Genomic DNA, 144,179 nt, shown 5'->3' on the forward strand with positions numbered 1-144,179 from the left:
AGAGAACTGTGGACAAGAGGGACTATGACCGGAAAAGTATTTGCTGTCTCTCCTGATTCTACACTCAGCACTCAGTGTTACTGTTTCTCTTCTTGTGGCTATGGCTAGCAGAGTAGAGAACAAACCCAAGTGCAGCGGAATGGGCTCCAATGAGACAAGTCATATGTAATAAATGGTAGACACAGCTCTGACAGAATTCACCACATCTTTGGTGTGGGGGAGGTAATGTTTGATCCTGCCTGCTGTCTGGTGCCCTTCCACCATCCATTATGCGAAAAGCTAACTTTATTTGTAAGGCACTGGACTAGGACTCAGGAGAGCTGGGTTCAGTTCCTGCCTCTGCCACAGACTTCCTGGGTGACTTGGGTAAATCCCTTCTTCCCTCTGTTCCTCATCTGCAAAATGGGGATAAAAAGGTTCATTTCTTCCACACATTATCTCTTTAGACTGGGAGAGGTTTGAGGCTGTCGCTCATTGTCTGTACGGCACCTAAAACAGTGGGGCCCGGATCTTGTCTTGGACCTCTAGGAGCTCTTGTATCACTAAGACTGGAATTTCCCACCATTACCCCAGGCAGTAACCCTAACAAAACTGCTTGTTTCTTTGGTGTAGTGGGGATGGGATGGGATGTTTGGGAGGGTAGAGTGGGCTGGGAGGAGAAATTTAGGTCTGTACAGCACGTCCATTTCTCCTCTGCGCTCTCCCCTCACCAGCCCCGCAGAGAAGACGGGGCTGAGCCCCAGGAAAAATCTCTTCTCCATTGCAAAACCCTTCCCAACACCCTGCCTGTTAAACACACCAGCTCTTCGTGAACGTGCATGTTATGTAAGGCTGCCTGAGGCCTTGCAAGCCCTAGGGCAGAGCACAGGGAAGAGCTTGGCTACAGTCCTGCTGCAGATGTCAGATTGTGCTACTCCCAAACCCATCCCTCCAAAAATGGCGGTAGCTAAAACAGTAAGGATACAGTTAGGAAAGCTAAGGCAAAACATTTGCGCTTTCATTGTGGCTGGTTTGCTCAGCTTGGACTGAGCTTCTCAATTTGGGGCCTGATCCAAAGCCTATTGAAGATGGGGAAAGACTCTGATCGACTTCAGTGTGCTTTGGATCACACCCTCAAATTATGCTCGTTCTATTTCTATGAATAATTGCTGCAAAGTCCAGGCAGAGATTCTGCATCTGATCCTCCAGGAGAACAAGAGATGCTGGGTATAATTCCTATATAACTATGACTCTAGGATACATCTTTGCATGATAAGTTTGCCTACTTATTGGACAAGAGGGACTTTCATTGAGAGAGTTTTATTTACTATTGCAGTAAGTAAATTACCAACATATTTATCTGCTTAGATGGTGGATCACAGGGGATATGGTTTTCTTTCAAATCCACAAGTTAATTATTACATTCCCAGAACGAAGCAGTTCTTTTACTCTTTGCAAGCTTCATAGATCTGGAATCAGGGCAAGGCAAGGCAACCAGCCTGGTATCTCAATTTAGAACAAATCTGAATGCCTATGTAACAAGCAAATTGCAGTAGTTAGTCAGGTTTAGGCAGATTTTTATGTGTGGGGGGAGAAGAAGGTTGGCTTTTTTGTTCTTGTTTTGGTGTTTGGGGATTTTAATACCATTGTTAAAAGAGGGACAAGCCTTGGAAAAGCTCCTACAGAGTGCCAGGATCTGATTCACCATGGTCCCACACCTTGTAGGCAACAAGGGACTATAAAAACACCGCCAGGTCAGAATGGTCGCATCTGCCAACCCACTTCTATCATTAGCTACACAAGATGCACGGCAATGGTGGATGAGGCCTGCAGTTGAATTGTGGCTTGCTATAGGTAGGTGTTAAAGAAGGGGGACAAAGTAAACAGAGCTCTTCTTTCTTCCCTTCTCCCTCCAATTTTCCCCCAATACACACCTGTGATCCTGGTTTCTCTTTTCCCTGTGCCAGATATACCATGGAGGTTACATCCAGGGGCTGGCAGACACCCCATAGAGTGAAATGCCAAAGGGAGGTGCAAGGACGGCTTGCCCTTCAGCTTCCCTCACGGCCCCCAGAGGCCTGTGTGCTCTGCAGGCAATATGCCTGCAGGGACTGTTTCTGTGTGGGTGCTTCCACCCCATCTATGTTTCCTTAAAAGCTCAATATAGAGCTTCTGGCCCTAAAACCTATAAAATCCTGCTCTTGGCCCAAACAGGACTAGTTACACTTGTCATACCACAACCTCCATGAAAGGGGATAATCCTGTTGCAGAGAGTTCCAAAATTACTGTCCAGCAATCGACACTTCTGGGATTTGATAATCCCAGACAAACCCTCCTTCTGGTTAGACAATGACCAGACCTGGACCAGCGGTGAAACCAACTACTCATTGCAGTCTCTAATTTGTTGTTAAATATTCATTCTTCTTAAGATTGTTTATCCGGGGAATGTGTGAGGATATACGTGCTGTTCATTTCAATCTGTAGTAGGAAGCCAATTTCTAGGCAGAAGTTACACAATGAATCAGTGAGACTGTGGCTGTAGGAATAACACTGATTTCCTTATTCTAATAATGTTCCTTGATCTGTGTTATGCATGTGTGATGAGGTGCATCAGACATTTGCTGCCTCTTGCTGAAGGCCCTGTCACCTTGGCGCACTATGCCTGAAGAAAATGTCCTTTTGGAGAAAAAGAACAGTGAGTTCAGGCCTCCAAAAGCTGCCCAGAGAAGTCACACAGGAGCAGCTACTGGCATTATCAACAAGAATTGTTCCTCTAGCAGCTAGACAGGCTGGGATCAAGCAGAAGCCAATTAAGGCTCAGCAGGCAAGATAAAAAGGACTGGCTGCTTCTTCTAGAGGCCAGTTCTGGGTGAAGTTTGGATAGAGGAGGAAGGCTTTCCCCTTTCTTAGGCCCCTGATCAGGCCAAGTTTATTGGATTAAACTCTGACTGTACCTTTTTCATTGGACCAGGAAAGGACTGTTGTTTGGTATGGAATTTAAAGCCCAGGTGGCCATTCGGAGTTAAATATCAGTTTATTACCATAAAATTAAGGGGAGCTTGCTTTGCAAGATGCCCATGGGCTCAGGCAAGCCGGTGACAGCGTAAAGTATCACTTTCTTTTAAACCCCTATCTCCAAGTCCGTTTAACGTTGTTGCTTTTTTTTTCTGAATTCCATCCAGTTTGGCTAAACCTTTCTGGCATTCAGGTGCTCAGTGCTTTGTGAAACATTTCCTTCACAATTTCATCAGTGCCATACAAAGTATTATCTCCTCCCTAGTCAATGACATGCTGAGTATACAGTTCCAGACATCCGATTTCATTGTAAACCCATATCTAGTTTGCTACCCTCCTCGAAACCAGTGGGTTTTATACCAGCTGAGGATCTGACTCTGTTGTTTGCAGCATTATGACTTCCTTGGTATTGCTATTCTACTGAATATGTATGTGTCAGAGGATTTCCTATAAGTCACAGACCTCAAGTTCAGCATCCTTACTCCAAAATTAGCCCGTGCTTGATGCTCAAAGGAAGGAGAAAAACTCTTCATAATGTACCTTGCTAGTGGAGTAGTGCTGCGTGGTGGTAAGGTGGGGGATTTCCCTTCTTCTGCAGGCAATCGCTTTACACCTTGAAACGCAAAATCTGATTACCCTTAGTATTGAATTTTGAAATATTTTCCCCACGGCTATGGTAGTGGTGCATATTTTTCCAGATGAATTTAATTTTGTTATTCCCTGCCTATATTTCTAACTGCCCTTGGTCCTTCTGAGTTATTGCCCTGTTCTTACTAGTCTTTGCAACACTTCCCAGTTTAGTAGTCTCTGCAAAGTTAATGAATTATATGTCCAGAGCATTGATTTAAGAACATCACACAAAGCTGAGATTAATGCCAATTTCTACGGCTTCCCCACAAGACAGCTCCCCCAATTCAAAACCCTTCATGATCAGGCATATTTTTCTTTATTTAATATACATGGCACCATAAGGGTACACAGTGCTGTACACTAGGTACCATAAACGTGTCAAATAATGCTGTCTCTTCCTTGAGGAGTTAAAAGTTTAGAGAGACATACGCATACAAAACAGAATGGACGCTGTATGGGTGGAGGGGTTACACCAAGCTGGAATGCTTCATGGAACACATGGGCCTTCACAAAGGAGGAGATGGGGAGCCTCTGGTGAAGATAAATTCAAGGGCTTTTACAAACCTAATGGATGGTGTGAAAGTAGGAAAGAAGTTTGTCGTGAATAAAGGAGGCTATGGCACCCGTCAAGGAAAAACCTTGGTGGATACTTAAAGAGCAGAAGGGCTGTAGGAAATGATGAGGGAAGAGGTCTGAGGGCAGGGCTGCACAGAGCCAAGAGACCAGCATTGTGAACTTGATGCAGAAGAAATACAAGTCAAGGAACTGAGAAGGAAGAGAAGCCTCAAAGCAAGTGGAAAGGGAGAGAGATTCTAAGTGGCTACTGGAAGAAGGGAGTAGTTTAGATGTGAGGAGACCAAAGAGGAACAGGATATTGTATCTGAGGCAACAGATAACCAGTAGGAATGGAGAGAAAAGGAAGAATTTGAAAGAAGTTTTCAGTCCCAGTTCCTGTGCTCTCATCTAAATCAATTTAAATGAATATTTCAAGTAAGTTTCCATGAGATCATGTATCAAATGCTTTACTAAAGTCTAAATAGATTACATCTACTGCATTCCCCTGGATCCACTCATTTTGCAATTCAGTCATAAAAGTGCCTGGCAGGCTGTCCAGCAGGTTCTTTATAAAACCACACTCTTCATTGCTCATGCCTTTGTCTCCCTCTAGGTGCTTACAGATTTCCCCTCGCTTTATTTGTTAGACTTTACCAGAGATTTCTTACTGGACTAACTGACAGGGTTCTTCTTTCTCTCATTTTTTCATTAAAAAAACCATTCTTCTATTGAAGCGAGACAGCTACACAAATAGCATATCCATTTCTCCATGATATTCATCTTGTGTTTAGAGAGAAATCTAAGCCTCCTTCACTTTCCTTTTTATTATTTTCTACACATTTATGACATTGGAAACAATACAACATAAAGAGAGATTCCACTGGCATTTTCTAACCATAATACGAGCTATCTCTCAAAGTCTTGGGTGGTTTATTTTTGTTTGTTGTTTTGAAGATTATGTTAGACTGGGTTCCCAGTTATATCTTCTAGGTAATGGATCAGATTTTTACTTTATTATTTATTATTTGCACTGCAGTAGTGCTCCAGTCGTGGACTATGATCGTGTTGTGCTAGGTGCTGTGCAAACAAACAACAAAAGATGGGCCCTGCCCCAAAGAACTTTCAATCTAACCTTTGCTCCACCCGTGTGGCACAAATTGAGCTGTTAAATGTGCAGTGATAACCTTTATGAAAAGCAGTTAGTTCACTTTATAGACCAAATTGCCTCAACCGTTTCATGTCCGCAGCATGGAGAACTGATAATGTCACGTTTTGGGGGTCACTTAGTGTTTTAAATTAAAGCCCCTCCAAACTGGAGATTGTAATGAATATGCAGTGGCAGATCTGACACAGGGTGGCTTCAGGGCACCTGGATAGTGAATTAAACTGAAACACAAATTCTAGGCCAGTAAGGAAATGGTTTAGGTGGGGTGGCTGTGCCCAGCTAGCATTGGGTCCTGCGGATACTAGGGCTTGTCATGGTATTTGAAACCATTTGCAGATAGCGTTATGGCCGAACAGCTGAATGTAAAACAGCTTGTGTCGACGTACACCAGGACTGTAAAGCACAGGCCTCATCATACAGGCCCTTGCTAGCAAGTGTGGCACTTACTGTCATGAAAAGACACACTGACTTCAAAGGGACTGCTCACCGCAGTAAGTACTACTCCATCCAGGAGTAACACTTTTGTGGGTTAGGCCCCATGCAGGAGAAGCAATGTGTGTGTCGTTCACGGTCAGATAACAGGCTTTTTTATAATAAAATCTCTGTCTTACTGGACTACAACTGTGCTAGCTACAATGCAGCTGGAAGATGGGTAAGTACAAGTCTGCTAGGACCATGATCATCATCTGGTTGTGAACTAGCTCGTTTTAAGTCATACCTAGGGCTTTACTCCATAACGGCTTATGATTGATTCCATAACGGCTCCCTGTCATGTAAATGGGAATGTGTGACTGTGGATATTAGGGTGACCAGATGTCTCAATTTTATAGGGACAGTCCCAATATTTGGGGCTTTTTCTTATATAGATGCCTATTAGCTGCACCCCCCACCCCCATCCCGATTTTTCTCACTTGCTGTCTGGTCACCCTAGTGGATATTCATGTCATATGCACAGATCCTGAGTCATAAGATGAAAAGCCGACTGCCTACAGTCATACTTATGGTGTGTACATGACGCTGATGCTGCACAAACATACCCCTGCCCCTCCCATCCCATCCCAGAGCTCCTAGGTGGATATAATCTTATAATTACATAATTTAGTATTTTCATCAGATTGTTGGAGTCATTTTTAATATCTTCAGTAATTCTGCATTGGAAACCTTCCCCCCCCGCCCCGATTCATGGTGCTTTCTATACATATGTTCTAATCTATACAGATCCAGTCTGAAAATGCCACTAATGGTACATCAGCAACGTACGCTGCAGAGCAACCTCATTCTATTTTCCCACAGCCACAAGAAGGCCTCAGGGCCAAAATGTCACCTCAGCTCGGCTTTGATCTCAACGTATATTTTATTAACCCATTTTACACCACAGAGAGGGTGCAAGGGAACATGAATGTTCTCGTTCACATAAAACACATGTGGTTCTTACATCTTGCACACAACTCTGTGGACAATTTTCATACAAAGATTATTTTAGACATAATTTGTATATCTTCGGAGTTAAAAGTAAGAAGGGGGTGGATAGGCAGGCGGCATTTATTGTGCAATGTTTATGATTTATTATTCCTCCTCCATATTTTCTCTTCAGCGTCATTCAAAGACATTTATAAGAATCTAGTGAAATATAATAATACCAGGTTCCTCTAATGGCACGTTTTCATTCCATAATTGCAAAGTGCTTTACAGAGTTTAATTAAGCTTCACAACACATTTGTGAGCTGGGTGTACATTCGCTGCAACCATTCTCTTTTTTTACATACATAATCTGGAAATTGAGGCAGGAAGAAGTGGTTTATCCAAGGGTACATGGCAGAGCCTGGAATAGAACCCAGAAGTCCTGACTAGACCCGTGTGGATCCTGTAGGTTTTGGTTCTCATGGGTTTCACCAAAGGACCATAGAGGTGAAGTCTGCAGGAGCTGCCAGGGACCCTTGTGGATTCATTAGTTTCTCCCCCAACAAGCTGCCAGACCCCTTCCTTCCTTTAGCTTTCTTCATGGAGGCCTTTTTGGGCAGCTCACTCCCCAGTCCATAGTTCTGCAGCCTCTCCGGTCCTCAGGCATTCTGGGTGTCTGCTCCTCCCTCCCTTAAGGTCTTCAGGGGAAAATAAATGGATGCTTCCCATCCACAGGTTCTTCACCAGCATCTGGTACAAGCCACCTGATCCACAGACAGTCTTACATGGGGTCAGGATACATCCAACAACGCCATACTGCAGTGGGAGTAGGTTGCTGTCTTTGCCGACATCCAGCTCTGGTGGACGTTCCCTGAAACCTGTCTCATAAACCCCATGGTATGGTTACTACAGAAATTGGAGGGGGTGTCACGTACTAGCCATCTACGCCAGCAAACTGTGGGTTGTGGAGGTGTTTCTCAGTCCCATCTGAGTGGCTGGCAATGGAAGCTCTACTGCTGCACTGTGTGGGACGGGAGCATCCTGCTGTCTCCTATCAAGACCTTTTATGGAGTAAATCAGCAGCTGTTTGTACCTGGAAGTGGTTCGTTCCCTGGAGATGCTGCAGAGTAGGAACTAGTGGCCACACCTCACCACCCGGCGACAAGAGGAAATGCAGCGGGGGCCACTCAGCCCCTAGACTGGAGCAGAAGAGGGGCAGGCCATAGTTCCTGCGCCTTCAGTGACCGTGGACTCAGAATTATATATATACTGATTCTCTCCCCTCCCCTGCCCCTGAAAGTGAATGGATAGGAAGCTCCCTGTGAATACTTCCCACATCTCTAGTCCTGACTCCCTGCCTCATGTGCTGATCCATAGAACAGACACTATTGTCGAGTGTGTACAACAGACTTGGAGATGGGTAAGATGTGCATTGGAATTAAAAGGAAGGGTTTGATTGACAACAAGAATGATAACGTGCCTGAGAGTTGAGAATGCCACTCGCCTGGTGGTATCCACTATGGTGAATACAAGTCCCTGGGCCAAGAAAGGGACTCTGTAAGCAGAATCCTATGTGTCAATATTATGGTTATGAGAGATCATCATTGGGAGGCCAGTGGCTTGAATTTGTTCAAGAGCACTAGTGATCAAAAGTTGTTACTTCTTCTCTGGAAGCCAATGCTAAATGATATGCTGGGCTCAGTCCCCTTCCTCGTGGGCAGCTATTTATACCTCCGAAACAATCACCACAGCTGGTTTGCCTCGACCTTTGTGAGTGGTCTCAGCAGAGAGGCCAATGGTGCAGAATATCCATACCCCAGAGGCAGCCGATCTACTGTCCCTTCCATTGTAGAGACAGGGCTCAGGTGTAATAGGCACAGAAGGGGCTGCCTTATTTCATATGCTTGGAACATGCAGCACCTGTAGTTTTTTTGGCTCTCTGATTCACAGACTGAGACACAACTTGTACTTCATGAATGCCACCATGGATTAAGCAATCACGGTGTTGACTGCACTACCATCTCTCCAGGTTATGCACATTCCTCCCGTACATTTGTAGGTTGGTGGAAAGCTGGCCATTGCGTCTCCTGTACCTGTTCATGAGCTAAAGAGAGGGTTTCTATTGCCAGGGCTGTCAGTCTGGCCTCTCATGAACACTGAATCTGCTTGAAAATAAAATGGCTCCCCTTTTCTGTCTGCAATCAGACAGAGGCAAATGCTCCCTTGCTATCGTATGCCCCTCGTCATGCCCCAGTATGGCTGCAAACTCTCATACAAGCTCTGCGTGTTTGTCTTTTTACCAAAGAAATATAATTAGACCACAAACGAGGCATGCAATCTGAATGCTGAACAGTTTCTGCGTCTCGCTGTTGCCTTCTTCCTAGTGCCTCTCCTCTCTCCTTTGCATTGCCCTCTTCCAGCAGTGAAATCAACAGTAGTGGCCACATGCACAGGACATGTTCTTACAGCAGCAGAACATAGATGCCAGACTCCGAAATATGTGACTTCAGCAGTGTCACCTGGGTCTATGACTGGCTTCACTGCTCATTGTACTGGAGGTTGCAGGGCTGCTTAAGGGCTTGTTTCTGGGTCTGATTCTCCTTTGAACAAAGGACCTGTGATAGGGATGTACCTGGCCTTCATGGCCCCCTGCTGGAGGCCACCCCGGTCCTACAACACCCTTTCCAGGAAAGGAGCAGCAAACGTGGGTCCTCGAGACCTGCCTAGAGAGGCTGCAGGGAAGCAACCAATCAGAGCCCAGCTGACTCAGATGAAAGGAGCTGCAGGACCTTAGTAGGTCAGTTTCTGGCTTGGATTAGAGGAAGGATGGGTGGCCATAGGTGACTGAGTGGGCAGTCAGAGTTTGGTTCTGGCTGCATTTGGTTAAGCTGGGAGAGAGACAACCTGAGAACCTTAATCCTTAGCTAAGGGGTAAAGTTAAAGGGACTAGGTGCAAAGAGGCCCAGCAGCAATGAGTTAAAGTGAGCAGTATGTAGGTGCTATTTATAGGGTCTTTGGCTTAGAACCCAGAGTAGTGGGTGGGCCAGGTTCCCCCACTGGTGAAGTGGTGTAAACCCCAAGAAAGGGACCAGGCTTGTAGGGAAGCCTGAGGGAAAGATGAATTGAAAGACCCCAAAGTTGGGGTTGAAGAACCTGGTGAGGGCAGATGGACAGTTTCTGTTGGACTTGGCTGGAGGACTCTTTGCTACTCTGTGATGTGGCTGGAAGGCCAAGGCTCTCGAAGACCTGCCAGGAGTGGGAAAAGGACTGAAGTACCACATGCAGGAGCAGGAGGTGCTCAAGAGGTGAGTGCCCCTCCCTACAATACTTCTCTGGCATTGTGAAAGGGCCTGAAACTGAGTGTAGCAATCAGGCCCCAGTGCAAGATTTTGCTTCAGTCTTTGAAATCCAGCTGTCTTTTGATGAACTTTGGATTCAAAATGAGCTGTCAGTTCTTTTTTAGAAGCAGCTGGTTCTGTGTAAGCCAGTTTTACTGCCCTGCCCTTGGGCTCTGCTCACACTTAAGTATAAGAGCTAAGTATTATTATTTATTTAGTATATGAGCTGTTTGCACTAGAGAGAGGGTATATTTTGTCATAATAGAAGCAAAAAATCAATATCTGTGAAATCAGGCAGCCAAAGACCTGATCATGCACCTTTTGAAGTCTTGTTATTGACTCTAATGGTGCAGCATCAGGGCCCAAATGCTTGAGCACTTACTCAGGGCCAGACACTGCTCTCAGTTACATTGGTATAAAACTGGAGTGACTCTGGTGTGGTTGCAGTAACTCCACAGTTACACCAACATGTCTGAACGAAGTGTACTTTCAGTCTTCATTCGGGTGATATCCCTAAAAGGTGCATAGCTCCCCTGCAGCCTCCTTTTCAACCCCTCTTGGACTTTGCCTGATTGACTTGAGGATTGAATAAAATGTTCTGAATTTTGGCTCTGAGGCCCAATTCTCCCACCGCAAGGCACTCCCATTAACCTCATTGCTCATGTTCTGCAGCAATCAGGAGAACCAGGGCACAGGGAATTAGAAAAGCAGCAAGCTCCAGAAAGTGGACCTGATTCTTCTTGCCCACTGGCATAAATCAGCAGGAACTTCACAGTCAGGAAAGCCAACATCTGAGAACAGATTCAGGCCCTGCGTTTTCATGCAGTGATTCCCAGTGGTGTCTAAATGTTTCTGTTTCCAAAGGATGAGCTGCACCTTTCATTTGTCCTTTGAAGATTATTTTTGCTCTTTTGAAAGGATTTTTTTATAAAGAAAAGAAACACAAGGTTACAGAATGGAAGCTGAGATTCTATCTGTTTTACTGAATGATTCTGGAATACAATATAACAGGGACAGTTGCACACTTAATCATTTCACTCTCACAAGTGGAAGGGCTGCTTGACGGGAGAGTGCAAAGATATGAATGTAGGAGCCGGGGCAAAGGGAAAAAACCTCAGGAACAAAATAAGTATAAAATGTAAACAAATTTCTTCTAGGAGTGTTTGTAGTGACAGATGGTTGGACAGATAGGACAAAAAATATATATTCTCTTCTCCTAGAGGGAAATAGGTGGAAGTCCATCAAATAAACTTTGTCCTGGCATATTTTATATTCACATGGAGGAAAAGGAAAAGATCTTTTTCGTTGTGGGTTTTTTCCCTCTGCTGTTTTTTCCCCTTCTCCCAGGCCAGAAATAAGATCATAGCAGATAAGCTGGCACACACAAAAAAAAAAAAAAAAAAGGAAAAGGGGGGTGGGGGAGGGGAAGGAAAAAAGGTTATTCCGAGTATCAGAGAGGGGGCTAATTGTCAAGGTTATATCTCCAAAGATGATTGATGTGAGGCTGGGTTTTTCTGTCAGCCTGTCACAAAGCAGGAATGTTTAATGTTCTCATTATTGGTTACGCTGTTGTGTATATTTCTCTGTCAGCACTGCAGACCCATCTGAACTGCCAAGGCACTTCAAAGCCCTGCAGGTCATTTATCATCCTCCTGACGCTGCGAATGTTCAGCCTCAGCTGAGTGCCAGGGATTTGTTATGACTTGAGAGCCAGCTGACAGACAGGTCTGCTGCAAAAAGAATTCCTTTTTGTCACACTGCGAAAACATCAATGTTCCTATAATGGCCTACCACTGTCAAAGGGGACTGCCACCTGACAGTTGTGTGGTCTCACTAATTTGCAGCCCGGTGACTTGTTTCCTTGAGTTTAGATTCAGTTACGGTGTCACATACAAACAGGTCACCATCTGTCGTCCTGTGCCAGGGGCCACATGGTATGAGGTGGAAGAGAGCAGAGAGGAGGAGGCAAAGTATACGTGCATGAAGGGGGTGGGAGAAGCGGTGAAGAAAATCAAAATGGCTATGCCAATTGAAGCTACATCTTTATTTTGCAGCCCACCTTTCTGGCTTAATGCTATGTGAATCTCTGAAAGTTGTGCTGAAAATTGAGACAGGGAAAGAAAGGAACTTGCAAACAGCCAGAGCGAGTGAGAGAGAAAATATCAGGGCTTTGTTTTCTTTCCCAGGCCATGACATGATTAATCGTTTTCTTCTGATCTAATTTTGGAACATGAAAAACAGCACATTTGTCTTGAAGAAAAATGATGTGCCGTACTGCGCAGATGGAAATTTCGAGCAATGAAAAAGATTAAAGTGAAATTCCACTCCTTAGACCTAATCATGAGTTGTAGATTATTCTGTCGTTCTAACCAGATGGTAGGCTTGATTCCACAACCCCCTTCTTATATTAATGAATACTAGACTGTTATATTTGACTTAGGTAAGTGAAATGTCTATCAAGCCTAATGGACTGCCAGCCAGCGTAACACATGTTGTACCACTGAGGGTCCTTGCTGCATTTTTCATGTTTTATACTAATGTAGAACATTTTGTTTCCTACTGTTTTCCATCATTGTCACTGTTTGCTAAATATTTTCACATGTAGGGGGGAAAAGTGGAAGGGGGGAAAAAAAGCTTGTGTCCAGAGCTAATTTCCTCACATTGGTCGCAGCTATAATTCTACAAGTAAAACAGTCACCTGAAGCAATGCATACAAGAACTCAATAGTAACTTGATTAAGTTCCCAGTCAACAAGCCTGCACTAGGCTGTATGTTAACAAACCTAATTATAGGCAGCATGGTGATAGATTGTGCCGAGTGCATGTAGCACATCTGAGGTCATGTCTAGAAAACAAGTTTTGCCCCGGGGATAGGGATGGGGTGTCATTTCTAAATAAAATAAAATTGGGTTTACTGATGTTTTCCATTGGGTTGCCTTCCACTTACTGACAAACATTTTTTTCGTAGGAGTATCCTGAGCAAGCCTCAGGAGAATATAAGAAGAGGAGCAGAAATTAGAGCAAATGGGGAATTCTCTTTAACCTTGTCAATTGCACAGTCCTGTGACTTATGTTATTTCTACCAAGTTAGGCTTTGCAGAGCTATGGGTGTTGACAATTGTATGTTAGGCTGGAGAGGGCTGCTCATGTTCAGAACCCAATGTTTATCACTCTAAAGGTTTCACTGCACTGGATTAGCACTTGTCATGTATTCCGATTTGGATGAGAGTCATGGAACCCTCTTCTACAGAAAGTAAAAGGTAAAAATCTCTGGTTTCTCCTCTTCTCAAAGCAATAGTTAGGCCATTGTTGCACCCAGGGTTTGTATTTGTGTATAAAAATGAGTCTGTCCTAGAGAATGCTACCAGCTAAAAGAAACTCTTGTATACAGAGCTAATTTTAGCCTTGGAAAGAGTCAACAGGATGCACAGACCAGGTTGCTCTTTACCCAGAGGAGGAAAGACTAGAAATTTAAGCAAGGTGGCAAGAACGGTCCAGATCTGGGCTTATTCAAATGTGATATTTACAGTAAAATTGTACACCTCGGAGATCCAGCTATGCTGAACAAATCTTCCTGAGTAAGAAAAGCAAGGGACAGAAAGGAGACCTTTTTAATCAGGTAACTAAGGTTTTATGGCTAAAGAAGAAAACTGTTGGAGACTAGAAAGAATGGCAGGCTTATTCCACTGTTTCAGGGTTTTTCTTTCACTTCTCTGGTCTAGCATTATTTCTTAAGGGCCAAATCCTGAAGTTCCCTACACATTCCTTATGCAGCAAAAGTGCCACTGAACCTAATGCTGAGTAAGGAACTTAGAAATAAACTCCAAGCAAAACCCCAGCTAAGAATAATCTGCACTGTGGAGTGTTCAGACGCAGAGCCAAGTTTGAATGTTGTGGCATTCGCCTGCCAGTTATGGGCCTATTTATATTAGGGGACAGCCTGAATCTTTGCCCATAAGGAATGTCATCCAAACTCAAAGCAAATCTTCTGGGAGGGTCAAAACCTTGCTCTCTGTAATTAATGTCGTCCTTGCCCTATGTCTTTGCACTACTTGGATCTATCCATGAATAGAAGCTGAAGACTTTCACCACACTTCCAGTTTTGCAGGATGTAGGTGCTTCCTTTAATCTCCCCAGGCTAGTTCTCAGGAGACGATCACTATCGCTGGTGACCTTTTTTTTTTTTTTTTTTTTGCATGAATACTTTTGCTAATTCATTTAAGGCAAGGCTCTGACTTGCCCTGTGCCCCCATGCAAGGATATAAGAGGGAGCAAGACACCTTTTTACTTGTCTGTGCAGGCTACCCCTCTTGCCAGTCAATAGAAAGGGGAGAACGGGTTTTTGTGGGCTTTTGCTCCCCCTCTGCATGGGGCAGGCTGAACTGGTTTAGCGTGGAAGGGGAAGTGATCAGTATGTTGTATTGGAAACTATCACTTTAAGTGTCGGGGTTTTCTGACCCTGCTTGCAAGATAGGGGGCTCTGTAGGGAAGTGTGCAATGTGTGTCCTCAGCAATCAAGCTGCAAAGAGCCAGTCTAGAGCAAAGTAGGTTGAGTTAGAGCCTGGCAGCCCAACCCAAACCTGATGGTACCCAACTACAAGGGTTGCGTTTGGATCAGGTCAGAAAACAACCTGACCCGCTTGGGTCAGGGAGATGCTGATCACAACCTCCTGCCTGTGGGGCCACACCTGTGGTGTAGTGGTTTTAATAAAAGTGGATAAACTAACCTAACTAACCTCCATGTTCCCCAAATGAAAAGCAGATAAACTCTAGATCAGGCATGGGAAAACTTTTTGGTCCGACGGCCACATCTGGGAATAGAAATTGTATGGCAGGCTGTGAATGCTCACAAAATTGGGGTCAGTGTGCAGGAGGGAGTGAGGGCTCTGGTTGGGGGGTACAAGCTTTGGGTTGGGGCCAGAAATGAGGAGTTCAGGGTGCAGGAGGGGGCTCCAGGATGGGGCGGGGGTGTGGGGGAGGAGTGGGAGGGCTTTGGCTGGGGGTGCAGGCTCTGGGGTGGGGCTGGGGATGAGGAGTTTGGAGTGTAGGAGGGTGCTCTGGGCTGGGACCGAAGGATTTGGAGGATGGGAGGCGGATCAGGGCTGTGGCAGGGGATGGGGCAAAGGGAGAGGCTCAGGGGTGCAGGCTCTGGGGTGCAGGCTTCCGGGCGGCACTTACCTCAAACGGCTTCTGGAAGCAGCGGCATGTCCCTTCTCCGGCTCCTACGCAGAGGCACGGCCAGACGATTCTGCACAGAGTGCCGGAGGGGGCCATTGGAGCATGTAGGAGCCGGAGCAGGGCCATGCCACTGCTTCCGGGAGCTGCGTGGAGCTGCCCCGACCCTGCTCCCCGGCTGCAGCACCGGAGCAGGGCAAGCCCCAGATGCCACTCCCCAGCGGGAGCTCGAGGGATGGCTTAAAATGGCCCACGGGCCGTAGTTTGCCCACCCCTACTCTACTGGTCCATATGGCAGGGGCTGCATGCCTCATCCCTGCTGGCAACCACCACTTCACTGTGCTCTGTGTGTGCTGCGGAGCAAGCGTACTGACGCGTTGCAGTGCCTCTCGCTCCTCGATGCATGCAGCAGCAAGATGGCAGTAATCAGTGGGAATGGAACACACAGCCCCTGCTGCGTCAACCCCCTGGGGCAGGAGGCGGCTGGAGACAGATCCTGAGCATGTGATGTGGGGAGCGGGAAGCCCCCACCAGGCTGAGTCCCAAGGACAAAGTGGCAGCTTCGAAACAATTTCAGGGGGAAGGGTGGGTTCAGGTCAGGACTGGTCTGAAAATGAGGTTCAGATTTAAAATTAGTCCTGAGCAGATCTCTAGGTTGAGTTGCACCTCTGTGCTTTAGGGAGCAACTTGCTTTTGGGTTCCTGCGTGGGTTCCTTTTGGGTTCCTGTCTTTCTGTTTCTAAGTTCTTGTGTGTTTGAGGTGCTGGATTCTAAGAAATAAAGTAGTGTTACTTTGAAACCTTCCAGAAAGATAAAAACACAATACTCTGACATGCACCGCATGAACATAACAATCTGGTGCTGGTAAGGGCCAATGGCAGATTGTTTCCCCATTGGAGCAAAGCAGAAGAGAGGGAGGGAGGGAGTTGTGACTCTAGGAGATGCAGCTCCTTCCCGGAACAGCTCCTTATTAAGGCCACGTTTCAGTCTAGCCCTTAGCATGTTTCCTGAGCCTCAGGACTCTGCTTTCCCAAATTACAAAGAACCAGAACTTCTGCAAATGTTCATAGCTTGTGAAATTCAGTCCTTGTTCTGAAGTTCATGATATCACAATTTTTGCATGAAAGTAGCACAGGAAACAGACATGGATCCTGCTCTGGTAACTTGAGGAGGAGTTTAGCTTTAAACAAGGACTTTGGGGCAGTGGAAAGTGAGGGTAACAAGTCTGAAACTGAGAGCAAAATATCTTGTGGTGGCTCTTTAAAGTGACAGTAGATAAGCCAGCGGGTTTCCCACTAGTACACCCAAAGTATTACGGCACACTGTGGCTATACACAAACCCCAGCATTAACCTAGCTAAACTACTCATGGAAGAACACGGTAAAGTAGCCTTACTGTCCTATGATAGGGTGACTCTTACCCATGTCAGCTGTTGGGACCAGGAAATGAAGCTCAGTCTTTTACTAGCGCTTCTGTCTTTCACACCCATGAGTCGTGTCGGGGTGGGGACCAAGCTATACGGAGCAGCACATCAGAAAGCAACCTCACTACAGGCAAACTGAACATAAAGGCAAGATGTAAGCCAGCTTCCATGTGGCCAAACTCCATATGAATTTTGTGAGGGGGAAATATAAAAGAGGATCAGAGTTTAGAGGCGTATCTGAATTATCCAAACCTAAAAAAAATCCCACTAGGCCACACATCTTTCTAACTTGCACAGTCCCCCTTCAGCTCTGTCTGATAACTTCTTGCCAGGAAGGACCAGCAACCTCCAGAGTCTCTTGTACATGGATCACTGACCTATCAGGTGTCTAAAGGATGCTGCCCCTAAAATCCTGGATTCAACCCTCCCGCCACACACCCACTGCAACAGTCAGCAACACACTCGGCCACTCTCGCTTGCTTGCCTTCCTACTGAGAAGATGCCTCTGGTAACCATGCTGATCACAGGGTCCCTCCCACTATGTGCCAGAACCATGATATCATTCAGACCAAAGGGAGAAAGGAACCTAGTGTTTCTGGGTCACCCTGACAGTGCAAAATTTTCACATGGAATTTTTCATTGGAGGGGGAGAAAAAGTCAATGTTTGAAAAAATGTTTCCATTTGGCACACACTTTCTCCAGCTCCAGACACAAGCATGCTTGTCAATTTTCCATACATCACTTTCTCTCTGTATCTTGCATCAGATGGCTTTTCTTTCAAAGGCACTCATGCAACAACTCTATTTGGTGTGACGTAGTGTGAGGTCCCCCATTTACCATACTCAGGTAGTACCCTGGATGTTCACTCCTATTCTGTCATCACATGTCATCTACGGATATGCTTATTTCCTCCAGGTCCTTCCCTCTGGTTTCACTTCCCCCATGAACTAACCATTTGAAAAGCCAACAAATCCTAAAATACTGAAAACACTTGAGAATCAAGTTGATCTTAAGCACCAAAAGCAAACAGTAGCCAGAAAGTTTTATTCTCCCGTATTGTGAAGAGAACAGATTCTTGAAAGAAGCGTGTTTCTGTGTACATGTGAATTCTCTCTCATCAGGGTGCCAGCTAACTTCTTAATATTGAAGGATTCTTTCAGAAGCCATTGTCTTTGTTTACACTTCAGCTGCCGCTTACATTAATTACCCTGTAATCTGCCCATAAGTGGCTTTCTTCCAATTTTTAATGGGAGCTAAGTGAGTTAGGGTGTAGCTTAATCAGGGGGGTTAGCAAAATTCCAAATGAAAATGATTCTGTTTTAAGAGGGTTTTTGCTACTTTAAATATTTGGCTTTAACTTTCTCATAAAACTGGACATTCTTTTTTTTTGAAAACAAAACCAACAACCCCAGAGCCTGGATACCCAGCATGGTGGGGAGAGGAAGAACCTCCCAACAGTTTCAGCAGCTATGCTCATCAGCTCTGATAACGTAAGCGGGTTCAGGTGGGGTCATTGTGGATTGTAGACTTCTGTGCCAAACTCGTGGTGGTAACTCAGTCAGTGGCAGTCTTTCTGCTGGGTAAGCATTTCAGCAGGACATTGGGTATGGGTAGTGCCCTTTTCACTGTGACCTAAAACCAGCAGCACTTTTCACTAGTGTTGGGTTGTAAAACCCCAAGGCCCTTCTCAAATTTATCAGCTTGATCCTCCTCTTGTGCCAAGATCGCACAGACTCTACCTCGAGCCCAGGTACAGCAGGGGGCAGGAAGCACCTTGCTCCTTCTCACTTTTGCATCTGTACAGGCCTAAGCATGACTTAGCCCTCTGTATTTAACCCTTTAGTTACAGCTGGGTATGGAATTCTTCATTTGTCCTAAGTGGTGCTGATACAAAATAGCTTCACCATTTGTCAGTGAAGGAGGGGGAGTGTGTTTTTGCACTGTTGAGTTTAGAAAGCGTTTAGGGATCCGTCCAGATGAGATGTTGCAATGTATAAGCCGTAATTTCATCATTATTTTATTTGGGATATGTAGCAATAAGTTGGCATCTGATAAAAGGGAATCTCATTTGTAAATGAAACAGTTGAGAACAGCCAGTAGCTGAACACTTTCTAGGAAGAAACACATGTTCCCAGCAAAACTCTTTAAAGAAGTTAGCAGAAGAGGATTTGAAGGAAAGAATGCCACATAAGGCTCTAGGATTATTAGTGAACCACTGACATTAGTTGGCAATAACAGAATTAATTTAGTTACATTTTTTTTTGTTCTGAAAACATCAGGCAGCCATTTGATTTACATCAGTGATTAACTTTATCCCTATAGCTTCATCACAGAACAGTCCTCTTTTTCAACTTGAACAGTAGCCATTGGATCTGGAGTCAGGTGCAGAGGGTGGGGTACTTGCTTACTTCTCTCATGTGACATGGGTATTAGCCTTTAGTTAACTCTGGCCTATATCAGAGACTGGGGCCAGGAAATAAAGGTCAGGGTTGAGATTTTCAAAACCAACTAAAGGATTTAAACACATTCATCTCAATAGCAATTCTGTGGCTAAATGCCCTAGTCATCTTTGAAAATACCAACCCAGAGCCATGCTTTTACTGTCGGGACAAAGGCCCCGCTCCTCAAAGGCGTTTAGTCTCATGACTTCCCCTTAAGTTGGTGTTGAAGTTAGCAGCTTAAATACCTTTGGGAATCTAGGCCAAATTTTCTAAAGCTGGTTTTTAACAAAACAAAAATACGTAGCCTGGTAGCCATGATGAATTCCAGTAAAAAGTTGGGAGGACAGTTGATTAGATTTTTCCCGTAGTTGGACTATTTTCATACAAAATGCTCTCCAGTTTTTTAAACACAATTCCCTAGAAGAAATATAGTAGGTCTAAAATTCACATAATGAGAAATCCATGAGTCTAATACTTGGTATTTCAGATTTGCTTCCTTCCTTAATGTGACTTCAACATGTTTCCAGTTCTTTAAACCTGAACTGATAGTCACACTTTAAAAGGTGACGATTTGCAAATGATGATTTCCCACCTACAGTGCTCTGTGTACGTACAGCTGAATGTCCATCAAGGTGCCACTAGATGCCATTACAGTGTAACAGTTATCATTCAAAATGCAGTCTGACAGCATTTCAGTCAGGGCACTTTTCAGCACCAGATATCAAATTTATACATCATATACCCAGAACGTGTTCTCATGAGAAGAACACTAAGTGGGTTAGGCCTAGGGCCTTGTGAATACCCTCTGGAAGTCCTGAGTTCCAGAAATGATGCTCCTGGACTCTACCACTTCATTGACAGTGCAGATCTCCACCTTCAACGTACCGTAGCCCAGTGTGTTTCCCCCCTGTGCTCAGTCTAGATGATGAGTCTGGGACAGTCTTCAGCTATAAAGGCAAGCGCTTCAGTTCAAGCTGTAGAGACGCTCATGCTTATAGCTGTGGAGGTTCCCTGTTTGGTTGTGGGTGTTGTCCAAGATGGTGGCTGTAATATAAACAAGAGCTTGACCACAGCAGCTCAAATCCTGGACCTCAGATGGTTGGGAAGAGCTTCCTCTGTCAACTTGCTGGTCAGTGTGTAATGGTCCCTCCTCTGTGAAAATAGGAGTCTGTTGCAGCCCTGGCTACAGAGCCTGCCTCATGCTTAGGGGTGTCCCCAGTTTGATCCCTAGTGTCTGCCTACATGGCAGCTCTCACAATAGCAAGTCTGCCCTGCCCCCAGGTGAGGATTTAGATTCATAGCTCACGTCGGACAGTGCCTTCTTCGTAGCATGGAAAGTGAAGCAATTACGGCTGCTGTTACATGAGACAGGGATGTGGCATTTCGCATGAGGGAAATGGTGGCTCATAATAAACGAGGGGATGAAAACCTTTACCTGCCACTTGGATTGGATAAATACATGCTTTAGTCTCAGTTGTGGAGAGGTTAGGGCCTGCTTGTTATACACCTTTTTGCCAGTGCTAATGGGCCATGGAAAAGCCTACGTTGGAATTACAGGGGCCCTTCTGTCACAAAAATAGTCAGAAGGAAACATGGCAAGATTGTTCTCTGAGCAGTCTGTGCAATGAATCTGCAATCCTGTCATCTAGCTGTCAGGGCAAGACTGCCCAGCCCTGCATGGGTGCCCCAGGAGAGGAGAAGGCACTTTGAGCTCAGGGACTGCCTACAGTGGTACGCCAGAGCTCCCCGAGTGCAAAACTGTCTGCGGTTATTGCTGCTGAAATTGAAGCCCCATTGTGCTAGGTGCTCTACAGGCACACAGAGATTGACAGTGCCTGCCCCCAAAGAGCTCACAGCCCAAACAGACAGGACAGATTTTGGGAGGAAGGGGAGATAATCCCCATTTTACAGATGGGGAGTTGTGACCGTGAGATCCCACTGCACGTCTGTGATGGAATTGGGACTTGAACCATATTTCCTGAATCCTAGCCCAGTGCTTTAATCACAAATGCAGCGTTCCATCAGATCTACTTCCACTCCCATTGAGTTTAATGGGAGTTTTGTCACTGCGAAAGGAGGATTGGGACCATAAGAAGGTATATTAGAGCTCTAAATATTAATTGCCTTGTCCCACCACCAATCAAGTGAAAGCTCTAATTACAAACACCAAGTTAAATAGTTACTGGCTATTTACTAAGAATTGATGAAAATGAGTAAATATTTCTGGAAATCACTTAGTATTTAAATTACTCACACCTAATTAATACAAATATTTCTAAGTAAAGAGAATAGTCATAGAAAAGTACATTATTCAGTAAACGAATTCATTAGTATTTAATTACAAGAAATGGCATCAATTATTAAATATTGCTACAACTTGCTTGGAAAATTGATACATTCTTCTCACCACTATTAATAACTTCAATTACCAATGTGATATACCAGTAACTCTTTTCCTTTGGGTGCTAATTTTCATACAGTGTCTATAATACAGTTCTCTGTTTGCTAGCCTTAAACATTTTTGCATTGAGTCTCACTCTCGTGCAGATTAACTCTATTTTCCTGTTTATTTCCTAGTTGCTGAGTTGAAATACAGGCTCTGGGTGTCTGTTAATCAGTTAAGATCAGGCTCAGGAGGCCTGGTGTGTTTCTTGTTGCACAATATATACTCCTCCAGAGTTTTCTAAATCATAACCAAAGAATGAAGACCCGTTTAGGCCTGCTTTCCCTCTGCCACTGTTTTTCATGTTCTTTCATGTTGTCACTACAACAGTCTTCTTAATAGTGGCTCGTTTGCCACTACCTCCATCTCATTAACCCTTGACAGATAAGAGATCTTGCATCCTCTGGACAATGGAAAGCTACGGCCTCAGCTATCAAATACTTTTACATGTAAAACAAATGCAGAATCCAAACACTATGAAGTTGTGCCTGGGTATGTCTACACAGGGATAAAAATCCCATGCTGGCCACGGGCTTGCATGGCTTGGGATCTGGGGCTGAAAAATCGCTGTATAGATGTTCGCAAAAAGAAAAGGAGTACTTGTGGCACCTTAGAGACTAACCAATTTATTTGAGCATAAGCTTTCGTGAGCTTTTTTTACTGCTGTAGCTCACGAAAGCTTATGCTCAAATAAATTGGTTAGTCTCTAAGGTGCCACAAGTACTCCTTTTCTTTTTGCGAATACAGACTAACACGGCTGCTACTCTGAAACCTGTATAGATGTTGTGGCTGGAGCCCAAGTTCTGGGACCCTCTCCCCTTGCAGGGTCCCAGAGCTTGGGCTCCAGCCAAAGCCTGAATACTTACATAGTAATTTTTTCCCCTGACCCAGGCCAGCCTCTGCTATGTCATGGGTGTTTTATCCCTGTGTAGATGTACCTTCTGTGACCAGATAGCATTTCAGAGGATTTTACCTCGTGGATCCTGGCTTGCTGTACAAACAGGCACAACCACAATCAGTCATTGGCCAGTACACTGGAAATAAACCACTCTCTCAAACTGCTGTAAAACCCTTTGGTGCTTCTCTCCCCGTCTCCCAAACTGTGTAAATAGAATCACAGAATATCAGGGTTGGAAGGGACCTCTGGAGGTCATCTAGTCCAACCCCCTGCTCAAAGCAGGGCCAATCCCCGATTTTTGCCTGATCCCTAAATGGCCCCCTCAAGGATTGAACTCACAACCCTAGGTTTAGCAGGCCAATGCTCAAACCACTGAGCTATCCCTCCCCGCTCGTCATAAGGATATGCAGCAACCCACAAAGGGCTTCAAGCCTGATTTAACCACACAGTTGCAGAACCAGTAAGAACTTGTTTAAACATCTTTTTACCATATTCATCCTTGAATTCCTCACTGACTTAATGGGGTAACATCAGGGAGGAATCTGGCCCCTTATTTCTGGTGAGGGCCATGACCAGTTACAATGGAAACCTATTAAATTAATCAGCTTTATTTTTTCTTGTATTCTGAGTATAGGGAAGTGAATGCATTGCTTGTGGGAAAGTATATGCATGAAGGTGGACAATCCTTAGAGAACACTCTAGTTAGCCACAGTACAGGCGTGGCAGGAGAGCAACAGTGCAAGCTTTCCGGTCTGCCTCACCGCTGGCCTCTCATCTCTTGGCATGAGAAGATAGCTCAGGCTCCATCCACACTAGTTCTCTCCCACACGCCACTGTAGAGGGAGCTAGCTAGTTGCAGTAGGTTTTTTTGCTTAAGCAATCCTGGGCACTGGGTAGAGACTACCAAATCATGTCCTATAAGTCAGAGAACAGCCATCGAATGTCAGTAACTTTTGCAAATTAACAAATACTGAATTTCAACTGATGCTATAATTATCCTTTTTGCACCAAAATATTATTCTATTAACAGGGATTTGCATAAAAGCTCCAGGAATTTGCTGCATTGAGTTGTGGATTGATGAATAGCATGCATTGATTCAGTAGATCTGTTAATTCCCACAATCAGTTTTTCTGTTGTGCTCTTAGTTTTGATACATCTGCAATAATGTTTTCCATCTAGCAGGGCTTCATTGAGATGGGATCCATTGCTAGCCTTTGTAGTAATTAAATTAACCACTTATTTTAATATATTCCCTTTGTAAATCTAACACTAATTACTTTTTGTGAAGCCCTTTGATCTGCTCAGATGGAAGACGTTAAAGATCGTTGCTTAGTAGATGCTACAAAGTTTTCTGTGAGTAATCACTTGAATTAAAAATCATTTTGCTTCAGCTGTGTTCATGCCCATTATTTTATTGTTTGTATTGTGGTAGTGCCTGGGAGCCCCAGTTATGGACTGGGAGCCTATGGTGCTAAACAACAAAGGTGGGGTTGGTGGTGTGGTGTGTTTTTTGTTTTTGTTTATTTATTTGTTGGGTTTTTTTCTGAATGCTCATGGGAAACAAACTTGGAACTCACCTGAGTATTCACTGATTGAGGTTCTAGGTTCCAATATCTCAGGTGTCAAAATCTCATTGAAGCCAGTGGAAGTCCAGCCATTGATTTCAATGAGCTTTAGATCAAGCTCTCAGTCCTCTGCTACCAAGACTCTTTTTTTCTTCACTGTAGTCTCAGTCCATTTAAGCATGTGCTTAAAGGCTTGGCTGAATCTGACTGAGGCCAAAGAGCTGATGACCAGTAACGGCAAATAGTATTTTCTATGGAACTCTGCTTCGTACAGCATGAGGAGTGTGGCAGACACCTGTTGAGCTCTAGCACAGAGGGGTTCAAATGAGCCACACAAGGATGTGGCCGCACCCTTCACAGCTAGGACGGGGCTTGTACACACAGATACTTTGTGTCAGTGACTTTGGTGGCCATGTCAGGAAAACTACAGAATTTTACTCACCATAATTCGTATTACAGAAACACCCAGCAGCGCTGGTCAGGGTCCAAGGCCCATTGTTCTAGGCACTGTACAAACCAATAGGAAGACACGGTCCCTGTCCTGAGGCATGTATATGCAGCACACCTTGTAGGGATACTGTACATGTTCTAGGACACTGCTTCTTGGCACAACAGGGGGCCAGGGATCCCAAGCTCTTTTGCCAGAGCTCTGGTGTGGAGGTGGCTTAGGGTTTGATCCTGCACCACTACAGTCAATGGGAGTTTCGCCATTCACTTCAGTAAGAGCAGGAATGGACCTCAAGGAGCTAAAACCTTTTCCACTAGGATTACGCACACTTCCACAATTATTTGCTGTGGATGTGACAGGAGCCAGCCAACTAATATAAAACAGTTTAGTTTGGTTTGGTTTGGTTTAAGAGAAGTATTTAACTTCTTGAACTCCGTAATCCTGCTTCCCTTCCCTAAACAACTTCCTCCACTGAAAGCTTCAATAGCTCCATCAATCAGTGACAATGCCCTCTGCTTTGTGACCAGTCACAAGTAGCCAGCAAAGCTCGAATAGTGGTGACCATTCACTATCAATCCAGGAAGTAAGATAGATAGATAGATACATACAGATACTGATTTAAAAACAATTGTACAAGAGCTCTTGCATTGTGAAGGAGCCATGATCTGCTTGCAGACATTTTAGGAGCCGTAAAAGAATCCAAATCTTAGCAACTTAATGCATTTGGATCGCATGTTTTCTTCTCCCTACAGCAAGGACCCATTTGCAAAGTTTTGAAGATGTTAGGATGCAAGGATTTTGCTCGTCTCATTATGGCACTGAATACTACTGAATTACTGGAGTAAATTATTTGTTGAGAGATCTACACACACAGCTGTAATCCGTTTTGGTTCAATGCACAGAAAATGTATTCCACTGAACAAATCTATGCAACATGTGTTTCATTGGGTTTCTCTGTATTTTCTTTCATCCACGTCCTTTAAAATTAAACAAAATAAAATAATGCCTGTCACCTAATGCTCCTGTGACCTAACCTATCTCTTTGAATTTCCTTCCCTTAAGGGTACTGCAGATGGATAAAGCTTTCATTTAATCCTTTAGCCACCCAAGCTAGCCACTAAGACCTCCACTAGTCCCAAGCTTTGTTTTTGTTTTTAACTTAAGTGTGAACTGATTTATTTTCTTCATGCCTTACAAGTAAATACATAGCAGCTGCAGAGGCCCACGGTATAAAAGGAGGAGCAGAAAATAAGAGAAAAGACAATGAAGCTGGTGAATTACAGAAATGAGGATAAGGTAGCATTATCAGTGATGTTACTGAAACATGAGAATGAGAGAGACTCACGTCTTCAGAGTCAATTTTTGTATTCACTTTGCCCTGTCCCAAGCTATGATTCCACCTGTTGCTTTCTGCTTCCTGTGGAACCCTTTTCCCGAATGCTGGCCTGTGTATAAAACAAGCTCCATGTAGTCTATGGGTAATATTTCAGCCTTGAATTCTTGGAGAGGCTTGTTGTTGTTCTTATTAATTTTGTGAATTCACTTTTTGGTGGGTTGTACAGATGGTGAGATAGGGCTAAGACAGATTTATGCTTAGATTTATTAGGAAGTCTATTTTCTGCAGGCCAGTTGACATCAATAGAGTTGTGTTCCATTTATTCAGAAAGTGCACCCTGAGAAAGCCTGACGTGGGTCCTGATTGCAGTTCTTAGTTCTTACAGGTCACAATTCTATTGTTCTTGAACAATAAAGACTTATAAACAAAGTCTGACTAGAATCATTGTGAGTTATGACACTGCTAAGAGCCATTTCAAAAACAAAACAGGCCAGAAGAGTCTTACACAGGCTTTTGAATCTTCTAAAAGCACTGGGTTAAATCCAGGTCTAATGTGAGGCAGAGATCCATTGACTGCAGTGGAGTTATGCCCCCTGCATCAGAGATGAATTTGGCCTGTTGGGTTATTTTTTCCTCCTCATACAGCAAATAGTCTTAGTGATGAGTGAGGAAAAATAAATTTGCATGCACAGAGAGTGAATGATGTGCCTTGTTACTGATTAAGGCCCTGATTACTGTTGACTTCAACAGGCCTACTCCCCTGCTTCAAGTTAGGCATGTGCTAAAGTATCTTGATTTTAGGGCCTCAAAGATGCAGTAGATGGCCTAATCCCAGCTGGTGTGCTTGGACTCCTACTTACAATGTAAATCATTTTCATCTCGCGGTTATCTTGCTCTCCTTTGGTTGGTCTATCTGTATCCATCTGTTGTCTGCCTTCAAAAACTTAGGCCCTGATCTTGCAAACTCATATACATGTAAGGCCAGTGGAACTACTAATGGTAGTAAACCTAAGCATAAATGAATTTTTGCAGGACTGGGGCCTTGAATGTAAACTCTCTTGAGGAGGAACTGCTTTTCATTATGTATGTGCAGCACCTAGAGGCCCCAGGCAGCGATCAAGGGCCTATTGTTCTACAAATGAATAACAATGTGTTGCACATCATGGGGTTCAAAAGGAAGCTCCTCAAAATCTAAAAACCAACAGATATTTGGAAGGATTTAGATGAACGGAATAAATTTGTTTAGGGAAAATTAAAAATGTCACTAGGATAATCTCTGGTTAACGTATTTGTGCACACATACAGGATGTGTACATGTTTACACAGTCTCTTGATATAAAGATATTCAGTGTGTTTGTTATCAGCACGCTAATTCACCTCTTTGAAAACAAGAAACCTCCCCTACATGAAGCTGTTCTGCAGGTTTTTTCCACCCCCTTGGAACTGTAGATCTCCTAAAATAGCAGACTTGTATTACTTTGTTATATGAGCTGTTAAGGTTTTTAATTTTGGCTGCTTGTGCCCAGAGGACAAGTAATCAGTTATTAAGTTAATAAGCGTTATGCTGTAGTACATGGGACTGATGAGGTTAGTGTTAAAAATCTGGCCATGTGTAGGTATTTGCAACCTTCTTATGTTAGTGGAATGAATGCTTTTCCATGAGAAGAGCAACGTAACAAGCCAATTAATCCTATGGGGGGAGTGGGAATGGAAACTTTCTAAGTATTAGACCTCCACCTCTGTAATAATGGCCTGTAACTTACATAAAATGCAGGATTTGAGTTTCTTACAGTTAAACAGGTGGTCAAAAGCAATAACAATTTAGAAGTTGAGGATCTTCTGCTCTTTTTTAATGCATCTATAACGAGCATCTGAAAAGGCTGTGCGCAACTATTTAGAGAATTATAATTAACTGTCTCATTTTGTTAATGATTATATAAAATATAAAAGTATTGACTGGCTGGTTGGGGTTTTTATACCAAGTGAATGCAGATAGGGACTTGAAAAATTAGTTAGTATGCAAAGTCTGCTCACAAATGTGCCAAACATGTTTTTAAACAAAAAGCAGGAAACCTTGTTAGGATTTTAAAAATATATTGTACTGAGCAGAAAAATACTACAGTGCAGGCCTGTGGTTCAGCAGAGCCAATGCCAAATGAAGCAGTCATTTGGGAGTATATTAATTCTTGCTGAGAATTTGTCCGGTGTTTCCAAAAAAAGTGGATGTCAAAGTTTCCACATGCCGAGTTTGTACTGATGCGGGGGGGGAAGTTCAGGTTTATCAAGCTGAAGTTTGCCTTCTGCGTCCTTAATCAGTCTGAAGCTAATTAGCAGCCTCCACACAATAAGGCCACAAGTCATTAATCATAGGAGATGCAAGCAGTCAGCCTGCCCTCCCCCCGTGCGTGACATTTCAAGAAAAGTTTTCTATTTTTTTATTTTTTTATTTTGTGATGGGGCTTCAGAAGTCACAAGGATTGCTTTTCATGGTCACTAGTGTGTGAAGTATAAGCCATGTCTGGATGTGACAGACAAGGGACCACTGTTCAAGTACCCACTGGACACTTTTTTTAAAGCTGTCCTCTTATAGAATGAAATCAACTGACTTGATTTGCTTTGAGTTGAAGCATAGTTCAGCTGAGAATAAAAAAAGTTTTAACAAGTATGATTTTTGTTAAAGGAACATTTTGTAGTTTTGGGGCAGAAGGGGTTTACAATCCTTTCTTAAGCACAGCTAATTAGGAATGAAAGTCCTTTCACATGCCTAATACAGTTTAGTACAGTGTGTCTTTTTAAATCTAATGCTAACAGCCACAGATTAAACAGTATTAAAGTCCTGGAAAAATATAGTTTTCATGAGATTATCAATCAAATTTCTTCCAAACAATTTTAAGTGATGTTAAATGCAAATAGTCTCAAGTGACATTTAAAAAATTGATTAAACATTTCCCTTTATTCTATTTTCATCTCTTTAGGTTCCTATAATCATGCCTATCTCCACAGTATCTGAGCATCTAGATCTGTTAGTGTCTTCTGAAAAACATTCTCCTTGGAGACCATTCTGTTTTCTGAATTTCTCTTTCTCTGGTTTTATTACTAGGGATATCTGTATGACAGCTCCGAAGTAGTTCACATGACCCTACTTCTTATTCATCATTTGTGGCCACACTCCATTGTTGATGGTGTCAAAGTTAGAGGCTGGGTAGATTTTAATGATGTCAGAAACAAGATTATGATCTCTGATAGGGAACAGTCAGCAGGAGGAGATGAATGTCTAAGTAACAATGATATTAAATTCAGGCAATGTCTCTCTTTTTTAGAAAAGCTGATGTATAGTACAAGCAAAATTGTTTTAGTGAGATTTCTTGAAGGCATCACTCTGCAATAACCACATGGATGTCATTTTGGTCTGTATAGTTTTAGATTTTGTCTTTTAGCATTCTTAAATACATTAGCACTTGAAACTGATAATTGATAGCCCTTTTCTCTTCAGTCCCACACAAGTTCTCCACATGCTACACTGCAGCTGCCACTGCCCACAAACCCACTCCCAATAGGAGTCAACACTTAGAGGGAGACATGGAGAGAGAGACCATCTTGGCTTAGCTAGCATGACCTAGTCAGGTAATTCACATAGCTTTCTGGTTAGACAGTGCTTCAGAGCAGCCAGCAGCCCATGCGTACGCTGACCTCTCCCCTCCTGACCTTGGGAGTTCAGTTCCCACAATGCATGTTCATAGGGGTTACTGAGGGAGTTCAAGAGAACAAGCTGCTTTTAAAAAGTAGAGCTGGGCCAACCCCATTCAAGGCTTCACAAACTATTCAAGTGTTGGGGGAGGGAGGGTTGTTGTGCTTTTTGATTTTGTATTGGTTTCTTTGTGGTGGTTTTTTTTTTGTCTTATGGTGTTGGGGGGGAGGGGAGAGAGTGCTATAGATTTGCAAACTTAATTTGTGCCTACAAACCTCTGTAATTTAAACCCATTATGCTTTTCAGCGTGATCCTGTTTATATATTAAAAAAGGAAAGGAAGAGAAAGCCATTAGCTAATAGATGGAAACAAAGGAAGCCAATTCTCTATACTAGGAAGGAAGTCGTGTGTCCTGTATATGGTAGTTTGATACATGTATTTCCTTAAAAGCACTCTGGACGGGGAAGAGACTATCCAAAAAGAGTCTGACCCCCACAAACCCCTCCATCTTCTATGTTTGTTGGAAGGATTTAGGGACTAGTCAGGAAAGGTTAAGGGCTTGTGAGGGTAAGTCAGCTAAAGATCATTGGGCAACCAGAATTTTATATGGCAGGTAGAAAAAGGATGCTTTTGTGTCAGAGTAGGGATGAGGCTGACCTGATGACAGGAGAAGGTGTCTGGGTTAGCAGCTCAGTGAAGTCTATTTTTGTTTATTTTGGGACTTGGAGTGAAGACTCCATTTGGAAACCATGTTTGTTTCTGGGAGAAGCGCCTGGGAAGGTAAGCATGGAGGCCTGTAAGCACTGTTTTCCTATTGGCTTTTCTCTGCTCTGCTCCTTTCCTCATAGCTTCCTTTATGTGGAAAGTAAACCCGATAACAGTTCAGTTGAAATCGAGCTTTCAACACCAGCGTCTGAGTGGGTTTCAGAATTAGACAAAACAAGTTCATGCATCTGTAATGTAAAGCCCCCTATGGTGGGGCGGTGCTCCACCCCCAGGCAAGATTGGCCTGAACCAGGCCTGAGAGGCTGCGCAGACCTGCAGCCAATCAGAGAAGGCCTGGGGAGAGCCAATCAGAGCAGGGAAAGAGACAGCCAATCAGGGCCAGGCTAGGCCCTATATAAAGGCTGTCCAGGAGAGAAGTAGGGAGTCTCTCCTAGATCTTCAAAGGGGAAGGAGCGAGGAGACCAGCACCTGGGGCGGGGCGGGGCGGGGCGGGGCGGCGCGGCGCGGCGCGGCGCGGCGCAGGCTTGGGGGAGCAGAAGGGAACTCCAGCCCAGTACCTGCCAGGTTGCAGGCCCTGATAGAAGGGCCCACAAGGTGCAAAGGGGCTGAAGGGGAAGCGGCCCAGAGAGGAGAGGCAGACAAGGGGAGCAAAGGAGGGCAGGGAGACTGCCACCAGAGGGTCCCTGGGCTGGGATCCAGAGTAGAGGGTGGGCCTGGGTCCCCCCTTTTCCCCCTTGTATTACACCTGGCCCTTAGAAGTGGCCAGAGCAGACTGCACCCAATCCCTAACAGAAGGGGTTAGACTTTGGGGGTGTGGTTAGCCGCTGGGGTGAAGCAGAAAGACTGCTGTTAACCCACCACCCCCGGAAGGGGGTGAGTGTAGACTAGTGGGCACTGCCGGAGGGCAGCATCCTGAAGAGGACGCCATGAGAAGGGAGCAACGCTGGTCCAGACGCCAACAGAGGGTGAGACAGATGGGATACCAACAGGGGAGCAGATGACGAATGGGACACCACCAGCAGAGGGTGCCCTGCAGAGGACAGAGCTAATTCCCAGATGTGCCAGCAGGAGGCGCTGCAGTGGTGAGTCCCAAGTCCGTCACACCCCCACATATAGACTTCTGCAAGAAGCCTTAGGAACACTGAAAGAGCCATTAAGTTCCTTCTGTTATGTTGATGTAATAAGACACTTCAAAAAGTCCCCCCCAATATGTCTTTAAACCACAGACCATAATAACACAATAGACCATAACCACCGTTTGCAGAGTTAACTCATATATTTCAATGAAGGGATATTCTTTCTCTTTCCTCTTTTCCAATGCTTCTGAGGGGTGAAAAAAGATAACATGCAAACCACACACCAAAACCTAATGAAATAACATTCAGGGCATGACTAAGCCCACACAATCATGGAAACATAGTTAAGACTGAAACACCATCATTACTTCAGCTCATTACCTCTTGGTTTTGTTATTCATATAGTCTATAAGATCATCCACTGTCTGGGAAGCCTTGTATTACCTGGCCACAAAGAGATGTGTTCTGCTGCAGCTTTTAAGTCTGTATTTCCTTGTTTTACTAGGTTAATGCAAAACCTTCCTCAATGTTACTGTAAAAGTTTTTGGTGACTTATGTGTATTAATGGCATTAATTAAACTATCAACACAACTCAATGGGAGAAAATGTGTCTTCTGAACTTGTTTCTTGAATAGGAGTAAATGCCTCATTAATCTTAAACATCAACCCAAGAACACTGTTTGTTAGCTAGAATAATAAACGACTTTACAGGAAATACACAATAGCAGATGCTGGAATGCATCCATTCATTAGTCACTCTGCATAAATATGCCCTTGTTTCCATGAAGAGAGAGTTAATGGAGGACCAGACTGACAAACATGCACAAGCCTTCTCTCAGTTACTGAGAAATGGAAGGGAGAAAATGTCATATACATTTCCCTGCTGTATTCAAAGCATCACACACTCTATCACGTGTGTGTTTTCTGTGTTGCTTGTCTTGCTTTCATCAGGTTGAAATGCAGAGAGGGTAAAACTGCCAGGCACTGGTGTGTGTGTGTGTGTGGTTTAGAAACCCATTAAGGCATTCTAGTTATTCCTGCCTTTTGGCTACAAAGTCTATCTCTGTCACCTCAAAGTTAGTGAATCCCCAAGTAACTTCACAGTGATGCAGATTTAGGACCATTGATGCCAAGTGACCTTGGGATTCATTCCTTAAAGATATAGTACTATATATTTTCTGATAGTGGTAGGTAATGATTCTAGCCAACATCTCCTGACACAAGTACATTGTTTTCAATGGAGTTTTAAAATAAAATAGTTTCACGTCTATTCATTTTCCCCCTCTCTCTATTGACTTTTATGTCTATTTAGTTTGTTCAGGTAGGTTCTTCTTGTTCTTTTATAAACTAAGCACATCTAACAAATACAATCAATCAAAAAAAGAGAGAAAAAGAAACAGCAACTCAATAATGTCTAATAGCAAGAAAACAGGAACCACAATGACCAGCCAAATTCCTCATTTCTCTCTGAACATCACTCCTGCAGCATCTCTGTTAAGAAGATGTCTTTCAGGAATATTGAGAGAATTTAGTTAGTGCAGATACTGCCCATCACTTGTGATAGTATGTTTTAGTGAAGTTGGATTGAACTATTAAACTTTAAGAAAAATATCCACATCAAGAGTTCTCACACAGTTTTGGCAGGTCATGATACACCCTTTTGAGTCTGTCTGCATTCTTGGGCCAAGATTACTGATGAGAACAAGGAAACTTTCATGCCTTAACTAAGTTCCTAGGCTCACTTGATAGCATTGGTACATAATTCAGTCAATCTTCCCACAACTCTTCCCACTGTGGAGGATAATGGCTAGCATGTTTAGAGAGCGGTAGTTTGTTAAGTTACAATGTTGATTCGTTCTTCAAAGGTGTCATTTGGCCTTTTGTGTTTTCTTAACGCATTCCTGTTTTGCCAAAATGAACCAATCAAGTCTTTGCGCTTGTCAAGAGGTCCAATTTATAGTGTGTGGGAGAACAAAATTTGATTTCCTACCATTGGTTTCTCTGAAAAATTAGAGAGATTATATGCTAGCTATTGGGACTGGGGGATAAGGGGTGACTCATGGAATTGTAGGACTGGAAGGGACCTAGAGAGGTCATCTAGTCCAGTCCCCTGTACTCATGGCAGCACTAAGTACTATCATTCTAGACCATCCCTGACAGGTATTCATTTAAGTCTTGCTTCGTTCTGTGGTGAATGTTCTTAGCAGAGTTAAGACTGTATCCCTCCCTTTTGTGATCTTGTCAAATCTAAATTTTGTTATTAAAATTAAGCAGTGGCAGAGAAAATCCAATCTGAGTGACATTGAAAGTAGTACTTTTTTCTCTATGGACCTAATTCTGAAACCTGAAGCAGACCTGTTGAGCAGGTAATGTAAATAAATACTACTCAGGTTACAAAATTGGGGCCCAGGTTGACAGTGAAACAGTATGACAACATTGTGCATGGAAAGCAGAATATGCTTCAGAAAACATAAGGATACTTGATGATTTTCAATTTGATTAGTGGGGTGGTTTTTTGTTTTTTTGTTTTTTTGGATGCCTCAATTAGAGTGCCCAGACACCTGAAAAGCATTTGACTTTTGCATGTGCTGAGCAGCTGCCCTCTATAAACCAGGCCCCTTTAGTGATTTTGGATGCCCAGTTCCGCACACCATAGACACTTTTCTGAATATTTAGTCTGATAGTTTATTATTAGTGATGGATAATAGTAAAATCTTTGCCTAGTAAAAAGGGATGCAAATCCGAGTGATGATTAAAGATCCTGTGGCACTTTTGGGAAAACTATGGGTGTTAACCCTTGTCATAGCCAAATTTCATTTTTATGGGGTGACTTACATTCAGCCTGCTCAAATGTCCAGTGTGGTTTTAAGTAGGGAAGGTGCTCAGATACTGTGGTAGTGGGTATAAGAACCTAAATACACAGCTGTTTGTCTTAAAATCTCTATAATATAATATCATGCGCGCATGATAGCTGCGTTTGTATCCTGGGGTGACTGCATTTCAGTGATGGTTTGAGACTTCTCAGTATATACTGATCCAAACTCTTCACTGACTTGCACCCTGTGCGATTCTTCTGAAGTCAGTTGGATAGACCCACAGTTAATATTCCCCAGTGTGATCCTTTGGGTGTGAAAAGTGCAATACAGAACAGTAATGAGAATGGATTGGTTCTACAGCTTGAGGCAGAAAGCTGCCTTGGAAAAAGAGGACAGAGTCGGGCTTTAAAAATGGAACATAGGGTTGGGAATTCCCAGCGCACCCTCTACATCAGTTTTGGCCAAACAAAGAATTTGCATCTGCTCTCACTAAAATCAAAGGGAATTTTGCCATGAGAACAGGATTTAGGCCTCAAATGTGTGCATAAAATGAGACACACACAAGCTGCCAGCAAAAGTAGCAAATAATTCTGTAAATATTTGTCCTGTTGCTTTTTACCCTCCTTTTTTAAAGAAGCCTTTCTCCTGTCAAGAGTGAGAACTACCATAATAGAACCCAAACTAGGGCCTAGATTCTCTGCTGTTTCTCAGGAGACAAGCTCAAGAAGGGGTAGGTGAAGCTGGCTTTAAGCCAGTTTTGTACCTTCCAGTAAAGTGACCAGATAGCAAGTGTGAAAAATCGGGATGGAGGAGTTATAGGGTCCTATATGAGACCAGTATATTGGGATGGTCCTGATTATATTGGGACATCTGATCACCCTACCTCCCAGATTCTGAGCTGCATGAGGGACTTGTGGCATAATTTAGATCATCCCCAAGGGTTTCCCCTGCAGCCAAGAATTGCTGGAATGTAGAGTCCTCTGGCTGCTCCTTTTCCTGCTACCAGCATGGTCCTGTGCCAGTGGCTGCTCAGGGGGCAGCATAGGGCTATTTATGCCAGCTGCCCCTGCAATAGGGGAATTCCCTTGGGACCATTCAGCTCTTTTCAAGGCCCATGCATATCCCTGGAGTAGTTTCTGCAAAAGAATGGTACAAAGAAGGAACAGTTGGGGGTCAAAATCTAGATCTAGGGTCTTCTAAATAACTGTGCATGCTCTCATAGCCTCCCTCTAATGGCGGCTTCTGAGCAATGGAAAAATCTCCCTAGCACTTAGTATCCTGACACGTCCACTCTTGAGTTCTGACCATGTGCCTTAGCTGCTAGCTTGCCAATATTTTACTTCGTCTGGGGAATATGCTCAAATTATTCTTCTTAAACTGTTTTTCATGAACTAGCCTTGCAAATCAGAATAGCCTCAAGCTAACAGTCAGGGAGAAGATGACAAAGTAGACTTCTGAGGCTAAATTCTTTGCTTCTTAAACAATAGATTCTCTGGGCTTCCTATGTGTTTGGACATCATGTGTAGACCATTGTGGATTCCAACTGGAATAAATAGGCAGAGAAGGGTAGAAAGAATTGACTGACTGCAAAAGAACTTTCCTGAAAACAAAGAATGAAGTGTGTAGACAGAAGGCAGTGACAGAGCTGCTTAGTGAAAAGACTTAATAGAATAGTAAAAGCATGGAAATCCTAGTATTAAACACTTCCTACAAATTTCGGGGCCATTCTTATCTATTGGTGTCAGTGGGAGCAACACCAGGTTCTTAAGGTGTTTTGCCATAAGCAAAAAAGAAATAGTGTACAAAACAGCCTACAGTATAATAGAGGGATTGGCTTGAATGGATCCTTCTGAAACAAGAATAGCAAAGACCTCTACGCTTTATAATCTCCCTGTCCAAGTAACCCCTCTATGCTCACCACAATCAGAAAGTCTGAGTTTGGGAAGTGGAATTGGTGCTTCATGCTCAGTCATGTGAAGAGTGATATTTGTCTATTTAATGTATAAGAAGCTGTCTGGGTAGAATATGTCATCCTGAGTGTGTGGCATTGTCAGAGCAGTCCAAAGACCGTTTTGGATCATGCAAAGGTTTTTATAGAAGAAAGCCAAAAGGTGAAACTAAATTCTGGATCTTCCCTCTCATGGCTCAAAGTATATTCCATGGGAAATGCAAGCACTGAAATGGTTGTTGGAGGTGCAGAAGGCAGCATTATTAGAAAGGCAGATTAAATTTGTCTGGGTTTTCTTTCCTTTCATAGAATTAGAGAGAATTATAGAAAGTAGGGGCCAGATTCTCCATTGCCCTGTGCCATGTGCAGCCATTTACTTACACTCATGAAAACTAGAACAATATAATTCTAACATGGCGCATATTAGATGGATTAAAAGATGGCTAACTGAATGGTCTCAAAATGTAATTGTAAATGGGGAATCATCGAATGGGTGTGTTGTAGTGGGAAACTGCAGGGATTGGTTCTTGGTCCTATGCTATTTAACTTTATCAATTACCTGGAAGAAAACACAAAATCATCACTCACAAAGTTTGCATGTGACCCAAAAATTGTGGGGGAGTGGCAAATAATGAAGAGGACAAGATACCGATTCAGAGCAATCTGGGTTGCTTTGTAAACTGGACACAAGCAAACAATATGCATTTTAGTATGGCTAAATGGATACATCTAGCAACAAAGAAGGCAGCCCGGGTTTACAGAATAGGGGACTGTAGGAAACTGATTCTGAAAAAGATTTGGGAGTCGTGGTGGATAATCAGCTGAATGCGAATGGCCAAATTAGCTAATGTGATCTTGGGATGCATAAACGTGAGTCTCAGGTATGAGTAGCGAGGTTATTTTATCTTGTATTAGGCACTGATGTGACCGCTGCTGGAACCCTGTGTCCAGTTCTGGTGCCCACAATTGAAGAAGTATATTGATTAATTGGAGAGAGTTCAGAGAAGAGCCACGAGGATTAGAAAGGATTAGAAAACCTGCTTTACAGTGATAGAGCTCAAGGAGCTCAAAAAGAGAAGGCTAAGGGGTGACTTGATTAGTCTACAAGTATCTACACAGGCAACAAATATTTAATAATGTGCTCTTCAATCTAGCAGAGAACGGTCTAACACAATCCAGTGGCTGGCAGTTAAAGCTAGAAAAATTCAGATTGGAAATAAGGCATAAATTTTTAACATTGAGAGTAGCTAACCATTGGAACAATTTACCAAAGGTTGTGGTGGATTCTCCATCATGGACCTCTTTTTTTTAAATCAGGATTGGATGTTTCTGTAAAAGACGTTGTAGGAATTATTTTGAGGAAGTTCTATGGCCTGTGCTATATAGGAGGTTAGACTAGGTTATTGCAATGGCCTTGGAATCTATGAATCTATGGAATGTGGGTGTAAAACACTATCATTCAGGTAGGCTTTACACCAACTTTGCATTCACTTTTCACTGGTACAAATGATGCCACAAGCAGCAGGGCAAAGGAATATATAACCCCATCCCTATTACTATTAGATCATCTAGTCCCTCTCATGCACTGAACAGTCCTGCACTGGCACTGATGGAAGTTTGATGTGGAGTTGGCAAGGGTCTCCATAAATATGGAATAAACTTCATGAAGTAGGGGAAGGGCATTTGCTGATTCATTCATCCATCCTCACCTTGTTGTCTGAGCAGAAGCATGTATTTGCCACCTTTATATATAAAACATTTGATTAATGAGACCAAACAAGTTTGACATTCATTACTCTGTGGATCCTTTTCGGTACAAGTGTCAGGGCACCCGGAGGAACCGGCCGATGGAGTGATGAAGTGAAAAGGTCTGGAACTGTACTATTGACTTGAGCCTTGTTCATGAGATCCATGTATCGTGCCTGCAGGCACTTGGGTGAACATAGGTTTTGCACTGTTCCTGTTTACATAGTAATTATGTGAGTGTTTAACTATTTTCCAAGTGGCCGAGATTGATGTTCATTACTTGGATGTATCTTGGAGTGCTTTACGAGGCAGTGGGTGGGGCGGAGGTCTAGGAGTCACGTTTCCTGGCTTCCAATTCTAGATCTCCACTGTGACTTGTTGTGTGACTTTGATCACCTTATATGGAGCCACATTTTCAAACCTGCATGTATGCAAAGGTGCGTTCAGATATGGTACACATTTGTGTGTCCCATTTGCTTGGTCCAGCAGCATACCATGTTGATGACTTCATGTGTGTGACCACAGAAATGACCAGTTATTGCAACTGCGCTTGGAATGACTTTTGACAGTGGGTGCAGCTGCAGCCATTGCACATGTTTATCCACACACACTTCTGAAAATCTGGCCCCAGACCTCTCCAAACCTTACAACCCAAGCCCATGGACGAGGGGCTTCTCCTACTTAAGTTGACTGTCTCCAGTCTTTTGCTGAGACAGCCACAATGCCTCCTGGAGCACTGTGGAACACACAGAACACCCGCAGTACAGGGCCCTAGCCACTCCACATGCAGTGGCCGAGCTCCATTGGTTGCTATGTAGTGACATAGCCATGGCCCTGCTCCCCTGGCTCCTTTCCCCACCCTGGTGCTAAAGCCCCCTGTCCTTGAGCTCTGGTTATACAAGGACTGGCGCTCTACTTAAAGGTATGTCTTTCACTACCTGCCGGATCGGTGGTCAGTGATCGATCCAGCAGGGAGCGATTTATCGCGTCCAGACTAGATGCGATAAATCGATAAATTGAGAAGCAGGGAGACTAGATGGGAGCAAGTTCGAGTAATAAAGGTGAGAGAGAACCAGCAAGTATGTTATTAATGGTGGGGTTGGAGAAAGAGCAGATATAGTTGATATTCAGCAAGCTGTACTTGACAAAGTCTGTACTTGACACTAGTCTAGACGCGATAAATGGATCCCTGAGCACTCTCCCGTCGACTCCTGTACTCCAGCTCTGCGAGAGGCACAGGCGGAGTCGATGGGGGAGCAGCAGCCATCGACTGACCACAGTGAAGACACCATGGTAAGTCGATCTAAGTACATCGACTTCAGCTACGTGAATAACTTAGCTGGGTAACTTAGATGGATTCCCCCCACCCCAGTGTAGACCAGGGCTACAAGGGGTGATGCTTCTTGGCCCCACCTCCTCCTCCACCCTTGTAGAGCCACACAAGGCTAAGGACAAGCTAAGCCTCTCTTTGACTGTAATTCAGCAAAGTACTTAAACACAGGCTTAATGTTAAGCATGTGAATAATCCCAGCTCTATTCAAAAAAGCACTTAAACGCATTGTCTTCAATTTAAGCATGTGCTTGAATGTCTGGCTGAATCAGTGCCTTTAACAGTAAAATAAGCTTGTCCCTGATTAAAAGTATGAACAAATGCTGTACCTATATGGTTAATGAGGCTGCAGCCATTACTGTGCATCCTTGCAGCTGTACATCAAAGTGTGATCTTAATTAGAATCTAATTATCTTTTCATTTATTTTCTTCAGCATGTGAATTTATACCTTGCTAGAAGTTTTCTTGGGACTGTAAATTACGCTAGCATTAATAATATTACATGGGTCCTAATTTGTGTATCTGCATTTATTTATCTGTTTTTATTAGTCATAATGAAGTAAGTTTGGAGGAATTGGGCAACTAATCTATTTGTCAGGGGAACTAATGTTAGTTAATACTATTATAATAAACAGAGACTGCTGTTTCTGATTTATTGAATAGGAAAAATTATGCCATATACATCGTGGTTAGGGTGCTTTTTTTATACAAAAATAATTGTTGTTTTTTGAAAGCTCCCTTTGTAACAAAGGATTGAGGAAAAAAGTCTGTACTTGACACTGGAAATGGAATTGTTCATAAATGAACACTTGCACTCTCTGTTCAAGTATCACTTATTAATGGGGCTGTGCAGACACCTCATCAGCTTAATTTACAGTTCATTAATGCTTTGCTTCATTATAACAATTCATCTTCTTTGAAAACTTTAGCTGGAAAAAGGTTTATTTTTAAGCTTATAGAAGGTCTTATTGTCCAAAATCTGATGATGATATGCACTACTTTGTGGTTTGTTTGCCACAGAGTACATATAATCAGAATAACTTGCATCTATTCTGGTATATCCTCCTTCCATCCCAATAAATGTGTGCTTTAAAATCATTAATTAATCTCTGCAACATCCTTGTGAAGTAGAGAAATATTATTAACCCCATTGTACAGATGGGCAAATCCAGGCATAGACAACTAGTTCTACAAAGGGGCTTCCAGATGCCACTGTAAGTCCAACATTTAAACACCACTGAGATCCTCAAAAACTAAACTGCTGCCGAATTCTAGCCATGCTGATGTTTCTACCAGAAAAGCTTCCCAAGGCAACTAAGTTTCAACTGGTGAACATGTGCGAAGCCACCTAAGTCCTGATGCCGCCAAGCTGGTTGGTGCATAGCTCCACCTGATCCCTAGGAGGAGGAATGCTTATTGTTAGGATCATGGTATCTTGCCTACGAGGCTGATCCAGTAGATGTTCTCGGAGCATGCCTACCATTTTGGGTCTTGCACAGAAGACAGCCAGATGGGGTAGGGGTTCCCAAATACCCAGTACACAGCTAGGGTTAGGGTACTCACATGGGATGTGGGGAAATTGTTTTTTAATCCCCTCTCTGACAGATTTGAAGCAAGGACTTGAACTCAGGTGTCCCTATATCCCAGGTGAGTCTCCGTACCAGCATGCTATCTTGTATTCTGGGCTGGGTTTTTTCTCACTCGCTCCTGTTTGAAGCTGTTCCACTTTGTATTAAATATTCACTGGGCCAAGGAGAGAGAGATTGGATCTACAACTTGGTGGTTATGGCACTCTCTGGGATGTGAGACCCCACAGTTCAAATCTCTGAGCTAATAAATATTGATTCCCAAAATGAGGGAGGTGCGTCCCTCTGGCCTGGAGTTAAGTGTCGGGTCATACCCTTTTCTTTGGCCTTTCCTAATGGCTAGCTCAGCTCTCCACTCAGCTTGCTGGCTTATGTGAATTTCTAACTAGACTAACTCTCCCCGGGCATTGTAAAGGGATCCATGGGGTCTAACTCGGGGCTGAAGATGCTGTTGAGTGGGGAGGCAACTTTATTTAAAAAAAAAAAAAAAAAGCATGGAAATGCTGAGCCCAAGTCCCTTTGGGAGCTAGCACAGAAGGATTAGCCAGGATGAGATTTTCAGACATGACTGGTAATTTGGAATGCACCAGTTTTTGGGGCTTCACTTGACACATTAAAGGGGACTGGTTATCAGGTGTTCAGCTCTCTCTGAAACTCCTACTCCCTTTAGGGTGCCTTAAGTGGAGCACCCAAAAATTAATGAACTCCAAAGCACTCCTCTTTTTTGGAAATCTCCACCTTAGTCATCTCTGGCAGAGCTGGAAATGGAGCCGAGGTCCAGGACTCTGAAATGTCCTCCATTTCGAGTGTCATTTGTTTTAGTCCCAAAATTACAGTGCTCCACACAAAATAGTCATACCCTCTCTTTTATTATTGACTGTCAGAAATAAAGAATCCTAAAACTGAAGATTTACAAAGTTATCTACATTACAAGGATGAATCCCACTGCATTTAAAGTTTCCTTCATGATATTTGTTGGTTTTTTTACATCTCTCACTTTGGACTTTACACATTGTGTCTCACATTTGGGTTTGGAAGGATAGCAAGTATGCCAAGGACTCTTGACTCCCAGCCCTGTACCTTAACAAAAGGACCCATCTTTCTTACCCTTCTCCTTACTTGCTTCTGAACCTTCCTTTTCCTCTTTTCCTTTCTTTTATTTAGGGTAAGGAAATGGTTTGGAATGAGAGCATGGATGGAGCATGTTGTTCTGTCAGGTGGCGCTGATATACGTAGTCTTCCAGTCCTTTCTGTGAGGTTGCTCAGCAGGTTTTCAGTTGTGGAAGGCCTGCTGGGGGGATATAATCTTTATTACGCAGAATTCTGGGTAGAGGGAGCTGTGTGAGCTGCGGCAGAGTTTGTTCTCTGCCTTGCTCTCAGATTGGAGTCCATTCTTGAGGCAGAGCTGCTCCCTGGGAACCAGGCATTGGCATTCGGGCTGAGAACCCAGGAAGGGGATTGACTGCATGTTGTCTGTGGCCACTTCTGTTCCAGGTCTAGTGTATGTGTGTAAATAAAACTGGCTACACTTCGGCTATGTCTACACTACAGACCTTACAGTGGCACAGCTGTACCGATGCAGCTGCGCCACTGTAAGGTCTCCTGTGTAGCCGCTCTCTGTCGGCAGCAGAGAGCTCTGCCGCCGACCTAATCAAACCACGCCCCATAAGCAGTGGTAGCTACGTCGGCAGGAGATGCTTTCCCACCGACAGTGCTGCCCACATCGGTGCTTTTGTTGGTGAAACTTATGTCGGTCGAGGATGGGTTTTTTCATACCCCTGACCAACAAAAGTTTTGCTGACAAAAGTGCTAACGTAGACAAAGCCTCAGACTATGCCCAGACTCCACGTCACTGATTTCTCCTCCACTGGGTGGCCAATCTGCAAGGCTCCAGACTAATGCTACCATTTGGCAGAGGAGTGACACTGGTGTCAGAATGCTAGCATCAGAAGAAGGGGAGCAATATGTAAACAGAGCTGGTTGTGACTAGTCCATATGACACAGAGTAGGCTCTCTGCTCCTTAACTGGATGAGCATGAAGAAGCCACTGGGGTTTTGAGTCTCTCAAGGAGAGAAAGCACTTCTGGGAGCAGAAGCAGGTGAAAGCCAGGTTAGAGAACTTTATCAAATATTAAACCTTTTCCTTTCTGGGCCACACAAGCATTGCTCGAGGCATCATTCCTAACACAAAATTCAGCTTCTGATGGATTTATTGGTAGGGTGTGGAATTTAAATGTGACCTTTTTCTTTTCACATTCACATAAAGGGCCAGGTTGTGAGATGTACCATACTCCACAGATAGTCCCACTTACTTTAGTGGGGCTACATCTGGAGAAAAGTACTGCCCAGCATGAGAACACACATCGCAGCGTGGCCCAAAGTGACTGCCTGAGGGCAAGCAATGCCAGGTGAGAAGGGTGCAGTCAGATCCTGCTCTGCCTCCTTTAATTGCCTCATGCCAGGGTTGGCAGATGTCTGTCCCCCTGCTGTGTTAAACAGAGTCTCATCCCATGTAAAATGTAGCAAGTGTATTAGATTGACTTGTCTGCAAGTTTCTGTCATTAACCCAAAATAATGTGTACACACAGAGCTATGCCTTCTCTGGCTTAATGGCCTCTATGCCAGGGCCCTGGCTTTTGGAAACTGTCCTCATCTGCCAGCCGGTGTCCTCTCCCATATTAAATATGTGGTACCACTTTCAGGAGAAATACAGGAGCATGGGGGTTTAAAATTCACAAGCACCTGAGTGGGCTGGGTTGTGCCTTGAAGACACTGGCTGTGCCAGAGGAGGGGGCCATGCAGTATACGAACATGGATAGACAGAGGGTATGTCATGGAGTGGCTGTCCCCTATCGCTGAAGTAGGTCCAGCTCCTCTGTACTGAAGCTGGTGCTCCCAGATGGGCCAGTTAGAGGGGCGGGGCTGCACCTGACTTATAAAGGGTCAGAGAGCAGCGCAGTGAGAACAGCACTGGAAGGGAGCAGGACCAATTGGGAAAAGGACCTGGCTGAGGGGGAGTGAGCCAGAGAACTGCAGGAGCAGTGGGACTAGCAGAGTCTTTGGGAGGAGAGGCAGGGAGAGCCAGAGATGCAAAGGATGAGCTGTGGACCTGTTTTTTGTTAGTTTTGTTGTCCAACTTAGCCTGAGAGACACTGGACATGGCAGTGAGTCATTTGGCAGCTGAGAAGAAGGCCTGCCTTATCCCAGGGTGTATATGCATGGATGGAGAGCAGTAATAGCAGAGCCCCTCTGGGAACTAGCACAGTTCATGGATTCCCTACCCAGATTGTGGTCAGACCTTATGCAAAGCTGGAGGCTGCTTGTACCTTCTCCTTTATTTGTGCATTCATGTTGAGCCAGTCACAGCATGATCCTGTGTCTTCAAATATTTCACTTCCCATTTGCATGATCCGTAGATTTGCCTCTTTGCAAGAGGACTAAGTGAGGGAATGTACAGGTTTGGCAATGGACACTGCCTAAGGCACTGGAGAAGCACCCTTCTCCCAGATTTAAGATCCTGCACTGAAATAGCAGCATCGCTTTAATGATCAGAAATCATGCTTTCATGGCCAGAATGAACGATACCACCTCAAACGCCTAGGTGCTGTTATGATCCTAAACTAACTGCTGCTGCCTGCCAGCCCACACTAAGTACCTGGTACTACATTTTCCAGTATGTTAATAAGTGATTTCAATGTGCTGGGCAACTGACTGCATCTGCTCTGCAACCCACATAGGACAAGATTGCAAGAGCATTCAAGGCAGTCTCATCTGATGTGGCCATAAGCCCAGAGCTGCCTGATGCACTGCTAACCTTGTTGCTTTTCCATGGATTGCTTCTCTGAAATCAGCCCCTCCGTTTGTTTACCCCACAGAATTAGCTCAGAGAGCAGCAGGACATTCTAATGCAATTGAGAACATGAAGGATCCTTCAAACTGGGGCCAGTGGAGGAATGTTTGTAACCTCACTGTGTGGCTCTTCTGCACTTGAGATTCTTTATACAAAGATCTTATCATATATAATCTGCTTGCCTCTAAGATTTATTCAGTTCAGGTGGCTTAAAGTAAGTAAAACTGTGTTCTCTGTACCTAATGCTTTTCCTTTTGTCTTCCTGTGCAAATACAAATAACTAATGGAGGCGAACAGTAAATTGCAGTGAGCAGTGGAAGTGCTAAATGGTAGCAACACTTAAAACATTGCTGAAATTCAAAAGAGCAGCTGTTAGACATTTAAACCTATCATTCTATTCTGCACATAGATCAAATTTACTTCATAGCACTGTCATAAAAATGTATGAGAATGTAAATGCTTGAGTGACCCATTAATCTTTCAAGTAGTAAACATAAAATCTTCTTAACCCCAGTGATGATATAACCATACTTTATTTTGAATGAAGGCTTTATCATTGAAGTGAAGATGTTCTGTGTCTTTCTGTAGTATATAAATAAGAACAAATTAATATTAAAGTCTGATGGCTATGAAAAGTATATACCATTATATTGATTGCAATATGAAGATATATGTAGTAAACTGAGCGACACTCAATATCTGATGAGCACAGAAAAATCTAATAATAAATAAATAAATAAAAAGTAAGGTTGTTGTTCACTGAATATAACCACCCGTGGTGGAATCATTATTATTTAACAACTATTCAGTAATGACTGTTTGTTCTTACAAAACTGTCCAGAACACCTTTCTTTTTTGTGTCAGATTATGAACTGGTTTCTGAGTTGTCTTGGGAGAGTGGGGGAATTAAATATCAGAACGTTGGCCATTCAGTTCCATTAATAGGGCACAGTCCTATTGTCTTTATTCAGGCAAAACTCACATTGCTATAGATGGGATATTTGATGGGATAAGGACTGTGGAAACACTTCTTTTTGGTCCAATTTTGGTTTGAGTGTATGGTGAAACATTTTGCATTGTTCTCTTATTCCCAAATCCCCAGTTTCTGTCATTTACCTTCCACTGCCCCTTGAAAGCCTCCTTTGAAAAACATTGTGTCATGTTAATTCATACTTTCTAACGCAAAAAATGTATCTCTCAATGGACAACCAATTTCCTTACTCTAATAGAGCCAAATTCAGCTTTGGTATAAACAGGAACGACTCTATTTGACTTCTGTGAAGTTGTCCAGTTGAAAACGTTGCATCCATGGGGGTATAGAATTAGAAGTCAGAGTTGGAAAAATCTATTAGCTCCATCAGTTCTATCCTCCCATCCAATGCAGGATTGTTCCCTGCTGTCTATTGAGACATCTCAAGCAATGGGGATTTTATAAAGGGATTAAATTCCCCACATATGAAATTAATTGCAACATGTCCAAATAAACATGGGAAGATTAATTTAAATATTTTTTTCAATGAGATTTAGACTTGTTAAAGACCATAGGGAAGTAAAGTCAACATCGTTAATGCACCCAATGAAGTGAGCTGTAGCTCACAAAAGCTTATGCTCAAATAAATTTGTTAGTCTCTAAGGTGTCACTAGTATTCCTTTTCTAAAAACAAATCAGTTAACCTAAACTAACACAGCTCATCTAGTCCACCTGTTTAACATTGGAGAAACCAACCTGCAATATAAACCTTCTCAGTATTGGCTAGTACAGCGTTTCCCAAACTGTGTTCCGCGGAACACTGGTGTTCTGTGCGATGTGAATAGGTGTTCCGTGAAAGAATCGTAATTAAAAAAAAAAGTCTTTAAATTTTTTTTAATTTTAAATTCGGCATATTTGAAGCGTAGTTTACAACTCTTTTTGAATGACTATAATTTAACATAACTCTTTTTCCGGTTAATGATAGATCCCGTATTGAATATCATGGCGTAAAAAGAACACGGCACGCAAGTATGTTGACGTCTACACCTTTCCATCACATTTCAGTTATAAGTGTTCCATAAATATATACCAGGCTAAAAAGTGTTCCGTGGACAAAAAATTTTGGGAAACACTGGGCTAGTACATAGAGTAAAGGCCTTAAAGATGAGTTGCAAAGCTGTACAAGTAAAGAAGCCAAGTCATCAGACAGTTGACAGGAGCAGTAGGTTAGTAAATGGGGTCAACTTAGGCTCCTGTGTTTTGAATGATCTGTACATGACTGGTGAAGAAAACAGACCAAAATATAATTCATGTTATATGTGTGGTGATCCAGGTTTTGACAGCTTTCTTCAGTTATAATACAGATAAACACTGAGTGCTACATGACTTGGGGGACATGACCCCTAGCAAAATGGAATTTCAGGAAAAGAAAGTTTGTTTGTTTTTATTTCACAGGACATTTCCAAATGTCAGATAACCTGATTTCAAGATAATTTAAGTTTGCCTGCACACACCCTTAATGCCCTTTTGTATCCTACTAATGTGTCAATGCATGACCAGTTTAGGGGAGAGATGAAGGAGTACAGATTAGGTTACATGCTGGGAGCAGGGGTTCCATATTTAAAAACATTGAGTTTTGGGAAGATGTTTAAACTTCATTTTTAATGAGAACTAGTCACATGAGGGAGTTTGCTGAATAAAACCCAAAGATAGTAGAACACCCTGATAATGAGTAATGTGACTGGCTGAACATCCTACCCCCAATCCTGCAACGAACTCTACACAGGAGCTCTGTGCAGAGACTTCAGCATAGGATTAGGACCTAGTGTGCCAAGGCCTAGGCCTCATAAGATCTGTATTTGGCATAAGTTAGTACTGCTGTTTAAGTGTTTAAAATCTTGCCTTGCCTGCAGAGCTAGTATTCTGATTGAAAACAAAGCTGGATCTAAGACCATGGCCAGAGTTTTGTTTTACCTTCTGAGAGCTCCATTAAAATGCTTGGTGTCATTCCAAAGAGACGCGTAGGCTCTAACTGGTCATATTGTGATCACCAAGTAAAAGCAAAGAATGGTGACTGAGGGTATCAAAATAGATCTGCTCTAATGAACTTTAGCAAGTAGGGTCACATCAATAAATGGTAGATCTGTGTGAAATGTTTGTATTAAGGCTTAGACACACTGAAATGGAGACATAAGGTTCAAGACCTAAAGCCTCAGTCCATTTGCATGAATGCTCACGTAACCTTTCATGACAGACCTCCTTGATGAGCATTTATTAGAGATGAGCGAATACTAGTGTGTTGCAAGATATTGGAGTACCTCAAAGAACCAGGGAACGTTTCTATTTAAAAAGATTAAAAGGAGAGCTTTAGCTAAACAGAAAACCATGATGTGCTGGAAGGAGTCCCCTGAGCTAACGTGGGTTTTCGCTGTCCCTCCAGCAGTGCCCGAGTTCTATTAGAAGAAGGCTCTGTGGCTGTTCAGATCAGCCCACTAAACTCACGCAAGTGTGCACATACTGCCCCACATCCCTCACCGAGAGAGTTAAGAGCTACTCCCTGCATTCAGAAATTGATCCCCTTTACTAACACGATGACAATAGACCAGCTAAATCATTGTCCACTTTGAATATAAACACACAACTTTTCAAGTCCTACTACAATTACAGATAAACCCACCTGTGACAAAATTGCCATTCACTTACTAGATTACATGTCCCAGAACACCAAATCTAGGGTCGGCAGTCACACCCTGTTGCTACGTGTATAAGCTCCATGCTGGGCATTGCTCCATGACAGGAAGCTCGTGCTGCAAGGTGGATGCCTAGTGCAGGTAACAGTGCATGAGTTTTCTCAGAAAATTCTGTTGCATAATCACCCAAGTGATTAAAACAACACAGTAAGGAACCTGTTTTGAGCATCAATATGTAGTTTGGGTTACTTCATAAAGTACCTAAAGGGCCTATTCAGTGCTTACTTCTCCTAAAGATAACTCCTTAAATATCTTCTTTGAAACTCAAACAGCCATAGAAATATAGGTTTTTCTTGCACCTGTGTATGTCCCCACTATATTGCCAGTCTCTAGATAAGACTTGTGTGTTTTAGGATTACCCCGTGTCACACCAAAAGAACTTGACTCTTCAAGAAGAAGGAAAGGAAAAGCACAAAAACAAACCAACCCCGTACACACCCACGCATACTAGCAGCAACCTGACTCTTTTGTCTCATGCCTTTCTACTAGTCCATCTAGGCAGTTATTGAATGTATTGATTATAGCCACCCTTAAAGCCCTAATAAATACTGCACAGCTAATTAGAGGCTCCCATGCCCCACTCCTGAATAGTAATTCAATCTTTTAAATCTACTTCATTTTCATTGTATTTGGTTGACTTTTGTGTTCTTTCCACAGTTATTCCAGCCAATGAATTTTCTGTCAGGAAAACAGAAACAGAAAATAGAAGCAAAATATTTTAATCAGTTATTGGAGAATGTTGGCTGAAAATAAAATATAAATCTGAAAACACGAGAATTCATACAAGAAACCTGGTTCTTAAAAGTTATGCTTGTCCACTCAAAGGACAAAAGCGTATCTTGTGTCTAATCCAAACACAGCTCAAACTTTTGAATTAGAATGTTGCAAACAAGCTATACATAGACCAATAATTCTTCAGAGAAAGTACTTAGTGGGAAAAAAATTGAATTACAAGTAAATTAGAGAAAATCACTATCTGCCAGTGGGCCATTTGCTAGAATAAAAAGAGGTGAAAAGTATTGAATAAGTTATTCGTTGTGAATTATTTGCTCATTACAAATTGAGTCCCCTGTTCTTCTCATGAATGTGAGCCACACACAATTTCTCTCTCCTCATGTAGTTTATTAGTATTCAATTTTGTTTGAATCATCTCATATGCTATTTCTCCTAATTTGCCAGTCCTCCTCAACAGCTGAAACAACTAAGTCTGTAAGGATTACTCTCAGTCGAACATTTATAACTTTTTAGGTGGCAGAGAAGTGAAGTTCAAAACTGCACTACATTAAATGCTGCAAAATTCAGAAATGTCATAAACAAGACTATGAAATTACAGGAACTTAGACCATAAGGTAAACAAAGGCTGCTAACCAGCATCTTAAAGGCTCAGAACCCTGACTAGTTAGAGGAAAACAGCTTGCTGCTATCTAACTTGCTGTTGGGAATGCATTTTTAAGTAATCTTTCCCATGCTTATTTGTGTACATAATTTTTTGGGCTACAGCAAGCATGCACAGATAAATATATCCTTCTCCAAACTTAAAAATGACTTCTAAAGAGAGCATAAGAACACGGGGTACACTTCTGTGCATATTAGAGAGTGTCCCAAGATGAGTGCAGCGGGGAAGGAGGTAATGTTACAGTTCAGCTTTGTTCAGAAGCCATATCCAGAGCTGAACACTGAGTTTCCCATCCTTACTGCTTAAGAACTGTAGTTGAAATTTTCAAAGCTGACATAAGGATTTAGCTACATAACTATTAGGATGAGATTTTCAATGATTGCAGCTAAAAGGTAAATTTTTGCTCAGTAGCACCAAATGTAGAGCACTGGTATGTTGGAAATATTAATGCTAGAGAGGGGCGTTATCGAGATCTTCCAAACATCATTGACATGGATTTAAGGAGGCAACATTTCCGTGTGTTGTATGTTGACTGAGATAATTCAGTAGGTTGCTGCCAGACTTGCCTTGATCAGGATCTCCTGAGGAAAATTCATGCTAGATAATGAGAACTTCAGATCAGAAGCTCTTTCACAAATGGTGAAATTCATCTCTGATCAGAGGGCCAGCACAAAGTCTGTCCTGTTTGAGTCCTTGTGCTGGCCCTCTGATCAGAGGTGAATTTCACTCAAATGCACAAAACCTAATATTTATGGAAAGGGTCTCACACTGCAAAATGTGGATCTAGATCCAGATTCTGAACACCCCGAAGCATGAAAAGGAACAAGAAATCCAACTGAAAGTTCTGATTCAGTTCACTTCTAGTATTTTTAGAGTCTGTGTCTCTGCGGTTCTGAGAGCATCAGACAAAGTGCTGAGACCTTAATTTGCAAGAAAGTCACCTGGTCTCTAGCAAGATCAAACCATTACTTTGATAGTAAAAATCCCTTTTTACTTGCCTCTGTTTTTTCTATTTTGGGGGGCTTGGCAGAAAGATGTGGTTTGTATCAGCTTGGGGAATGGAGATATACTGAGAACAATACAGTTACAATAGGACCCACTCTGTCCTATTCCCTTTGCTCAGCTTAGTGCCCCCAGTGGCACTAACCCTATGAAATCATTGCAAAATCTCTCTCTGGAGGGGAGGAGGGTGCAGGATGGGGGAGAGGCTCCTTGTGCACTCAGGCAAGTGTCAGTCACAATCTGGTCCACACACTTACTTACAAACTATGACCCTGATCCTGCAAATGGTTCCATGTGGGCAGAACCTGGCTTCTGTGTGGAGCCCCATCAACTTCAGAGGGGGTCCCTGCAGGCACGGGATTTGCCCACATGGAACTACTTGCAGGACTGGGGTCTATGTGTGAATCCTTTCCTCACCCACAGAAATGCAGCCCACTGCAAGCCAGCCCTTTAATTGCTCATAGTTGCACTACAGAACCGTTTTGGACAGCAAGTGAAAAATTCCTTATCCAACTGGGAATAAGGGGAAAATGTTAAGTAAATGGAACGTAATTTCCCCAAACTTGGAACTTGTCCAAGATATTGGAGCTAACACCGCTTGAAAAAGCACAATGGAATTCAGTGACCATAGTAATCAGAACTTCAGTTTCATATCTTAGTCAAAAGACAGCACTTCCTCTGGAAATAGGGCATGGTTTTTCATACTGCTTGAGAGGGAAAGAGTACCACCTAATGAATAACTTCAGCTACATCCTGGATTTTCCTTGGAGGTGTCCCAATCAAATATACTGACCATCTAACCCTGCTTAGCTTGCAATAGCTCAGGGTAGTCTGACTTCTCTTTGGGTGGTGTTCTCCTCTATGGAGGTAGCATGCCTTAGAGACTTCTTAGTTAAGGTTTTAGTTGGATTTACCTGTGCAATATTTCTGTGAACTGGAGCTGAAAATTAAAGGCCTCTAAGCCCTGATATCTGTTGGAGACTTTGGCTCATGCTGCTGCTTCTTGGAAGACATATTTATAAGGAGGAAATGTGATTGTGGGTTGTATCTTGCTGAATGAAATATTCTGCATGTTGTCAGATTAGGTCACAATCTGAGATTTCTTACTCTGTGATCAACAATTTCTGAAAACTAATATCTGAAAGGGAACACATAGCTGGAAGGAAGTGACCATGAAAATGAGTTCTTAGCAACAATTTCTCCCCTCTAGAGAAATCTGCATTAAAGCCTGTATTTCCTCAAAATCTATTGTAATCTTCAAGCAACCAAATTCCTTCTCAGTGGTCAGACTGAATCAGTCTTGTACCTGCACTTTTTAGCGGCTCCATCAGCTTCTATCAAATTGAAGCTTCCATTAAAACAAAAAAACCTATCCTTTATGGTTATGAAGAGAGCCTACTACTTGATCCAGTGCAGACCTGTTGTCTTGAGTCTATGACAGAAATCATAGCTCTAAGAGGTGAAAACTGAACCCACTCATCTCAGTGGGGTTGCTAACGCTGAAATGTAATGATTCTGATTATATAAATTTGAACATAGCTATTTTCCTGCTCATCACATTACCAGAACAATCCAGCTACTCTATGATTGTGGGTGGGGCTTGAGAAAAGTGCTATTTTAATTTCTTTCCCCCAATCAATACTCCCCTTCATTTAGGTCACTAGAAGAAATGCAGGCAAAATCCAGAAGGTCCACAATTTGTCATCTTTCAATATATTGTACGACACTGAATGTAGATCAGTTAAATGGCATGAAAACTTTGTTGGCCACCTTAAAGTCACCTCTTTCCTCTGAGATCTTCTTTTCCTCTGGCTCCCTCAAGTAGCAATCGGCTTTGGGGGATGCCTGAGGACCATTTTCTCCCCTACTCCACAGAACTGAGAGGTTCTCAAGAGAATAAGCTGCTAACCATGTTTATGGGGACTAAGAACAAATTTCACTCTATCAAAAAAAAATTACACAATTCTCAGGTGTACCATAATGGTTCAGCACCTATCTGGTGTAACAGACCAAGCCAAAGACAGGATCCAAGATTAGCTGTATGACTGGCCTGTCCCAGTTGGCATTATTAAGCAAATAATTAATATGCAACTGAGCCTTCGCTGTCGCAAGTTTATTTCCATCTCACATTGTACTGGAGTGTTACTTTTTATTATTATGTTATATTGTAAAGTAGGAAACTGATGTTACAGGCAACACACTAACAAAATTAATTCCATGACCATTTGCACTGTTGTTTTTCTTTGCCTTGTTTGGGTTTCTGTCCCAGAAATGAGTATGATCATTTGATTACTGGCCTATTGACCCAGTGATAACTTTTAGTGTTTGTACAAGAGAATCATATTTGCGTAAGTAGCTCTTAATTTTGTCCTCCTTGTAACGATGGAAGAGGCAAGGAATGACTGTTTCCACATGAGATGATGCTGACCACACCACAACCTCCTACCAGTTAGGTCTAAAGGTGTAATTGTTTGTGGCTGAAGAGAAGGTACTGTATATGTTCCCCTCTCTGCCAGAACAAAAGAGTGACATGTAACAGGTGGAAGGTGCTGAGACAAATGTTGCAGAAACAATCCTAAAACGAAGAGCTGAGCAAAAACAGCCCCTTCTTTCTCTCTGAGAGAGTGAGTCACCAATAAAACAAAAGCATGTGACTCATCCAGGATTCCTTGAGATGCTCTAGATATGGAGTAAAGTGGCAGAAATATGCTGAATCACTCACTGTCCATTAATAAACCACTCTACTGAAGGGCTCTGTGCCTAGACCCACCAATGCCTTCATTTTACAAGCAAGCAATTAGCAGAAAGGAAACCTGTAAAGCATGTCTCTCCTGTTCCACCTTTGTACATTACTGCATTCTCAGGATGATATATAAAAACCTGACTCGGAATAATTCATTAGCATTTTAAGTGTTATACAGCAGATACATAATGTTAACAATTGGATGAATCAATGCATGGAGAAATGCTGTTCCGTATCGTTCCTTTTATATGGTGACTTGCCAAGATGTTCTAATACATGACTGGTACTCTAAGATCCTAACTCAAATAAGCTTTGCCATGTTATACTACTTCACTGGAAATGTGTTCAAATTTAAAAAAAAATCTGGTAGAGCCATCAAAATAACAATGGTACCCTAATGATTTCGCAGTCCTAATAGCAGTGCCTCCCTTTGTACACAGCCTCGCCTCATCAAGCTGTGTTCTTGTCTAAACTCCAATGTTAAACAGAATTGGGTCTGAGCAGCACTGTGCTGGAAGGTGGTAAGGAAACTGGAAGGTGCTGGTGATACAAAGATGATCCAGCACCTTCCAGGGGTCTGATTCTCAGTCCCTTTGGCTTCAGTAGTTCTACTCATATGAGTAATTACTACCTGGTGTAAGTAGGGGTTGTGGAATCAGGCCCTCATCAGTACTGAACCAATGGGCCTGATTTTCAGACAAGCCAAGTCCCACATCACTGAAATCAATGGGAGTCTTTCTATTGATTTCAACGGGAGCAGGATCAAGGCCAAAACTGGACCCATTGATCAAGATTGTCTAAAGTGACTAGTGGTTTGGGATGTCTCAACTTTTGGATGCCCAACTTGAGACACCTTGAAGGGTCCTGGTTTTCGGAAAGTGCTGAAAACCCGTTCTCTCAAAATCAGGCCCTTTTTGGGCACCCCAAAATGCAGACACCCAAACTTGATAGACATTGACTGAGGTTTAAAAAAGGTCTGAGTAGCATTAGGGTGCATATATTGACTTAGTTTTAAAGTACTGTGGAAATAGGAAGATACATCTTATCTCTTGCAGGTGTTTCATACTTATTTTGCCCGATTTTTTAATATGGAGGTATTAATGCAATGTAGAGTACAGGCTACTTTAAGCTATATTGTAAAAGCAACAAAGCTACAAGGTTTTTTTTTAAAATGTAAGTTGGACTGAACTTCTTTCCACCTACGTCAGGGGTGGGCAAACTTTTTGGCCTGAGGGCCACATCGGGGTTCCAAAACTGTATGGAGGGCTGGGTAGGGAAGGCTGTGCCTCCCCAAACATCCTGGCCCCCCATCCCCTATCTGCCCCATCCCACTTCCCACCCCGTGACTGCCCCCCTCAGAACCTCTGACCCATCCAACCCCCCCTGCTCCTTTTCCCCTAACCCCCGCCCCTAATAGCCTCCCCGGGACCTCACCCCCTATCCAACCCCCCCGCTTCCTGTCCCCTGACTGTCCCGCCCCCTATCCACACCCCCGCCCCCTGGCAGGCTCCCCGGGACTCCCACGCCTATCCCCCGCTCCATTCCCTGTCCCCTGACCAGCCCCCCAGAACCTCCGCCCCATCCAACCATCCCTTACTCCCTGTCCCCTGACTGCCCCCCGGGATCCCCTGCCCCTTATCCAACCCCTCCCCGCTCCACACCCCCTTACCATGCTGCTCAGAGCACAAGGACTGGCAGTTGCAGCACCCGGCCGGAGCCAGCCAGGCCGCCACATAGTCTAGAGCACTGGGACAGGCTGGCAGCTCTCGCAGCCGCGCTGGCGGCATGGCGAGCTGAGGCTGTGGGGGAAGGGGGACAGCAGGGGAGGGGCCAAGAGCTAGCCTCCCCGGCCAGGAGCTCAAGGGCCAGGCAAGAGGGTCCCGCAGGCTGCAGTTTGCCCACCTCTGACCTAACTTCTCTGTATCTTTTTTTTTTCTATCCAGTATTTTAATGGGTCCATACTAATTAAATTTTAATTTGCATAATTTCATCCTAGTCACTGGTAAGGAACCAGAATATGAACCAGCCTTCCTTACCAGACCAAAGAGAGGGGACCCATAAGTAACTTTCATTATTGCTTTGGCACCTAGAAAACCATGCAAGTTTAGCATATCACTTAGCAAAGGTTAATGCTGAATGTCGCTGGAATGAGCTGATGAAGTAATGATTAATATACTCAGTGTTTGCAAATGTAATTCCCTGATAAAATACAAATAAACCGAAGGATTTGTTAGGATAAGTACATTAAATTTCACAGTTGACAAAGCGCACACAAAACTGACTGTTTTTCCTAATATTTGTAAACATTTTCCAAACCTTCCTTTCTCCTTCCTGCCCAGGAACGAGTGCAGCAAAAATTTGTCTTGAGTTGCTCATATAATTTTTAAAAACAAAGAAAAAAATCCAGTCCAGGAAAAATGTCTTTGTTCATTTATATAACCACAGGGATTCCATGATTAGTTAATTTATATGGAGGACGGGTTTATAACTGCTAACTTAGCATCGTGTCTTACAACAATTATTTAAAAAAATCTTACAAAAGTGGGCAGTAAATTTAAGTGCTTTTCAACAGCTGTCTTCAAAGGGCTTCACCCCGTACCAGATATTCAATAAATCCTCTGCCGAGACAGTGAGTGGTTACATCACGCCAAAGACTATTTTAATTATTCAATTTGGAAATAAAATGCCAGGTGTTAATTGATTTTTTTTTCCATGATCGCTTTTAGCATTATAGCTAATAAAGTTTTGGACTCACTAGCCAAATACTGAGTTACTAATATTCAGAATCATAGTGATTTAGGCTCTGATGCCACAGATACACAATCACAGGAAACTACTTGTGTGTAAAGTAAAAACATGAGTGTAACCATTTGTAGGCTCAGCATCAGCTTCTATACGCAAGACAAGGGTTCAGATTTCCACTCCAACAGTGAGGATAAGGCACTAGGAGAGAGCCAATCATAGCAGGGTCACAGAACCCCTTTGCCTGTGCTAGAACTGAAAATACAGTATACCCTGTCGTTAGGAAATGAATAGTTAGTGAAAACTCCTTTATATTGTGCAATAGAATGAAAAACCTGAATGGCTTCAAAGCACCAACTACAGTGATGCTCCACTGCAACTAAAGGGCCCAGATACTTGGCTGTGGCTTGGGAGTACAGTGCACAACTCCCCACCAACAAAAGCCTGATCTTGCTTACCCTACTCTGTTCCAATTCCCAGAGTGCCTGGGAGAAATGCCTCAGAGGGGAGTTCAGGCTTGGACCCCAAGTGTTAAATGTACACAGAAAACTTTAGGAAAGGCGTGCCCAAGATGTACGTCCTTGGCCGGTGACACAGTGAAAAGAAGCTCTCTCTTCTTTCCTCCTTGCTCTCCCCAAGCTTCTTAAACAACACTCTACATGTCGTCGATAAGTGTATTTACCACAACTAAGTACTGCTGTGTGACTCTTCTTTCTTGTTTTGGCTTCCTTCTCAAATGCAAAGTAACGCCTGAACCTACTATGCTAAAGGAGTCCTATTTCAACAGCACCCCCAGGTTGTGTGTATAACCAGCAGGTTCTTCTCTGTTTCTCTGTGGAAATTGTGTGGTGGTTTTGTCTTGCTCAGAATATTTTCTTTCCGGTTTCTCCGGTCTTTGTTTTCATTGCTCCATTGTAGCATCTCAGCCATACTGCCTAAATAAAGGCAATCCCACTTCTGACATTCCACATCTCAAAATGGGAACCAGAATGCAGCGACAGACAGTGTTACTCGAGGACCCCTCTTGATTTGTGTTCTCATGTTTTTGACCCTCCAGGCCAATGAGACCTATTCCCCCCTGGAAGTATTCAGTCAGCTCAACAATAGTGTTTTATGACCTGACCACCAGGAGCACTAAAATACAACACATGACTCTCAAGAGTAGATTGAGGCTTCCTAATGCAGTAGGCCAAACGTGCCCTAGTGTGATTGCTCTGACATCAGTGGAGTTACATCAAGGATGAATTTGGCTCATTGAGTTTTTCTTCTCTCAGTGAATGACTGACAACAGGCTTAGGGAAGCCTTCTTCTAGAGGGTCTGATCCAAAAGCCAACTGCGGTCAACTGGAGTCTTTCCATTGATTTGAGTGGACTTCAGATTAGGCCTTAAATGCTTTCCATCAGAAATCAGCATGGAAGCTGATCCTGCAGTTCTCATTCATGCAAATAGTGCATTGAATTCACTGGGACTATCACTTTGAGTGACACCTACTCAGCTGAGTAAGGGGCTGTAGGACTTTAAAATCTGTGTTACTAAATGTATTTGTGATGCATTTCACAGGCTGGCTCCTTTCTCCAACCTCTCTGTTCCCCCTGCCCCAGAATGCCCAGTAAGAATTCTGTAAGTAATCTTGCACAGACCCAATCACATTCAAAACTTCATCTTGAGAGTGGAATGAGTACGTTGCATGTCTATGGAGCAAAGGCTAAGTTGTGCTTATGTGAACAATGAGAAGTTTGGCTGGTCAGCATCCAAATGGCCTTGCTGTTGTATAGTTACAGTGTGTTGTAGTTATTCAGGACTCTAGGCAGAGTTTCATGAGCAGGAGTCACTAAGAAACTGTTCCCATCCATTCACCTTTAACTGTGAGTGGCCCTACATTTTAGGACTTACTTATCAGTCATGAACATCTACTAGGACTCTGCCCTGTAATTCAATTTACTCTCCCTGTGACTGCATTTCTACCTGAGAAACACAGCAATGAATGAACATGAAACTCTCTATTAGATTGGGCCAAAAGCACTGCACATCAACAGGAAATAAGGTAAGGATGAAATAAAACCATTTCTTAGGGGCAGATAAAATGGTTTACAGAGGTTTCACAGACTAATCCAGTCAACTGGCATTATGATTACTGGAACTGTTACCATTTAGTCTGACATGTTATGAAATAGCAAGAACTCTGAAGTTCATCTTTATTATTAATGTTGGTTCAACTGCTAGATTAAAAATTATTCCTAGCATACATCAGATTTCTTAATATAAAACTACATAATTCTAGTGATGCTGGAGAAATTCCTTACCCTATACCTATTAAAATATCTTGCATTAATGCTGCCATATATTTCTGAAGCAAATTTAAGTAAAATAATGCATTGGTATTCAAAGAGGTAAATGTAATTAGAAATAAAAATGGAAGATATCTACAGTCACCCCCCCAAAAAGAGATTTACTTTAAAGAACAAGATGGAAACATTTGCCCTAAAAGTATTTACCAGATGATTTCTCAAGAGCTAAAATACAAAACAGACTCTTTTCCTGCTGTTCTTAGCTATCCCAAACCAGATAGAACTGTATTTATCTCCAATTCTGAATTTCTGAACTAGCACTGTCATTCAGCAGCTCTTCTTGGATAAAATACATCATCATTTACTCTATTAGAAAATAAATGTATGGATGTATTATGGAATTTGCATTCCATTACCTTGGTTTGCATGCCATAAAACATTTATTACACCCTTGGGCTACAGTCTTAATAATGACTGGGTGAAATGCACTAATGTGATCTTGGCCTTGCTATAGAACAAAAGATTAATGCTCTTTGATGTCACCCAGCTAATAGTTGTGCTCACCAATTTGCCCCTTCAAAAGACATTACAGTCACACAGACAATCCCTATAAGACTGAAGGGAGCAAAAAATGTTTAAGCCTAACCACGAGCTGAAGTCCAGTTAACCACATAAAACCCAGTGTAATGCTTATATCTAAAAATAAAGGGGTGTGTGGGTTTCCTGCACTGGAAGTGGGGAGATGCTCCATGTTTTATTCTCTCCTTTCCCTTTTTGATTATCCCCCACTGACATTCAGTTTAAAAACGCTATCAATATTTCCTTATATTTTATGGCAGATACAAAATAACATTTTAGTTAAGCTCCTGGAAGACATATATAAATAGAGCCTACAATTCCAGGCCTCTCAAGTCCTTTTCATGTAATAAATTTCACTTGCCTCTGATAAAACTATTGAATTTTTTATCTACCTGCTTCTCTTTAGAGAGAAGAAAAGGAGGAAGTCTTGCATTTAATTTAATAGGCAACTCTGAAATTTGTAAGTTGGTATAGCAAATACATAATTAATGCCAGTGACATTTACAGAAAACTGAGATTGCAATTAAATTATGTTGTCGCAAGCCGTCAGATATCAAAAGCTGAGCGGGACTGGGCTGGATCAATACGTGGCTGGAACCCATCTAGGAAAACCCTACAAGTGGGTGATAGTGATTCTCTAGGTGGCAATCTTCTCTTTGGGCCAATAGCCCATTATGGCAAAGGGGACACTTTTGCTGCTGGATATGCCCACGTTCTATTGAGATATTAGATGAAAATAACAGGCATAAGGGAGGCAGCTCCTCACCTGGTGTTAATCAGCACTGAAAACAAAGGAACTATGCTGACCTACACCAGCTGAGGATCTGTTCCAGGTAGCATTAATTTTCATGTCCTTGCACATTCTAAATTTGGAAATCTACTTAAATTTCTCCTGCAGTTTCAACTGTATTCTTCATTTCCTCTTCCATGAAATGTTGTGCAGTGTTGCTTTCCACTAACAGAGGCTTGTGTGTTTTTAACCCACTGGTGGCTGCACTTCAGTGTTGAGAGAGAGAGGAGTGGCTTCTGTCTCAGTTAGTATAGCTATTTGGTAACCACCTGGTTGAAAAGAGCTAGGTAGATGATTGTTACCATTAAAACCCTTTGTAAAAATCCCGAGTGCTGACAGACAGATAGACAATCTGAAGGCTCTCAGCTAGCGTACAGAACTTCATAAATCTTGAGGGAAAAAATGTGTTAAAGCATGTTAGTGAGTCAGCCCTTTGTAAACAATGTGGTAGGCATAGCAGATGGTTTGTGCAGAGTAGAACACCACATTTTTGCGTTGCAAGGGAGAGAAGAGTGATCGTTATAAAAGTTCCAGGAGAATTTGAAACCTAGCACGCAAAATAAGATTGTGTGTGAGATCTTGTAATGAATATGGCATAGAAAAGACTGACGGATTGATGCTCTCTGAATGGTGGATTTAAAATATCTATTTTCAGGTCAAGTATAGCCCAGACAAATGTAGCAAATCCAATGTTCTTAGGATTGGCCCTTATGAACTTTCCTTGCAGTGGGGTAATACAGACTATGGACTTTTTTCCACGAGACTTGTTTTGAAGTAAACTTTTTCAGATCTATGGAAAATCTGTAATGCCATTTCTGCAGTGGAGCATGTTATACTGTAGCTTCCCCACATGGAACATGAATAGTCATTCACAGTAGTGAGAGTTAGGTGTATGCCTCAGGAGACATCAACTTATGTGGACAATATTAATATAGAGCCTTTGGAAGCATCAAAATCCTTTATAGAATTATCATTTACACACTGTGTATCTAGGAATAGACATTTAAAATGGAATTATTTTTAATTTTATTACACCCATATCTTTACTTCACCTAACTCCCAAAGTCTGTAGCAAAATGCAATAATACATCTGTATTAGGGCTAGTAATGCTACAGATTTGGGGCATGAAATGGAGAACACCACATGCAATTTAGGCGAAACGAAATTATCCATAATGGAAGATTTCTAAGATGACCTTCTTTACTCCTTTCCAAAGTGCCATGGGGTGTTTAAAGGCCAGATAAGATCTGAGCCTCAGTTTTAAGACCTACACTCAGGACAGCACATCCAGGATCTGCTATACCACCACGATGAGATGTTTTGTTCAAAACTCATATGGAGCAAATTGCAAATATAGCTTCCTGTAGCTCCCTGGTTCTGCCTTGGCAGTCTCTCATCCAAATACCAGCCTGACCCAACTCTTCATAACCTTGAGTTCTAACAAGGCCATGATCTGATGAGACATGGTTACAAGCTGCAGGATAAATGTCTCTGTTTGTGCTGAACTCTGTCAGCTTGCCAAATGATAGACTTGGGGCAGACAAGTGTTCACGTATCCATCGGGGGGGGGGGGGTATCTACAAGTGGGCCAGCCCCTTCACAGCTCTTTCCCACAACAGCATGACTCTCTCAGAAGCTACATTTACATGTTTGTGCCCTTTTCTGCTCTCTGGGGAGGTAGAGGTCATAGTGCGTGTTGAGAGTAATACCACTTCTGCTTTACATTTCCAACAGAAATTCTGCAGGTTTGTGATGATGCTCGTGGTTCCCAGCTCTGCTCCCTTCTGGCTGACTCCAATCCCTCAACAAATTGCACACACTGTGCTCTGCAAAGTCCACTTTGCAGTGATTGCAGAGGCTTGGGGAATGGGATGAGGGAGACCTTGCCTATTGTGGTCTGTTCCACCAACCCTTCCTAGCTTGGTAGCCAGATGAGGCCACTATGTGAGTTTGCTACACAACAGTGTGATACTATGGCTCAAAGATCACAAAACAGCTGCCACAAGATAATGTACTCACCGATTTTATCCCCAGCCATCTTGGTTAGCATACACATTCCACCTGTCAACCAGACTTGATCTGCCAACATACACATGCATACCTTCCACAAGCAGGCCAAGAACCCTGCAGAACACATTTTAAGAATTACTGAATAAACTACCAGCAACACAAACCCAGTTAGGGCTTTCCCACCCTTGATCCAAATTCATGTGACCATCCCAGAACAGGGAATTCAGGTTCCTCAGGAAACAACGTCTGCTTGTTGTGTGTATTACCACTAGTGCCCCCAAATTACTTCAGGCAACAGAATATAGAGAAATATTTGGATATGTAACATTCTTTTAAGTTTTTTTTAAATTGCAAAAGTTAGGAAATGCCAAAATCAAGGTTGCCAATGTGGTATGGTGTAGTCTTTAATTACATGATCACATTACAGTTTTTCCACAGGACACCTGCCTTTTTCAATGAGTGGGTAGCAATTCAATATTTTTAATCCTCCACATTCATTTACCCCCCCATCCAAACCTAGCACAGAATACAAAATCATTAATTTCCTCCTGCAAGTTTCTGTCACTGTAGTATCTGAGTGATTTACAAACGTAAATGAATTTATTTTCACACCTGGAATTAAGGCACAGAGGAAAAAAAGGCCAAAAGTGCGAGCGAACTTTGGGTGTCCGATGTAAGACACCAAGGATCAGAACTACAAAGGTATTTAGTCCTCTAGCAACCCACTGGGCCTTGATCTTTCCAGATTACTTAGTTGTACTATAACATATATGTTAAAAGAGCAGCTCCAATTGACTTAAGGTAGTCTGGAGTGCCCATCACCCCTGCAAATCTGGTCCCAGGTGTTTCTCACTGGGCACCCAGAAAACGAAACACATAATTAGTGATTATCTGATTTAAAAAAATTGGTGGAAGTGACTTGCTCAGCATCCCCTAGGAACTCCTATGACAGAGGCAGAGATAAAACATAATCTGCAGAGTGGCATTCAACTTTCTTAACTAAAAAGACTATCCTTTCTCTTCCTGTAATCCCCTGCTTCATTCACTACACACTTTCCAATGGTGAGCCAGCTTGTACTCCACTCTGGTTTCATGATCTGCTGGCACTATTAGTTGGCAGCTCCTCCATAGGGTCATGAGCACGGGCATGTACCTAGTGCAGTTCATGAACTCCCCCAAAATCTGTCCCATTTGCATCAAGAGGGAGACTCTGGCACACATCTATGTAGGGTACATCAGGTTGCAGCCCCTCTTCTGGCTCCTGTAAAACCTCTTACTGAGGTTCCTGTTGCTCTTTTCCCCATTTCTCCCGATCTATGCACACCCCATCCACAGTTCCACAAAGTCATGGGACCTCATTGTCAACCTCCTCCTGAAACTGGCCAAAATGGCTATCCATCACTCAGGAGGACGAAGCTGAGGTGGGGGGGTACTCTGTGACTGTGGGGCCTATTTCTGGTCCCTCAGCCCCTCACATCTCTGGGCAGAGTTCCCCTGAGCAGTGTCCACTGACTGCACAGATGTCTTTGAGGAGCAGTGGGTGCTCTCTGGGGTTCTCTGCTTTGGATCCAAGATTCTTTACTTCTGACCTCACTCCTGCTCCTGATTTTTCATTTGTTGTCCCCAGAAATCAATTGTAGCCTAGATTTAGTGGTTCCTTCCCCCTTACCTGAAAGGTGGGCCTTTAGTTATGGGCAGGGCTAGACCTGCCTTCCCCAGCACTACAAATAGGACACACTTTCCAACTTCTGCAACAAATAAAGCAAGAGACCTATAGACAACAGCTGAATCCACTGCACAACCCTGATTCATTGCCACCACACCCTCCAAACTGTGCTCTGAAGAAATAGTATGTGACCAGGTAATTAGACTGTATCATAACGCATATGCATAATGAGACTGAATTAGAGTTGCACAGACAGCTTCATTCTGGCACTTCCTAACTGAGTGCTTGACTTTGCAACCGCAATATTCTTTTTATGTAGCTTTTTTGGATGTAATTTCCTAATTTAAAATAAAAATTAATTTCCCATGTGTGGAATCACATTATTCCCACCTTGGGTCATCAACAGAATTTAGATCCATACCTCAGACCTCTACCACTTGAACTAATGGAGTAAATGGTGGTGGTAGCAGTGGTAGTAGTCGTCGACAATTATCCTTTATGTAGACCAGCCACCAGAGGGGAATGAGACCCACATTTTGCCAGTGGGTTTCACAGACATTTGTTGGTAGCAGAGGAGTGCAAAGATTCAGGGTTCAAGGGTTCAGTTCCAGGCTCTGTAGGAGATTGTGCTTGTATGATTATTAATCCTTCTGCCCGAATACGCCTAGCCTACCTCTGTCACCCTCTGCTCCTATCCACCCCAGTTTCTGACCCCCTTCCACTCAGCCATAGTGGTCCCTTGGCAGCCACTAGGAGCAATTGCAGGGAAAGTCTTGCTCACCCTGGACTGGAGCACGGTCTATGGGGATGGTGCATATGTACTCCACTTGGCACTTGGGAGCTGTGAGGAAATGGAATGTGATCAGTGCAGATGGAATCTTCAGAGAATGCAGCTGCCATTCGCTAGTAAGCATGTGCAAACTCTAATTTTTCAGAAATTATAACTTTGGGCAAATTCTTGTCAAGGGTTAACTCTGGGTCTTCCAGTGGTCTGGGATCAGGAACAAAAAAAACAAAACAAAACTCAATCACAATCTGATCTCTTATTCCCATGTCATGGGAATGGTAAAAAAGCATTCCCCTTCAGTGGGGATAAGCTCACCCCTGTAATCCCTGCATTTTGTGGCTTTTCTTCTCGTGTTAATAATTATGATTCTGGCAGTACGTTGTGCACCAGTGTCCAACTCAAAATTAACAAATGTCCCATTTGCTTGCAGCTTGATAGTCCATTTTCTCTTGCAATAGTGTCCATTGCTCCTTTGAAAAATTTGTCTGACCTAGTGGTGCTGCTGTTGTCCTATTTGTCCATGCTGTGTGCACTCTGCTGATGCTTGCCAACCCTTGCAAAAGGACGTAATGCATTGCATTTCTTGTATCTTTTCCCATATGCCAGCCATCGTCCTGTCTCGTGCTGGTTGCCACTGCCTGGAAAGCTCTATGTCCTGTTCTTGGTTGACTCTTACTTTGAGCTCTACATGCTTTTCTGCTTCACATCCATTTTCTTGTATTATCTTGGATTCTCTATCATGTCTACACTGTCAGAGCATTGTCCAACCCTCCATAAGCTTCATTCTGGGCTGGGTGACTTCTGCTACTTGGCAAATTCTTGTCAGGGGTTAACTCTGAGTCTTCCAGTGGTCTGGGATCAGGAACAGAAAAACAAAACAAAACTCAATCACAATCTGATCTCTTATCAGCCCCCCAAAATTGCAATATTGGCTCTTCAGCCTCAGCTCAGTCACAAACTCTCATATAATTTCACCTTTATTTATTTATTTATTTATTTTGGGCCCTCTAAATACACGTTTTTCAGATGTTTTATTTTTATAGGAGTGTGGTATTTTTTTTTTACAGGAGTGCCTCAAATTTTTGTAATATAGTTTCATATCCTCTTTTGCCTGGGCTAACTGAAAACCGTTCAACATATCAAGTGCATCAGAAACTGCTATTGTCAGAAATAAGGTGACCTAATTTGTCTGCCTTTTCACTGGTACCCACTGCTTGCAGATACAGAGGGAAGTGCTGTTTAAATCTCTTTCAGATGTCTTCCATATTGCCAGGGAGTATCAGCTCTGGTGGAGCTTTTCGTTGCTCCATTCTTCCCCTCAGGTTATTTTCTTTAATTTCTATTTACTCCTGGGCCCAAGGTGCTTGAAAGAGATCCTCTTTATTCAGTGACCAGTTCCAGCTGCCTCTGCATAACAAGATATGGTCTTCTGCAATGCCAACCCACCAGACTTCTCATCTGGAAAACTAAACCACATGAAGGTCCAGTTCTCAATACCACCCTTGCTATGTCACAGCTCCCTGTCTGTAAAATGGGGATAATACCACTCTCTTGTCTCACAGGAGTATTGTGAAAATGAATTCATGTGAAGCACTCAGCAACGATAGTGATGAGTGCCACAGAAAAGCCCAGGAGGAAATTAATAATTCTGCTTTCAGACCTGGGAATTTGTGCCTATGGCCACACAATGAACTAGGAGAAAACAAAATACTGAATTAAGGGGTCCTGTGGGTGGGGAAAGTATTATATGCATACACACAAGGGAACCAAATGAAAAGTGTATAGGCCATCTTATTTCTGGCACTGCTTAACTTTTGAGTGCTTGACTTCGCCAACTTTCTAATGTTCTTTTAGCATGGGGGGTGGGAAGGAGGAGGGCAGTGAGGGGTGTGTATGTGTAAGTAATATATATAAAGTAGGTACCTTCCCTGCTGCAATAGCAAGTTCCATAGGCAGAACAAACCTCCATCTTCCTAGCCAAGCCACTAGGTTTCCCTATCCCCAAATAAGGAGCTCTGCAGAATTTAGAGGAACCTAGATTGTCAGATCAGAAATTATCAGCATATAACCTTCTAAATGAAGCTCTTACTTATGCATCACCTATGGAATTTAATACAAACTCACTCATGCTCATGTCACCCAGTCAGGGTCTCCCTTAAAAGTCAACCTCTTTTTGGAAGTCTTTAACGCTATTTTGTCAGTCACCCTTTGTGCAATTTTAAAATCAGTCCCCTTGGCCTCACCAACTGGAACGTCTGCTTGTAAATGTTGTTGTTTTTTTGGGGTGGGGGAAGATTAAATATTTTAAATTTTATTACAAAGCATTTTATTCCACTTGTACCCTGCTTTTGTTTGTACAAATATTGTATACTCCCCCTGCAATTGATGTTTTATTCCTATCTCCTGCCATGTATTTTAATGACTTTCAAGTTACCAACATAAAGCAGTAATTCAGTTTTAGAGGATTCATATCCCTGTTATAGCATTCATTGTGACCAAAAATGGAGGCCTGTTTCACATGAGAGAGCATCTGTCTGACACTCACTCATGACTTTTAAAACAGGAAATTCTAAAAGTTGGATGATTTACTAAACTTTTTCTGTTTGGGTTATCTGAATGAAAATAAGTCATGCAGTTCTGCCCTCATGGCATAGTTCAATCAGAGAATAGTAACCTTGTATCTATTCATAGCCAACAATGATCATCTGTGAGCATTAGTCTTGCTTCTGAGTTCCACAAGTGCTGGTTTTGTGTCACCACAGAGCATAGTGTGTTAATAGTAGTAGCACTGTTCTGAAATGAAAACAAAAATCTGCATGGTGGGCCCATGATAGGCATAGACTTTGGCCTCTGGGTTCATGGAGCCCAGGTGTGTTGGGAAGGTGAACTGGGAAAAGATAAGGTGCTGCATGGGTGTCTTCTGCTAATCAGTTCCTGGACTCTAGAATCAGTGTTGGCAAGAGGGTGAGCACCCTGGTTGCAGACCTCTAAAAGGTCTAATCTATCTTTCCTTGCTGGGGAGAATTTTCAATGTACTTTGCAGATTAAATCCACTGTGTTCCGACTGGACTGCCCAGCTGTGAGTGAACAGGGCCTTATTCAGAAGGGACAATTATACCATGTCTTCTTGATGACTTTTGACCTTTCTCGTGTATGGAGGTTAGACACCTTAGGGTCATTGTAGCCTACAGCCTGCAAGACAGAGGCTTGTCCCTCATGACTGGAGAAAGGAAGTGGGGTTTGGTTCATTATCTGATGTGTCAGAGCCTTTTTGTTTGAGGAGACCATGTTGATTGCCTCAGATGAGGCCCTTTCTCAAAAATACATCTCTAAAACTGGCAACAACTGGAATCTCCTGGTATTCTAGACATCTGTCCATTTGGTTTTAGGCATGATATAGAGACCAGACTTGGAGAACGATCCTGCAAGGTGCTGAAGATCCTGAACTTTCGTAGAAGTCAATAGCAGCTGAGCACACTTACACCTTGCAGAAAATGACAAGCAACTTGCAGGAAGTGATAGGTCCTTTTTCCTTTGGTTGGCAGCTGTACATTCCGGTGATGTTTGATCTTTCCACTGACTTTGAGCTCATTGATTCCAAGATGTTCTTGGCTTGCCTAGGGTCTCCGGTAAGAATGATTGTGGTTGCTGCTTGCTAATGCTGATCCTCCATGTCCAATAAGTCCTAGAGGGTATGGAGCTCTGCATATCCAATTTTGTCACCTCTTCTCCTATTCAATGTGCATGTGAGACACTTGGGAAGATGGACAGGGCTCCTCAATATGCTGATGACACTCAGGTGTCTCTTTGCCATCAGGTTCAGATGATGCAGTCTCTGCTCTGCAGTGCCTGACTTCTTGGAAGGATAAAGGCAAGTTGGCTTAAAATGGAGTTTCGATGGATACAGAGAAGTCTCTGAAAGTTATAGCTGAAGTAGTGTCTGCTCCCTCTTATGACGTGGTGTGATTACACGTGTGGTCATTTGGCAACATAGTACTTGTGACTTTCTTACCCCTGTCCAGTTCTGTCAGCTTCCTTGGCAAACCACCAAAACAGGTCTTTTTCTTTGACATGAAAGGAGCACCCCTGTCTCAAATTCCAGGAGGTAAGTTCATTGCAAGGGCAAACATTACATGCCTAACTTCCAATTCCATTCCATTCTACATGCAGTGTGTGGCCACTTATACGTGTATAGAGCCAGAAATCATCTAGGATAACCCCACAGTTGCTAGAGTAGCCATAAATTCTTGGGTCAGTCCGGAAGAGCCAGCATCTGCCTGGACATTGAAATCACTGAGCATTATTTGTTTTGGCATCTCCAACATCACCACACTGAGTAACCTTGGAAACTCAGCGAGTGCCCGCTCCTTGCAGTGGGGCAATCTCTGTGCCAGCATTAAACCTATCTTTACCCCCATCCCAGCACCCATATTAGATGCATTGAATTAGAACCAATTATGGAGCAAGTAGAAAGTATGGGCCAGATCCTCAGCTGGTGTAAATCAGTGTAGCTCCATTGTAGCCAAAGACATTATGTTGACTTACACCAACTGACAATCTGGCTTTCTGCTTTTATTGATGCAAGTGCATGCAGAGGCTTAGGCGATGGGTTCATATTTCTAAAAATACACCAAGGAATGAATTGAGTTCAAGGAGGAAATTGGTGACCAGAATGAAAGAACAGAAGATTCTGAAGGTAGTTCTCCTCCTGTCTCGCTCCTTCTTCCATGGTAGATCATCCATCATAGATGCTTGCAGAGAAAGGGGGACCACCACCTGTAGAACTGCAACCTCCCATTAACAATTATTGCCATTTACAGTTCCTGGCAGAATAAGGAAATAGAGCTGCTTTCAATTTGATTTTGATGTTGTTTCCTCTAATGGTTTTGTTAAAATGCTGAATGTACAGTTTGTTTTCTCATGACCATTGGGATTTATGAGTTGCTGCTTCTGGAAACATTACTGTTTGTCATTCATTTTCCTCCTGATTTCCTCCTTTTATCCCCTGTCTTCAAACTGCTTTAAAGTCTTTTCCTTGCTGGTACTCCGTCTGGTACTAACCAGTAGTACGAGAATCTTGTGCAGCTGTGCCACTGTAGTTTCCCTCTGGGTAGTGCTGATCACAGTCTCAGCAGCATGTGCCAGCTCAGCACATCTTGATAACTCATAATCCCCACCATCAGTTTTTATAGTTTGCCTAGTCTATTGTAAATCACTAACTCACTGTCATCAGCACAGCTCCTGACCTAATTCATAACACGAGGAATTAAGCTACTGTCTCACTCTGTTAAGAGAAGGCACCATTTATGGGCATGGTTTTATAAAAACAAAAATAGATCCCCTTGGAAACAATGAATTATCGGGCAGCATCAAAGGTCAAATTATATTATCTAGAATTTCTTTTATTTAAGCAATGTAAACAAACTTTTACCCCAAATATCAATCATTTAGAAATGCAGGCAAGTTGTGGCCTATCCTCATTCCACAGCTATTATTATGGAGAATCCAATATTGCTTGAGAAGAGTTTTTATGTACTTTTGACCCCTAAAAGAAGGGATTTGTAGCTTTGCAAATTCTAAATTATTTAAACAAGCATTATTATGAATATATATCCTGTAACTTATTGGTAACTAATCATCAGTGACCGCATTGGTGGTTCACAGACTGGCACAGTTAAAGCCAGATTCTGGCCCTTCTGAAGAAAAAAAAATCTAGAAACAAAACAAACATTGATAGAGCTATGAACCCTGTGTGAGCAGCAAAAACTCTACCAGATTCTGCTCTTAAAGGAGTCTTGTCCAGTTCTCACTAACTTATCATTAGAAATCACCTTTATGATGCAAATGACAGGCAGAGTGTTCCAGTGGTATGGAGCTCGACTGGGTGTGTCAAGAGATCAGGAATCTATTCCTGCCACTGGCCTGCTGTCGGACCTTAGGCAAGTCAAGTCACCTTTCTGTGCATTTATTTCTTTGTCTGTCTTGTCTACTTATAGTGTAAGATCTTTGGGGCAGAGACTGTCTCATCCTGTGCAAATGAACAACAGCTAGCACAGGGGTTCTCAAACTTCATTGCACAGAGACTCCTTTCTGACAACAAAAATTACTACACGACCCTAGGAGGTATGATCAAAGACTGAGCCCACCACGGGTGGGGAGGCGAAAGCCAAAGCCCAAGCCCCATTGTCCCAGGCTGGGGGACCAAAGGCGAAGCCCAAGGGCTTCAGCTGCAGGCAGAGGGGCTGTAACCTGAGCCCTGCAGCCCAGAGCTGAAGCTCTCTGGCTTTATCTTCGGCTCCGGGTGGCGGGGCTCGGGCTTTGGCTTTGGCCCCAGGGTCCAGCAAGTCTAAGCCAGCCCTGGCGACCCTGTTAAAATGGGGTAGTGACCCACTTTGGGGTCCTGACCCACAGTTTGAGAACCTTTTTTCAGAGTAACAGCCGTGTTAGTCTGTATTCGTAAAAAGAAAAAAGAAAAGGAGTACTTGTGGCACCTTAGAGACTAACCAGTTTATTTGAGCATAAGCTTTCATGAGCTACAGCTCACTTCATCGGATGCATAGCATATCGTGGAAACTGCAGAAGACATTATATACACACAGTGACCATGAAACAAATCTTCCTCCCACCCCACTCGCCTGCTGGTAACAGCTTATCTAAAGTGACCATCAAGTAGGGCCATTTCCAGCACAAATCCAGGTTTTCTCACCCTTCCCACCCCTCCCCCCCACACACACATACAAACTCACTCTCCTGCTGGTAATAGCCCATCCCTCTTTGAAACCTCTCTTTATAATGCGCATGATAATCAAGGTGGGTCATTTCCAGCACTAATCCAGGTTTTCTCACCCCCCCCCACACACACCCCCCTCCAAAAACCACACACACAAACTCACTCTCCTGCTGGCAATAGCTCATCTTACAATGTGCACAGCAATAATCCAAGTTTAACCAGAACGTCTTGGGGGGGGGGGGGTTTGTAGGAAAAAAAACAAGGGGAGATAGGCTACCTTGCATAATGACTTAGCCACTCCCAGTCTCTATTCAAGCCCAAATTAATAGTATCCAATTTGCAAATGAATTCCAATTCAGCAGTTTCTCGCTGGAGTCTGGATTTGAAGTTTTTTTGCTTTAAGATAGCGACCCTCATGTCTGTGATTGCGTGACCAGAGAGATTGAAGTGTTCTCCGACTGGTTTATGAATGTTATAATTCTTAACATCTGATTTGTGTCCATTTATTCTTTTACGTAGAGACTGTCCAGTTTGACCAATGTACATGGCAGAGGGGCATTGCTGGCACATGATGGCATATATCACATTGGTGGATGTGCAGGTGAACGAGCCTCTGATAGTGTGGCTGATGTTGTTAGGCCCTGTGATGGTGTCCCCTGAATAGATATGTGGGCACAGTTGGCAACGGGCTTTGTTGCAAGGATAGGTTCCTGGGTTAGTGGTTCTGTTGTGTGGTATGTGGTTGTTGGTGAGTATTCGCTTCAGGTTGGGGGGCTGTCTGTAGGCAAGGACTGGCCTTTCTCCCAAGATTTGTGAGAGTGTTGGGTCATCCTTCAGGATAGGTTGTAGATCCTTAATAATGCGTTGGAGGGGTTTTAGTTGGGGGCTGAAGGTGACGGCTAGTGGCGTTCTGTTATTTTCTTTGTTAGGCCTGTCCTGTAGTAGGTGACTTCTGGGAACTCTTCTGGCTCTATCAATCTGTTTTTTCACTTCCGCAGGTGGGTATTGTAGTTGTAAGAATGCTTGATAGAGATCTTGTAGGTGTTTGTCTCTGTCTGAGGGGTTGGAGCAAATGCGGTTGTATCGCAGAGCTTGGCTGTAGACGATGGATCGTGTGGTGTGGTCAGGGTGAAAGCTGGAGGCATGTAGGTAGGAATAGCGGTCAGTAGGTTTCCGGTATAGGGTGGTGTTGATGTGACCATCGTTTATTAGCACTGTAGTGTCCAGGAAGTGGATCTCTTGTGTGGACTGGACCAGGCTGACTAGCACAATGGGTCCCTAATGTCAGTTGAGGTCTGTAAGTGTTACACTAAAACAAATATTAATATTGTGACATTTATGCTGGTCCCTTCGATTGTAACATAAGATAGATTCCATAGCATGGATGAACTGATTTTATTCAAACTCTTCAGAAAATTTCACTTTTGCTGTGATCAAACATGGAAAAATTCACCTGAGAGCAATTTTGTAAAGGAACAATTTTTAGAAAGTTACAGGATGTGAAAACAAGCAAGTTTTAATGGAAATCTAAAGGTATCCTTAATTGTACCATTTGCCAGCAAGAAACCCTTTGATAAATAGTAGATTCATTGACACTTCATAACACTAGCCAAATCTTCCTAATGTAGAAATGTAATTTGATGACAGAGCTATAGTTTAACAGGGAGCACACTTATTTTTGAGAATTGGACAGGTAAGGTCCTTTTTCTACATCTTTTGGCAATGGACGGTGAAAATATAAATGCTAATGTATCTGCACCTTGCTCAAAACAGTAACTCACCATGCATGGGGATTCAAGTATTTTAATTATTTCAGAATAGTTCTCAATGTCCTAGCACAGTCATCTGCATGATTGAAATGCAAAAATATACTGAGTGGAAAATATGCAAAATATCAGAGGATTTAATTTATATAATATCAGGGGCTAGGCTACAGAGCCTCTCACTTCTAGGTCACTGATTCAGCTGGGTGAAATAAGTTAGTGGTTTTGGTTCATCTGTCAGTGCATGAGGGGGATGGGAAGGAATATCTCCCAGTCATGACTGGCACTAATTGATGTCTTGCAGACAGTCTCCACACAAAGGCTAAGGACTGACTAAACACACGAGATGACCTATCCTTTAATCCCAAAGGACTTGCTCCTACTGGTCAGGGTCAAGGCACATTGACACATAGGGAATTTGGCACTGCTTTTTCTGGTATTGTATCTGTTGTGTGGGTAAGTCAAGGATCTCAGTCTCCAAGGGTGTCAATCTAGGTTCTTTCATTAGAGCTAAATTTACTTTACAAAATTTATTTAAAGGTTGAATTAGAAAGGACTATTTTGTTGTCATTTGGGGTTTGTGCATTATGGGGCAGATTTTCAAACCAGCTCACCTCTCATTTAAGCACCAAAATAAGTGCTCAGGATTTTTCCAGGGCTCAGCACGTTGGGTGTATTTTGGATGTTGACCTCTCGAAAATATGGCCAGAGGTGTCACAATGGAGCTGCTGGGTGCTGAGCTATTTTGAAAATCTGGCCCCATCAATTGTTTTGCATAATAGTATCAAGATGATTTAGCATTTTAATTTGTAATATACACTGTCTGAACAATATCTGCAAAAACTTCAGTAAGTTGTACCATAATGCAGTGTCCAGAATTCAGTGACTATAATGGTGTGATATATCTAATATGTATCTGTGGTTCCTGTGCACAGAGAGAAGTCTGTGCCCATTGATCCTGACTAGGGAGTGTAACGGGATGTATAAACTCCTCACTAGACAGGAGGGGGTGAAGCCCCACCCCTCTGCCTGTGCCAAACATGCTTGGGTTGGAGGGGTTTTTAAAAGGCAGCCAGACAGTTGAGTCGGGACTGGCAGGTCACGAAGAAGGAGGTACTCTGGGAGCTCCAGGGAAGGAGGTGACCCCATCCTGCAGCAAGCCAGGGAACAGGGGAGCAGCAGCACCCAGAGGCTGGGACTAGGGCAGGAAGCCCAGAATGCAGCGCTCACCAGGGATGGATGGTGGCTGGTGGGGATGCAGAAAGAGGTAGGAAGTGATCCAGGGAAGCTGACTTGAAGATGACACAAGGTACCACCGGGGAGGGAAGCCAAACCAGCCTCCCAGCCGCCTGGGTCAGAACCCGGTAGAGTCGGAGGGCCTGGTTTTCGCCATCCAAAACTGTACCCATTAGACAGTGCTACTGCTCATCAACTGGACCCACTAGGTGGGGTTGCCATCAAGAACTGTGCCCATTAGACAGCACTACCACTCATGACCTGAACCCACTAGGCAGGGTTGCTGCCAAGAATTGTGTCCATTAGGCAGAGCTGGAGCGCTAACCGCTAGGTGGGGGATGCTGCCCTGCCACCCACAAGTAGACTCAGAAAGGAAGGTGTCACTGGCATGCTTCTCCCTTACCCCTAATACTACAGAAGACTTCGGGAGCTCTGTAGCCTTCTGATTCCACAGCTTAAAAAGTAGCAGGGCCAGCAGCCCTCTGGTAGTTTCTTCTCCACCCACAAGCCAATGCAAGCCAGTACAAGCTACTGATTCCAGGGGAGCTGCAATCAGGGAAGTCCCTGATAGCATAGCTGCTGTAGGGGTATGCTGGCTCAGGACACTGGAGGCCAGGCATGCTGGTTAGTATTGCAGTGGCAAAAGCCCTCCATGTGGCTGGTCCTTGCTTTGACAGATCTGAAGGTTTCATGGGTGTGTGGGCAAACCCCCAGCCAGTTCCACAGGAAACAAACCTTGTCCCTTCGCAGTAGAATTGAAAGAAAACTGTGAGGCCACTTTCCCATCCCCTCCATAGGAATAACCCATGCAGGGCAGAATAAGGAGGATATAGCTATACAAATTGTACCTATAACATTGTTTCCACAGCCAAATACACAGCATTGATTCCATAGTCATCCTCTGGTGTGACTGTGACAGCAACCATTACAGCCAGTGGACATTGACCCCTGCCATATGACAGGAGTACTTAAACTTTTCATACCCCTGACCCATGTCACAGGACCAGGAACTAAAGATGGGTATCTTCCCAGCACCACTGTATCCTACCTTTCTTATAGCAATAAATACAAATTAATCAATTAAACTTCTAAGTAGGTTAACCCAGGTAATGCTCAACCCTTGTTCTGCTCTATAATAGAGGGGCTATCTGATGATAATTTCCAGACTCCAGTGTGTTTCTCCGTGCTTCCTGATTTGATATTGCAGTACGCTGTCACTTGAAATTAATTGCAGCTAATTAAAAATGATCCAGTTAGGACAGTTGGACAATAGTGCTCAAGAGATTGCTTCATTCCCAGAGGCTTTAGGGGCTTGCTGCAGCAGTGGTTCAAGCCTTCAGAAAGGTGCTATACATCATAATGTCATTTTACATTGTTAGTTCTTTGAAAGCAGCAATTTAAGAGTCTCCAGTGAACCTTGAGCAACTTTGCACTAAAAAGAAAAATGTTACTGTTCAAGATCTGTAAAATATAAAATATAGATTCAAAGAAATCACTTGACATGAATAGTGGTATTAAATTTGTGCCATTATCTGCATGTAATATATGATGTTGTAGTAAAAGGCTAACAAAGCATTTAGGCTACTCTGGGGCTCATTGATTTTCTGCACCTTTGTTTGAACTAGGTCAAAAACAATGCTGGTCTTATTTTATCATGCACGTTTTTTCTCATGTTTCAGCCATGTGTGTTAAAGTGACGTGACACACTATATGGCCTATGGCACATATTTAGAGTGAAGCAACAGCCTTCCCTTGGTTTAAATTTTCTTAGCCATACAGCTGGCTAATGTGAATGTAACTTCAAAATGTACACAGGGCCAATTTTTTGAGTAACTTGGGTGAGCGGAGGGTCTAATGGACTCTGGCTTGCTTTTCACGCCAGTCATTTGAGGAATTATGAAAATGATCCTTGTAACCAATGCAAACATGTGGCTCAAGCACCGCTAATTAGCTCATTTGATATTATGCCTCACAGCTATAAGCAGAAGCTTACACCCTCATAAAATTAGTTTTTTGTCCCAAGTCCCAAAGCAACAAATCTTGGTGATTGTGTAACCCAAACTTAGCAAACTTTATTCTACAAAGATGTAGAAACGCAGGTTTCAAGACCAATGTAGCTTTGAAGGATGGCCTAAAAATTCAGACTAGAGGCTATTTTTAGGCCATTACAGGGCTTTTTAAAAGATCTTATATATCCCTGACATTTCACATAATCTCTTCCCTGTGAAACATGTGTTTGGTCACCAATAACAGCTTGTCTGTTAAATTGTGTGATCCTCCCACGACAGCACAGCCGGAACATCACCTCCTATCATCCTCTTTTGCTTTTCTTATTCATCTAGCTGCTGAGCAGTATGATCAGTCAGTGGATCAGGTTGATTCCTCACTGTTACTCTATTTTTACACTGACTTAACAGCATAGAAATCAATGGACTTACACTTTGTGATGGGGTCACAGATCCCACACTAAACCAGGGAAAGGAATAGAGCAATACTAGGGAAGGGAAGCCCCACCATTCAACAGGTGCTAATGGTGAAAGAATAGTTTGAAAGGACACTGGCAGCCCAGGAAGAAGTGGGGGAAGGAGTTGAAGGCTGCACCAGGAAGCAAAGCTGGTGCTAGGAGCTGTGCTAGGAGTGACTACAGCTTTGGTAAGGCTGCTCCAGCAGCGGGGATCTCGATTTACTTACACTTTTTTTTACTTTGGGGTAACAGAGACAATGACACCCCCCCACACACACCCCCAAACAGAGGTGTGCAAGTCTGGCAGGAAGTGACCCAAGGGAAAGTCTAACTTGGGGTAGATCAGTAACTGGCCTGGACACTTTGACAACATGGTAGGGCCCTGGGTTGGGACCTGGTGGAGTGGCTGGGCCTGGGTCCCCCTGCCTTGACCTCTCCCTTTCCCCTGTAATGGCAGAATCCCCGGGTGAGTGATAGCCGCATTCTGGAGGGATTGTAGCCTGCTGCATACAATTTGGCCAGGCTCCCCTCTGGAATAACTAGGGTTCAAACACTCCACCTTTCTGGGGTCCTGAGCCGGTGTCTGGGAGATTTGTGTGTAGATGGAAGTGGGCTTTGGACTCAAGATAGAGTCTGAGCCCGGGCTTACACTGAAGTATAGATATACACAGTGGCCCAGAAAAAAAATCACTAAAACAAATAAAAAGCTTGGTGCAGTTCATTATTCATATGAGGCCAGATGTGACACTGTGGTAATCTAGACTGACCTCCTGTATAACACAGGACTTCTTGAATTAATTCCTCTTTGAACTAGAGCACATCTTTCAGATGTTCTGTAGAGTAGAAGTAGAAACAGTCAGACTTCAGAAAAAATACTAATAAAAAATAAATAAAAAGTTTTTGGGGTCTGTTCAAAAGCGTCTGCCAATCCGGATTTGGCCCACGTCCACCTATTGACTACCCCCCTCCCCATAGAGATGCCTCATGTATTACCCTTTATTTTGTTGGCAGACAAGGACTGATAACAGATCATATAATTAGAAAGTGAGAGTCTTTTGGCTCTAGGTCGCTGGTGTGAATCTGGCTCAGGGTGCTCATGAGTAAAAGTTGTTACGTTCTGAATCATTTGTTGTTTTGGTTGACATAAATAAATCTTTAACTAAAGCTTTGAGCTAGAGCTTGCTAAGTTTTCTTCATGGCACTGGGGGTACCTATAAGCGAGTTCTAAATAAAGAGCTGACAATTCACGGAGCTTTATGTGACCCACTCTACCCATTTCTGGCCTTGATTGTGGTGGGGAGGAGGCATGGAGGGGCAGCAAGGGGCAGGGCCGAATTCCTCTGTAATTTGATTCAATGGAAGTTTTGCCGGAGTAAGATCTGCTGGATTCCATCTATTGTTACGGAATTGTCTAATAGCATTACAGCATTGAATAATCATTCATGAGTAATACAGGATTTAGAATAATCTGATACAGTTACATGTACTACAGCTACTGTAACAGAAAGGTATAGAGATGTTGACTTGCTGCTATAAGACTATAAGACCGTTGTGGGGGTTAGTACATTTAAAAAATAAAGAAAAAGTGTATGATACACTCTTAAATTTTTGTTCAACTCACCAAAGTAAATCTGCTGGCTGTATTTTTTTGGCTAGCCACAGACTTGGATTTCTTAGAACACTTTAAGGGCTCTATTCCATGTTCTCCAACACCTGGTGTATCTCAGCTTTTGGCGTAATTTAAACAAACAGGCCATGTAACACATCTCTCTTTCAGTCAAATAAAGCCGAGTTGGTGTTCTGCCAATTCTGTTCTCATTTATTTGCTCACCCTGGGTTCTATTTATTCCTTGTATCTTCAAACATGTTACAGAGAGAATGACAGAAGCAGACAATATTACATCTAATAGTCTTAAAATAATGTAAATAAAATATGCTAAATCATCAGATACTACATTTGCCCATTTTAACTGTCCCACTTCATTTTATGCCCATGAACTAAATGCACAGCAAATGAAAAAGCTTTTTGCATGGCACAGATTAAGAAAGAGTGTACTCATTGGATATTGAAGCCCTATCATTTACATTAAATGAAAAGTACCTTTTACATTAAAAATACAGTCACAGGATGTATTGCAATATATGTTGCATGGACTTGGTCCTCCACTTACTGAAGTCAATGGCAAAGCACCCATTGATTTTAGTGGTACAGGGATGAAAGCCTATGAGAAATGCGGTCCAGTACAGCGCAACTTAAGGACACAATCCTGAGAACTCTTGCTTACAGGAGAATCAGACCCCGTATCCCAAAATTAAATAAAAGTTACTGAGATAAAATGCACAGAAACAGATGGAGAGAGGAATTAAGGGGGAACAGCTTTGTTTCTCCAATCAAATCTGAATCAGACAAGGGACCAATGAAGTGAAAAATGCAGGAAGGCTGTTACAGAGGTGAGAAGCTTTGGAGGAGATGGTTCCACTCCTCTGGAGGAGAAGACACATAAAGGCACAAAGAAGAGGTAGGAATTGTACAAACAGTGGGAGCGAGGCAGGAGACAATGAAACATTCTAAATGTTATGATCTTTTGGGTAAGATCTATGATTAGCTTAATATAAGATAATCCTTGACTAGAATGCTACAGTATGGGCATTGTCTGTGCCTAATACGTCTCTTTCAGCACTGTTACAACGCTAAATACTGAAATGCATCATTAAAATACGCATGTCTATATTGCCACTATTAAAATCCATTTCTGAAAACAAACTCTATGCCTAGTTTTCAAGACCAGTGTCTGCACAGTGAGGGGAAATGACCTCCTGAAGACTCTGTGTATAGTATTCACTTGCCTTCTTGTGTTTATTTCTTGGCCACTCCTACAAGGATAATATTGGAACCGTGTGGAACGTGCCATACTTGAGGTTGTGCCTTGACCACATAAGCAGAAAAGTGGATGATTTCCCCATGACCATACATAGAATCTGTGCCAAAATGACTGGGGCTCCATTCAAAAACCACTTCTCAGGAGTCACTTCATAGCAGTGCATGCTAAAAGACATGGCAGAATACCAGGAGAAAATAATCAGCACACCTCAGGTGCTTCTCCAGCTGAAGTTGATGATGTCTCTGAAGAGGCGCCAGATTCTTGCATGGGAAGCTCATACAAGTCCAGGGATGAATCTGGCCCAAGGTGTTCTTAATTTTTTTCTTAAGATTTGAAAATCCAGAGCTCAGATCATCTCCCTTGTGCCTTAAAACACAAAGATCTCCAATTCCTTGGCTGCTCCCACTGCATGGCAGTATCGCCTTGGAGAGATGGGGCCTGCTGTGAAATGGACCTGGGGAGAGAGGGGCAAAGCACAGCTGCAGAGGCTGGAATATACAGGGGACAAATCTATGAATTACTGGCCTTACATGATCTGGGCTCAGCCGCTACACCCTTCCTGTCATCCACCTCCATTTCAAGATAACTATTCCTGCTCCATCTAGCCCCCCTCCACATATGAATGATGTTTAAAAGACCCAGGGGAGAGTTTGCTGCTGTTTAGAACAGCATTAAGTACTGTAAGTCCCGTTGGAGTTCAAGGGGAACATGCAACATAAAGCAATTGTCTCTGACTCCCCACCACCAGCAATCACACCCTCCCAGCAGTTGTGGTGAGGAGAGAGGACAAGGTACCACGTAAGGATTCAGCTCCCCTCTGCACTGAATGGGCAAAGCAAAGTATATGCACCTAGACGAAAACTGAAACCTTAAAGAGCCCATGCCAACTAAAATTGCTGAGTTTCATACAGCCCCAGCTGTGATAGAGTTTGAGAATCACTGGTATGAAACATAAGAAAATAAGAATGGCCATATTGGGTCAGACCAATGCTCCATCTAGCCCAGTATCTTCTGACAGTGGCTGGTACCTGATGCTTCAGAGGGAGTCAACAGAACAGGACAATTATTGAGTTATCCATCCCCTGTCATCCAGTCTCAGGTTCTGGCAGTCAGAGGCTTTCGGAGTAGGGGGTTGTATTCCTGACTATTTTGGTTAATACCCATTGATGGACCTATTCTCCATTAACTTATCTAGTTATTTTTTAATCTAGTTATACTTTTGGTCTTCACAACCTCCCCGGGCAACAAGTTCAACCGATTGACTGTGCGTTGTGTGAAGAAGTACTTCCTTATATTTGTTCTAAACCTGCTCCCTGTTCATTTCATTGGATAACCCCAGGTTCTAGTGTTATGTGAAGGGTTAAATAACCCTTCCTCATTCACTTTCTCATTCCCATTGATGATTTTATAGACCTCTATCATATCCCTCCCTATTTGTCTCTTCTCCAACCTGAACAGTCCCAATCTCTCTAATCTCCCCTAATATGGAAGGTGTTGCATACCTCTAATAATTTTTGTTGCCCTTCTCTGTACCATTTCCAATTCTAACAAATATGTTTTGAGATGGGATGACAGAACTGCACGTAGTGTTCCAGGTGTGGGTGTACCATGGATTTATATAGTGATATTATGATATTTTCTGTCTTATTATCTATCCCTTTCCTAATGATTCCTAAAACTCTTTTAGCTTTGACTGCTGCTGCACACTGAGCAGCTGTTTTCAGAGAACTATCCACGGTGGCTCCATGATCTCTTTCTAGAGTGGTAAGGGGTAATTTGACCCCACCATTTTGTACTTACAGTTGGGATCATGTTTTCCATGCGCATTACTTTGCACTTATCAATGTTGAATTTCATCTACTATTTTCTTGCCCGGTCACCCAGTTTTGTGAGAGCCCAGCCCTTTGTAACTCTTTGCAGTCCACTCTGGACTTAGCTGTCTTGCATAATTTTGTGTCATCTGCAAATTTTGCCACCTCACCACTTACCCCATTTCCAGATCATTTAGGAATGTGTTGAATAGAATCTTAGAATCATAGAAGTGTAGGACTGGAAGAGAAGGCGAGAGGTCATCTAGTCCAGTCTCCTGAGCTCAAACCAGGACTAAGTAATAACTAGACCATTCCTGACAAGTGTTTGTCTAACCTCTTCTTAAAAACCTCTGATGATGGGGGTTCCACAACCTCCCTAGGCAATTTGTTCCAGTGCTTAACTACCCTGACAGTTAGGAAGTTTTTCTTAACGTCCAACCTAAATGTCCCTTGCTGCAATTTAAGTCTATTGCTTCTTGTCCTATCCTCAGAGGTTAAGGAGAACAGTTTTTCATCTTGTAACAAACTTTTAGATACTTGAAAATTATCTGTCTCTTCTCTAGACTAAACAAACCCCATTTTTTCAATCTTCCCTTATAGGTCATGTTTTCTAGACCTTTAATCATTTTTGTTGCTCTTCTCTGGACTTTCTCCAATTTGTCCACATCTTTCTGGAAATGTGGTGCCCAAAATTACACAAAATATCAAAAAGAGCACGAGTACTTGTGGCACCTTAGAGACTAACAAATTTATTTAAGCATAAGCTTTTGTGGTAAAACCCAGTAAAACCCACTTCATTGGATGCATGCAGTGGAAAATACAGTAGGAAGATATATACACAGGGAACAAGAAACAATGGGTGTTACCATATGCACTATAATGAGAGTGATCAGTTAAGGTGAGCTATTACCAGCAGGAGAGGGGGAAAAAAAACAAAAAACCTTTTGTAGTGATAATCAAGATGGGCCATTTCCAGCAGTTGACAAGAATGTGTGAGGAACAGTAGGAGGGAAAAATCAGACGTCAAGAATTATAACATTCAAAAACCAGTCGGAGAACACTTCAAATCTCTCTGGTCACTTGATTACAGACCTAAAAGTCGCAATATTACAACAAAAAAAACTTCAAAAACAGACTCTAACGAGAGACTGCTGAATTGGAATTAATTTGCAAACTGGACACGATTACATTAGGCTTGAATAAAGGCTGGGAGTGGATGTGTCATTACACAAAGTAAAACTATTTCCCCATGTTTATTTTTTTCCCCCTACTGTTCTTCACATGTTCTTGTCAACTGCTGGAAATGGCTCATCTTGATTATCACCACAAAAGGGTTTTTCTCCTGCTGGTAGTAGCTTACCTTAACTGATCACTCTCGTTATAGTGTGTATGGTAACACCCATTGTTTCATGTTCTCTGTGTATATATATATCTTCCTACTGTATTTTCCACTGCATGCATCTGATGAAGTGGGCTGTAGCCCACAAAAACTTATGTTCAAATAAATTTGTTAGTCTTTAAGGTGCCACAAGTACTCCTTTTCTTTTTGTGGACACAGACTAACATGGCTGCTACTCTGAAACAAAGTATCAAGTTGAGGCCTTATCGTGGAATAGAGTGGAAGAATTACTTCTTGTGTTTTGCTTGCTTACTATGCTCCTGCTGATATATCCCAGAATGATGTTTGGTTTTTTTGCAACAGTGTTACGCTGTTGACCCATAGGAGTAGCACAGGTTCCAATACAGATCCTTGAAGGGCCCCACTATCTGCTACTCGCCATTGTGAAAACTGACCATTTATGTCTACCCTTTCTTTCCTATCTTTTAATTAGTTAGTGATCCATAAAAGGACTTTCCCTCTTATCCCATGACCACTTACTTTGCTTAAGATCCTTTGTTATGGGACCTTGTCAAAGGTTTTCTGAAAGTCCAAGTCCATTATATAAACTGAATCACCGTTGTCCACACCCTCAAAGAATTCTAATCGATTGATGAGGTATGATTTCCCTTTACAGAACCCATGTTGACTCTTCCCCAACATGTTGTGTTCATCTGTGTCTGATAATTCTGTTCTTTACTGTAGTTTCAACCAAATTGCCCAGTGCTGAAGTTAGGCTTACCGGCCTGTAATTGCCAGAATTGCCTCTGGAGTCTTTTTTTAAAATGTGTGTCATATTAGGTTTCCTCCAGTGGATAGAAGGGCTGCTTTAAGCAATAGGTTATATACCATAGTCACTAGTTCTTCAATTTTATATTTGAGCTCCCTCAGAACTTTTGGGTGAATATCATCTGATCCTGGTGACTTATTACTGTTTAATTTATCAATTTGTTCCAAAACCTCTTCTACTGACACCTCAATCTGGGACAGTTCCTCAGATTTATTATTTAAAAAGAATGGCTCAGCACCCTGGAGAATTCTGCAACCAAGCCCAACTCACTAGCTTATATGCTCCCCTTAAAGCGTGTTTTTTTTTTCCCTCTGCAATGGGACATTAAAAATGGCATTGTGGAGCTACATGTATATTGTGTCTCGGTGGCTTTAAGTTTTCTCCATTTACAAGGAAAAGGATGATTGTTCTACATGTCAACCCTGCAAATTCACAGTAGGAGCTCCAAGTCAAGCAGGGCTCTCTCTGGGTTGGGCTCTGGGCTGGATAGTGCTTTCAGCCATCGTTTGATCAGTGCAATATGTACTCTTCACTTCCATGCTTGGCAGCTCTCCTGGCTGGTGAAAAGACAGGCCTGTACCGTAGCCCCAGCCTCAGGAATCGGAGCTAGCAGGAAGAAGTGACTCCATTCCTCAGCCACATTGTGGTGGCTTCTGTGCAGATGGAAAGGGTTTAGGAGCCTTCCCCCTTTTACCATCCAGCACCACCGCCTTGTGCTGTGTCAGAAGAACCAAACACAGTCTGGCCCAGCACTTGATCTTGCCTCTGGAACTTACTTAATGATGCTCTTGATTATTTCAGACCCCAAAAAATCAAGCTCACTCTCCAGAGCTGTTTGGCACTAGAGCACTGAGAAAAACAGTCAACTTACTCCAGCCACTAATGTGAACCAGTCTGATTCACAGGAAAAGAACTAATGGGTAAGGTGCCATTTTGACAAACACTTTTTGGAGGAGAACCTCCTTTAAAATGATGAGCCTGGCCTTGTCTTTTTAAGTCATGGAGCTATTTCCTTTTCTTATGGCTTAATCATCTATTGAAGTCAGTGGTTCTCAACCTTTCCCATCCCACAACTCCATGTTAAAGCAAAATAAAGTTTAGGGACTCATCACCCATTTCACTCATAAATAAAGGGAGGGTGTTCCTGACATACACACATCTGTGTGGGGTAAGGGAATTATTAATACTCTTCTCTTTTTATTTATGAAGCTGGAATGAGTTGAGAAACTTGAATTTTCTTGGTTGGTTTTGAGAGTAGTTGGCATACAATTACCAAAAGAAACCCCAAACACACAACAACCCCCAAACCCCAAAAACCTACCTATTTATTTCTAAAATAAAAATGCAAAAATTAATTCAGCTTATGGCAGTAAAGATTAATAGAGCCACAAGTCACAAAGGGTCCCATTCGATTCCCATTGGTCTCAGGGAGCGCTGGATCTGAGTGTGTATCTTTTTCACTCACAACTCAAATTAAGTATGACAACCTCAGTGTCGCATGGGGAATCTGCTGCTCCTTTGACATAGAGAACTTTGAAGTGCACAATGTCACAATGAACATTTGTGTCATGTAAAGTGTTTTTATTGTAATATGGTTTTTTAAAAGGGTAGAGTTTTCTCTTCTGCTTGACTTAGTTTTAAAACTGAAAGATTAGATATGGCACTTCTCTCTTATATCATTATTAATTGTAGATGATAGAACACAAGAAAGAGTGGCTAATACAATTTTGCTGAATAATGACCCACATAAATTCTACTTGTTGACTTGGACCTCAGTGAGCATAAAGGAATGTTTCCTTGTTTTCTTATAAGATTTTAACTTGCAGATTTAGTTGAGCATTCACCTTGCTATCATGCGTAATGATCTTTTCTCTGGTATCTCTGTAATTTAGAGGATCCGAATTCTGCAGTGATGTAAATGGAGGTATAAGTTACACATCAGGATTCAGTTCAGCAGTGACACAAACAGTGGTGGTGCCAATTACACATTGGATGTACGCTGGTTAGATAGGTAGTGTAAATCATTAAAGCAGGCAGCTTGTACCAATTGGACACTCACTGGGCATGTAAATCTAACGTAATGTACATGCTAAATGGTCAGAAAGGGGTAGCATATTAGGAAAAGCAACTAGCAGAAATTTTCAGCTTTTCTCACCTCTTCTGTTTCCTGGGTACCTATTACTTGGCACCTACATATAGCTGTGTAAATGTATACATCTAGGAACAAAGCACATAGTTCATACTTACAGGATGGTGGTCTCTATCCTGGGAAGCTGTGACTCTGAAAAAATGTGGGGGTTTTGGTGGATAATCAGCTACACATGAACTTCTAATGTGATGCTATGGCTAAAAGGGCTCATGCAATCTTTGGGTGCATAAACAATGGAATTTCAAGTAAGAGCAGAGAGGTTATTTTAACTCTGTATTGAGCACTGGTGCAACTGCTGCTGGAATGCTGTGTGCAGTTCTGGTGACCACAATTCAAGAAGGATGCTGAAAAATTGGAGAGGGTTCAGAGAAGAGCCACAAGATTGATTAAAGGATTAGAAAACATAAGAATGGCCATACTGGGTCAGACCAATGGTCCCTCTAGCTCAGTATCCTGTCTTGCCAATGCCAGGTGTCCCAGAGAGGTTGAACAGAACAGGTAATCATCAAGTGATCCATTCCCTGTTGCCCATTTCCCAGCTTCTGGCAAAGAGAGGCTAGGGACACCATCCCTGCCCATCCTGGCTAATAGCCATTGATGGACCTATCCTCCATGAACTTATCAAGTTATTTTATGAACCTTGTTATAGTTTTGGCTTTCACAACATCCTCTGACAAAGAGTTCTACAGGTTGATTGTGCGTTGTGTGAAGAAGTACTTCCTTCTGTTCATTTTAAACCTGCTGCCTATTAATTTCATTTGGTGGCCCGTAGTTCTTGTGTTATGTGAAGGAATAAATAACACTTCCTTATTCACCTTCTCCACACCCATCATGATTTTATAGACCTCTGGGTCTATATTTATATCATATCCCCCCTTAGTCATCTCTTTACCAAGTTGAAAAGTCCGAGTCTTATCAATCTCTCCTCAAATGGAAGCTGTTGCCCGTTTCCATACCTCTTCCAATTCCAATATATCTTTTTTGAGATGGGATGATCAGATCTGCACACAGTATTCAAGGTGTGGGCATACCATGGATTTAAATAGAGGCAATATGATATTTTTCTAAAGGTTCCCAACGTTATGTTAGGTTTTTTTGACTGCCGCTGCACATTGAATGCATATTTCCATCCCACCATCAACCTCAGCCTGGTCCAGTCCACACAAGAGATCCACTTCCTGGACACTACAGTGCTAATAAACGATGGTCACATAAACACCACCCTATACCGGAAACCTACTGACCGCTATTCCTACCTACATGCCTCCAGCTTTCACCCTGACCACACCACACGATCCATTGTCTACAGCCAAGCTCTGCGATACAACCGCATTTGCTCCAACCCCTCAGACAGAGACAAACACCTACAAGATCTCTATCAAGCATTCTTACAACTACAATACCCACCTGCGGAAGTGAAGAAACAGATTGATAGAGCCAGAAGAGTTCCCAGAAGTCACCTATTACAGGACAGGCCTAACAAAGAAAATAACAGAACGCCACTAGCCGTCACCTTCAGCCCCCAAATAAAACCCCTCCAACGCATTTTTAAGGATCTACAACCTATCCTGAAGGATGACCCAACACTCTCACAAATCTTGGGAGACAGGCCAGTCCTTGCCTACAGACAGCCCCCCAACCTGAAGCGAATACTCACCAGCAACCACATACCACACAACAGAACCACTAACCCAGGAACCTATCCTTGCACCAAAGCCCGTTGCCAACTGTGCCCACATATCTATTCAGGGGACACCATCACAGGGCCTAATAACATCAGCCACGCTATCAGAGGCTCGTTCACCTGCACATCCACCAATGTGATATATGCCATCATGTGCCAGCAATGCCCCTCTGCCATGTACATTGGTCAAACTAGACAGTCTCTACGTAAAAGAATAAATGGACACAAATCAGATGTCAAGAATTATAACATTCATAAACCAGTCGGAGAACACTTCAATCTCTCTGGTCACGCGATTACAGACATGAAAGTTGCGATATTACAACAAAAAAACTTCAAAACCAGACTCCAGCGAGAGACTGTTGAATTGGAATTCATTTGCAAATTGGATACAATTAACTTAGGCTTGAATAGAGACTGGGAGTGGCTAAGTCATTATGCAAGGTAACCTATTTCCCCTTGTTTTTTCCTACCCCCCCCCCCCCCGAGGTTCTTGTTAAACCCTGGATTTGTGCTGGAAATGGCTCACCTTGATTATCATACACATTGTAAGGAGAGTGATCACTTTAGATAAGCTATTACCAACAGGAGAGTGGGTTTGTGTGTGTGTGGGGGGGGGGGGGACCTGGATTTGTGCTGGAAATAGCCCAACTTGATTATCACACACATTGTAAGGAGAGTGATCACTTTAGATAAGCTATTACCAACAGGAGAGTGGGGTGAGGGGAGAGAAAACATTTTGTAGTGGTAAACACCCATTTTTTCATGCTTTGTGTGTATAAAAAGATCTTCTATACTTTCCACAGTATGCATCCGACGAAGTGAGCTGTAGCTCACGAAAGCTTATGCTCAAATAAATTGGTTAATCTCTAAGGTGCCACAAGTACTCCTTTTCTTTTTGCGAATACAGATTAACACGGCTGTTACTCTGAAACCTGTCATTGAATGAATGTTTTCAGGGAACTATCCACAATGACTCCACGATCTTTGTTCATGGGTCTAAATTAACTGTTACTACTCATTTTATATGGGATTATGTTTTCCAATGTGTATTACTTTTTGCATTTATCAACATTGAATTTCATCTGCCATTTTGTTTCCCAGTCACCCAGTTTTGTGAGATCTCTTTGTAACTCTTCGCAGTCTGCTTTGGACTCATCTATCTTGAGTAGTTTTGTATCATCTGAAAAATGTGCCACCTTACTGTTTACCCCTTTTTCCAGATCAATTATGGATATGTTGAACAATAATGGTCCTAGCACAGATCCCTGAGGGGCACCACTGTTTACCTCTCTCCATTCTGAAAACTGACCATTCATTCCTACCCTTTGTTTCCTATTTTTTAACCAGTTACTGATCCATCAGAAAACCTTCCCTCTTATCCCATGACAACTTACTTTGCTTAAGAGCCTTTGGTGAGGGACCTTGTCAAAGGCTTTCTGAAAATCTAAGTACACTATATCCACTGGATGCCCCTTGTCCACATGCTTGTTGACCCCCTCAAAGAATTCTAGTAGATTGGTGAGGCATGATTTCCCTTTACAAAAACCCTGTTGACTCTTCCCCAACGAATCATACTCATCTGTGTGTCTGACAATTCTGTTCTTTACTATAGTTTCAACCAGCCTGGTACTGAAGTTAAGCTTACTGGCCTGTAATTGTTGGGATCACCTCTGGAAACTTTTTTAAAAATTGGCATCACATTAGCTATCTTTCAGTCATTTGGTACAAAAGCTGATCTAAATGATAGGTTACATACCACAGTTAACACTTCTGTCATTTCATATTTGAATTCCTTCAGAACTCTTGGGTGAATATCCATCTGGTCCTGGTGACTTATTGTTGTTTAATTTATCAGTTTGTTCCAAAACCTCCTCTAATGACACCTCAATCTGGAACAGTTCCTCAGATTTGTCACCTAAAAAGAATGGCTCAGGTTTGGGAATCTCCCTAACATATTCAGCTGTGAAGACCAATGCAAATAATTCATTTAGTTTCTCCGCAATGGCCTTATCTTCCTTGAGTGATCCTTTAGCATCTTGATCGTCCAGTGGCTCCACTGGGTGTTTAGCAAGCTTCCTGCTTCTGATGGACTTAAAAAATTTTTGCTGTTACTTTTTGATTCTTTGACGAGTTGTTTTTAAAATTCTTTTTTGGCCTGCCTGATTACATTTTTACACTTCACTTGCCAGAGTTAATGCTCCTTCCTATTTTCCTCAATAGGATTTAATTTCCACTTTTTAAAGGGTGCCTTTTTGCCTCTAACTGCTTCTTTTACTTTTTTGTTTAGCCATGGTGGCACTTTTTTGTGATAGACTCAAGAAGCTCAATCTATTTAGCTTAATTAAAAGGTTAAGGATTGATTACAGTCTATAAGTACCTAAATGGGGAAAACTGTTTAATAATGGGCTCTTCAGTCTAGCGGAGAAAGATATAACATGATCCAATGGCTGGAAGTTGAAGTTACACAAATTCAGACTGAAAACCAGGAGTACATTTTTAACAGTAAGAGTATTTAGCCTCCAAAACAATTTAGCAGTGATCATGGTGGATTCTCCATCCCTGACCATTTTTAATTCAAGATTGGATGCTTTTCTAAAAGATCTGCTCTAGAAATTGTTTGCGGGAGGTTCTATGACCTGTGTTAGACAGATATTAGACTAAAGTATCACAATGGTTTCTTCTGGCCTGGGAATCTATGCATCTGTGAATCTCGTACTCCTATTGCCACCCCACTGAGTACCTAATTGGGTCAAGCGCCACTACTTTACCACTTACTCTCTTTCACCGTTTTAGTGGCGTAACCAAGAGTAGACTCTGTGTGTATCTCATGTTCCCACAACATATATCTGAATGCTGTATGTCATGCCACAAATATGTCATGTAGTTTAATTATTGCTTCACCCTGTATCTTTTACACTGACCTTTAAAGGCATTTCCAGACTCTAGGTTGGGCCTAACAGCTAGGCTGAGACCACCAACACCCTCTGGCCACTAGCTCAGGTGGCAACCATGTTTGTCATTAGTCTTTACAAACCTGGGTCAAATCCAAATTGACAAGCTACAGGTGAGAGGTTTAGGGTCTGACTCTATATTGCCTGGCACATGGTGTCATTCTTTACACCTGTCCACAGTGGGGGTAAAGTGCTACCATTCTGATCTGGTCATGAGTTATGGCCAATCTGCACAAGAGCAAATGTCTACACAGTGCCCAGTCAAGCCCTTCCTGTCTTATTGCAAGCACCCTGTATCCTCCATTTGCCTATGGTTGTGAAAGATGATTACCATGCTATTTTAGTGGTTTCTTTTCTTAATAGTCAGCTGTTAAACTGATGTTAGTAGCGTGTATAAACACTTTGTTTTGCAGCCCGTGCTCATTGGATTGATTTATTTTATAAAATTACCCTAAACACAAAACAACAATCAACATGTATGTATAAAAAATTCAAATGCTTTATATGCTAAACCCTCTTTTTTTTTCCACAGCATGTTTTTTTTAATCATGTTTTTGACTTGTCTCCCTTCAAATAGCTCCTAAATAATGCAGTTTATTTTGGATGATTGATTACAGGAATCTGGCTCATGCAACCAAAGCATGACATTTTAAATCACATCTTCTTTTCATTTTTAAGGAATGAAATGATAAATCATGTCAAGATACAAAGATCATTTTGAGGCTGCAGCAAGTTATCTACATTGGTTCCCCCTATAGCTCCTTCAACTGATAGAATAGTATCATGACTTATTAAAATTATGCCTGGCTTCCTATTATAGCTATATCTCAAAAGGAAAACAAATAGAGTCACTAGTTCTCTTTATAATGTTATCACTAAATTAATGATACATTTAATAAGTCTCTTGCTAAAAAGGCTACAGATGATGCAGAATTGTATTATAGGTAAACCGTGGCTCCTGTGGGTTTCACTTCCAAATCCCTTTACACAGAAGTCTAAGAGGATGTTTTTTGGTTTTTTCATATTGTTTTTTGTTATGCATTGATTGAAAAACTTGTTCTTTGGCGAGAGCCAAAAAAAATGGCTACTTTATTGCTTGGTGTTAGTTTGTTCCAAGGAATTATGTCTCTTTATTCTTGTAAAAGCCACCATCCTCCTAATCCATATGCTTAAAGGCACTGAGTTAAAATGAGTGATTAGAAGCATTCCTACTGTCTGTTAGCCATGTTACAAAATCTAACTTACTTCAGTCAAAGGTTTCCATTCATCTCAAATTGCCCAGTTACAACAGAACCTGCCAGCATCATTGTCTTTTGCAATAGACACTCGGGTGATAATATAGGTGGTGTCACCCCCTTTTAGTGCAAATGAGTGGGATGGGCCATCAGGGATCCAGTTACAGCTCCCTGATTCTATGTACCGTTTTGTGCTGGGTCGAACATGCGTTGAGTCAACTTAGGGGCTGCTCTAAACTTTGCCAACTGGCTAAGGTCAATAAGGGACCTAGCTGAGATTTGGAGAACCCCAGTTGTGATCTGTCCCATATCCTACAATAGGGTGGTGTGGTGGCTAACACTGGAGCTGGCTTTGCCAGTTGACAGCTCCCTAGGGAATTCTCAGCTGGCCAGCTAGGGCTGTATTCCAGCTAAAAGCAGCAAAAATGGGGCTGTCAATGGCACTGGGTTAAGGATGATGATTTGGATAGATCTGAAATTTGGCTCAAATTTCAAAGGTCAGTGTGGGACAGAGTCACTGCATATCTAATACAAAATACAACATTATTACTATGAACATATATTTTTAATCACCCTGTCATATTTTAGCCACAATATTTTATAATTTGAAAACAGTTTTTTAAAATGAGACCAAGGTCATTTTATACAGGTATTTTGTAAGCATCTGCATGTGGGGTCATACATTTGTGAAAATCAAAAGCATCATACTCACAAGTGGAAAAAAACATCATTTGATTTTATGTCCAAATGCCAAAATGTCGAATGTAGATGAATGAGCCAACGTGCTGGCTCAATGTTAATTCTTTACATTGCAATGCTGACAGCCTGAGCTGGGTAGCTTGTACAATCTCTTGCTCCTTGAGTTGGGAGATGATCTTGCAGTTAAGGGACTGGATTGGGACTCGAATTTGGGGTCAATTCCTGGCTCTTCCACAGAGTTCCTGTGTGCCCTTGGGCAAATCACTGAATCTCTGTGCCTACAGTTTTCCATCTGTAAAATGGGGATAATGCTTTTCTTGTCTGTCTCATCTATTTGGATTATAAGATGTTTTTGGCAGGGGCTATATCTCACTATGTGTTTTTCAGCACCTAGCACAATGGGGCTCTGATCTCACTTGAGACATCTGATGTGCTACCCTAATACAAATAATTAATAATTAAAATTGCCATGACAGTGTGATTACCTAATGTGGGAGAGGGTATTTATTGCCCAGCAGTGATCTCCTGGGCCAGTTAAGACACAGCATTGATGAGCTCCATAGGCACGTCCATCCAGTCATAAGACAATAACGGTCTCAAAGGTGGAAGTGACATGAAGAGGGAGTAACTAGGGGGAAACGTGATAACTCCAGCCTGGGCACAGAGGACCCCTGTGCATCAAGCACACAACAGAGAGAAAAAATAGACTCTTAGGGAATCTCAAAAAGTATTATGACAATCTAAGTCATACAATCTTTTTAAGTTCAGTGGATTCCAGTAAACTTGGCCCTGGTGCTTTTTAAGCTTTGAAATTAATGTACTCACTTTCATTAGTTTGTCTAATTGATAGATGAGATTTTACAAAGGGAAAAAAATCTTTGTGGTCTAGCTTTTCAGGCTACCATTATGTCTATCAAAAACAAACAAACAAAAATACCCAGTCCATGCAATAAATCATTTTGGCAAATAAATGATACACATTTATATTTAGTTTACTCTGTTGTTAAAGCATCAGCACAATCCACAGAGGATGTTGCCTTCTCTTTTAACCTAATTCACTGATTAGCCTGTGTCAACCCTATTTGGTCTGTAAATTTAATATCAAGCTTTTTGCCTTGCCCTCATACTTTTTTCGGATGTGTCTTAGTCTCCGTTCGCTTAAAAACAGTTGCATAAGGCTGTGGTTCTTTTAAAAATTGTACCTCAGACATTTCATTAGTGAAACGTAAATACATATTTTAAATAAACATGGTATTAATAATTGCATAAAGAGAATGTCTAAAAAAAATTGTTGGTCTCAGGAGAGAATAAACCATTAATGAATTACTACATTAGTGAAGTAGTTTGGGTAACAGTTGAGATGTTTGTACTAAGTTGATAAATGCTGCACTAGTAAATCACTTGCATATATCTTCTTTCCTAGCCTTAGTTCAGACTGCTTTAGATCTACAAAGGTTGTAGATAATTTTTGCACTCACTCAGTCAATGACTGGCAATGCGGCATGTAGCCGCAGTCATTCATTCTGTCAGTCAGCAGCCCTTGATAATGTGCCTGTCAATATAATTCAGTGCCTGTTCAAGGAAAGTGACATTTTGAATAGTGGACACTTTTCAAAAGCATTCATACAGGGTCAGTCTCATGATAAATAAATATATTTTGTGTTGAAAGCAAATATGCAATACGCAAGACCTGAAGAATGAGCAGAAATATACAATAGTTCTTTAGGACACCGTGAGCTGCAATATTGAGAGAATGTCATAAGTGCATAGGCATGTTTTTTCTCAGTATATTAATTAAGCAGGTATGGGCAATAAGCTCTTTGGGGCAGGTACTGTCTTTTTGTTCTGTGTTTGTAAAGTGCCTAGCACAATGGGGCCCTGATCCATGATTGAGGCCCCCAGCACTTCTGCACTGCAAATAATAAATTAGAATGGCAATACTGATGATTCTCTAAATCCTGTAAAAAAGAGGTGCATATTTCATTGCCAAATGAAAAAAACAGGCAGAAATCTTTAATTACTCCTAACAGCATGCTAAACAAAGTATTTATAAGGCCTACAATGTTTGGCTTCCAGTTTATATTAATACCGTCTGAGAATGTGAAGGAGAAATATGTAATAGTGACAGGATGTTTAATGGTACCTCACCTTAAATGCATTTTAAAATATGTAAATCAATAAAAAAATTATTTGTAATAGCAGACTAAGAGTGCTGGTTAGCCCTACTGCTGAATGAAATGTATGCTCCAAGCCCTATTACCATACATCGTGGGAGCTGTAGTTAGGATTAATCTGTCAAAAGGGATGGTTTAGTGTTGATGAATATGACATGTGACCATTAATGATGTTGATTTTATCTCCTGAGATTAGCATGATTTACTTCGGATGGATAATAATGTCATTTGCTTGATGCAGTAGATCTGTTTACGAGCTGATTAAATTGTAAAGCCTTGCTTCATTTCATGCTATTTGGTTTACAGCTTCATTACTGCAATCACAAAAGCTGTGGAAATGTCCCACATCCCATGTCACAATAAATCATTGTTTAAGATTGCAGCTATGTATTTTAGCATTTCAGTTTTGCATGGACCATGCATTCCTTAACAAATATGTGATTGGGAATACATTAACAAAATCTTCTGGAACATACTGCTGCAGAAATATAGAAAATCAGCCTGAATCTTTTAATTGAGATTAAGGAAGCACTTGAGTAATTAGCTGTAACAAATTACCTTATTATTTAAACAGTGAAGTAAACGTTTTTGTTGCAAGAATGATTATCATAAATCTGCAGAGAAGTGACAGTCAAACAGCCATAAAGGAAACTTGTAAGCAAACTACATTTTCTGCCTATTACCTTTTACATTTGAATAAAATTTATCAGAGGCATACTTTAAAAAGAATGTATTTGTTGCTCTGTAAGTATGGGAATGGTATGTATAACAAGCTATACCATCTGTAACTACTGCACTAGTCAGAGCACATCCATGTAAATCACAAAGAAAGAGGAGTCTGTTAACAATAACAGCATATAGTAATGGTGAAGATTGTGTCCACATTTTCATTATAAACTCCATTTTAAGGGGAGGAGGAGGGAGGGCAGTAATTGGACAGCAAATTCTGTTCTGTGCTGAAATTTTGCATGCAAAGGGCCAAATTTGGCTCTCGCTTCCACCCTGTAAATGTGGAGTAATCCCAGTGTCATCAGAGAAATGACAATCCCCAATGGCAGTGAGAAGAGCATCTTAGCTGGAGGGTGGTCTGATTCATTGTAATGAATTTTTCACATTCACTCACAACTATGTGAGCTGTTTTTTATAGTATGAATATCAAAACATGTTACATTTGCCAGTCCATGGTGCTTTTCTGACCATGTGGCTGTGTTAGAGAATTAAAAGTTAGGCCCCAGTTCAGCATGTTTAATGTTAATGGGAATACTAATATGCTTAAAGTTAGGCACATGCTTTACATATCTTGCTCAATTGCTTAGTAAGTCATATGCTTAGAGTGCTTTTCCCTTATTTTAAAATAAGTGTTCCATTCCTTATTCATAAAAAGGCCTCATCCAGCTCCCATTAAAGTGCATGGGAAAAATCTCAACGAGGTCAAAGGGAATTGAATTGAATCACAATGCATTAAAAAGTGGATTTACTTTTCCTTAGATTCCATCCATCTCCCCAGCTCCTCTGCTCATCTCTCTGGCCACCTCAGAGTTTTTTGCTTTGGGGCTCTGAAGACCTTGGAGGGTTCGTGAAACTCCAAATGAAGTTAATGGGGGTTGCACAGACTCAGTTTGGCCCCAGCATTCAAAGTGAAACTCAATGTGTCTGAGGATTTCCAAATGTATCCAGACAAGGACAATGGCCACAATTTTCTAAAGTGGCCAGTGATGGTGGATGCCTCTGTTTTTGGGCACCCAATTTGAGACACATTAGAGGGGCCTGATATTCAGAGGGTTCATGCTCAGAACTTTCTAAAAATCAGACCCTTTTACAGTGTCTCAACCTGGGCACCCCAAAATCATTAGTTGCATTTGAAAATCAGCCATACTTGTCTTTCTATTTCTACAGTGCCTACCAGAGCTCCAGTCCTGATTAAGGCCTCTGGACACTAGACATCCTCTAACAGGGCATGAGCTGTCTGTATTGTTGTCCACTGTTTAGCACTGAGCAGCTTTTCAGTACTTAAATTATAATAGCTGTTTCATTTCACCTGGCTTTGCATTGAGCCTACGTCATAACTAGAGCTGAATTCAAATTGGATCCGGAGCCTGACCTGAACTTCACATTTCCAGCTGATCTCACAACAGTAAATCAGCCCAGGGTCTGCTTACACCTTCTTAAACCTTCCTATTGTTGGCTGCCTTCCCTGCTACAACCCACAACCCCCTTCAGCAGGAGGTTATACCCATGCTGACTGATGATGTACAACATACACCATGATTTATATTACCTTTCAGTTTAGCTCAGAGTATAATCCATGACTAAAAGTCTTTCCATTTACCAGTTTGTGTCACAACCCTAATGTTGTTTAACCATTTATTAAGCATAAGTTTGTACCCCTTTATCTGAACTGCGTTAGTTCTGTCTCAATCTAAGCACTGATAATGCACTCATCAGTGGAGTGTCTTGGACCACTTTCCAGAAACACAGGGCCAGCATTAAGTCCCTAGGTTTTTCACTGTTTGCCAGGTGCTAATACCACACATGAGGGATTGATTGTATCTGTGCCATCTCCTACACTTGTGCAAAGTGGATATAAAAAGCTGCCTCGTGAGATTATCCAGACTAGGAAAAGTGGTTGAGGTTAGCTAACACATGTTAACTAACCAGGACCTTTCCCCCATCTTAGATGCAGGTTAACACCTTTCTCCTCAATTTAGCTAGGCGGGAGTCTAGGGTCATCTCCAACCAGCTAAGTCAAGGTAAAATATGTTAACCTGCATCGAATCTAGGGAAAGGTCAGGGTTCTCAGACACTTGACCACTTTCCCTAGTCTGGACAAACCCTGAGTGAGTGAAGAATTCTGGTTTTTTAGAGTGTGTTAACCCTACTTTGCACAACTATGAATAACTACACAGGGCCCAAAGCAGTGAAGAATCAAGTCTAATGGCTTTCCTGCAGCCTTGCCTTCTCTCAGCCCAGCCATGTACCTCCCTAACCCCACAGAGCACAAAATGTATACAATTCACCTGAAGGTACTTCTGTGAGATAGGAAGGAGGGGAAGATACTGCTGCGTGGGGCTCACCTCCCTTCCATCTGAGCATTTGGAGACTATGTTAGCAGGGTGTTGGCCCATGGCGTGAAGTGGTTTGCATGTACATCATGGAGGACCTCCACTCCACTACCCTTTATTTTTTCAGAGCTTAACCCCTGCAGAGTTGGTCAAAGTGTTTCAACTTTTGAAATTCTGATGATTTTTTTACATTGAAATATCAAGTAAAAGAGAGTGAAAATTTTTGATTAGCATGTTTGTGAAGGTTTTGTCCTTTTTTTTGACCAGTTGTGAGTCAAGGAAAACATCTCCTTGAAGATAACCTGAGGTATGGATGCATTTTAATTTCCATTGATGATAATTAAAATGCTGAAAAAGAGAAAAGCTTATCTGTTCAAACACACATGAAACCGTACCTCCCAAAGAAACACTTGGCAATACAGTATTCCTCTGCCGCTAGCTTAAGTTTTACTACCTGCGTTTCACAGATATATGGGGTTTATAACTTGGAAATTAAACAGAACAAAAGCTTGTTCTTTTAGCCAGGCAGCACCTTTAGACACAACTTCATTATACTAAATTCCCCGCTGAGTCCATTACAAATATGAAAATTAACAACCCACCCACCAATGACAGGTAATTTAATTTACACATTAAGGTGCCCAAAACAAGTAGCAGGGATAGATGCCAGGCATCCTCCCTGTAGACGATGGACTGGTAGCAGAGTTCTGGAGAGGGATACTACTTCAGTCTAATGGCTGGTGTAGGCCCCATAGACTTAACACCCTCTATCTCTCCATGGGGAGGGAAGAACTGAAGGATCTAAGCAATGCATAATTTTTTAGTCTCGCCCCGGCTGGCCTACCCCCACTCTGCCTCCAAACACTCTGCATATACATATCCTGTGCGGGCACCACACACACGGATTGTACCACAACTTATACAGTGGAACTACACTGTGGGCCTGAGCTAAAACCCATTGAAGTCAAAATAAATACTCCCATTGTATCAAATGGGCATTGGGTCAGTCCCTTGTTCTCCATCCACACACAGGCTCTGATTCAGGAAAATAAATAAGCACATGCTTGTCCTGAATAGAGATGCTTTCCCCAATCAGGGCCTTATGGAGAAAGAATAGGATTTGCCCCCGGGAGTCAATTTCAGCCCATTCACAAATTCATTAATGTCAGCAGAGTTGCACCATGGCCAAATTTGTCACTAACTGGTTATAAGTCTAACCTGTCAACCTGAAGATCGATGCTGTTCATAAGCAGGACTTCTTGGCATGGTGTCTTCTGTGATGGGCCCTGGAATTTGGAATTCGCTCCCCACGTGGTAAGAAATAGCCCAAATCTGTTGACTTTCAAAGTATGCTGCAAAGCCCTTCTATTCAGATGGCTGTTGAGGGAGAGCTGAGGTAGATAGGTGAAGAGGAATAGAGTCAGCGGGGCAAATCTGTAGATGCTATCTTCAATGCATTCATCATTGTAGGCTCCAGGCATTGCAGTTGGACTGTGATGCTGAGCACCTCTGATAATCAGGCCTATAGGTGCTTTGACGGTTGAAAGACAGTAGGAAGATGTAGTGATAGATGCCAAGGCCAGAAAAAGCATGATGGTCCTTGACTCTGACCTCCTGTATAACATAGTTTGGCCACAGAATTTCACCCTGGAGTTAGTCTTCTGCATTGCGTCCAATAACTTTTGGCAGAACTAGCTAGGCAACATGAAAAATACTGAGACAGATCATTTCTCAGTTTCCTCCTTCACAAGGCTCAAAAATGGTCTTTGCGAAGAGCAAATGTAGCTCATTCGCTTGTTGTCTTCCCAGTAGTGCAGAGACTATGGTGTAGCCTTTTAAATATACAAAGTATTCTAGAATTTTGACGTTCTGAACTGCAACGCTGCAAGAAGAATCTAACTCTTAATGTGCAAACCAAAAACAATATGAACAGTACATTGCTTGCTTGCTTGCTTGCTTTCTGCCAAGGTTGGCATGTAGTAGAATGTAATACTTTTTTCTTTTACTTAATTCAAAATTAAATTGAGTCATCCAATTAGAGAAGCAACTGGAGTCTGAAACTGTAAAAGCCATTGAAACCGTCTTTGTATTTTAGAGAATATGTACCACTTACTAATGGAAGAGTTACCCTAAGTGATTGGCAACTGGTCAGCTATTATGCTCTGTTTTAGCAGGGCTTTTTTCCCAACCCCCACCCTTCCACATCAGAAGAGTTTGGGGAAAGTATTGAAAACTATTGAAAGGCTTTGCTTAGGCTTTTATCTTTTAAATCAGTGTCATACTAACAAAAAGATGTTTTGAAGTCCTTAACAGCTAATTGACTAACTGGTTTTCTTTGAACATAAAACTTGTCAAGGCCTTGATTGTTGCGAATCCATGGAGATAGATTTTGGCTGGCTGCCAAAGCAGCAGGTCTCTGAACACTAGGATAACACTTTCCAAAATCATTCAGCCTTATCCCCACTAATGTTATTTAAACAAACTTAATTGACTAAGCCCCTCATTTTTGTGCGTTCTGTATGAGGTGCTACTTGAGAGAAGAGGCCCTCTAGGAATATAGCAAAAATGACAAAAGCCTGACCCTTCTTCAACCTTTGATTTCTCGACCCATGTTTATTTACATTCAATAACTAACACTAGCTGCATTAATATTCTACTCCCTGTAAACAGAAAAATCTGTGAAAGCCCCTCAGTTTCCTTTGGTAACTGAGCTTTAGTATGGCTCCAAACTTAAACTCTCTAAATAGTGTAAAATTACTGGCACCCAATGCAGTAACATTAATCATTATCTTCAGATAATTGACTGTGCATGTCACGCAAGAAGCTGTTCCAATATGAAAAAAAAAAACAGTTTCAAACTGAAAGTTACATCTTGATGTTTTTCATTTCAGTGAAATTCTACTGAGGTGACACCCTCAGGATAATTCTGTTAAATTCAGCATGCTGGACCTACTAAAAATATATAACCATAGAATTACAGAATGATTATTAATAGCACTGCCAACTACTTTTCCACTATGATAAAACAGTTCCATATTGAGTGGAAGTGGTTTATCAAATTAAAAATCCATATTGAAATAATATTTATACTGGAGGCCAATATTAGAATGATACCAAATGATAAAACTGCTTTTCCAGGGACTTGATGGTTCATGAATGGATAGAGCCTCTAGATGTCTGTTCACATCAGCCAAGCTCAGTAGTAAAATAAAGTTGTTAACCCATGCAAAACTCATTAGATGCTATCTGCAATGAGTTGGTGATCTCCATCCAGTGCCTAATGCAGAAGGGTTGACATCTCACTTGGACTCTGTGCAAATTATTAACTGCAGGGGCTGGTTTGGGCAAGATGACAATGTAGAGCTGGGGTCACCTGCATACTCAGGGTAGGACCTGAAGAAGAGCTCTGTGTAAGCTCAAAAGCTTGTCTCTCTCACAAACAGAAGTTGGTCCAATAAAAGATATTACCTCGCCCACCTTGTCTATCTACTTAGGGTATGTCTACATTGCAGTCAGGGTGTATGATTGCAGCACAAGTAGGCACAGCCACGCTAGCTTTAATCTAGCTAGCTTGGGTACCAATAGCAGAGAAGCTGCAGCATGATGGGTTTCGGCAGAGGCTGTACAAGCCCCCCCAGGAACCTGGGTGCGTACTTGAGCAGCTCACCCATACTGCTGTGGCTTCACTGTTTTAGCTGAGCTAGCTTGGGGATATATATACACATTCCAAAATTGCACCTTGGACTACTGGATAGGCATATTCACAGAGTCCAACACCTGCTCACTAACTTTACTGGTAGCACTATTTATATATTGAACAGAAGAAGTGATGAACCACTGCCCAGGATCCTCTTCTCTCAAAAAGAAGCCACTCAAGAGTGACTCCAGTCTTGTCTATACACAAACTTGCACCAGGTTAGTTAAACCAGTTTAGTTGAACTAGTAGTACAAACTCCATTGTGGACCCCCTTATTTTGATTTGAAGCAGTTTTATTTAATTTTAGCTTAAACCTGTTCATAATCAAGTTAAGACAAATCAAAATAGCCTTGTTTAAATCTAAATAGAATGTCAACATTGGGCTGCATTGGTTGGACTTAATTGGTTTTAAAATCACACCACTTGTTAAACCAGTGCAACTGTGTGTGTAGACAAACTCTGCCTACACCTGCTACGGTTTACATGTGTAAACCTGACCTTGTTATTGATATTACTGAATGCAGCTGACAGATGTAAAAGGATCGCCCTTGTTTACAGTGTATGCATAGCTTTCTCTCAACCCCCATTTATTTACTTACTCTTTGCAAAGAACTGGTTTCCAGAGCTCAGTGAGCCACAGATGCGTCATATTTTGTGTTCAGTGTCACTTGTAGATTAAGTGCTACAGACAGGAGAAGAACCATGGTTATTTTTCCTTTGCCAAACAGACAGGCAGTTGTTGGTGTGACAGCACTCTATCAAGTTCAGACATAAGACCGTGGGAGGAAAAATCTGCCTTTTTTAAAAAAATCTTTGATAGGGTATTTTTCATCATAGAAAAAATAAAATGAAGCCCTTTTAAATATAAAGTATTTCTTTGGGGTCATTGTGGATATCTCTGAAACCACTTACTCAATGTGCAGTGGCAGTCAAAAAAAACTTAGGAACCACTAGGAAAGGAATAGATATTAAGACAGGAAAATATCACAATGCCACTCGATAAATCCACGGTACATCCACACCTTGAATACTGTGTGCAGTTCTGGACGTTCCATCTCAAAAAGATAGTGTAGAGTTGGATAAAGTACAGAGAAAGGCACCAAAAATTAGTAGGGTTATGGAACAGCTTCCAGATGAGGAGACATGAAAAAGTCTGGGACTGTTCAGCATAGAAAAGAGATATTGGGGGGGGACAGGGAAGGAAGAGATAGGATAGAGGGCTATAAAATCATGAATGGTGTGGAGAAAGTAAATAAGGACGTTCTATTTACCCTTCATATAACACACAAATCAGCACTCATCCAATTAAATGAATAGGCAGCATGTTTAAAATAAATGTAAGGAAGTACTTCTTCACACAATGCATAGTCAACCCTGTGGAACTCATTGCCAGGGGATGTTGTGAAGGCCAAAAGTATAACTGGGTTCAGATAGAATTAGATAAGTTCATAGACGATAGATACATCTATTGCTATTAGCCAAGATGGTCAGGGATGCAACCCCATGCTCTGAGTTTCCTTAAACCTCTGACTGCAAGAAGCTGGGACTGAACAACAGGGGATTGATCAGTTGATAAACTGCACTTTTCTGGTCATTTCCTCCGAAGCATCTGGTGCTAGCCACTGTTGGAAGATAGAATACTGCGCTAGATGGACCATGGGTCTGACCCAGTATGACCATTTGTATGTTCTTATGGTCTAAATATTTGTGTTTGTCCCTTGTATTTTCCTGGACCTGCCATGGATACTCTGTCAAATCCTCAAATGTCCAGGACTTCCACTATTACATTTCTATCATTTATGCCTGTTGTTGGCTTTAGCAGTTGCTTTAAAAAATAAAACAGCAGCCTATAAATTAAAGTGCATTATAAGATCAACAAATAAACACAAACAGTTCAAAATATGAGGGGAAGAATAGACCCAATAGCCTTAGCTAAAGGCAGAGGGCCAGAGCCTCAGCTAGTGTAAATCACTGTATCACCACTGAAACCAATGAAACTATTACACTAGCATAGGATCTAGCCCAGAGAGATCTTTTCTCTCACTGGTTCATGGGCCAATCACTTGTATAAACCTCATTGACACCAATGGTTAATTAACCCCCATACGCTCACTAGCAATAAGAGTGTCCCTATGAAGTGGTTTAAACTTTAGATTTTCTGCTTTTTGCAGCTCTCTGTGCCACCCCTTTATATTTTTTTTCCTATTCACAGTTTATTTTAAAATTCCGTTTCCATGGGGTAGATGTCCCCCCTCTCTCCCCAGTAGAAAAACCTGAAAGAGGAATCAGGGGAGAGGAAAATTCCATGAGTCTCCCACATCACTAATGTTTCAAATGATTCACTTTGGGGTTGGTGGGGGCAGCAATACACAGCACACATTTCCACTTTGTGCTGTCCACTGCCCACCTGTTCCCCACATGCAAATCCCTGATCCCAAAGAGGCCTCTCAGTGTAATTGCTGGAAACAGTGCTGCAGAGACACCTACATGGACAGCCTGTATGAAGAAGACTTTCCATGCACAGACCCTGGGTCTTGATCAGAGCCCATGTTTTCCAAGTAACCAAATCTGCTCAGGTCAATAGTGACTGAAAGGTGCCATCACCTGATGACTCGGTGCTCACAATTCCACCACAATGAGCATTAGCTAGCTCCTGTTAGCATTCTCAGCAGTGAGACCATCCACTGAATGGGCCATGAGGACTGAACTGCCTCCTTACCCCGAAAGGTGATTCTTGCAAACCAGGTTCGTTATCTCCTGACTGGGCAGCATGGGGAGATTAGCACTGCTACCGCCTTTTCTGTACCTATGCTGTCACTGAACAGACGTCTGTGTCCCAGGGCCCAAGCACTAAATTCATATCCATATATAGATCTCATACATTACATCAAAATCCAATAAAAAGCTCTTTCTAAAACGTACACACCCAAGAGGGATGAGCAGCTCCTTTTTGGAGCCATTCTGGTTTTCCAGGTTAAAATACAAAATTGAGCAAATGAGATGCTTTCTCTGCTTCAGATTTGCAGTCCCTCAGGTAAATACATAATTAGATTTTTTTTAATGTGTATCATATGTCTTAGACACTGGAGCTATTTGAATCTATTGTGTAATAAAACGATGATGTATTTAGGGATCATGCAGTCCATAGCTGTGTAACTATATTGGCCTGGTTTCAATATAAACTCCAGAGACCTTGAGCACTGCAGAAATCCAGGTAAGTGTTGTGGGGTGGGGGTGGGGGGGTGGAACCACAAAGGTCTGGTTCTTTTTACACTGGGATAACGCTATTGACTTCAAACTGGCATAATTCCATTGCTCCTGATTGACACTCATGTACTTTAACTTTTCTCAAACTATAGGGCTAGGTCCTGCTGGTGGGACCTGGACAGTGGCTGGGGTTTGGAGGAATTAATATTCTGTTTTACATTTATACATTTTTTAATAATAAAATTCAAGTCACTGCCTGGGATTTTCTGGTACAGTGTTTCCAAACCTTTTCAGATTGGGGACTCTCATTCAAAGTCAAAAACTTTTGCAACTATAGAAGTAAGAGTTAAAAATGTACTGAGGATAACACTGAGACTGTATAATTTGTGTGTGTGTTTTGGGAGGCTGACAAAGAATGCTTGACCTTAAAGAGTAAGGGAGTGAGATTTTTCTTTAGAGTTACTGTAACAAAATTATCAGTACCTCACAACCCCCTTTTCCCTATGGGTCACAAACCACCAATCGAGAAACACATTCCCCTCTGTGTCTGAGCCACGCTCTCCCAAGACTGGGCATTGACTCCTCCAGGACACCAGGGATTACTGTGGTGTTGATGCTGAGAACAGGAAGACTGTCTCCCTACTTCTGCTCTCAGTGTTCCCCCTGCTGATGCCTAGTCAATGTGCAGTAGAGAGTGGGAAGACCTGGTCCCCTTCAGACTTCTTACCCTTGTTCTGTCCCAGTAGCTTGCCCCCTCTGAACTCCATATGCCACCCCCTACAGCCTGTTCCCCTACCAAGTCCTGTCTCCAGGGATTTGCCCAGTTAAACTAACTGGATATAAACCATCTGTAAACCAATTTAGTCTATTCATCTGTTAAATGAATTTCAAAACCCAGTTGAGTTAAACCCATACAAGTTTGGGGTGTAGACATACAGCCTAACTGCAAAGAGCCTGAAACAGCAGCTGTCTGGGAAGTGTGAATTCCCCCAGTTATGTTAATGATAGTTAATTCTGAAGACTTTCTCTGGATGACAAATCAAGGTCAAGAATTTTTTTAAAATAGGAGCCTAAATGTAGGCTGATTTATGCTCTTTAAGTAGGTTTAGCATTTTGAAAATCAGCTCACTTATTGAAATCCTGATTCCATAAACACGTAAGCATGTGAATAACTTTACTCCTACAAGTAACCCCATTGAACTGGAACTACCTATGTGATTAAAGTTACTCAAGTGTATGAATTCTTGCAGAAGTGGGGGTATAGAAGCCAAGATGAGTATTTAGAAGCCTAACTTTAGGCTCCTATTTTTTAAAATCTTGGCCATAAAGGTCAATGTAGACACATGTCAACTATGTATGGAGTGGTTTGGGGACAGGGATGTGACCCTCTTTGTTCAAATCTCAGCAGGACTGGGAACAAGAAATCAGCCTGGAGAAGTGGAGAGATCAGTTGAAAACTTGGTTCACTTGCTCTCTTCCCCTGGCCTTAGCTACACAGGAGTAGCAGCGCTGTCAAACACACCTGTGGATTTCAAGCAAAGAATTCCAGAAGGTCAGTGATTGACAAGGAAAAAGTAAGGTTTCTCTGGAGAATGTTCTTTGATATTAAGAACTTTTTAAATAATATGTTCTGAAAACCCTTTCACAGATCTTTCCATAGATTGTTAAATTTTGTTTGGTTAAACTGTTGTTGTTCCATTTTCCTTTTGCAAACAAACTTTTCGTTATAAAGAACTGCATTTCCTTTCCCTTCAAACAAGAAAATTTAATTTGATGACTACATGACTTTGACTATTTGCAGCTTTGCAGCATGGTTTTTCATTTTAAAAGGAAAATTATTAGTTCGTAGGGTTGTTCTTTTATTTGAAATTTTAAAATGTGGTTGGCTCTAGGTGGGATTTTGTTTGTTTTGTCTTCATTTGTTTTATAAAGACAAAATGTGTAGTTTGCTAGGATGGCTTTTCATTTCAGAAAGGAAATTCACAACATGTTTTGTTTTCATTTGAAAATGTGGTTGGTTCTAACTGGTTTGTTTGTGATTTGCTTTTCTTTTAGGAAGAGAAGCAGAATTATTTGTTGGGTTTTTTTATGGAAAAACATGTAGTTCTTTGGATTATTGCTTGCCTGAAATGCTTATTACCATGCAGTTCACAGTCTTTCATAAAGATGTAACTAATCTGTCCGTACATTGGCCCCCCACTCAGCAGTTCCCCACTGCAAAATCCTAGATTTGCTATTGCAAACCACACCCCTGGGCCCCACTCCAGAAAGCCAGAGTGTCACTCCAGACAGAGGATCTTGTTTTGGGAGGTGCCAGAATATGGGCACAGAATTTGTGTCCCATGCTCCCTCATACAGTATTCCTATTAGGCATGAACCTGTGTTAATACCACCACCAAAGTTGAACTGATTTTTGGAGGTTATGAGCACATGCAGTTCAGATCCTCTGAAAATAAGTTTTAAACTATAATGTAGACTAGTCTCTAGCTAGTCTTTTAACTTGTTTTCAGGTAGATATGGATATGCAACACACTGTTCACCGTGGTATGTATCCCCCTCTGCATCTGGCCTATTGTGGGTAGGAGTCTGCTACTTGCTAGGGAATTTAAATCAAGGTGTAGAAACTCATGCTTTAGCTCTGGAGGTCCCAGGCAATGACTGAGGTTATGGTTATGACTTCATATTCGGAATTGTGTGTACTCACATGCTGATAGAAAGAGTGATTATTTTAAGCATTCTGGAAAGAAAAATATTCATTTTTTTTCTACAAGTCCACACACTTTATTTTTTTCCAGAATTATTAAAATATTACAAACTGCATCAAGAAAAAAATCCTTGTTGAAATATGTATGAAATATTTTAATATGGGATACAAAAAGGCCTGGATAATGCTGGATGAACGAGTATAGCATTTAACAGACAATGACATAGTAGGGGTTTGTTAAGTTATGATGCAGTAATTGTTATAAAACCTATGAGGAGCAAAACCTCCCCCTCTCCCCCAATAGTATTCAAGTTTGTGGTCTAGACTGGAGTGTGTGTGTGTTTATATTTGCATATATATATAATGGACATTGAGCTACATATATATAATATGTACAATATTATGTAATATGTACATATTATATTGTAATTATATACATATATATTATAATTGTAATTATATACGTATATTATATACATATTATATTGTAATATGTATAATATGTATAGCTATAATGATAACTTATATTTATTCTGATACTTCACCAGGATGACAAGCTATAGATACAGAAGTGAAAAGGTATTTGTCAGAGGTGTCTGCCATTATTAGCACTGTCCTTCGTAGAACCCTTCATTTCTCCCCTTCACTATTTGTTTTACTTGTTTACAATTTAGAGGATTTGTTTCCCTTCAGTGATATTTTTTGCATAGTTTATATTATCATTCTGCAGTGCCCTGGATACCTGAGGGGGTAAGGGGTATGTAAAAATACTTACATGTACATACACACATATCATCCCCCACTGAAGCGTAGCCATCTCTGGGGTGAAACATGATGGCTGTCTAACTCTGCATAGAAAAGTTGCACAACTTTCTGTCTCAAATTTTAAATAGGCTATTTACTCTGTTTCAGTTAAATGTGAGTACAGTTCTGCTGAGCCTGTGGACAACATGTCCGCTGTCGTCTGTAGACCCACAGAAACGTAGATAACATGAGACAAGCACTTTTGTGAGGGCAGGCTCTTCAAAAAGTGAGGTCAGATTAAAAAACTGGGTATGCTGAGCGTTAAGAAAACACATGCATACTTTGTGGTCTGCAGCGCCAACACAACCCAAGAGAAGCATGATGGTAGTAGAAGTCATGGTCAGAGATGGGTTAACTGTTGAAATACAGTTGAGTGGGTTGTTTTACAGTGAACTCTATGGGCACAGCAGAAGGATTAAAGACCTGGATTAAAGCCCAAATCCTGTAGTTCAGCACAGAGCCCAGTTACCAGCCTGTGTGGTGTTGAGCTGCTCCAGGGAAAGTGGGAGGAAGGAATCCCCACCCACCTTGTCCCAGTACTAACATACCCCCTCCATGTATGGGAGGAGCTGCATAGCAGTAGTCCTTGTGGCCCTACGTACTACTAAATTGTCCACTGTGCATCCTGCCTCCTGGCCACAGTGGAGCTGCTAGGGGTGTGGAGGAGGGGGCTGGATCTAAATAGGTGCAATTCCTGCTGTATTGGCCTGCACCATTCCTGTCCTGAAATGCATACAGCAACAGTCAGACAAGCCAAAAATAAATGGCCTCGGTGGCTATGATGTAAGGACATGGATTGTAATGCTCTCACCAGTGCGGTGAAACATACTCAAGTCACCTGTACCACAGCCAAACAGTGTGCCATCCCCACTGCTCAGTAAGCTCAGGTTCTTAACAGTTGACTAGAAGTCATTAGACTCATCCCTTCATAGGAGGAGCTAATCATGGAAGCTACTGCAAGCCACAATATATATGTTTGGCAATACAGTCCACCCTATTGCAGTCAGGCAGACAGTGCATCCCGTGTAAAAGGTGTGAGTTACAGATATACATCCAATCTCCAGTCACAGAACAAATCAAACATGGAAACAACCAGGACCTGGACCCTGGTGACAGCTTAGAAGGCTGCTCTGCAATTTCATGTCTCCCCTCCTTTCCTCTTAGCAGCAACTGACATAGGGTGAGAGCAGCTTCCACAAGCAAATGACAATCACAATAGCTACAACCTTTAAAATAAGAAATAATTTTGCTCCAGCAGAGAAAAGAACACTGTCCACAGTTACTCATCTAGGAAGGAACAGAGCAGACACCATACCCTCTTGCTAGATTCGATCCCTGATCTGCCAGCATCCCCAACAATGTAATGTCTGTGCCTAATGTTGTTCTGAATATCAGTTGAACTCTGCCAGCTTTACCTCTTCTCCTAGCACAACATCAGTGATAGTTGCACACTTGTTATCCTGGCCACCTGGTTCATGGCCAGACCTTCTCCAGCAACTGCAACTAACACATTCTCCTACCCAACCCAATTCTTATCTGAAAGAAGCACCCATACGAAGTGCAGACCAGCTCCCCAGAATGCTGATCTCTAGACACCAGTGGCTGATCAAATTAACCATGTAGCAGCCATTCTACACACTCTTATAACTGGTGAAGGCAAATGCCAGAACCTCAAGCTGCAGCTGATCAGTGCAAGATCAGTTGTTAAGAAGCTCTTTATCATCCATCACCTCATTGCAAAAGAGGCCACCAGGTTGGCCTATGTCACTGAAACCTGATTGGATGATATTGCAGTCCCGGTTTTTAGCTCATCTTGTGCTCCCAGGCTGCTCCTCAGACAGCAGACTTAGATCCGGTCCAGATAAGGATGGAGAGAGAGCAGCCATCCCATTCCAATCCAGCCTCAAATGCAAGAGACTCCACCTAAAGACAATCTGAAGGAATCTAGCTCTATTGCAAATCTGTGCACATTGGACTTGTCTATTCTGCTTCTCTATATACCTTTACTTTGGGAGGTATCCTAGAAGAGCTGACTGAGATGCTGACTCGTGTTGATTAAGTTCCTGACACTTATTGCCCTGAGAGACTTGAACATCCATGTTTAACAACACTTCTGATGCAATGGCCCAAACTCACCTCTCCACACTTTCAGACCTCTGTTTTCCATAGGTAATCTCTGTAAGTGGGGATGGGAAAACCAGAAGCAAGCTACTATCCTGGACTGCTAACCATCACTTTCTCCAAGATAATATTGGAACCCCCTGGTCTCCAGGCAAGAAGCCGCAGCAGTAGAATGGTTTGCTCCCAGAAACTCAGAGACCTAGTCAGATTTTAAAAATACCACCGCAGGCAACTCATCCCCATCAAAAGTCCATGAAATAAACAGCCTTGTGATGTCTATCTAGTTATCATTACAAATTCTGATTCTATACAATGTAAGTTTTTTCTTATTTTTTCTAAGTAAGGGTGAAATCCTGGGCCCATAAAGGTCAGTGACAGATTTCAATATGGCCAGGATTCACACTTAAGTTTTTTGGCTCTGAGGGTTGCAAAGATAAACCATCTGAACGTGAAGTGATGTAGTACTGATTTAGTCTGAAACAACTTAGGCCTGATAAACTCACAATTTTCATACGGATTTAGCTATTTTGGTTAAGGGGGGTGATTTTGGTTAAATAGTTAAATTGGTACAATCCCTAGTGTGAACAGTTATATCAGTGTATGGGTCCCTTCCCTAATGGAATAAATTATCCCATTATAAATACCTTTTTGCGATTTAACTGCATCCACACTAGGGGATTGTACCGTTTTAACTATATCGGTTTATATAGTTATAGTGATATACACTATGTATAGATTTCAGAGTAGCAGCCATGTTAGTCTGTATTCGCAAAAAGAAAAGGCGTACTTATGGCACCTTAGAGACTAACAAATTTATCTGAGCATAAGCTTTTGTGAGCTACAGCTCACTTCATCGGATGCATTCAGTGGAAAATACAGTGAGGAGATTGATATACACACAGAACATGAAAAAATGGATGTTATCATACACACTGTAAGGAGAGTGATCACTTAAGACGAGCTAATACCAGCAGGAGAGTGGGGGGAGGGGGGGAAGGGAAGAAAACCTTTTGTAGTGATAATCAAGGTGGGCCATTTCCAGCAGTTAACGAGAACGTCTGAAGAACAGTGGTGGGGGGGGGGGAATAAACATGGGGAAATAGTTTTACTTTGTGTAATGACCCATCCACTCCCAGTCTCTATTCAAGCCTAAGTTAATTGTATCCAGTTTGCAAATTAATTCCAATTCAGCAGTCTCTCGTTGGAGTCTGTTTTCGAAGTCTTTTTGTTGTAATATTGCGACTTTTAGGTCTGTAATCACCTGACTGGAGAGATTGAAGTGTTCTCCTACTGGTTTTTTAATGTTATAATTCTTGACATCTGATTTGTGTTCATTTATTCTTTTACGTAGAAACTGTCCAGTTTGACCAATGTACATGGCAGAGGGGCATTGCTGGCACATGATGGCATATATGACATTGATAGATGTGCAGGTGAACGAGCCTCTGATAGTGTGGCTGATGTGATTAGGCCCTATGATGGTGTCCCCTGAATAGATATGTGGACAGAGTTGGCAACGGGCTTTGTTGCAAGGATAGGTACCTGGGTTAGTGGTTCTGTTGTGTGGTGTGTGGTTGCTGGTGAGTATTTGCTTCAGGTTGGGGGGCTGTCTGTAGGCAAGGACTGGCCTGTCTCCCAAGATTTGTGAGAGTGATGGGTCGTCCTTCAGGATAGGTTGTAGATCCTTGATGATGCGTTGGAGAGGTTTTATTTGGGGGCTGAAGGTGATGGCTAGTGGCGTTCTGTTATTTTCTTTGGTGGGCCTGTCCTGTAGTAGTTGACTTCTGGGTACTCTCCTGGCTCTGTCAATTTGTTTCTTCGCTTCAGAAGGTGGGTACTGTAGTTGTAGACAAGACCTCACGTATAAACTGCTTTAATTCATCTACAATGGGTACTAACCTAATGTTGGTACTCTGAAGGGCCGGGTTTTCAGTAATTTAAAGTCTCTCAACTGTGTGTGTATATTCTCCCATTGAATGCAACAGTGGTTTTATTAAATGCATTGTTGGTTGCTTCATCTGGTCCATATTCCTCCCTCAATCTGTGCAAACTTCCTATTGATGTCAGTGGGATATCTGCTTTTGCTCAAGTGTAACATTTTACCCTAACTTTGTAGACCCAGCCCGTAGACCACAATTAAAAATGTAATTCAGTCCTCTCCACAAAATATATTTGATACCCCTGCTGTAATATATATAAGACAAAAAGACACTGCAGTTGAAAGATTTAAATTTAACTTGTTTGACACTCATTATAGCATCTGGGATGCATTCCTGACTGCTGATGCAGTTTGTATTTGTTAGGAGCACAATAACCATGCTTGGGTATGGTTTTGTTTATTTTAAAATGGGGGGGGGGGGGGAAGAGGCATAAACAAAAACTATAAATACCCCTAGAGAGAGCCACAAGCAGAGATGCTTGGTGACTAGAACCTGTTGGGAAATTATTTTTTCCCAGTGGGGAAAGAAGTTCAACAAAAATGAAGACATGAAATGTTTGTTCAATTAAAGTCCAAAAATATAAAAATTGACTTTTATTTTTGCTATCTATTTAGTTTAGAAAAACCATTTTCTGCCTCCCCCAGAAGGAAAATTTTTGACCAGCTATACAGCAATACTGGGTGAACTTGACCTCTGTGCTTCAGAACCCTCTATAGTACCCTGCCAGCGAGCAGGGGTCATTGCTAGGTGTGCTTCCAGCCAAATGTGCCAGTACAGATAGGAGCAAGAGGAATAGGCTAGGAGATGGAGCCTTTGTATCTGCACTTACGTAGATCCAGGGGCTGAGAAGGCCTGCATAGGGAGCATAGAAAAAAAGCAGTTAGGAATGGCAGCTGTGGAAGGGCTGGGCTACAACTTGCCTTCCAGTTGGTGAAGTGACTTTCATCATAAGTTTTCCATATGGCCAATTACATACTCAGTGTGTACTTGGGGGCCAGTCCTGAAGACCTCACTGAACACTTGAACAGGGAAAACTCACATGGATATCAGTAAAGACTTCAAGATGGGAACTACACTGTGCCATTGGTCACCTTTGGTGTAAAAATGTAGTGTTCCAATATTTATTACATTGATTGAAAATCTGATATGTTTTTAATTGAAGCTCTTGGACATCTAGATAAAATTTTCTTGTCACAAATAGTAATTCTGTGTGTATGTGTATGTAATTATTTAAAATAGATAAATACATATATGGCACTCATTACTATAGAATCAAAACCCCTCCCTGTCTTTACTATATTTATTCTAACACCATCCCAGTAATCCCCATTTTACCAACAGGGAATGGAGAAACTAAGCCCTGGTCTACACTACAGAGTTAGGTCGACATAGGGCAGCTTACGTCGACCTAACTCTGTAAGCGTCTACACTAAAATGTAGCTCCCGCCAATGTAATTTGCTAACTACATCGGCTTAATAACTCCACCTCCACGAGAGTTTGATGTAGTTAGGTCGATGCCATGTCAGTGTAGACACTGCATTACTTACGTCGACTGTTGCTGCCTTTCAGAAGCCGTCCCACAATGCCCCACACTGATAGTTAAATTGGTGCAAGCACTCTTGGTGAGGGTGCATACCGCCGACACAAGGAGTGTAGTGTGGACATGCAAAAGCAATTTAATTAGTAGGGTGGCTGTACGTCAACATAACTTTGGTAGACTTAATTTTGTAGTGTTGACTTGTCCTGAGAGACCAAGGTCCTCAGCTGGTGTAAATTGCCATTGGCTTCAGTGGAGCTGTACCAATTTACTCCATCTGAGGTGACTTGCCCAATATCTCAAAGGAAGTCTATGGCATAGCAGGGTATTGAAGTCATCTCCCAAGTCCCAAGCTAGCACCTTCACTTCTTGACCACCTTTCCCATCCAAGCCTGACCTCCTCCGAAATAATAATTTGTAAACTTACTCAGAGCCAGGCACTTCCCCAATACAGGATACCTCTCTTGATCTTCTGTTCAAAGCAGCTGATCTGCCAGGCCCCATTCACAGAAAATTGCTCCCCTCCCACCCTTCTTAAAACGACACCTTACAGTCTAGCCCTAACTAACCACAGCCCTGAGGGAGACTTCTGCTCTTGGCTATGAAAGAATTCAGATGCAAACTAGCTGTCTGTTTCCCCATTCCATTGAAAGAGGGGAAAGAGAAAAGAAGTGAGGAAGCTGGCGCTGACCTTTTTTAATCATTTCCTTGCTGCCCATGACCCACCTTGTAAGTGTAGCCAACTGGGCATCAACAAATTGTAGCGAGTACTGGAGCAGAGCAGAAGGCCAGCAAGAGTCCAAAAGTCAGCAGCAAAAAAGGGTTAATTCCAGACTGGAAAGCTGCAGAGTGCAGTCCCCAGTGAAAGGGCAGTGGGGAATAGATTGCTTTTCACTCCGGAGGGATGAGTTATAGCTTCCACTCTCGCTGGTGAACAATGAAGTTAAATACGGAGTGTGTTCCCCCAACGCCTCTCCCCGCCGCTGTGTATATTACATTGTACAGGAGTCCTGCATTTGGCACCAGGGGATATATCACAAGGAGGGGCACAAACTGCTAATGCTCTTTTATTTTTTATTTTTCCCCCCCAAAATCCCACATGACTGGCAATTGCCAGGGATTTTCATGCGTGTTGCTTTAAAAAAGCAAATAACCAGCTCTATAATGTATACTATGCGTGTGTGTATATATATATACACATGCACACAGAGGGTATATATTAATATAAACACTGTATGTAATATAAAGTATATTATAGCTTTATTCGTATTTATAGGTAGCTATGCTGACCTATTTATAAATAGCAAATCCTACATGTCTTTTATATGATATACAGTAATTATTCCTGTTCACTTTATGTGCCTCGTGCTGCACTGAAATATCTTGAAGTTAATCCGTACAAAACTCCGATCAGGGAGAAACCTTAATAGTTAGGTCTGAAAGAAACCCCTCTGTATGCAAATGTCTTGGATATGAAAGACATCTTCTGGGGTTAAAGGCGCCTCTTGCTTGTTAGGGTCCCTTTTTAACTGACCAAGGGTTCCTTTTTGCTGAGACGTGAATTGGTTTAGCTACACAACATGGATATACTTGTGTGAAATATGTATAATACATTAGCGAGATCTTTAAAGACAAGCAAAACCACAGCTAAATAATTACCGCTCGTTGAAACCTTGATGGGTTGCAGTCTAAAGGAACTACAAAATGGGGAGGTTTGGAAAGTGACATAAAATTCTTAATCCACCTAAATACAGTTGCGCTCGATGTTGCTTAGATTGACTGAGGCAGGAAAGAGGTACGAGGAGCCTTGCGAGGATGTACCTTTAAAATTGAATTAACCCTCTCCTTATACACCAGTATGCCTTCGCTAAAATGATTACTGTCCATTCAGTAACGCAAATCAACCGCAAACTGAATGTTTCTCGAATCTGCTCTTAACACCAAATCGCATTTTCATTCTTTCTCCGCCCCCCCCCCATTAAGAATTGGGAAAGTGTCTTGTGTTTAGATTTATAGTCATTTTTCAGCAACTATGAAATTCTGTTTAAAAAACAGTCTAGATTATTAGAAGCCTGCAAATTACAGCTCACAGTCTCCAGCAACATCACGATAGGAAAAAACCCGACCACAGTCTACTGTAGCGCTAGGAATTCTGCTTCACAGGTTTCATACGACGACGGAAAACAAAAAGAATAATGCTTCCAACGCAAACTCGCCGGGGTGTAATATACAGTGACTTCGGAAACTGTAATAAAATCAATTAATGTTGCAAAAGCATTGGCCGAAGAAGGAGCGGCTAGAGGATTTATGGAAATGCAATGGATTTGCAGGCATTTATCTTGCAAACTTGATAAACAGCATCGGGGAGCCGAGACAGTGGACATAATGAGTCCGCAGCCTTTGTGTGTGTGTGGACAATTTATTGTTATAATTTTATTCTTTCGGTAATTATTCAGATTTAGTTTTTAATTTCGTAATCTGGATCGCAGAAGGATTAATCTGAAGTTACGACATAGTTTTCCCCAGTGGCTGAGTTTATTCTTCTGACATTTACTCTTTTTTGTAAAGCAAGTCCTGTCATTTGCCATGACTTTCTGTAAACATTGTTGGATCTTTTACCTATATTTTTAGAGCTGTTATCACTGACCTCCATGCTCTTTATAACGAAGATGGGGGTGGGGGGGTTTCAATCATTTTGTCTCCCTAACGCAAGCATTTTCGTTTCTATATTTTAATTTTCTGAAACCTTTCCAGTTCAACTTTAAAACAGCTGTCTTTCTGGAGGAAACATAAGAAAGCCTTGTGTAACAGCGCTGGTCTTGAAAACTTTCATAGTTGCTCACAAAAGTTTGCAGCCTGTTATTACAGATAAAAACAAAAAAACAAAAACCGAGACAACATCTAACATCGACTAAAGATTACAATTTCCAGAAGTCAGAATTTATTACAGTTAAACTCTGATAAGATCCCATCTGTTATGAACACATGTAGGGCCAATTGTTTTTGATATAACTGCAATTTATTTACCCTTCAGAGTGGATGAGATTACAAGTGTGATTAACAACAACAACACGTTTTTTATTTAGTCCGACCTATCTGTTTTTATCTGGCTAAATCCATTTATACTGCAATACTTCCCTTTGGATTAGATCAAAGATTCCTCCTGTCCCAAACAAGTGATTTTTATCAGGGAGCAGCACTTGCGTCCTAGGTGTCTGTGCACGCTAATGGAATGTTCGTTTTCTTCCCTGTTAAAAATTGGAAGCAGTGAGCCTCGCAGAGGCGGTTCCAGGCTAAACCTTGGGGCGGGGGGGGGTGGGGGGGAGGCGAGAAAGAAAGGTTAAAACCTTAATGGGTGGCAGCTCTTCAAAGCAAAATAAGTTCGCTTTGCTCTTTTCCTCTCTTTTGCTGAGAGACTTAGCAACGCCGCCTGGCGGAAGGAAAAGCAGGTAGTTCAGACCCGACCGACCCCCCCGCCTCCAAATATGCACACCAAAGAAACAAAATCCTATCTTTCCCCCATAGATGTGTACCTGTAAATATCTGTCTGTAAATGTCTTACCTGGGGCTCAGTGTTAAATGTGACACCATCTAGGTTACACATGAAGAGACGAAAAAACCTTGGTGATTAACTGCAAACCGGACTTGAATCATCATGTTTTTCCTTTGATTTTTGTAATACTTTAGATCTACTGAATGTGGTCGCTCAGTGAATTATTATTATTTTCACAGGTTTCAGAGTAATTATTATTTTCACAGAAGTTTTTTTGATCAACCAACCGGACTTTGCACAGAATAAAACACTGAAGACGAAACACAGTTGTTTTATTTAAAAATAATATTAAAGGTTCTTTGGGTAGTATCCCGAGGTTAGTCTAATTTTGTTCTCTTTCATGCTGTTTTGAGGCTTTTTTTTTTATACCTTCGAGGTTTCAGTGGGCGTCTTTCTGCTGCTCTGTTATCATTATTTCTTGCCGTGATGTGACGTTGAAGACAGATGACAGCATTGTCAGGTTGTCTCTAATTCATTTGAAGATACAGGGGGGTGGGGGAAATACACACCAGGATTTCTACACTATTCAAAACTAAAATGGATTTACCTTTTTCACTCTGGGGGGAGAACAGTTGATGGACTTAAGACATGAAGAAAGAACAAAGTCTCTGTGAATTACTGTTTGTGTCAGTTAAAAACAAAAACTATCCAATCACAGGCACAACCCGGAAATGGGAACCCCTCCCCCCACCCCCCAGAATCAATACCTGAGCGGTTTCTGTGTGGAAACGCCCGGTATTAATGAGATTTCTTTTAATTTCCGTGTTTAAAGCCCAAATCTCTCAGTTTTCCAGAATTTTCCCCTCTCTCTGGCTCTGTTGTCAAAGCAATCGGTGGTCGAGGGAGAGTCGAACGAAGAAAGGTTTCTTTCCCCTTCCCCCTGACACCTTCACATTTCATCGCAAGAGCCTTTTTTTTTTCTTTTTTTTTCTCTTTTCTTTTTTGCGTTCTAAAAAAAAAAAAAATCCTGAGCCATCTGGCCTTAACTTTCTGGGACTGAGCTGTGAGGGATATTTAGCAAGAATTAAACACTTCCCATTCATGAGTGATCGTCTTGTCTGCGGTACTGCTGGGCAGTCAGAATCTCAACATTCGATGTTACACAAAGAACAGAAACGTGTGTGTGTGTGTCATTTCAAAGTTAGAAATGTTTAAAATTATCCGCATTAAAAAAAAACAACGAAATGGACAGAAGTTTTGATGCTGATGACGTCACTGTTTTCCTGACCCTAAAAAAAAAAAAAAGGACTGAATCCAAATAAACTAAATGGCACTTTCATAGCCACCTTTAATACATGTTTTTCTCTTCGTCTTCGTACATTAAAAATACGAAGTTTGATCAGTTACTTTCTTCAGATACGTCTTTTTCTGGAGCCCTGAAAGTTGGGCTTTTCTTCTACCCGGGTGGCTTTCTCCGATTCTCAACGTGGACAGTTTACTCAAACCCAGAATGGAGGAAAGAAAGGGTCAGACCTCGTACCGTACTGCATGGGTCTTTGTATGCTATATTAAAAGTAGTTCAGATATATCCCCTCTCAGAAAATGTGGTCGCCTATTATTTGCATAAAGCAAAAATCCAGTCGTTATAGATGCAGCCTTATATTTGAGTTCCAAAACATTTGTTTCTCTACTAATGACAGAAAAGCAAACTGAGGTGTATGTTGCGTGGATGTATGTGCATATATAGGCTCAAATATGTTCTGTGTACTCCTTTGCTGACTGTGGCTTGTGCTGTTATATTGTTTTATAAAGCTGGCTTAATTACACAGCTAAAATAAACGGAACCCTCCTTTTCCCAGTCATGCTTATTATCAGAAGGATTGGGTTGAAGTGGCAGGCAGCGTAACCCTTCAGGAGTGGAAGGAAATTCATTAATTTCTATTTTGGTTCTTCAGTTGCACTTCGCATCAGACCAGAGGTGATTTAAATATTACATGAGTTTATCTTTAATGTTCAGAAAAGATTTGCGAGGAAGATCGAACTGTTTAATTTAAATTAATGTATGTCTGACTCTGGTCAGATTGATCTGAGGTTGGGCTTTTGATGAGTCTTGCCCTTCTGTTGCTTGTCCTCTCGAGCTGGTTTTCCACTACGAAATTAGTTTAGTTCGGTGGCATGGACCAGCGGCTGCTGTCAACTCCACAACCCATCCAGTTAGCAAGAACAGGGGAGGAAAATACCAAATGCAACCCTTTTACCGAAAAAGAGTAATGCCCCTAAGTCGGTGTCTATTAGAAAAAGCACATTTCCTAGCTTAATATCAAAATTCTAGGCGACACTTGCCAGGTCAAATATTTAACACCCCCTTACCATAGCCATGAAAATAAAATAAGCGATTTAAATTTTCAGTAATACCAAGCACAGGATCCGAGCAAAATGGTGATAAATAAAACAATGGGAAAGGTTCGTTGTAATACTTTACATCTAAAATCCTTCAGCTTTAAGCCTAGTTTTTAACTTTGATAGAGCTGAAATCCACAAAAATAAAATTAACCTTTTGTAACCAGAAGACATTTTTAAAATAGCCTTAGAAACACCTGTTTATAGATTTTTGGATCGATCATTTAAAGATAGTATGTGGTAGGAATGTGTGTATAAGAGAGAAATTAAAGGTATCTACAGAGAAAGAAAAGGCAGGGTGTTTTTTTTAATCGTGGTAAATCTGCAATAAATGTTGTCCAGATCCAGATGGGAGCCTAAAATATATTTTTTTAATCTAAATTGAGCAGTGGCTAAAACATAAAGCCGTGGCTAAACTACCCTGGTAGAATTAGCATGCGAGTGCCCTCACTATCAAGGTGCAACAGAAGATAAAGTCAATTTTTTTTTCTTTTGTGTAAATCCAACTCAGTGACTGAAACCCTAGACCCAACAACGATTCCTTTCCTTCTCTTGAGTGTTAGCTGCGCTTGTGTCAATTTCATTGCACAGAATTATGCTTTTAAGTTACTTCGTGTAATTACCCTGGGCTTTAAAAGAAACGTACATAGCCCTGCCCCCATCATTTCACAACGGAGAGCTCGTTTGAAATTCCCCAAAGCAGAACTATTTTTAATAGTCCCGTTTTTAGTAAAGCAGGTTATGTTTCTAGTGCCTATTTCATATTGGCGCCTGTAAAGAACCGTAGACGGCCCCAGTGCCGCGCGTCTTGGCATTTCCCTGTATAGATCTTGTCTATCTCCTTCAGAAACGTCCCAAAGTCCCCCTCATACCAGGCAAAGCCGGTCAGCAAAGAGGGCTGGGCGAATGCAGAGACTTCATTAACTTGCTTCTTTTCTCCACTTTATACATTAACTCTAACTTCTACTAATTATCTCGAGTAAATGCATTGGGCTAATTAGCAGCTGGGCACCACGGGAAACTTTGAGCAGTAATTATATTGTGCGGGATACTGTAAGGAGAGGTAGAAAAATAAGTAATTTGTCAAGGCAAAGTCGCCGCTTGTAACTCTTTCCCTCTCCTAGTTCAAGCTGGGGAAAGAGGGGAGTTGTAGAAGGAAGATCAATTAGCGGATAGGGGCTGTATCACGCAAAACCTCTGCGAAAGAGGCTGCACGAACAGAGATCCTATGTAAATGCGTTAATCGTTCTGTTTGCATTTGTTTGTTCCCTACTTCTCCCATCGTACTGGAGTTTACAAAGGAGAACTGCGAACAACTGCTTGTCTTAACGGGTGGTTAGGTAAAGACTTACGATGCAAAGTTACACCAGCCCATGCAAGCCTTGCTAGGGCATGCAGCAGTAGCGTTTTATATTTTTTTCACTTCAATTAAAATTAACTTATCGCAGGTTTATTCTACCTTGAGAGATTTGGTTTTGTCGTTCTTTACAAAAGCACTTATGGGGAAGGAGGAAAGAATGGAAGACACTGGAAGTGTCTGATTAGTTATTTTAACCTGACAATCGTTTGCCCTGCGCTGCGAAAAATCCTGCAGTAATAGGGTTGAAACAGAGTCGTGCTCTGATTTTGTCACGTCGTGCTTAGAGGGGAAGAGATGGGTCGTTCTCTCTGTGCAGTTTACAAGCTTTTCAAGTTAAGTCTATTTTCCATCTCAGAACCAAAGCCTCCCCGAACCCTTTTCTTTAAAAAACAAAACAAAACGTTTTAAACACTAGCTTTCCCCGTTCACATCAGAAATAATTCAAGAACTGGTTTCTTAAAACACCTAGGAAAAACACACGCAACCAGTTCCTTAGTTTTCTAGTTTCGTTCCTACACAGGTGTTAAGGGGGAAAAATACAACATGCATCTTCCCTTTTGTTTTTTTAAAAAAAAAAATTTTTTTTAAGAGAGAGAGCCCGGGGGTTATAATAAAGCTGGGTTTTTTTTTATTATTTTAATTAAAATTGAATGAACGCTTAAGGAGAAATTAGTAATCCTCTCCAACCCAGCCCCAGTTGTTTGTAACAGACTCAAAGCGTATTTTTTTAAAAAAAAAAAGTAAAAGCTTTTAATACATCAAATATACGGAATTTTAATCTTTAAAGCGATACATTGTCTATTATTTTAGTACATGACGTAAACCTTACCCCCTTTTACAGGGTGGACTTAAAATTAAAAATAGTTAAGTGTTCCTTTTAAAGAACAAAATAAGGCAAATGAGGTTTTTGGAATAGAATTGTTTTTTTTTTCCTTCTTCCAGATTACATACAAAAAAATACCAATTCTCTTTCAATTGTATACACCGTAAAAATAATTGCAATTTGAAGTTATAATTGACAAATTGCGACTTGGTTTTTTAGTAACAAACATGCATGTAACTTTTTTTTTTGTTTCAAGGAGACATTAAATAAGAACGTACAATACAATCATAGCAATTTTAAAGTAACATTAAAGAGAAGACCTCTATTTCTTTTTTATTTATATTCTACAATGGGTGTTCAACTTTTACCTATTGAGCTCAGTTAAGTAATGCACTTTATGATTCATTGTCCCGCTTGAAGCTAACATAAATAAATACAGTGCTCACGGATCCAGTCCTCAAATGAACACTATTTTATAAAAAGTCAGATTTCAGCTTGTATAAAGTGTGGCAGGGTTTCTTCCCTCCCCCCCCCCGTTTCCCCCCTCGGTCGTTTGCAATCCTTACCCCACCCTACACTCACTGGTAGCCCAGAGCGGAGGCTGTGGTAAGTCTCTGCCCGTACAGTGCATAGGGGGAGTAGTAAGGTCCCGTGGCCGCAGGGACGGGCACTGGGGCACCTGGGGTGGGCAAAGGGCTCTTGGAATAGGGGTGGTAGCGGCTGCTCAGTCCCAAGGCGTGGTGCGGGCTGCGGAGGGCCAGCGTGCCGGGGCTGCCCGGCGCCCCGGTGGTGGGGATGTGCATGTGGCAGGCCATGGCCGCGGCGGCGGCGCTGGCCAGCGAGGAGGAGCTGGGGTAGCTGGAGAGGAGTTTATCGGTGCCCGGGAAGGCAGTATGGGTCCGCAAGTGGCTCAGCAGCTCCTCGGAGGTGGCAAAGCGCTTGTCGCAGGGTCCGTTGGCCGACACCCAGTTGCAGATGTGGGGCTGGGGGTCGTTGGGGAGCATGAAGCCATAGGGGTACAAGGGGTGGCCGGCCAGCGAGGGCGGGGTGGCCCCCGTCAGGGAGGAATGGACGCTGTGCAGCGGGTGCGTGGGGTAGACCAGCGGGTATCCGGACTTGAGGGCCTGGTCGTGGGCGCAGGAGGCGCTGGCCGCGCCGGCCAGGTGGCTGGCGCAGTGGTAGCTCAGGCAGTAGGGGTCGCGGCACAGGCTGGCCGTCATGACAGAGGGCGGCGAGGCGCCGGCCAGCGGGCTCGATCCCGCCGGCTTGCTGCAGCCCAGGCTGCCGGCGGCGGCCAGCTGGGCCCCGACCAGGCTGCCGGACTTGGTGGGGTCCAGGGCCACTCCGTGCGGCAGGAACTGCGGCGGGTAGCCGGCGTAGGCGCCCGCCAGGGTGCCCGGGTAGCTCATGCCCGCCGGCGGCAGGGGGAAGACAGTCTGGCCCGGCTTGTAGGGCGAGACCGGGGCCACCAGGCCGGAGCCCAGCACCGAGGCGGACGAGGTGGCGGTGGTGCTGCTGCTGCAGGAGGACGAGTCCGAGGAGATGGTCTTGGAGCCCGGCGCGCCCTCCGGGTGCTGGCCGCCCTCCACGTTAATCCCGCCACAGCTCACGCTAATCCGGCTGTGGCTGAGGCTGGCGGCGCCCGGGCCCCCGTCCGAGCCGGCGCTGCCCCCTTTGCCGCAGCCCTCCGCGTCCTTCTTGTCCTCTCCCGCCTTGCCCTCGGCCGGCAGCAGCCCCGGCGAGCAGGCGGAGGCGCTGGAGTTCGGGCTGCCTGTCCTTGGCGTGAACGGCTGGCAGGTGGCGCTCGGGACTCGGAATCCCGACTTCTCTCCGCTGGAGACTCCCCCAGAGGCGGCGCCACCGCAGCCTGCGGGGCCCGGCTCCTTCTTCTCGGCGCCCGGCTTGGAGTAGGGCTTGAAACTCGACTTGTCCTCCACGCCGATGTCGCTGAGTTTCAAGGGGCCCGACTTGGAGTCCTTGTCCCCGCCCGCGCCGTTCGAGGTGACCGAGGAGAGTTTGGAGGAAGGGGAAGGGTCCGGCTTCCCGATCTGGGAGCACGTCTGAGCCAACAGGGCCAGCGGGCTCTTCTTAGCATCCAGCTGCAGAAATCAGAGGGACACACAAAGACAAACGTTTAATCGGATGGTTTAAAAAAAGAAGACGAAGAAGAAGAAGTCGTCGGCATTTGCCGACGTTTCTTGCAGAGAACGGCCTGAAAAGGATCAACAATTTTGTGCACATTCATCATCCTGACAGCCCCCCCCCCCTTCCTCCTCCCCTGCATGCACCATTTTCCACAATGCCTTTTAAAAGGCAACGGTTTCTTATGCCGCGGCGAGACAACCCCTGTCTCTACTGCCTAGGCAAAGCAGCACCCACCCCGGGGGCTTTACAAAGTTCAGCTTTTCCGCCCTCTACTTTGGGTTTGCCTTGTCCCCACCGCACGCGCGCACAAACGCCCGGAAAGGAGAGCGACTGCACCATTTCTGGCTGGCCACACTATTTAGAAACCGATCCGGAGTTAGCAGGAGAGCCGGGCTCCGGGAAATCTATGGCTTCCCTTTGAGCAGACTTTAATGAAACCATTCATTCACCGAGACCCAACCTCCACGCCACCCCTCTTTCAGAGCGGAGGTCCCTACAAATATCCTGCCAGCGTAACGGGGAGAAGATGGACTCACAACAACACACACATACCCCACCACAAGCAGGTTATCTTCCAAAGTGAGACTAAGATCAGGAAGCTTTGATCAGCCGCACCCACATTCTCCTTCCCCCACGCCCCATATTTTCAGCCAACAAGACTATTTCGCACGTTGTGACTAGTGGGTCCCTAGTCCTTAAGGAAAACAGTCTCCTTCCATCTCTCCCTCCCCAAAAGGGGTATAAAGAAAACAAATAAATTCAACTTTTCATGAAAGGAGGAATGCTAAAATCAGCAGGCTGGAGCTCGCAACCCCAGCCTTAGCTACAGCCCCGAAAGAAGGGATGCGGTTCCTGGTCTAAACGCCTTCCAAAGAGAAGGGAGAGGACGCCATGCAATGAGCGTGGAGAGAGCCCGCTTGAGCAGGAGGAGGGGGAGGGAAAGGCATCGCCTCCGGTTCCTTACCTCTATGGGGCTGACGGGGGTGGAAGGCAAAGGCTGCAGATACTCAGGGTGTAAAATGTGTCCCGTCCGAGCCGTGAGCATTTTCAAGACTTTGATGGGAAGCCGATTCGCTTGGCGTAAAGGGTCCGAAGGAGGGACGGCGTGGAAGAAGGGCTTGGTGCAGCTAGTAGTATTCCCAGAGTGCCCGTTCTGCCAGGCGAGATCAGCGGCGCTGCTGAGGCTGAGGCTGCTGCTGCCGCCAATGTCTCTACCGCTGCTGCTGTGCTTACTACTTCTTACAGCAGAAAGCGAGGGCGATGTGATCATGACCCAAAACCTCTCATGAAAACTGGGACGAGTCGCGCTGATAAGCCTCGGAAACCTTCTCTCTTTGGTGGGGGGAGGGGGGAGACAGCCACACACCCCCAAAAGCAAACTAGCAAGAACAACAAAAAAAGGCAGAAAACGTCTCTGGCTTTGCCTAGTGGAGGCGGGGGGAGCCCGGAGAGGAGGGGGAAAAAGCAGAATAATCCCGGGGTGGGGGCTGGGGGGGGATGGTGAGTGTGTCTCGCTTGGTCCCCGGCTGCTGCGCTCTCCCTCCTCCTCCTCCTCTGCTCAGCTGTGCTGCTGCGAGCCGCTGCTCGTCCAGCCCGGGATCTGGCAAAGAAACTCACTTCAAAAGCAGCTGAGTTAGTCTGAGATTAAAGCCTTTGCCGCCTTCCAATCAAATGGGACCCCGAGGTGATTGGAGGGTCAAGGGGATGTGACGTTCCCCGGGCTGGTTTTTTTCTCTCTCTCCCCTATGGTTTTCATGGGTTCTCCCTCTCTCGCACTTTTTCTCCCTCTCTCTCCCCCTCCCCTTCTTGTTTTTGCTCCTAGGACGGGAAGGGCGTTAATTTTGTGTTTCACATCCCGCGCTTTTAAGTCGTTCTCCTGATGCTCCTCACTGCCCCCAGCCTCTGCCAGTACCTACCAAAAGCACAGTGCGCAGCTTCGGGGGGAAGTGCGCCCTTTCAAGGGCGCGCCAGGTGGGTAGCCAACACGGTGTGCTAGGTATATTTAAGAGCCTCATGACATAGCACAGGCTATAACAGCCTTTAAATACTTCTTAGTGAATGTCTTTATACAGTTATGTGTACAAATATTTATACGTATATAGATAGACACACGTAGTTATGTTGTAGGTTGCTTTTTCCTTCGCTCCAGCCCCTCTATGGTGGTTTCACCCGTGCTTTTTTGTAACCTTGCCCACTAAACCAAGGGCTAGTGGTGATCAGGTTGGATAATGTCCTGCCTCGTGCTGGAGGAAAAGGGGGAGTAGAAAGCTTTCCCCCCCCGCTTCATATTTTCAAAGTGGTCTTTGACGTGAAACTAAATAAAGTCGTCGTCCGCCCTGCCAAGTACGAACAGAAGCTCTCCAATCAGGCCCATGATGACACGGGGAGCCCAGTGCAGAGATTGGGGGATGTGACTGTCACATGTTTTCAATGTTACATACACCGCCCTCCTCCACTCGCTCCCTCTCTTTTGGGGTCTCTCCACCCCTGCATCAATTGTCAATGCTCCCCAACCGCAATCAATCAGTTATTTGTCAGCTCCTGTCAATCCGCCCTTGATTTATGTCAGCTTTTGTTGCTGATTACAAGCCTGGTGTGACTTGAAGGAAGAGAGGGAGGGGAGGGGAAAAGCGAGGAGAGAGAGACGGGCTCCTTTGAGAAAGAGCCATTCAATGTAAAGAATAAATCGTTCCCCGAGTAAACTCAATTTGTATGCCAACAAAAGGGAGAGTGACTTCTGTTCGCCGCGACGCCACAATATATACCTTGGCGGAGCAGTTTTAATTAACGGGGGTGATTCTGCTTTGTGTGTGTGCGTTTTAAAGGCGATCCCCCTTCCTTTTCTCCTGCCTCGGTTATTAGACGTGTTTTTTGGCGGATGAAGATGAGGATGGGGATGGGGAAGAGGAAGGAGAACTGAGCTGGGCGAAGAAGACGACCCATGGCTGGGCTTTTTCTCGCCAGCCCGTCACTCAAGCGCTTGGCACGGCGGAATGTGTAGAGGAGATTAAGATTGACATCTTGAGCGGCCGCAGAATGCCAATACTGACTCTGACAGGCTCAGCAAACGATTGCCCGGCATTAAAGGACAGGCTGGGGGGTGGGCGATGCGTATTTGTGCCCAGTTACCGGAGTTTTCACTTTAGGTAGAATATTGACTCGCCATTTGTATCTGTGCTAAACTGTACCTGGAGCTACCCAGAGGTGTGTGCGCGCGCGCGCCTATAATCTACCTACCTATCTCCATGTGTGTGTAATATACATCTGTGTGTGTATACACAGCCAAAGAGTCTCTAGCATGCACATACGTACTTGCCCCCCAGCCCTTTTAAAAGATGTCAGCGTTATATGTCTACAAGAAATGCCCCGTGGGTAGGAGGTCATAGGTTGAGGGCACCTCACCTTCCAATGTTGGTAGATTCTTGACCGACTTCCCACCCCTTTTTGGTGCTCTGGGTTGGATTTAAAAAAACAAACCAATCCCCCCCAACTTCCCTCTCTAGCCCCCAACCCTCTTCATCCACTAACATTTTTAACACATTTTGCCTGTGAAATCAGTCTCTTACTTTTGTTTCCGGATCTGACATGGTGGCCCACACGATCTACAACATTAACAAAAAGGTCACTTCGAGAGATAAAACACGTTTGACAAGTGAAGAACAAGGCAAGTGCTTTAGAGGTCGCGTCCAATTCCTGACCTGGTCTCTAGCTAGAACAGGGACTGATCCTGGAAAAAGGATTGTGGGGGGACGGACAGGAGAGAACTTTCACTTTCTTTTGTGGTTGCGTCTGCTGAACCTACCAACGTGTGTATGTTGGAAACACAGTCCCCACCCCCGAACTAATGTGTCAGTCAGTGTCAGTTCATGCTCTCATATTAGTAGCTCGGGTTGGCATTTTCTCCTAGATCTTTTCCCTTCAAACCAGTCCCTTTTTAAATTCTGAAGTCACAGAAATCTAGGCAAAGTCTCTTTTAAAAGCCACTTTTCTCTTTGGATGCATGGATCAGCCCACAACCATCCTTGAGCCGTGTGTGTGAAGAGGAAAAAGTTAAAATGACCAGTGTTTTAAACTCCTTGTATTTGCTATTTTGCCCTAAAACATTTCTGTATTTGTCAAAAGGTGATTACTGAAATTGGAAAGGGGAGGAAAGTCTTTGTTCGTGTATTTCCCCGAAAAGATGTTAAAATCAATTGGGTCATTTTATGCGAGAGTGAAAACTGGAGGACAGGGGAAGCCCTGCCCAAGAAAATGATCTTGCAGCAGGACTGACGAGACCCACAACTCGTCCGTAAGGTCTCTTCCCTACATAGAGTGGAAATGATTTAAATCTGCCCCCAGGTTTTCCCCCGGTTCTTTCTTTTGTTGTCAAGTCCAATTGATAAATGGAGTGCAGTAAAACTCTGGAATAAAAAAAAAAAGCTGAAACCTTCATTTGTGTTCATTTGCATTAAAGTGCTTGGAACAGCTGTTTTCCTTACAGGACCAGAGAGACTCCTATCTGTTTCTCGTTGTATTTGTCCTGCCTCCCAGGGTGAAAGACTAAAGATTAATTGTCGTAAGGTAGAGTCAGCTGTGGGAAGGCTTTTTGGGGGGAAGATGGGGGTGGAGGAAGGCCCGGGAGGGGCCTCTTACACGTCTAAACCGAGGAATCAAAGGTGATAACCCGGTACATGTGTAAAACAAGTAGCGTATTGACATAGAAAGAGGGGAAAGTGGGGGGAGAAAAAGCCCTTCACCTCAAATAGAAGCTACAGCAGGTAGTTTAATTAGCAACTTCAGAAGATAGCACTTTTAGTACCGAGCCTTTGATGTGCAATTTAAATCACTCAGGTACAAGTTTACGGTGCTTTTTTTTTTTTTTTTCTTAAGTAGACGCTTGTAAAAAAAATCCACTTGAGAACCCTCCTAAAACATTTCCTTAGCCTTGATGACTCATTCACACGGCTTAGTACACACGGGGAACAGTTAAAAGATGACTGTCCTAGGGTTTGGACACACAAAAGTAGCAAGCGATGGGGCTAGCGTGGTGAGCACTTTTGGTGTTGCTTTCTTGCTTGTTTTTTTGTTTGTTTGTTTGAATGGACTGAAAAAGATGGTTTCCACCCTGCCTAGCTACCTTTGCATGGGCTCCTTCTTTAATGATCCCATGAAGCCGGTTTTCTGTTTAGCATTTACTGGTTGAAATGTTGTTACAATTCTCCATTTAAAAACAAAATTAAGGTTTGGAACTGGGCTTCTTTCCCTTCCAAAGGAAAACTGCAAATAAATAAAAATGGGGAGAGCAGGAGAGAATTAATTAACAAGTGCCAGTCCCCACTTTCCTTTACCTACCAGCTATTGGCAAGGATGTCAAGTCGATTTTATTTGCACACAATGGAAATGATTTATTTTCTCTTAAAAGGGAGTGGGCTGGCAGATATTTGAGGAGGAGAAGGGAGCGAGCGAGCGAGAGAAAAGTTTGAAAATGCCTTGAACTATTCACTGTCGAGATGGCTAATCAGTATTGAGGCTCGAGGGCACTCGGGCAGCTTTTCAATGCGGTTTTCCTTTCATCTCAAGCTGGATGGAGGCGGTCAATTAAAAGCCTATCAGTTTGTAAGTAAATCAACGCCTATCAAAGTTGTCACATCAAACAAAACGATTATTATTGCAGCCCGCCTCCCCTATTAATCTCCCTCTAAAATAATCCGCTTGACAGGTCAGGCTGGTGAGCTGCAAACCCTGGCCAGGATCACCCAAAAACCTGGACTGACTCTTTCCCCTCGGGAGAGGCAATCGCAGAAACCTCCGCCACAGCGTGCCTGGGTTGAAATCTCGCCCTCTCTCTTGGCATATATGTGTCAGGTTGTGTAGATCATTTTGCTGAAGGATGTTTAGTCTTTTGAACTGAACAACCACAACTCATCAGGCCTCTAATTATTTTAAAAAAACAACAGCCCTTAGCTTTTAATGAGGAGAAACCCCAAAAGTGAATTGTCTGAGTTGTGTCCCCAGCCGTAATATATTTCTCCTCTGTGTCTAAATTTTAGACTGTTTAAATTTTATTGTGCCTGGATAGCTCTTCCCTTCACCTACGCAAGGGAGTTTAAAAGATTTGCATTGCAAGAAACATTTGTAAACGATGCATTTCCCAGCTTCGTTTGAATGCAAACACGTTGATTAAGAGAGATAGTCCATCAGAAATAGTGTGTGTGGACCTTGGAGAAAGAAAAACTTTTTGTAAAAAAAAAAAAGAGAGAGAGACTGGTGAATGTGCTCACACTGTAACTGATCCATCTGCACAGGTACCCGCCCGTAGGGAGAGGGGCATTTCTTTTAAATGCCGTGCATGTTAATAAAAGAACATATTTTGAATGCTTGCCAACAGAGGATTAGATTTCTAAACCCGTCCTCTGTTTGTATTGACTAATTCTGCAAAAATATTTAGCATCAGGATGGTAATTGCGTTCTTCAAGAGCAAGACCTATTTGAATACGTTCTTTGCCTCTTCTGCAGGAGATACAATTATATGTTCTTATAAACAATGGTCATTTTAGAGCCATCTGCAAGATAATAGTCATGTTTAAGTTAATATGCGCTTCACTTGTCAGTGATCTGTTGAACCAACTAGCAGAAATTTACATTTTGCCCATTGTTTTAGATAATACATTTTCCTAAAATGTTTCTTAAAGTGGGTTGTCTGTTCCCCGTCCCCTCTGTTACTCTGGGAGATAAGAGAGAAGCAAATACTACCAATAAAATTACACTTTTCTCTATTAAACCCTCTGCCAGATTCGCCTATTGCTGTTGTAAGAGTTTCTTCTTTTGAGCATGAAGATTTTACTCCTAGGTTGGAATCTATTTACTAAACAGCTGTTTTCCAAAAGTAGCCTGCCTTTTTATATTCAACGTGGTTTTAGTACACACCTCAGTTTTATTTTAAATACGTTTTCAGGTAACTTTTAAGGTAGTTAGGGGTAGCAAAGCAAACGAGTTTGATGACGCACAAAGGTTGGGCAGGTTTCCTATTAAATGCATATAGATTTATGATCCAGGTGGTGGTGGTGGTACTACTACTACTAAATGTACTAAGGCTAAACTCTCAATCGTAAAATAATTCATAATTCAAAATTCAGAATCTTTTAACAAAGTAATATTTAGTACTACGATTGTAAGAGCGAAAAAAACAACAACTTTTAGCAGTAACACGTTGGGCTGATCATGGAATCGCAGAAATCTCAAAAGCTCTTAAGCTTTCTTTGCATCTCTACTGTACAAGCCTTGGGAGTATGAGAATAATATTAAGCACATATTTAGTTACAGTAATCCTTCATAAATTAACTATATCACGCAAGTGGAGACAATCTTGCAGCGTCTTTACTTGGATCCAGGACCCAGACATGATTTACTGACAAGTTTGTTATGGAAACTGTGCACATCTAACAGATGTATGTTAGCAAGATTGAGAATGATGTCCATTTAAATCTAAAGAAAAGCTGTAAAGCTACATATACAGTGAACGTTTGCAGCCCAGGTACCTTTGCTAAATACACAAATTACAAGTTATCAATACTTCTTGAAGTAATTAAAGGCTAGCTGTAGAGGAGGGATATAGACAAAGATATTGGGGAGGAAGCATAGAAATATATATATCCCCACAGAAATATATATATATTTATAGTCTAGGTCCATGATCTGAAAAGGTTAAAAGAATTTTAGTAACATTTAGTAAGCTTGTTTCCAAGCACCCCTAATGATACTTTTAGGTCTCTTTTCTAATCCCAGCTACTTTCATCTTTATTTTTACACCCTAAAATTAATTCCACCTAAAGTACATTTTTCATTTTGTACTGTACTAGTGACGTGCAAATAATTTACATCAGCGTTCATCAGGACTGTCCTGAAGTGATGGATCATTTTGTTGAGTTGCAGTAAAAGTGCAGAATGATCTATAATGATGTAATATATACATTAAAAGGGTGTCTGGATGATCCGAGTTTTGCTAAAAATGTAAAAGGGCTTTTTGATTGATAACAGGGTTGCTGTTTTTCTGCAAAGGCTGTCACAGGCTGACACAATGCTTGAGTTATTAGGGCAGAGAAGGGCAACCATAAATTTCCAACGTCAGGCAAAAACTCTCTTTATTGTCTATATGATGGATGGGCCTCCGTACTAGACACCAAATACTTCGTATCACCCTTAAATGGGAACACATTTTTCGTGGCCATAATTCATGTTTTTTAAATAGAAAGTTTGAAATGCCTGCCTATATTTCACAATTCTGGCATATTTATGAATCACTCCCTGCATGCAAATATAATTATTTAAAGCACTGAGGTGACATATGGGTTAGAAATGTACCAAATGCTGTTAGTGGAGTGATTTTTTTTAATTCCCTAAATTGAACACCATAGAAAACTCTGCCTGTCTGTTCAGATCAATAAAGTCGAAGGTGAAGTTTTACTGATTTTGTCAGTGCCACATACAGATATTCGGTTTTGATTAGGTGAAACTGACAAAATGGGAGTCTTTTTGCAATTACCATTAGGTTAATGAAAGAAACACTCATCTTCGTCCCTGGCTCATTATTTCTTTGAAGAATAATTGGTTTTTAAAAAATGAACCAGCCAGAGGAAAAGATCGTAGATATTGTTTTGCAGAATCTATTTTTCGTCCAGTTCCTCTACAATGCCTGGCTCGCAGGAAACATATGCAATCATTTCCATCGGACAAAAGGATGTTTCAGAAAATAGTATTTAAGTTTATCTGTGTAGCCTGAACGAAGGACGAAAGCCGATCCTAGTGAGTGCAAAAGCTAAAAGCAGATTTGCAATGGACAAATAATCAAATATGCTTTGTAAATGAAATATACTAACGCAATGCTGCTTGCATTTCCTGGTTGCAGACCAGTTTATTGCTCTTTCCCTGGCTGTATTGTAACAGTTCACGTAACCACAAAGCTGTTTATTTGCCCGTATAACACACACACACACACACATACACACAAATATATATATATACAGAGAGAGAGAGAGAGAGAGATTTGCACTGTTGGACGCAGGTCAATTTTTCGTGGATTTTGCCCAACGTCTGCAATTTGGAAAACACACGAGTTGGTCATCAACAGATAAAACACCTTCTAATATTGTTATCGTCATCCGTCCCCATTTAGCTTGTAACCCAGCCACCGAAATGCTAGATTCATCCGGAGCTCCCCGCTGCAAATATGATCTTCCCAACCCGTACAGATAAAAGCAGCCTCGCTTTCTTATGTTCGCCAGCAATATAATCTTACAGATCTGTTGCAGCTGCTACGTTCGCAATTCCAGAAACAGACATCCGACACATCTCTACGTTACCTGTTAATTTATACAGTGCGGTCGGTTCAAACACACTGACCCCCAGTTATAGTAAGAATTATGCGGCCATTCTGGTCTTTTTAAATAAAGGACCCTTGGTGGGGGAGCTTTAGCTACAGTTCTTTAAAAAAACAAACAAAAAAACAAAACAAAACACCAAGTTACCCAACAAATCGGAAGGAGTAAGGCAGACATTGCTCTGTGACTAGATCTCTGTGCAGTGCAATGTCTCAGCGCAATGCGAGGGACTGCACGCAAAAACACAACAACAACAAAACACAACCCACCACTACTGGCTGGGCGGACCTAGGAGGTGCTGCGGAGAGCGAGACTTCCGCCAGGGGAGGAGTTTGTTGGTGACGTTTTCAGTGGGCCTTACAGATCTAATGCTCTGTCCCCGCCCACCCCCCTTCTCTAGCTTTGTACAGCCCATCCTAAAAGCCCATCTGCAAAACAGAAGGCATCGGTGCTGCTGCTTGTGGTCCAGAGAGAGCGAGCGTACAGCTCCTGCGAAGACGAACTAGGATGGCAGAGAGCTAAAGGAAAACTGTTTGTATAAAGAATAATTGATAATATAATATCATAATAGGATAAGGGAATAGTAAAAAGCTTCGCAGCTTTTGCCCAGATTCGGATCTCAGACCTGGATGGGCTGGAGATGTTGTTTTTTTTTTAAAAAGTATTTTCCTAGTGGTCTAATAATGATCGTCTATCACTGCTATTTATGATGTACCACATGCAAAGTGGTTTTATAGACAATGTTGCAAATGCCACGTCAGGGGAGGCTATTTACACTAGCTGAGGATTTGACCCATAATTTACTGCTTCATTTTTTTTAAAGTTCATCCCATGTAGACATATGGCGATGTTTTCAAAAGAGCCTGAGTGACTGAAGAGCCTACCTCACATTGCCTTTCAGTGTGACTTAGGCTCCCAAATCACCTAGGTGCTTTTGACAGTTTTGCTTGTCAGACTCCTGCCCAAATATTTAACCTAGACAAATTGAGCAAAGCATGATTGCCCCAGGAAGATTGGTGGGATGAAGGTCAAAGTGTTAAAGCAATCACAATAGGACAATAATCTCCCCTTGTCAACCATCCCTCTCCCGCCAAACAAACCAAGTTACCACAAGCCCTGAGAAGAGAGGAATGTTGCTAAATGCTCTGTAGGTCAATGTACTGCGATGTATTGCACCAAGGTGAGGGGAGTCAGTTCCAGAGTTAAGGGTGCTTTGGGCACAATGGCCATGCAATCATCCCCTTCCTTTTTTGGAACAGGGATGTCAGCCTCAGTGCCTCTGCAACAGTGTCACATGAGAAGGGGCAGGTTCTCACAAAGACAAGTTTCCATCCATTTAGGACTTAATGGATAAAGACCAAGGGTGGGATTTTCAAAAGCATCCAAGTGACTTAGGAGCACAAGTCCTGTTGCTATCCAATGAAATGTGCTCCTAAATCACTTGATGCTTTTGAAAATCCCACCCCATCCCGTTGAAACCAGTAGGCAGCTAGTGCAGACTGTAGTTCATCAGGGTGACATGCTCTTAGCATGAAGTGCCAGTTATTAATACGTGGGCAGCCACATTCTGCTTTCATGTAAATTTCCAAATCATCCCAAGCTGTAGCCCAATGTAGAGAACATTACTGAAGTCTCAAGGTGTCAAAGGCATGGATAGCTGTCCAATACAATAGCTGCACTCAGAAAGAAAAGTTGCAGTCTTCTTGCCAAACACTGAGACAAGACCAGCTTGGCCACAGCTTCTACCTAGACGTGCAGGGGCAGGGGAAGATCTAACACAACCCCAAATGGCACAGCTCAGTGGCAGACAGTGGGGGAACTTCTTAATTCGGAAACGTTGCCATTTTCCCATTGGCTTGCCTCAAATCGCTGCCAATACCTCAATCATTTCTGTGTCGCGCCTCATTCAACTAGCCCTCATCCAAGCCTAGTGTAGACATGGCTGTCTCACCCAGACACTGTGATTTACTTGTGTGCACCACCTGGGTCAAATGAGATGGAGGCACAGCGCAACAGACTGGAAGCTCAGTAACCCATCCCTCCTCACTGATCATCTTAATGGCTTTATGTTAGGGCTGTCAAGCAATTACAAAAATTAATCGCGATCAGTTGCGCGATTAAAAAAATTAATACTTGATTAATTGCATTGCTAAAGAATGATCGAATATCATTTATTAAAATATTTTTGGATGTTTTCTACATTTTCAAATATATTGATTTCCATTACCACACAGAATACAAAGTGCACAGTGCTTACTTTATATTATTATTTTTATTACAAATTTTTGCACAGTAAAAAACAAAAGAAATAGTATTTTTCAATTCACCTAATACAAGTACTGTAGTGCAATCTCTTTATCATGAAAGTTGAACTTACAAATGTAGAATTATGTCTTACTTCTTGTTTGGCCAATCACTCAGACAAACAAGTTTGTTTACATTTGCAGGAGATAATGCTGCTCACTTCTTGTTTACAATGTTACCTCAAAGCGACAACAGGTGTTTGTATGGTACAACTGTAGCTGGCATTGCAAGATATTTACGTGCCAGATGCTCTAAAGATTCATATGTCCCTTCATGCTTCAACCAGCATTTCAGAGGACATGCATCCATGCTGATGACGGGTTCTGCTCGGTAACAATCCAAAGTAGTGTGGAGCGACACATATTCATTTTCATCATCTGAGTCAGATGCCACTACCAGAAGGTTGATTTTCTTTTTTGGTGGTTTGGGTTCTGTAGTTTCTGCATCGGAGTGTTGCTCTTTTAAGACTTCTGAAAGCATGCTCCACACCTCGTCCCTCTCAGATTTTTGAAGGCACTTCAGATTCTTAAATCTTAGGTCGAGTGCTGTAGCTATCTTTAGAAATCTCACATTGGTACCTTCTTTGTGTTTTGTCAAATCTGAAATGAAAGTGTTCTTAAAATAAACAACATGTGCTGGCTCATCATCCAAGACTGCTATAATATGAAATATATGACAGAATGTGGGTAAAACAGAGCAGGAGACACACAATTCTCCCCCAAGGAGTGCAGTCACAAATTTAATTAACACAAAAAATTTTTAAACGAGTGTCATCAGCATGGAAGCATGTCCTCTGGAATGATGGCCGAAGCATGAAGGGGCATACAAATGTATAGCTTATCGGGCAAGTAAATTCCTTGCAATGCTGGCTACAAAAGTGCCATGTAAATGCCTGTTCTCACTTTTAGGTGACGTAAATAAGAAGCAGGCAGCATTATGTCCCGTAAATGTAAACAAACTTGTTTATCTTAGCAATTGGGGGAACAAGAAGTAGAACTGAGTGGGCTTGTAGGTTCTACATTGTTTTACTTTTACACTGTTTTGTTTTTTTTAAAGCAGTTTTGTAACAAAAAGAAATCTACATTTGTAAGTTGCACTTTCATAATAAAGATATTGCATTATGGTATGTGTGTGAGGAGAATTGAAAAACATTATTTCTTTGATTATCATTTTTACAGTGCAAATATTTGTAATAAAAATAATAATGTAAAGTGAGCAGTGGACACTTCATATTCTGTGTTGTAATTAAAATCAATATATTTGAAAATGCAGAAAAACATCCAAAAATATTTAATACATTTCAACTGGTATTCTATTGTTTAACAGTGCGATTAAACGTGATTCATTTTTTAAATCACAATTAATTTTTTTGAGTTAATTGCGTGAGTTAACTGTGATTAACTGACAGCCCTACACAGCATGAGAGCGGCTTCAGAGCAGAAGAGCCATTACCCAGCACTATTTTCCAGATCCTCTCAGAGTGATGCTGTTGCTGTCTGTTCGGAGCAGTGACCAAGGGCTGACCCAGGACCAGCATGATTGTGTGAAGTTTCAACTTTCTGCACTACATCATTTCAACAGAACTCTCACCTGTGTGCTCATTGTTGTACTATGTGGATGACCTGGAGGTAGCGAGAGAACACAAATTATTGCAGATTCAGTTCACCAATGTACAGCCACCCTGTCCTGTATTTCAGTGCAAAATGGGTGAGTCACAGGAGCTGTGATGGGAAAAGGATAGCTTAAAATTCTACATCATGGCAAAGGGAAGAGAGGAGGAGGGACTAGAACAAGTTGAACTCTGCCAGCTATGCTCCTGTAGTTTTCTGATAAAAAAGCAGAAGTTTCAAATACATGTCCATGGTGGCATTTCCTCTCATTCAGCACTCTCTATCTGTGAACTAGGACTGGGCAAAACTGATGAGAAGCTTTCCTTGAAAAGTCATGCAACATAGTGTAACAGTTCCTTTTTTGTGGTTTTTCTCAGCCTGTTCTTTTGCGCAATGCCAGGAACTGAAAAAGAGGGAGGCATGCAAATACTTTAAAAGACACTTTTTTGCAAAATTTCCCACTTGTACATTTTTGACCGTGAGGCATAGAACAAGTTTTTGAGGAGAACTGCAAAATGCTCTGGTGATGAGGATGCCCTATTCTTCCAAAAGTCCCAGGGATTGGAAAGATTTGGGAAGGAAGTGGGGTGTGTGTGACTGATATATTCCCATCTCTTCTTCTAATCGTGATCTGCAATTTTTTTTCTTCATGTACTAGTAATCTTGTACCTGTAGGAGGATTTGCCTTTGTGGCAGTTCTTTCCCATCAGAGGGGGCAACTCCCCTTCCTTCTCCATGCCTATCCTTTTTCTTCTTCTGTATTTACGGTAGGTTTGCATGCTGAATGGTTGGGAAAAGAATTGGGCTGAGGGAAGTAAGGAAGGAGTCTGTTCAAGTAACCTCCTTGAATAAGCACTATAGTCATGGAGAACTGAACACTGGCTGAGAGTCAAGAACTCCTGAATTCTAATCTACATCTGCAATTGACTAACTCTGTGTCACTTCACTTTATTGCCTCAGTTTCCTTATCTGTAAAATCGGGTAATAATACTGAGTTACCTACCTCAAAGGGATTGAATAAGGATTAAATAGTTAACGTTTGGGTAGTACTTTGAATGTGCCAGGTCAAATTCTGTTGTCAATTAGACTGGTGTAACTAAGAGCAGAATTTGGTCCCTCAAGAACTATATGAGTGCTAAATGTACCGATAGGGAGCCAGCCTCCATTTTCTTGGTATCAGAGTATTTCAGTATTTGAGATTCAGGGAAAGATCCCAAGAGTTAAACCTCTAGTGTGATGGGGCATTTGCCTCACACTGCCCTATAAGGGGTTAATAGAGCCCTGGGGATGCCACGTGAAAAGTAGCCAATAGGAGTGGGGGCTGCAAGGAGCAGCCAGTCAGGGCCTGGCAGCCCCAAATAAGAAGAGCTGCATGGTAGAGCATGGTTAGTTGCTCCCTGGAGCTCAAGGAGGGAGGATTGGATGCCTTGCAAGCACCCTGGACAGAGTAGTGCTACTGCCAGAGGCTGGGGAAGCTAGAGACAATTCCCGGCTGGCTGCTAAGACTGGCCTGCTGAGACCCTGAGGTAAGGGTGAAGAAGGTGCTGGGGTCAAGAGGTTGGAAGGGATGCATATGTGTCTGCCAGCTACAGGGTACCTGGGCTGGGACCTGGAGTAGGGGGTGGGCCTGGCTCCCTCTCCTGCCCCCACTTGCCACTGAGGAAGTGGTTGGACAGTTAGATTGTGGTACTGGCCCACAAAAAGCAGGAGCACAGATTGTGGCATGGCCGGTGGGCAGTGTCATGAAGAGGACGCTGGTCTTTGGAGTGATGTAGGTCCGGGAGCAGAAGTGACAGTGCAGAAGAGAAAGGAAATAACAAAATAAAACCACCAGCAGCACTGTCCTATGAAGTAGCAATATATCATGCAGACAAACATGGTGGAATGAATTAAGCATTGCATCCCAAACAAGAATATCACCCTCTTGATTTGAATATGGTATTTTGCAGCATAATCAAGTGTATAACTACATGTGATGGGGCTCCACTCACCACACAGGTATCTCCTGCTGGTTGTCTTGGGGATTAACTCTGCTGGTTGGTATGCCCACTCCCGGTGGTGTCTCACCTGCTGTCACTTCTGCTCCCAGACCTATATCACTCCAAGGACGAGTGTCCTCTTCATGACACTGCCCTCTGAGTGCTCACATTTCTCCACCTAAGGAATTTCTCTCCCACAGCCAAATGCACTAAAATATATATGATATACCAAAATACATATATACAAACTCCTTCTGGACCTTTGGGAGTTGACATTTATGCCATATGTTCTTTAAAATCTAATTTCCCCTAGATGTGCAGTAAGGTACTGGATTTGACCCAGGACCTTTATATCATGAAGTATCACCATACTGGTGAGAGATAAGTACAAGTTCTACTACTGTCTGTTTTTGGTAGACTTGTTTGAATTTTATTAATATACAAAGGTAAAATCAATGAACAGACTACAATTTCTAAAATGTAATTTATTCACACTAAATAAACTTATTCTCTGGTTTGATAGCTCCAAGACGGAGAGAAAATATATTAGTATAGAGGTTACCTCAGTTAGGGTCTGATCCTGCTCCCATAGAAATAAAAGGCAAAACTTCTCAATTATTTTGGTGAGGATAGAATTGGGCCTTGGAAATGTGTGTGTGTGTGAATATATATATATATATACATTCTTACTATATGTTCCATTCTATGCATCCGATGAAGTGGGCCCTGATTCAGTAACCACCCTTGTTCAGTGGTCACACTTTTATCATGCAAGACACATGGGAAAACACTGATTATTTACATAAAATACCCTCCTAATTTATCATTGGTTTAAAATTTCTAGCCAAAATAACAAGTCCAGAGAGAGAACTATTCCCTCCCAAATTATAACAAGCAAGAAAAACAGCAAGAATATAGTATGTTATTACACAACACAGTTGAGACTCCTGTTCAAAGCCCACAGCTTTGGAGTCCAGTCTCTGTGTGTCTGCAGTTGCTTCGGCCTATCTGTTATTAACAATACATAAGTTTTATAAACTAGGGAGAAAAAAACCAACAATCCTGTATCAGAAGCCCTCTTGCTTAGTTGCATGGAAGGTCAGAGTAAGCCACTTAAAATTAGAGCAGAGAGTATGTTTGGAAAAGAGTATATTTCCAACAGTGGCATCAGGTTAATCAAACATAGAATGGTTACAGGGCTGGACAGGCCCTTTATAGCTGGAGCAGAAACTCATCTTTGTCAGCACCAGCTTGTTCCTGTTATACTTCTTAAAAATACCTGCAGGACAGGGGATGTGATCCATTAGCGTGAAGAAGCTGCCTTGGGGACCAGTCTGGAATGTTTAAACAAACCCATGTTGCTGACCCTGATTTTAGGCCAAGGTTCCATGAGCTGGGTGGGCTGCAGCTCTTCCCTTAGCAGTTAAAGACAAGGCTAGCTCAGGCTGGTTCCAAGCTGACCTCTCTTAGTGGCCAAGGAGAAAAGAGGGTTTCTGGAAAAAATAGTCCCTTCTGTTGTCATGTTGTTGTCCTGTTTGTATATTTATTGCTGGAGTGGGCTGACCAGCCAGTTCACATATGTGAAAATCAAATTATCTAGGGATGCCCAGAGCATGTGTTTCAGAGTAGCAGCCGTGGCAGTCTGTATCCGCAAAAAGAACAGGAGTACTTGTGGCACCTTAGAGACTAACAAATTTATTTGAGCATAAGCTTTCTTGGGCTACAGCCCACTTCATCGGCTGCATCAGAGCATGTGTTGCATGCTTGTTTATACTTTATACGTATAAATAACAAGAATCCACCATTTCTTTTACGCAAACAGCAATAGCTGTGGTAGGGGTGCCCCTTACACACTGTGGCCACTGGATCATGTAATTACAGTGGTTATGCATTTGCTTCTTCTCCAGCCTGACCCCAGACAGCCACTTGTACTGCCTGTTGTGGAGCTGGCTCAATCCTAAACTCTGTAACGTGCCAGGGGATAGAATAACCCTGTTCCACGACTGCTTACTCTTTAAGCCAATATGGTTCTGCTGGGTTGGGGTCTTCCATGGCCACTATGATGCTGTGTGAATTTTACCCATACAGCTTTAAGGACTGAGACAAGCATCTTAACTAAAGAAAAGTTAATTTAATGCTCATGAAAGGTGCCAGATAGGTGATACCAGAGAGTGAAGGCCGAAATGCAGCACTGTGAGAAGCAGTGAAAATGTCTTCACGCTACTCTGCCAATGTGGTTAGAGAGCAGGTCAGTCATGCTGATTCTGCAAAGGCCCTAGTTGTAGGGGTGGATTTTGCAATGGAAATACTTGACCGCTAAGTAATGGATAAAGACTATCAATTTATTTCACACAGGCTGCCTAACAGCCACTCCGTGGGAACAACTTTGACCTGGGCCAGGCCTGAGTTTCAGATAGATAAGACAGATAGTTGTTGTTTTTAAATGTGTAAGTATTTGTAATTTGTAGCTCTGCCCATATATTGTGTTGCTGAAATGGGTTCTTTTATTTTATTTACAAAAACATTCCCCTCCCCCGCCCCCCAGTTTACCTTTAACTGACAGGTTCAGCTCTGAATGTCATTACTCTTACAGTTTAGGTCAAATCCTGACCAGCGTATGTGGGGTTTTTTTTAAAAGTAAAAATGCTCAGGCTTCCACTTAACCACTTCATATAAAATAAAATTACCTGGAGAAATCCACTGTACTCTAATCTTAAATATTCTGATGCACACCATACACTGTGAACTATTAAAGATCTGTAAACATAAATTGAATAGTGGCTGCCATTACTATTTAATACAAATGGATTCAAATAGTTGGAAGAAATATTAAATGTGTAATGCATATTAGTGACTGAGATATTGTTGTCATCAATGGCACTTTTTTAGAGATAAGGAAAAACTTTTGGGTTATTTATAAAACCAGAATGTAAGACAAGGGCATCTGGGAATGGTTAATATTTTTAGCCTGGCCTTTTCTAACCCTAAACTTTTTATGTCATAATAAGTTTATAAATTTTATTTTCATTCAGACTATGCTAACTGGTAGCCTAACTCAAGTACTCTTTCTCACCATTTGCAGTGTTAAAACTGTCTTCAATTTTAGAAATATATAAAGAACCTAAATAATTTTTTTGGCTTAAAATCAAATAACAGAGCATATCTCAAAGCTGTGCTGATTAAAAATGAAGGGACAGATCCTCAGCCCTTTTTCTTTCCCTATTGTGCAGCTCCTGTGGCATTAAGGAGATGGAGAGCCGCTCTATGGTAGTAGCTGGGGAATTCTCCTTATATTAAAGAGCACCAGAGTATCAAAGATTTGGCTCTGTTGCCAACTCCTGTCCCCTCCCTTCCCCCTCAGTGCACTAGGTATAGAGGGGGTATCTCAAGGGCAAGTGGGGGCTTAGCTGGAGCATACCTCTAGGTGTGGAGCCTGCTTAACTGCGTTGTTGGGAGGCTGAACCTAGCAGATTGGGTATGGCTAAGTGGAAAGGTGATAGAAAACCACCTACCTCCTGCTCTATCGCCACTATCCTTATATGTGTTGTGATAGGGTGACTGAGCCCTTTAAGGGTAGCAAGGACTAGGGGTCAGTCAACCTCTGTCCCATGGTGAGTCCCTTTAAGGTTCCTGGGACTTTTTGAGTGGATGAAGACCTAGGAAGGGCAGAGGCAGGTTTGTGGGGAGGGGAGAGAGAGGAAGATGATCCCATGGTTAATGATTGGGGAAAACCCAGGCTACTATTTCTGTAAGGTTCCAGGGCCAGGGGACTTGTATTGCGGGATGGGGCTGTTAACCCTGCAACGTTAACTATGACGGTGACGATGGTAAAGTCCAGCTATACCTTGCAGCTAATTAGCAGGATCTTGGACTCTTATCCGGTATCTATCACCCAGGGGTTCGAAGGGAAAGATAGTGTACCTTCCTATCCCATGATGCAAATGGATAAAGAAGAGAGAAGAATAAAATATACAGATCATTTATTTAAACAGATAACTTAATAAGAAACAACAGTGAGATGTGGTTTGACAATTTGGATTTAAAATCCAGGTCCAACCAAACAGATACCCTGGCAATAAACCAATAAACCTAAAACAAAAATACTCCAGATACTACACTGTTTCTGGATATTGATAGGCAGTAGATGGTACAACACCATTCTCACAGGCAACTGATGGACCCTGGGTCTCAACTACTTCTTAAGGGGAGATCAACAGGATCTGCTGATGCTAAAGAGGCCTGGGTCTGCGATCACTCAAGGGTGAGCAATCAACAGGACCTCTATACCTTTCTCTGAAAATGAGGAATGTGGAATTCAGAGATTGGCAAGCACAGTCACAGTTCTTAATGCTGAAGTCTTCCGTTACTTTGCAAGCGATAATCTTCTGGTCCATATCGCCGTGCAAACACAATGGTACCCTGGCTGTCGCTAGGACGGACAGCAGCTAAGCAGCGGGCGCTCAGAGTTTATATAGGAACATGCGCGCCAAAGCTCTGAGGTAAAACTGGCAGCTTCCCTGCTGGAACCTGTTTGAACCAATTCCGTGCTGACCGTTAACTGCTTTTCCCGCCAAAGTTCCAAAAGGGCGCAATAACTTCAACAAGAAGCTAAACAAAGATGGAGTTGAGCTGTTGTTTGGCAGGCGCGCCATTTTGAATTTCACCATATCTAATTTTTGGTGAAATACCTTAACCAAATGTAAAGGCATAAAATATAACCTATTCCAAAGCACAAACAATTTATAATCTCTATTTCATATACAAAAACATGTTATAGGGCAAAGCTCCCTCTTTCCCAACCCACCAGGGGGAGCCATGGGAAAGAGGGTGGTATATATGCTGCTTTCTCTGACATAGTAGGGAGATGCCAGTTGGGGACAGAGTGGTGCTGGCTGCCCTTTCCTAGCTCAGGGAGGGTTAGGGTTAAGTAAAGACGGGCTAGCCAGGAGAAGTGCTTCAGGGCTGTAGCTGGCTTGAACCAGCACAGTCTCAACAAGGAGGGCTGTGGGACTTCTGAAGCAGGGAGAAGGAGGATTGGACATATGGGGCTGAGGAAGAGGTAATAAATCAGACCCCACAAAAGGGGGAATCTTGCTTTTAGGTCTGAGTCAATTATTGCAGTGAATGCAGGGGGAGCTGAGGGCTGGGTGCCAGTGGGGCCATTCCAAGCCATGAGGGTGGCACTCTAGAGGTGGCAACCCTGTTATACACACCTAAATATCTGACCCAGACTCTCAGTGTCAATCATTCATGCTTACTGCTAAGCCGGAGAATGAAAGCGTTCTGAATCACACACACCCCTCCCCTATGTTAAAAGAACATCAAGGTACAAAATCAAACAGTTGAAAACTAGGAAATTCTGGCACTGAGGTTGCATGTGCA

The 144,179-nt window shown here is 42.5% G+C and overlaps 1 protein-coding gene across 1 annotated transcript; it reads right to left on the bottom strand.

The window, feature by feature from the left end:
- Positions 1–121,978: 121,978 nt before the first annotated feature.
- On the bottom strand, positions 121,979–125,016 carry ZNF503 (zinc finger protein 503). The gene is made up of 2 exons (XM_074959931.1): positions 124,510–125,016; positions 121,979–123,499 (listed from the first exon to the last, which is right to left on the bottom strand). The coding sequence occupies exons 1-2, from the start codon at positions 124,813–124,815 to the stop codon at positions 121,979–121,981; spliced, it is 1,827 nt and encodes a 608-aa protein (XP_074816032.1). The 5' UTR covers positions 124,816–125,016.
- Between the last annotated feature and the right edge of the window lie 19,163 nt (positions 125,017–144,179).

This window comes from Natator depressus, chromosome 7 (assembly GCF_965152275.1).
Source record: "Natator depressus isolate rNatDep1 chromosome 7, rNatDep2.hap1, whole genome shotgun sequence".
Taxonomy (NCBI): domain Eukaryota; kingdom Metazoa; phylum Chordata; order Testudines; family Cheloniidae; genus Natator; species Natator depressus.

Excerpts from the sequence above, each read along its gene's own strand:
- ZNF503 (XM_074959931.1), bottom strand. The coding sequence starts at position 124,815 with ATGATCACATCGCCCTCGCTTTCTGCTGTAAGAAGTAGTAAGCACAGC. Across the intron at positions 123,500-124,509 it reads CCCCCGTCAGCCCCATAGAG|CTGGATGCTAAGAAGAGCCC; the intron begins GTAAGGAACCGG and ends TGATTTCTGCAG.